This window comes from Globicephala melas, chromosome 9, assembly GCF_963455315.2.
Source record: "Globicephala melas chromosome 9, mGloMel1.2, whole genome shotgun sequence".
In the NCBI taxonomy this organism is placed as follows: domain Eukaryota; kingdom Metazoa; phylum Chordata; class Mammalia; order Artiodactyla; family Delphinidae; genus Globicephala; species Globicephala melas.
The window spans coordinates 72,514,333-72,658,511 of record NC_083322.1 but is presented as its reverse complement, the minus strand read 5'-3'; the positions used below and the strand labels follow the sequence as shown (position 1 = coordinate 72,658,511).

The window sequence follows — 144,179 nt, the reverse complement described above, 5'->3', positions numbered from 1 at the left end:
TCGCTGTGGTCAACAAATGCATCCAATTAAGCAGTACCAGGAAAGTAAGGACTCGGCTGTAAACGTGGCCGGATAGTTTGAAACCGAATAGCCTCACTAATAGGGGCTATTGTTCAGTATGGAAGTTCCCATTTTCCAATCAGGAAAATACAGCCCTCTCTGGGCTCTGGCTGACTGATTCCTTCCCACCTACAGCTCAACAATCTGCCACCAGCGAGGGGCTTTTATTACCTCCCTTCCCAGGAAATGTTAGGCAACTTCCTAGTAAAGCTGCCCGAAAGCAGGAATGGACAGCAAAAGGGCACTCCTCAGGAATCCACAGGTCCATGCCTGGCCACATTTTCTTTTCAGCAGGAAAGAAACTTTGACTAGAGAGCTCCGGGCGAGGAGACACCCCCAACCTGGCCCAGACCGCTCCTCCCCGCAGCCGCCGGCGGCGCTCGGCTCTCTCCCCACCCTACTTCAGGCTTTATTTAATAGCCAACGAGTCCGCGCACGAGGTCCCCGCACAGTGTCCAGGGATTGGGGGCTGTCTCCCTATTTGGGGAGAGGCACCCACCAGGGCACCTGGGTCTTCAGCGGGCACTGGCCGGTCAGCTTCCAGAGCTTGCGCGTCCCTGCCAACGCTCAGGAAAGCCAAATGCGAAGAGCCCGGTTTAAACGTACCCAGCAGAGACAGGCGCCTATATAGTTCATGTGTACTTTTTTTTTTTTTTCTATTAGGCTTTTTCAGCGCTGTGTATTTACCAGACCACACTTAATACGTTCAAAACCTTATTTGGTGTAGATGTGTGGCCGGACACTTGAAAGCCTGGATAACTTTGATGTTTTCAACTATAAATCCCCACTTGTACTTAATGGTTACAAATGGTTTTATTTACTTGTCGTTCTATCTACACATTTTAATCTATTTAACCAAACAGCAGAGGCATATTTCATTCCCCACTCCCCGAAAAGGAAAAGCAGGGATCGAGGCCTCTAATTTTTTTTGGACCTTCCATTTCTTTGGTTGTGAAAGCGTAAGAGCTCCAGATTGCAGCATTGATTAGTCTTCAAACCCGGCTGCAAAAAAGCTCCCCTTCTCCACTCCATCTAAGGAGATGTTGATGTATATTGTAGCTGCAAGGTGTTAGATATACTTGAGCAAGTTGTCCCCAGGATGTAAATTAGGTCCCAAAAGCTGTTGTCCAAATCGAAGAAACAGAGAAATTAATCTGGGAGACTATCCATCATCACCGGTAATAAAGAGAGCGACATGGATGAGACAGATGATATGATTAAGGGGCTGTGGTCGTTTTAATTAACTTTTTGCTGTCCTGTAATGATCAAACTGGTCACCAGACCCGGTCAATAAGCATGTTAATATCAAACAAATAAAACCAGGGATGATTAAAAACCTCCTGGTTTATTAAATTTGAAATTCAAATGAAATTTATGCTGCAGATGCATACAGAATGCTAATAGATTTTAGCTTTATTGAAAGTGGATCTCACAGGTTTGCAAGAAACAGCAGAATATCCATCTACCCCTCTCCCTGCCAGCACTTAAACTTCATATGGGGTGGGGAAACTTTTAATTAATGTTAGAAAGGCTGCACTTCCTGTCTTTCTTCCCCTTCCAAACCTCCATATTATTATGGTATAATACTCAAGAGCAGTGATCAATATCACCAAAAGTAAACTGAACTGGATGTGCCATGAAATGCTTTGCTGGACAGGCTCTATCTACAATGGATTACAGATGTTCCCTCCTGTGGGCGATTCAAAAATAATAGAGTCACTTCTGCAAAGTGGAGAAAGAGCTGCTATTAAGACCAGTTTCACTGAAACCAGAAGCAAGATTATTGTTGTTTTAATTTTTGGTCAATTATATAATTCGCTTTGTCTTTCCTTTTAAATTCTGCTGTCTTATGCCTTATGACAAACACTAACCACTTCTTTTGGGGTGGGGGGGGTAGGATGAGAAAAAACCTTTGACACTACTACTATAAAATAAACACCTAACTTAAAAATGGGAAAAAATGGAATACACATATACATGAAAACATAAATATATTTTTCCATAATGAAGAAAGATGCACGTGCAAACCTTTGTGAAAATCTGCTGCGAGCCAACCTTACGCAAACTGAGAAATCCAGTGTGTTCATTAAATCCATACCAACACTGTGATCCATTGTTATAGGCAGAATTACATGATTCTAAAGTGAATTTATATAAATGAAATCTTAGAGGTAGATACTCAAAATTGTAATCACATGATGCTGTTTTTCTAATTCCTAGCATTTTTAAGGAAACAGTGGTTAATGCCTCTGTTTACTCTCAGAATCAGTATTTAACTTTTCAATAGTCCTGCCACACTTCCTACCAGAGATAGGAGGATAAAAAGATAAAATAAATAACTATTCATAGAAGAAAGTCTTCCCTCAAACCTTTTTTTCTCCACCTTTGAGGATGATGGTATTGATTAGAATTAAACCCCAAATTTGAACAACTGTATATTAGGTTCTTAAAATGAATATCATTATAGAAGGAGACCAAAGCAATGAAGTTAATTCTCTTTTATTTGTTAAACAGAATTCCCTCCTTTCCCCCACCCCTTCCTCCTTCTGGGCTGGCCTGTCACGCCTTCTCAACACGCTAAAATCATTCAGAGTGGCTTGCAGGGAGAAACACGACATTTATGGTAAGCGTCAGCCTTCAGAGAAAGAAAGCAGTTCATTAATTTACTTCACACTTACTTCAAAGTATGAGAGTGTACCTTACCCCCTTAATCAATAGATATATATGATATACAGTCAATATCCCAACACTGTTAAAAAGGGGTCAGAAACACACTCTCATACCACAAACATCAGCCTCAACTCTGCTCCATGAAACAAATGCTACAACCTGACTTTGGAGTTCAGTAAAACCCAGGAGGATTTTTTTTTTTTTTGACATCTCCAGAAGCTGTGACGTACTTGAGGAAGGTTCAAAAACAATAATAAAATTAACATGTTTCTCCAGTCAAAACAAAACACTTCTCTCAGCTAGTATCATTTTAATCAACTCCGACTTAAAATTAGATTTCTGGGAGCATTTGCAACTGCTTCAAAATGTGAATTACTTTTTTTAAACATATGAATATTCAATAGGGCTCCAAGGGCTGTGGACTTTTTGTTACACTGGTATGGTGCTTTCTGTAGTTTATGATGTTTCCTTGTGGTGGCAGTGAAATTGTAATTACATTTCTGAAGGCAACTAATAACACAAATGGCAAGCAAGTTCTAAAACCCACCAAATTTGAACTGTCTATTGACATGCATACACACTCATAGATATCCGGCCCAAACGCCATTAGACACAGACGCCTCCATACATGTGGTCCACGATTTGTCAACAGCTTGTTTCTATTCTCAGATAAATAAAACTCAAAGATTTCAGTCAAAATCCTGATTTTTTTTCTCAGAAAGAGGCGGCGGGATTTCCTGCGAAAACTCCTAAATACCATAAAACGCTCAATTTCTCACCCCCAGAAAAAACAATACTCTCCCACCCCCTTCTCTATCTAATCCTTTTGTATTGAAATTTACTCATCGCCACGGGACAAACACACCCTCTCCCCTAGAGTGAGACTTGCACTTCCAAAGCCGAATCCCACCTCAGAAGAAAAAACAAAAAGCTACCGCAGCAAAGTAACAACTCTTTGACGCAGGCGCACACAAGCCCTAACTCTCTTAAAAAAATACCCCTCAGCCTCCCTAAATTTCTACCCTTCGGCTGTAGAGCCAGGAAAGGAGAGGAAGGTATTAATACGATTTTCTTTTAAAATGTAGTGATAGTATCCATGAAATTAAGGGGGGAAAAATCACTCAACATTTGAGCTACAGGAAACCAGAGGAAGTTGGCGACAGTGATAGCGTTTGTGAATATTTATTTATTCAGCCTCACTCAACTTCGCAGTTTCACTCTTCAAATCACCATGTCTCTCTTTTACGTATGTGCACTTCACTGCACTGTTCCTGTTCTCCACCCCCAGTTCTGTGGCACAGACACACACAAGCAAACACGATTCCCCCTTCTCTCTCACACAAACATTCACACAGCCTTCGTCTCTCCCACATCAAGCGGACACACACTCATCCACCCTCCCCCTCTTTTCACACACTCATATTCACACTCCTTCCTCTCCCACAACACCAAACACACTGAGACACCACCTCCCCCGTCCACGCACACTTTACTGCACTGTCCCTCTTCTCTCCCGAGGTTTGTCACTCACAGTTACACTACACTCACACCCTTCCCCTCAACACTTTACTGGTCCGTCCCTCTTACCCCCCTTTGTCACACATGCAGCTAAACTGTCACTCACAACCCCCTCTCCCTCTCTGCACTGTCCCTCCCCTCCCCCCGTCACTGTTACACTGCTATACTCTTGCCCCCAACCTCCCCCCATCCCATCCCTCAGTCTGCAGTGTCTTCTTAGCTTGGTCACACTTGTACACAGTTACACTGTTATACACACACACAACCGCTTTGCAACACACACACAGTAACCCGCGCCGCTCCCGCTCCAAACACCACCCCCCCACACCCCCCCGAGGCGGCCGGCGGCGGCGCCGATGACCTCACGGCGCGCGCGCGGCGCGGCCCGGCGAGGCCGCAGATTGGCTGGCCGCGCCTCCGCGGCACTTCAAAGCCGGAGAGGGAGCTACAATTGTGGTGGAATGGGCGGAACTGATCATTGTATTGCACACCTCTAAAAAAAACACTGCCTCTGATTTATCAATATAAAAAAGATCCTCTGAGAGGAGGAGGGCACTTTTGTGTGATGGCAACTTCACTTCTAGGGGTGAGTCTCAGGATTTTCTCTTGCTGGTTTAATTAGTTTCCTTTTATTGCCGATCGGAGGGGGTTAAAGTCGCCCCGGCCAGGCCACGGGCTATCAGTCTCTATTGAGAGCTTTTTTCCCCCCCTTTAAATACAAGTGAGTTTGGAGAAAAGAAAGAGGGGGAGAGGGGGGCAGAGTCACTTTTTTCAGAGCAGGAAAAGGTTCGAAGGGCATTTAGACAAGCCACCTCGCAGCGCCCGGCCTCTCCCCGCCTGGGAGACGTGCGCCCAGCCCATTTTACGTGCGACGATTTCGAGGGTAAAGAGAGCAAGTTTTTCCTCCTGGGCAAACTGCAGATTTTCCCTCTTCCCCTTAGAAAATTCCGCAGCCCGCCTTGTCTTGCAGGTACGTTGAACCCGTCTCTCTTTCTCTTTTTTACTATTGTAGACTTTTTTTTTTTTTTTTTTAAAGAAAATCAGGAAGAGCGAGCCAGCCCTATAGTTTGACGTCTTTTGGCCTGGGAGAAACAACCCAGGATGGGTTTGTGGGGACCGGAACAGGATTTTCAAAGCTCTTCTGTGGATTACAGGGGTAGCGCTCTTAAAAGCAATCCAATGGTTTTTCCCCAGGCTTCTCCGCAAAGGAATCTTCCTTCCTCCCCAATCTGGACTTTTTGCTTGCTTGTTTGTTTCGAAGTGCCTGGGGCCTTGTGTGCGCAAGAGTGTTGTTTTAGCTGAGAATACTTGTCAAACTCTTCTTTAGCATGGCGCTTTGCTCCCGAATCAGACGCCGGCAGCCAAACTTGTCCCCTCCCGTAGAGTAGAAAGCAGCCGGGCGCCAGGGCTGTTGGGGGAGCCAGGTGAGTTGGTGGCGCCGCGCCGCAGCGAGAAATGGGGTGCAGTGGGGCGTTTTGGAGGCTACCGGAGGACTAATGCACATTTCCTTCCTCCCTCCCCCACTGGCCCTTTGCCCACCTCCCCTCCCCCACCCCGTCTCCTCTCCTCCTTCTCTCAGGAAGAACCGAGGTTGGGATCGACTCCTTTGGCCATGCTTGCTGCTACCTGTAATAAGATCGGCAGCCCCAGCCCGTCTCCCTCCTCCCTCTCGGACAGCTCATCTTCCTTCGGCAAAGGCTTCCACCCCTGGAAACGTTCCTCGTCCTCCTCCTCCGGCAGCTGCAACGTAGTGGGCTCCAGTCTCTCGAGCTTCGGCGTGTCGGGCCCCTCCAGGAACGGCGGCTCGTCCTCGGCCGCGGCGGCTGCCGCGGCGGCGGCGGCTGCGGCTGCGGCCCTGGTGACCGACTCGTTCAGTTGCGGCGGCTCGCCGGGCTCTAGCGCCTTCTCCCTAACCTCCAGCAGCGCTGCCGCCGCTGCCGCGGCAGCCGCCGCCGCCGCCTCGAGCTCTCCCTTCGCAAACGACTACTCGGTGTTCCAGGCCCCTGGCGTATCGGGGGGCGGCGGCGGCGGGGGCGGCGGCGGCGGCGGCTCCTCCGCGCACTCGCAGGACGGCTCCCACCAGCCAGTGTTCATCTCCAAGGTGCACACCTCTGTGGACGGGCTGCAGGGCATCTACCCGCGCGTGGGCATGGCGCACCCATACGAGTCGTGGTTCAAGCCCTCGCACCCCGGCCTGGGCGCCGCCGGCGACGTGGGCTCGGCCGGCGCCTCCAGCTGGTGGGACGTGGGCGCGGGCTGGATCGACGTGCAGAACCCGAACGGCGCGGCGGCGCTGCCCGGCTCGCTGCACCCCGCCGCCGGGGGGCTCCAAACCTCGCTGCACTCGCCGCTCGGAGGTTACAACTCGGATTACTCAGGCCTGAGCCACTCAGCCTTCAGCAGCGGCGCCTCTTCACACCTGCTTAGCCCCGCCGGGCAGCACCTCATGGATGGCTTCAAGCCGGTGCTGCCCGGCTCCTACCCGGACTCGGCCCCATCGCCGCTGGCCGGAGCTGGGGGCTCCATGCTGAGCGCGGGGCCGTCTGCGCCGCTGGGGGGCTCCCCGCGTTCTTCCGCCCGCCGCTACTCCGGCCGCGCCACCTGCGACTGCCCCAACTGCCAGGAGGCGGAGCGGCTGGGTCCGGCCGGGGCGAGCCTGCGGCGCAAGGGCCTGCACAGCTGCCACATCCCGGGCTGCGGCAAGGTGTACGGCAAGACGTCGCACCTCAAGGCGCACCTGCGCTGGCACACGGGCGAGCGGCCCTTCGTGTGCAACTGGCTCTTCTGCGGCAAGCGCTTCACGCGCTCCGACGAGCTGCAGCGGCACCTGCGGACCCACACCGGCGAGAAGCGCTTCGCCTGCCCTGTCTGCAACAAGCGCTTCATGCGCAGCGACCACCTCAGCAAGCACGTGAAGACGCACAGCGGCGGCGGCGGTGGCTCGGCGGGGTCAGGCAGCGGCGGCAAGAAGGGCAGCGACACCGACAGCGAGCACAGCGCCGCGGGCAGCCCGCCTTGCCACTCCCCGGAGCTGCTGCAGCCCCCCGAGCCTGGGCACCGCAACGGCCTGGAGTGACGCGAACCCCGCCCCTGCCCCTCTCGCCTTCCCCCTCCCACCTTGGTCCGCTTGGGCCCTGTGGGTCCTGGCCTCAGTTCCAGCCTCTCTACACTGCACCCTGCTCACTCTCTCTGTCTCTTTCTGCCCGTGTCCCTCTCTCTTTTAACTCCCTCTGTGACAACTTTGTAAAGGGAATGTGGACATGTAAGTAACACGCGTTGCTCTCCTGGGCCCTGGCTGTCTCTCTCCACCGGGTGACACTGTCGGAGCCCAGTACAGCCCAAGCCAGCGCCTTGCCGGGCCTTTAATTTTGGTCCTCTCCTCCTCGTCCTCCCTCCGTCATCCCCAGCTTTGACGGGCACATCTTTTAGAGGAAAGCGGCCACTGGAGGTAGAGCTGGACCGATCCAGTGCCTGGGAGACCGGGGGCCTCCGCACGTGCGGTAACAACTAGGCTGAGCAAGGTTGAGCAGCGCCGTGGGGAGGGCGAGGCAGTAGGCCCACCCATGGCCTCCCCCCGCCCCCCCCCCCCGGGCTAGCGACTTGGTACCAGAACCTCAGTCTTGGGCGTCTAGGCTGCGGAGCGCCCTGCCCTGCCGCTGCGCGCCGCTGCCTGTCCTGCGCTGAGCCGTCGGGAGCCCATCTGGCGGCACCGAGACCAGAGTTTCCTAGTTTAGCTCTCCGACGTCAGCTCTGCCTCTTTTTCTTTGTTCCCTGGGGTGGAACCGAAGCAAGTTTTAGCTAAGGGCAGTCTTGGTGAATCGCTGCAGCAGCCTTCCTTTATCTTTATAACTTTTTTTTTTTAATGAAAAAGAAAAAAAAAAAACTAAAGAAAATAAGAAAAACAGCATCCTTCCATTTGGTTTCCCTTCTAGATAGCTTTTCCTCTAGCAGTGAGCAAGTCTTTCTCTCGAAACTTTGCTAATATTGATCCCAAAGTTATTTTGATCGCATTAACTTAACTTATGGGTTGGGGTTGGGGGTGGGGGTGAGGGTAGGTGTCTTTTTCTTATGCAAAAATACCCCTTTCCGGTGAGACCAGATTAACTATCTCCGTGTTTGTCCTTTTCTACCTCGTTTTCACCACTCCCGAGCATAATCTCCTTTTTTTTTTTTTGCTAGTCTAGCCGTCAATTTGTATAGTACCCATTTCTGTAAATTTTTGCAATTCGTTGAAGATTCTTAGGGTTAAACTTTTTTTGTGTGTGTGATTCAAACTTATAAAGAAGTGAAGAAGCTGTCGTTTATTTCAGACGAGGCTGTAGTTTAAATGCCAAAAGGGAAAATAGAAAAAAAAATTGTAAGATATATCTGAACCTAATGGTTTGTACAACTGGAGAATCGTTCTAGATTAGGTATCAATTAACTATAACTCCACCAATGTATGGGTGCGAGGTGCAGTTGTCCAGGAGACGATTTTGTATAGTATTTTTCTTGTACATTACTTCCAGTAAATATTTGAAAATATATTGAAGTAAACTTGATTTTTTTTTTTTTTGTCACAAGAAAATATTAAGAGTTATTCTTGCAGTTCTGAAGAGCTGCAGGTTTATTGAACTCACTTCTGGAGGTGCAGAGCCACAAACGCACTTTCCGGGCCTAGTTTTGCTCGAGTATGAATTTAGATAGGTATCAAACTGTAACTAAGACAATATTTGATAAATGTGGGATGACACTTAATTTAATGGAGCATGTACTTATTTGCATTTGCTGGCAGTTCAGGCATAGTTAAAGTGAGAGTTCACCTATATTTCATAATAACTGGGTCTGCCAAAACCCATGTGTTAAATAAATTGTCCAAGTGAATCTCAACTAATTTTGGCCTTTGTGTATTTCCTAAAGGTAATATTGTTAACTGTTAATAAACACTCCTGACACTACATTTAAATGTTTGCAGATTCTGCAAACTAATTGCTCATTGTAATGTTGAAATAATTTGGATATTTCACATTGAAATGAAAAGCCTTTCTCTGGAACATTTTAGACTTGCATTTTAAATGCATGAAATGTAATTGATTTATTTGTAATATTTTAAATGGTATTAATAAACTCAGATAAAAGACTAGGTCAGTTAATTTGTATTTTTTTTCCTTTTTAAACTATGGACATTTGCATTTATCTTCAGTTAAATGTCTAATTTAAACAAAATATAATCCTGTTTGTGGTAATATTTAAATAATTGCCTTTAAGATATTACTTAGATGGAATGCTATATTTGGCAAAGCTGTGTTTTCTCTATTTACCAAGATAAAGACTGTAGTGTCTAAGAAATGTAATTAATTATTTACCAGTAGATTTAGCTCCAAGCATCAGGATTTACTGACCTCTTAAAATTTGTACAAAGTCACCAAACAATCTAAAGAAATTTCTCTGTTCTGCTTCTTCTCACTCTCCAGAAGGATTCAGGTTGTTGGCCATTGATTGCATTTGGTATTTAAAAGGCCACATCTTACACAAGAAGATCAATACATCTAAAATAAAAACATGGGTTTGGGGATAACTTTTGTTGTTAGGGGGTGGAGGAGGTCAGGCTAACAAAAGCTGGTTTTTGGCATTCCATGTCTTAGCTAAAGATTATGTAGAGGTAAATATCAGTAGTAGATTCCTGTTGAAATGAGTTATCTGTTCTTTTAAAGTCTCTAAACAGCCACCAAAGAAAAGGAAGATTAAACCTTAATCTATCTACTAGGCTACTGTCCATAGGTGTCAATGATGCCAATAAAAAAATATTGTCTTGTTATGTCTAAGTGCATTTAAGCAATGGGTGTTCCTTGAGCCATACTTTGAAACATAAAATACTTTAAATGTTGATTGCTGTTTTATCAAACTATTTCACTATTAGATTAATATTATTATTTTGAAACAAACTGAATAAAAAGTTAGTGTTCAGATTCTCATAAGTTTAGCTTCTTTCTTTCTGTTTGCATTCCCCCACCCTAAGTTCAGTCTCGGTGTGCATCTTGAACTAAAAATTTTCCAGTGAAATTTATATAGTCTTTATGATCCATAGAAACGGAAGTGAAAATAGAATGCTATAAATACTGTAAATTCAAAAGAAAAAAAACAATTAGGGATAAAATATTTTAGAATAATGCAGTTTGTGCCCAAGTAGCAGAGTGCCTTAATCCTGTTGCCTATGCTGATGTTTGAGACTTCCAATCCTATGGTTTTAGGCAAGCAAGTTAGCTCTGATTCTTTGCTGTACTATAGCTCTAAATAATGTTTTTAAAAAGTAAAATAGTCTCCTTCGTCACTTTCTTCCTAGGAATCACACACAGAACACAATTAAATGTTGCTTCTTTTTTATTGAAAGTTGCAGAGCTGAGGGATTCGGAGAAAACAGTTCTGAATGAGTTAAATGTAGTGGCAGGTAAGCAGAAAGCAGCTTGGTACATTTATAATATCAGTTGTATTATACACAGAATCACATTTGATTTACGAAGTGGGTGATGACAAGGAGAGATATTGTCTGGAAGAAGATTTCTTTGGGGTGGATGAACGGGGACAGATTTTTCTGTAGCATAGATGTTCAAACTTTCACTTTCTTCCTTTGGCTCCTCCTCTCTGTTCTACCTTTGGTTTATTTTGTATTGTTGGTTATTGAGCAATATCTCTAGATTCATTTTCTGCAGGGTGGGCAGGGTTCCCTTTTGGGGATGAACATCTTTTTGGAGGATAGAGGATGAAGTGCAAAATTGTGGTTTCTTCCTGCTTTATCTGTGCTAAAGCACCTCTTAACAGTGCCTGCAGGCTCACTCAAATGAAGCCAAAGTCTTGGTCTCACTTTGAACCAAGGGACCAGCTTCCAGTCTTACAGATCAAGGTAGAGTTAAACTAGTTGTTGACCCAGAGGTCAGGCCAGCATATATCAGTCCACCCTCTGGAGACTAGAATAGGACTGCAGCTCAGTCCAGCTTTTCTGTTAACCTGTCTCATTTCTTCCCCAAACATGAGTGTTTCTTCCTTATCCTGCTTTTTCCTGTTCTGGTCCAACTTCTTTTTGGATGATGTCTTTTGCTTAGGGACGTGACTGTGATTTGTTAAGGTTGGGCTATCAACAAAAATATTTTAGGCTAAAACTTAATTTAAACAAATGTGATGAGTTTTTCTCATCCCTCTCCTATAACAACTGATATTAGAAAAAGTTCCTGGATGGGTTTGCCCTCCTTCCACTGTCCTCTTAACTCCAATCTTGGTATAACTTCTCAACTGAGGTTCCCGTGGGGACAGAATGCTGAAATTAAAAAAGACAAGCACGTGATGAGACTGGACTCCTGGGCGGACAGATCGATAATCCTGCCATCAACATTTTCATCTCCCCGTGGATCTTTTGGTTTGATTATTGAATGGAATGTTACAGAAGGCCACTGGAGGAATTTTTTAAACAAATATTTTATTTTAGAGGATTAGCTCAAAGGTCAGATGATCTTTTAGGCTGGTAAATTAAGGTAGGAACTTTACAGAAAAAAAGTAGATTTGATTATTCTCTGGTGGCCTAAAATGGTAAAGATGAATATTATTATGAAAGAAGTTCTACATTTTGCTCAATTTTTCATACAAATAGCCTCAAAGAGGGGTTAATTTGATGCAGGTATTTTGAATAAACTGGGGCTTTTAATTTCCTGCTGGCTTTTGCTGCTTCTGTCCAAACAGGCAGGAAATATTATTTCTTCCTACACCCCTAAGAAAAACCCAGGTATGATCAAGTCTCCTCTCTCTCTTTTAAAAATATGGTTTCTATAGTTGTTTGCTTTTTTCCCCCCTTTCTTTAAAAAATGCCCCAGCAGATTAATTCTATCGCTGTCTTTAAAGAAAATCGTATTAAGGGATCAACAGGAGTGAAGTGTACTCATTTTTAAGTTAGGACTGTAGTTCTGGGTGGCATCCTTTGAAGACTTTGCTCGATATACAAATGTTGCTGTTGTTTAAAAAGTAAGATTCAGAATTTGCTTTCGCCCTATTTATTCCCTGCTTCCGGATTAAAGGAAAGCCGATAATTCCTTGCTGTCCTGGGCTCCAGCGGCTGAGGTTTTAGGGGATGCGCGTCAGTGGCCATCTCTTTAGGTTCGCTGTATTCCCTGCGCGCAGAAGTGTTGATTTGCTTGGGGGCGGGGTGGGGTGGGGTGGTGGAATCTATTTCTTTTCGTCCCTGGGCGCGTGTTTAATTTAATTTAATTTTCTGCGGAGTCTCCTGGCGGTGAGGAAGCAGCCTTATACATTTTACTTTGGTTCCTAATGACAGTCGGGGCTTCTAGAGCGCTAGAGACAGCGAGGAGAGCTGGTGGGGCGTGGGGAGTGACTGGGAACAAGAAATAAAGCGCCCGCTCAAAACTGCCGCTTTTCATGGTGTTCTTTCAAGTCCATCTTATTGGGGCTTCTTTTAAGCCCACTCCCTAACTTTACTCCTCAGACAAGCATTTCTTGCTGCGCAGGAGGGAAGGGTGGAGGCGCCCTCTGCATCCCTTGCGGGGTTCGAGGCGGAGGTCTGGGCTGCCCAAAGTTCCCCTCATTCTCTGTTCCATTGAGTTCAAGGGTAGGTTTTGAGCCCAGGAGAATTTCCCAGCCTTTCTAAACGCTACCTCCTCTTTCCTCTCACTTCTGGACGTGCCGGCTGCTCTCAAAATGACCCTCCGAGGCCCCCGGGAAGAGTTCGGAGGAGGCGAGGCGCGTCGTCCGCCCGAGGGTTGCAGTGAAGGGTGGGGCGGCAGTCGGGTCTACCCGCGAGCCCCGGTCCCCTCCCGCAGTCCCCCTCGTGCTGCTGGACAAGCCGCCCTGCGCGGTGCCAGCGCACACAAAGGCGTCGCGGCCGCCTCCGCCCGATGCGCGGACTGCGAGCGCCACCACGTGCCCCGCGACCGCGCTGCAGCGCGCCCGCCGCAGGCGACACCAGCCCGAGCAGCCCGCGCTTCCCGGAGCCTCTCTGGCTCCACCAAAACCCACCGTGGGAATCGCCGCGGTGAGCCTCCCCCGCGCTCACCTCCCAGATCAAAAGACACTCGAGGGGCTTTCCTGGTGGCGCAGTGGTTGAGAGTCCGCCTGTCGATGCAGGGGATACGGGTTCGTGCCCCGGTCCCAGAAGATCCCACATGCCGCGGAGCGGCTGGGTCCGTGAGCCATGGCCGCTGAGCCTGCGCGTCCGGAGCCTGTGCTCCGCAACGGGAGAGGCCGCAACAGTGAGAGGCCCGCGTACGGCAAAAAAAAAAAAAAAAAAAAAAGATACTCGGGCCGGATAGGGATGGGGGGATTCCCTTCCCTTCTTTTTCTCTCCGAATCCCCAAGCATCCTTCCTCTGTCCTTGGCCATCCGAGCGCCTGGACCCTGGGGCCTCTGTCTCACCCTATCCGGGGCTGATAGGCCAAGTTCTGCGTCTTGCCGGTGCCACCCGGGCCTGCCGCGGCGTGGACGGGCTGAGGGTGTTCATCCCGAACTTGTTGGATATTTCTCTCCTGACTTTAGCAACGACTATTCTCTTTTCTTGGCCAAACTACTTTGTTCACTCTCACCCGCCTCCTCCCCCTTTCCTCCCCCGTGGCAGATCAACAAACTGCAGCGTCCTCCGTCGGCAGGAAGTGTTCTTCTTGTCATTTTATTATGGGTTTGCCAGGAACTTGTGCACCTTTTCTCACACTGTTATCTTAAGGGAAGCAGAGTCAAGTCTGATTGGCTGTGATTTTTGATTTCAGGAATCAAAAGAACAGTTTAGCCACTTAAGGGACTATCTAGGGGAGAATCTTACCGATAGGTAGGTATAGACATATAATCACTGTACCTGTTGAACAGAACTCAACTTGTCTTTACCAAGTTGTACCTAAATCCCAACAACCTCTCTTGGGCTTTCTTCCCTTCCCTTCTTGCCCCTCCACCCTTCGGGCAGCTGGATATTTGGGGAGCGCTAGCCACATTCTCCAGGCCCCGTATTTTGGTGACATCTGAAGGAAGGGGAGGATGGATCAATCTCTAGGAAAGAGTACCGTACTCCCTTTAAAGATCTTTACTTTGAAAACGTACCTGCCGCTCCCTGGGGGCGGGGGGCTGAGGAACAGAGCCCTCTCCCAGGAAGCCTCTCCCTGCCCCTGACTCTCTTAGGCGCCTCTAGGACTTGGGCCCTTTGGTCTTGAAAGCTCATCGTGCAGGTTTGGATCTATGGGTTCCACTTTGTACTCTCTAGATATGCCAGGGATTCAACTTGGCATGTATTTTTGGTTATGCATGCACCTTCTATACGCGTTTAAGGCACCCTGTGATGCGCTGCAGTATAAGCATCTTCCTTAATACTCAAGAGTTCTCAGAGCTGCACACCTGAGTGTGATATGGCTCCAGCCATTCCTGCCTGTGGTTAAATCCACGGGCTCCATTGACCCCAATCCCAGTAGCAGGGAAGGGAGGGGAATGGCCTATCTGGTCTGCAGTGAGGGCCTCGCGCGCCAAGCCCCTGGAGCCTCCCAGTAGAAGCAGTCTGGCCTCCTGGAGCTGCAGGATATATTTGACACATCCACCTCCGGAGCCTCCATCACCCTCCCCCCTCAAACCAGCCGGTGACGAGACCCCCACCTCCACCCCTCTCTCCAGGGTCCGGAAAGCCGGGAAGCGCTGGAATGTCGCGTTCTCTCACCCTATTGTGCCTAGGTGTTGCAAACCACTGGAGGACAGAGCTTCGGGCTTTGATCTCATGTCCCGGTCATTCTTTAGCACAGAGGGGTGAGTTTAAATTAAATTTCTTTCTCTGCTGATAAGTTCTAATGGGCCTCAGAAGGTGAATAATTATGCAGTAACATTTCATGGGTTGTTGGAGTGGGAATTCCCACTGCGCTGTCACCAGGAACAGCATTTCCCCTGTACCTCAATGGTAAATGAAGCTTCACAAGTAAGCTACAAGCGTCTTTCAAAATCTACGAGTGGATAATCCTTCCCTGCCCTCACCTTTCTTGCCCCTGCAAAGCAGTTTGGTGTCACTTTTTAAATTTAAGTTTTATTCGTGGCTTAAAAGTACTTTAAAAATCTCTACTAAAGGATCTTATGTCTGAGTGTAAAAAATTTTTGCTTTGATGATTAAATATGCATTCCTATCAAGACAAAGTACACATTGATGAAAGCGGAGGCCGCATTTTCCTGGAAAAAGGCAGACAAGACACCTGGGATTTGCCACCAAATACCTGGACTTAGTCTTGCTATCTTTCTTCACTTATTTTAGTGAATTAGTGCTTTTTTGCTTGCTTTCTGAGAAAAAGGGTCAAGACCTGGAACTGCTACAATCAGTGTTCTGAACCTACCTGGTTTGCAGTTCAGAAATGTACTTTCTGTGGGGGAGGGGGAGGCTAAAAACCATAATGCATTGCTGCTTCATTCAAAATAGCCATCTACCTATTTGAGACTGTGGGCTTCTTTAAGATTTTGATTTATAGTTACTTTCCCCCTAAGATAGATAAGAAACAGCATCAACAGTTTGAATATTTAAATGGATCACGACATTTTGACAGACATTTTAAAATCAGACTCTTAGCTTAAATCAAAGAAATCTAAATTTGTAATTTAAAAGCACAGGGGAACTCTTTATGGTTTTCTTCTTTAAAGAAAATCCTTTATACATCAGTGTTTCATTGCTTAGCATTTTCCTTGTTTACTTTTCTTCCCTTTAAATTTCTTCCTTTAAATGAATTGAGCTCCCACAAGTTTTAAGATTTCTAAATCAACACATAGAAACTGGAGCCTGCTTATCAAGTTTTCACTCCTCTCTTGGCAACTAATTTGAAAGGGCCCAAACAATGAGTTGATTTACATTATGCTCATTTCACCCTGTACTCCATGTGAATGTTGGAAAAAACCCTCAATACTTTATCTAGGGTTATCTTTACAGCTTTGAGGCGACCGATCCTTCCAGCTTTAAGTTTTTTAGCCACTCCATTTTAAGCACTGAAATAGAAGAAAGAAAGTAGATGTCGTGCCCTCCGCCTCCCCCAGAGTTCAGGTGATTGTCTAGTTCAACTGAAAATAAGGGATTTGTACTGCCCAATTTTGCACCCAATTTAATGTCCCTAATTATTCAGGTACCCTATCATCAGGTTTCCCATCATTTCAGGAAGTTTTGTGCTCATTCTTCTTCAATGCTTCTTTTCTCTCTTACATACCTGTCCCTTATTTTTTTGTTTGTTTTGTTGTTTTTATAAGCACTTTCCCCTTTCAATTAAACAAACAATGGCCTTTGTAAGGGAGGGAAAACCTAGTAGGTAGAAATGAATTTAAGTTATTCACATTGATTTAGTGAATGAATATTATCAAGTTATACATACTCTAACAGAATTTGACTATAGATATATGAAGTCTCAATGTAAGAGAAAATAATCATTTTTATAACATTAAATTCTATTTCTCCCAAACTTTAAGAAAATAAGGTTCTTGTAGGTGACAATTCAATAGCCTTTGTACTATGAGGCAAACTAAGTTTTGCTCTTTCTCCCAGTAAATATTTGCTCTTTCTCCCAGTAAAAAAAAAAAAAAAACCTGTAGTGGTTAAGTAGAGGACTGTACACATATATTTCCTATACCCTCAATAGTGACATATTTTAGTTTATTATCACAATTGAATGTTATAATTGTAATGAATAGGAAGCAGTAAAACCATCTTGTAAATATTTTGGCAACAGAACATTATATATTCTTCAGTTGCATACACTTTGTAGAAAGCATATGATATAATTTATTTAGTATATGGTGTAATGATTAAATTTGAACATACTTTGCTTAGTGACATGTTCATTTGAATGTTTTAATATGTATACCCAGGAAAATCAGAATCAGTGAAGTGTTCCATTCTTAAAATTCACCTGTTGTTTTGTAGAGAAAATTTTAGTTTCAAAAGAGGGGTATAATAGTGATCCCTGTTGTAGAGGAATGGCATTTATGTCTGTAAAGTGGTTTAGAATGACTTATTACTTTATACTCCAAAAGAAGTAGCAATTTTACTTCATTGTTTTAAAGTAAAGTTTTCATTTTGGAATAATTTTAGATTTACAGAAAAGTTGTAAAAATAGTATAGTGAGCTCTAGTAGTTTTCTCTGTTATTAACATCTTACATTATGATGGTATATTTGTCAAACCCAGGAAATCTATATTGGTATATAATTTTTTAAAATAAAGAATTAAAGGCAACAAGTGTTGCACTGCACATCAGTCAGTGGTAGACTGCAGCTTAGGAAAATGCTGACTTCTTTTTGCTCAACTTCTTATATAGCCAACTTGCCTATGCAGAGGCTATGTACTACATTAGCAAGTTATGTAGAAAGCTATTCCTCAGGAAGGTTTTTAAAATATAGTGTCTTAGAATAAAAAGTTTTTTATTTCTTTCATAGTTAATTAAAATCTAAGAAAATATATCTAGTTCAGTTTTCATTTTTTATTTTATGTATGGAAGCATCAGATTAAATTTTGAATGGTTGACAGTTTCACTTAAAATTATCAAAAATTTATTCTTAGCAATGTTCTACTTGTAGCCTAGACTTATTTTTTGTTCTACAATTTAAAATGACTTATTTACTCATTATTGTACTACAAAATACGAATAATCTAATGTTTCTATTTATTTCCTCCATATTTTTGAAGTTAAATTTTAGGATCATTTTTACTAAGGAACTGAGTTTGTCAGAATATAGAAAGCTTTAAAACTTAATGGTTGAGTCTTTTTTTTTTTTAAGCACAAATAAATGTGTCTCTACACTCCATGGAGCAATACACTTGCATGGGTCTTTGTCTTGTTTAAGTGAGATTATAAGGAGTTTCAGAAAAAAGGAAAGTATCCTTTATTTAAAATGTATTTTCACTCTACATAGAGTTGTTGGATAAAACACAGGAAACGCAGTTATATTTGAATTTTAGATAAACAACAAATAATTTTTTTTAGCACGAGTATGCCCCATGCAATATTTGGGATGTAATTATACTAAACGTGATTTGATGTTTTTTTTAAAAATTCAGATTTAACTGGACGTCCTGATTTTTCATTTTTTTTTCATTTTTGAATGAAATTCATGTATCTATAAGGACAAATTTAAAAAATAGAAGACAATATACAAACAAAGTAACTCATGCCTGTTCATGAACATGCTAAGGATAGCGTGCTGTACTATTTAAAAGGGAAATGCAAGACATAATGAAGTTAAAAGTTACTTGTTACCTGTAGGGTGAAAATATAAAATTGATTTTCCTATCACTCTTTTCTGTTTCTTATTTTTCAGCTTGTTTGGCTTCCATCTGGGCTTTACACTTTTAGAATGCTAGTACTACCTTGCCATACTAAGAAACTACATTCATCTAGCTTTCAAGAAAGTAATATTATACTGATGTGTGCACTCTTCTTTTTAATATTAATGCTATAAAAAAGGAGGTATCTAAAAAATCACCCTAATTCATTAGTTTCATGCAGTTAGGACCCTATACTGAAGTTTTGCTTTTGCAAATTCGATTCCGTAGATACTTTACACTACCCCCGGTTTAATTGCTCTTACTTAAACTGCATAAATGTGGATTCCTATATTTCCAGAAGTCATGTATAAGTTGTAGTAGCAGTACTGCATATGAAATTCAGTTGCCAGGTATTCCATCGATTACAACTAAATAACCAGAAGTTAAAGTTCTCTGTACCAGGAGAGTTTGTTTTTCCTTCTGTGCAAGTAGTGCTATTTAGGACATAAAGGTAATAGCCACTTATTATTTTTTTTATAGGGTTTTTTTTTTTAATATTAAAGTTTTGGTCTTTTTTTTTTTTTAATAAGTAATTCAGTGAGGAAGGCAGAATAATTCTTTATTTTATTTATTTATTTTTGGCTGTGTTGGGTCTTCGTTTCTGTGCGAGGGCTTTCTCCAGTTGCGGCAAGCGGGGCCACTCTTCATCGCGGTGCGCGGGCCTCTTCACTATCGCGGCTTCTCTTGTTGAGGAGCACAGGCTCCAGACACGCAGGCTCAGTAGTTGTGGTTCACGGGGCTAGTTGCTCTGCGGCATGTGGGATCCTGCCAGACCAGGGCTTGAACCCGTGTCCCCTGCATTGGCAGGCAGATTCTCAACCACTGCACCACCAGGGAAGCCCATAGCCACTTATTTATTCATGACATTTTCTCAAGAAGCAATCCATTAACCTAATGTAAGAGTTTTCTTTCTTGCGATTCATTTATACTATTAATTTAATTTTTCTAACAATTTCCTATCTTTTGATAATTATTGTTTGTGATTATCCCCAGAAATAATGAGTAAAATTCTGTGTAGCTTAGACACGATACAGGCTAATAAAAAGTGAGGGGAGAATGAACCTGGCATCTGAGGTTTATCCATCTTGCTTTCACACAGCTCAAAGGGTAAGTAAAAACAATATTTACAGGCCATGTATGCCAATCAGGTAGATCATTAAGAACAATACAGGCAGTCTTTTATCCATAAACAGGGAATTTATCAAAAACCCAGGCTTTAAAGGTAGCTGCTTTTACCAGGCAATACACCTATTACTCTAAGTGTCCAGAAGAAATGGGTAAGTGGGAGGTGTAGGAAAATTTACTTTGGAGGCTGCCTTGATGGTAGCACTCCCTGAAAATTAAATTGTAAGCAAGTTTCCACAAACTGCCCTACTTTTTTTCCCCACTTTACTTTGTTTTATAAAACTAATTAGATATTCATTTGGATTAAGAAATATTTTTTAAAATGTAATTACCTCTGTGAATTTTGAGGGAGGCCTTCACATACAAATGCAAATTTGTCAACTCATAATACCTCCATCCTAATCCAAAGATTTTCCATTTCAACAGAAGTTTTCAACTTCATTTTTTTGGAGACTCTTAGATGCTCACTGAAGATACCCTAGCAAGTACAAGGAATTGTGAAGAAGCAGAGAAAACAAATTACCTTAAAGCTACTTCTGAGAAACAAAAATTATGTCTTATAATCTTTGTTCCAAGTGACTTTTTTCTTACATGTATGTACAAGAGTATAACCTACTTTTTTCCCATTAATATTAAAATAAATTCCCCCCACTATTAAAAATTATCTGCAAACACAATTTTAAATGGTATGGACCTCATATATCAAAATTTTACTACTTCCCCAATATGGGGCATTTAGCTGTTTCCAAATGATTGAACATCCTTTTGCATGACTTTTTGTTCTAATTTCTGATTATTTCCTTAGGATACTAAAAGAGGAGGGAATTCTTGAGGGATAAGAACATTTTAAAGGCTCTAGATAGGGATGACCAGATTACTGTCCCTGTAGCAGTTTATACTTCAGGAAACAGCTGTTGAAAGAACCAGCCTTAAGTGCACTGAATTCTTTGTTCACTTAATAAGGAAGAAATGAATCTCATTATTGCTTTAAGTTGTATATTTTAGATCCCTAACCTTTTCTTCCACATCTTTATTTGCTATTTTTATTCCCTCTTTTGTGAATTGTCCTTCCATGGTTATGACCTTTTTTTTTTTTTTGGTTATGATCTTTTGAATGAGGGTCCACTTGGTTGCAAAATCAAGCAGATGATCTGGGCCAATGGAGAACATTGTGGGGAAAGAGAGTGCTGGCTCTGGAAGCAGAAACTCCTTTTAAGGCTTTGCACCATACAGTTCCAGTAAACTGAAACCTGCAGATCAGTTTCCATTTGTTAGTACCAGATTAATTACAGTAAGTGGGCAAAATGGAACATAATATGTGTTATCATTTTATAAAAGAATTTTGGGAAACAATCTGTTGTATTTCCCAACTGAGAGTGGACACCACTGTCACATGGTACTAAATATAGATTCACTTGAACATGTTAGCTGTAACTGGTTGAAAAGTTAAAAAAAAAAAGATTTCAATCAATGAGTCTACAGGATACCCCCCCAAAATAACATGATTTTTATAGTTTACTTTTTTAACTGAATTAGCCAGATGTTTTGGCCCCTGGCTGCACGAAGCCACAGAATTGACCTTTAAAGAGAGGTAATTCATTCATGGCCACCATACATAATGAGTCTGATTTGAATCAGCTGTCTTAGCGGGACAAAAAGATCTGTTTTAAAATGTTGATATTTTATGACTGTTGGAGAAGTAACGTCCAAGAGTAAAGTTACGTCTACTTAATCACTAATTAATTCTAAGTTTCTTAAAAAGGTTTTCATAATTCTACATAAGTTATTCTTTAACAAGCTTGAAGTAATACCTGCATGACATATTCATTAGCCCTTGAAAGGAATGCTTAAATGCAGCCACTAAAGAGGCTGTCACTCTTGAATTGTTGGGAAAAGAGAAGGAAGAAGGGGGTAAGTAGATTGGACATATACCGTATCTCTAATATAGCCTCAGCTTGTAGTAGAGTAAACTGTATCTCATAGTGATTTTTTTTTTTTTTTTGCGGTACGCGGGCCTCACTGCTGTGGCCTCTGCCGTTGCGGAACACAGGCTCCGGACGCGCAGGCTCAGCGGCCATGGCTCACGGGCCCAGCCACTCCGCGGCATGTGGGATGTTCCCAGACCGGGGCACGAACCCGTGTCCCCTGCATCGGCAGGCGGACTCTCAACCACTGCGCCACCAGGGAAGCCCCATAGTGATATTTTAAATGATACATTTGCTGCTGTTCAAAAAATTTTAAAAACAAGTCAACAGCCTACTTTGTGTTCAGTACTTTGGGTTAAAAATAACCCTTAAGCATGATCGTGAATCACAGTCATAATTGGAGAACTTACTTAAAATTGTAAAACAGAAGTAAAATATTTCTTATGTCCTTTCTTTAAGGAAAAAATGATCATTTGAAAAAAATAAAAAATCACCCCATCATTCTGACCTTATGACTCTATTTAAAAATTTAATAATATGTACGCATTATAGCATTATAATTTTAAAATGCTCAAACTGTGTTAAAATAACTTAAAACTTGGTCTGTGAGTCTATATGTATTTACTTGGAATTAAGCCCAATCTATTTTGATCTAAAATTGTTACAAGGGGACAGAGGTTAATTTAGTTTGTCCTCCAAATAAAGTTACTTGATTATTAAGTAAATTTAAATATTCTATTGCGTATAACAAACTAATAGAGCTCACTGATGTTGCTAAATAGACTTTTGTAAAAGTAACTGCTCTTTCTTCTTTTAACTATATATAGGAAATTCTGAATACACCAAAAAAAAAAAAAAAAAGGATACAAGAGCCTGTGCCTTTTAAAAACTATACTACAGCAAAGAAAATAGGTGAACACTTATTGGACTTCATTAATTATTCTATCCATGCTCAGGTTTACAACTTTTATTTATGAATCCTATATTTAAAGTGGCTGGTTTTGGAGATAGTTTTTTTGTTTTTGTTTTTTAATTCTGGTCTAGAACAATGGTTCTCAATTTTGTTGTTGTTAATAAACCCCTTTGAGAATTTGATGCAGGCTATAGACCTTAATTTAAGAATATGTTAATCTCAAATCAACACCTCTCTGACACCTATAAATAGACTTAAGATTTAGAGCTAGAGGTGTACTTTTGAGTCCTTAGTTTGTATGCTCTACTAAAATGTTACACATTTTAGAAGAATTTTACCTGAGTAAATCAAAGAAAGTGTCTTTTATCTTTGGCTTTGTAATCTACCTTGGTAAAAATGAATGTGGAGAAAGGAGAAAGGTTAACTCTTTTCTGACGAGACTGGAGTTTCTCTGAAGATTCCAATATTCACTTAAGGAGCAACTTGAAATACAAAACATCAGCGAAGAACCACGGGATTGTTGTCCTTCACATTTCAGAAGTTAATGATTAACATTTTGTGATGTTTTGTACTTCTCTTGCTTATTCTGTGTATGCTGGGTTCCGAATGTTTTGTCTAGGTTAATGTCATAGACCTTCCATCAGTATGGAAATATATGGAATTTTATAGTTTTTATAGTCCATCATTAAATATCCCTTTTAAAATAATTTTATTACTGAAGCAGTATTTATTGTACAGTATTTGGAAAGTTGTTCTTATGAACAGGAGCCTCAGTATAGTTGAGCAAACCTGAACCACTTTTGATGGCTCCACCTTAGCCAATACATTACCCAGTGCATATGTTACTACGTTTTTTTTTTTTTTAGTTGCAACATTTGTAAATCTGTCTTAGTTTTTGTATAACATAGCTATCAAGATCTTTTTTATCTTACGCAAAGAGAGGAATGATGCATCAGCAAGTGGGCTGCAAATGGAACAAAAGAGTTATGATAAACACCCTGAAAATAAGATAGCAGGGGTGAGTCAACAGTGAGAGAAACAATCTATGTAGATCTCAGGATCTAATCTTCCTCTACACTTGTGAGTGTGTGTGTCTGAAGGTAGAGAAAACTGAACACTTGTGGGGAAAATGTGCTATTGCCAGAGCAGCTATATTTCTAACCCTTCCGAATTGTAATCGGGTTGTGTACGAGAATTTTTTTCAGTGTGGGTGGGCAGAAAATAAAATCCAGCTTCACATCAGAAATTTAACCAAAGAGGAACCGTGCACCTTTGTATGTCTGCAGTGTAAGGGGGAGGCACAGTGCAAGTTGTTTTCTATGTAAATAATTCAAAAGTTCTACTTTACCACCTCCAGTTCCATCTTAGAGGGCTAATGGGTTAGTTGAGTGTGGGTTATAGAGTCAGATTTTCTGAGCTGAATCCTCATTCTGTCACTTCCTTGGTTTTTGACCTTGGGAAGATTCCTTAATTACTCTGTGCCTCAGTTTCCCCATTTGGTAAAATTTGACTAAAAGAATGAATCTTACCGTCAGTAAGTTAATGCCTATAAGGCTCAATTGTAGTGCCTGATAGATGAGTGCTCAGTGTGAACTTAATTTTATAAGTTCTATATAAAAACTATATATTGGATATAAAAACTAGAACTTATGAATCTAGCTTATTTTATATTATTGATCTTATTATTGCTACTACTACTGACAGGAACATTTCACTTTATAATAGAAAGCATTCTCTGTTACTTTGGAGGTTTTTTTTTCCCTGTCTCCCTCCGTGGGAGCCCTGTCGACCTTGCTCTTATTTGGTGACCCCCTCTTGCTCCTGTTTTCCTTTGGTGTCCTGTACATACCATCCTGTGAGAGCCAGGCTTTTTGGCTTATATGTTGCTCTTAACCTATCTCTTCTCAAGGGATTTAGCCCTAGGAAACTGGGGACTAAAGGAATTTATGAAACTAATGTAGGCAAAGGTGTAATTCTGCTTTACCTGGGGCCATGGAAGTAAGAATTTTACATTTAAATTTGTACACCTTTTTTAGGTTTTCTGAGGATTTGATGGTAGAATATTTTTTCCTTCCAATCCTAAGCTGATTGCTTGAGTGTATTTCATTCTTTATTGTTTGAGTATTTTCAAATAGGTTTTTCTTCTTTCTCTAGTTCATTCTTTCTCTTGCTCTCTCTCTTTTTTGCTTTACAATTGTCCAGAATGTTCTGGTAATTTAACAACTTCAACTCTTTTCCTAGAATCTCTTCTTGACTTTCAACTGGAAGAAAATATTTTAGCCATGTATTACATTACTGGATTGTAGTAAAGTTGATGATCAAACAAAATACCTCCATTCAATAGCAAATTTTACTTGGCTTATAAAGAATAGCATTCCATCATTTACTACATCTACAAAAACACAGATCAGTTTACAAGACCATTCTTTCCCTCAGTTTAATAATGCAGCAGTGATTGCATTCATTTACAGAATTTCACACCTAATTGTCTAACTTTTGCTTTTCTGAAATCTCAATAAACAGATCCTCAAGCAGTTTAAAAAGTAAAACATTTTAGAAGGATTAAATTGGACCTTGATAATTACGTATAAATCATTAAGAAAACATGCCTAACAAACTCAATTACATTGGTGATGCTTTTCAGCATATTTCCATAGACATTATAATCACAGATACCATGCTTTTGTCTAAGAAGTGTGACTCTTTCAAAAATTTTTTAGCTTGGAATTCTCATATTTCTACAATTTTACCAGGGTAAAACGTGTCCAAATCCACAACACTTATACATGTAAGTAAGCACAAAAGGAAAAACATATCTCGTAACTTGGGCTGAATTCAATCTTGTTTCAGCAATGTGGATGTAGAGAATATTTTTAGGGTGTGGCTTGTTAATTTTATTAGACTACATAACTGCTGGCAAAACTTTACTTTGATCCTCACATTGATATACTCCTGTGAGCAATGACTATACTCTCAGTTTGGCTAGCCATCTTCCTGAATAAATTGTGGACAGAAGTACTTGGTGCTATGATGGAGACTGTGGGCTCTGGAGTTAGATAACGCTGTGAATACCAAAGCCCAGGCCTCAGCAAATTACTTAATTCCCTTAAGCTTCAGTTTTCTTCTCTTTAAAGAAAGATAATGTTAATATTTGTCATTATAGGGTTGATATAAGGACTAAAGAGACAATGTACATAAAGTGCTTATCCCATGCCTATGTGAAAAATTTCACACACAAAAAATAGCTCTGATTAGAAGCAGTAGTTTAAAATGGTTTTAGGAAAATTCAAAAGTATACTGAGTCAGAAGTGTGTGAAAGCTCATATATTTACAGTATTAAGGATGCTATTTTTACTTGCTAATGCATAAAGCATTTTAGTGGAAAGAGAAAAAGGTTAAGAAAGTAGAACTTAGTATAAACTTCTATTTAATAAATCTAGTCTCAGGATAAAAGCGAATACCAGCAACAGCAGAATCCAGTAGCAAAAGTGAAGGGAGAAAGACAAACACATTCCAAATCCTTGCCTAGCAATGAGGATGGGTAGCATGTTGCAGTGGAAATAGCACAGGGCTTGGAGGGAAGATTTGTGAGTTTTTGCTCTCTCATCAACATATAACGATGATGTTCGATTGGATGTTTTCAGGGTTCTTTTTTAGCTTTTATTCAGTGGAAATCTAAGAAAAATTGTCTTTTCTTTTCAATGGAATAAAAGTTTGAATGCTTTGTAGTAAGCTGGGCCTCCCAAAGATAGCCACATGTCAAAAGGGTCTTTGCAGATGTGATTAAGAATCTTGAGATGGGAAAATTATCCTGGATTCCCTACGTGGGCCCAATGTAATCGCATGGGTCCTTATAAGAGTAAGAGAGGAAGGACAAAAGCAGAGAGAGATGGATGGAGGTATGATGAAGGAATCAGATATCCTCAGGATGCACGCTGAGGAACGTGGGAAAAGAACAAGGAATAGATTTTTCTCTAGAGCCCTCAGAGACTGATTTTAGACTTTTGTCCTCTAGAACTGTAGGATAATAAATGTGTGTTGTTTTAATCCACTAAGTTTGTGGTAATTTGTTATAGCAGCAATAGAAAAGTAATACAGGCTTTATCAGTGTGGTTTTGCTAAAAGGTGGCAAGCTGTGTTACTTGAGGTACTATGTAGATATTTGATGATCCATGCATTTTTTTTTTAATAATTATGGCTTTTAAATGAGCTTTTTAATTTCTGTTTTATTACTTCCAATTTTCCCAGTTTCTTCCCTTCATCAGTTCTTATAAGTGAACTTTCCAGTCAGCCTATGATTCCACTTCAGTAGCCCTCTGGGAATAAGAGCTCAAATTAGAACAATGAATACACAGGTGGACACTAACAGGAAATATTTTCATATAATAGGTCATATGCAAAGCACGCTATACATACGATGAAACTGACACATTGAGTAGGCTAAAAACCAGGTTATTAGCTATGACCTAAGTTGACTTAACATAAAAACACACCACAGCTTGTTTTAAGGAATGAAAAGATATAAGGTAGGTTGGTTGGGCTAGTTATAAAAGAGGTGTGACATAGTGGCTTATTTCTTTTTGTTAATATCTGTGCCTTATCCTTGCTACATTGGTTCAGTTTCACTGGTACCCTCATTGGTGTTTCAATTATTTTAAGACTCAGTGAACAGCCCTCCTTTCCAGGAAGGAAAGGTGGTGCAAAGGACAAGATGTGGTGATGGCTGAGAGCTACTACAACATACTAACATTTAAAGGATGACTCCGATGGATCCTGACCTCCCTGGTCTGCTGCCTTCACTATATTTAGGGCTTTCCAGGCCAGGTATTTAGAGGTTCTCCTGTACCCACCCCACTGCCCACCTTCCCCTGCTCACACCATCCCCCCTCCACTGGTGCTTCCTTTTTGTCTCCTGTAACATATCCAAGCCCAAAGGTCAAGTAGAAGCAGAGGGCAAGAGTGCTTGGACAAGTTTGGACTGAGGTCAGCCTAAATGAGTATTAGGCTATGAATCATGACGGCAGAAGTCAGTGTTTTCCTGAGACCAGGAAGTCCTCAAGACTAGTGAATGCTTAGTAAGATAGATAGAAGTCTTGTGGGAAGTTAGGCCCACAAGGATCTAAAAGGGATTTGGCAAGGTACACTCAAGTGCCAAATTATTTCAAAATTAAATAAATGAAACCAACTCAATCACTATGATAAAAGACCATAATTAATTAAATTAAAATTGAAGTTAGTTAAAGTAAAATTAAAATTGCGTGTGAGTGGAACGAAAACATTTTTATGGACTTAGGCTAGCCTAGAATAAAAGCTAACCATCCAATGGGTCACCAGTGATGGATAATACCCGTGACAAAGGGATGGCAATATGTGACTGTTGAAGCAAAAACCATTTGCAGCTCACCAGCTCATCCTTTCAGTAAAATGTAAGCCTCATTTCTGTATCAATAAAGCATACCTGCTATGAGAGACGTCCTTCTGAGCTGAGTCACCTAGTATTTATTTAATATCTACAATATCTAAGGCACTATAAGAAGATAATGCTGAATCAGCTAAATGTGCTGATTTGGTGCCCTGAATAATGCAGCATTCATTACTTACAGCCCTTATGTAAATATCAAGTTGGGAACTATAAACCTAAACATATTATTATTTAATAATTAATTTATAAGAGCTTTAAGGAGTGATTTAAAATTTAAAACCTAGACTTAAATCTGCTAAAGTACCTTTTCATTTCATTTTTTTTAAGATAAAAATCTCAGTTCCTAACTTAGCTTCTTTTCCAGTTATAGAATACCCCGATTTAAGAAAAAGTATACGGATTAAAAAGTCAGACTTACAAAACTGATAAGGTATGTGCAAATGGTAGTTCATTTTGAAAAAATTTCTACAAGTATTCCTAAAATCCTGACCTCACTGAAGTAATTCCATAGCTGGCTGGAATAATTTTGGGGATGGGGTGCCTTGGTTCTATTAAAACTAGTGTTTTAAATAAAATGATATATTTTAAAACCATTTTAAGAACAGTACAGCAACTTTAAACTTTTAAACTGCGGCAGTCCCTAAAAGCAGCTGGTCTCTACTTATTTTCTGCCTTCATCAGCTGATAACCCCACAGATCCTTGTAGACTCTCTGGGACCCTAATTCTCAGCATGGTTGCTTGTTCCCATGAAGGCAGTGACTTTAAGAGAATGCTGATGTGGAGCATCCTTTAAAATCTTTTGAAATAAAAATGCAAATAAAAAATTAGACAGGGCTATTAATTAGAAAGGAAAGTGTTTCTCTGACATCTGTAGGTATGACGGTAGGATTGCTATGGATAGGCTCAAGGGGAAAGTAGGCATTGCAGGTATTTGCTAATCTAGGAGGCATTACAGACTTGGGCCTGGGCTGCTCCTGTTCTGAGGAATTAAGCATATCCATATCATATTGCCCTTTCCCTCCTTCCCATCCTACTCTGGAAAGAGAAAACACCAAGGGCTCTATATCCACACATAGCAAAGGGGCCACAGGCTTTCAGTGCCAATGCTTTTAAACAATAATCTGGTTCTCAATCCCCTAAGCCTATTTTTATTTTGCATTTTCTAAAAAGTGGCATAAGACAAAAATGGTTTTAATTTTTTTCACAAGATTTCAGATTACTGGCAGAGGGTACTTTAGAGAGGCTGGCTGTAAGTATCACTGTAAATGGAAGAAAATACAATTAAGGATGGAGATAAATCATTAGATGAAATGACATATTTAAGTAAATGGAAAACATGATTCAGTTTACCAATATTGTTATTTACACAGAATTTTTAAATCATACATATATTACATAAAATACATATAAAGTTTAAACAAATTACTTGATTGAATAATAATAGAGAAAGGCATTTAAAAATTTTCACCCGTAATAAACGTAGCTCTTATTTTAAGTAACTAAGTGTTCATACACGGGTAAGCTTGTGACTTATTCTGCCTAACCGAAAGCTTGGAATAATGGAATCTTCAGAATGGATCATGTAAGGCATTTCACTTACTGAAGTGGAAGATAACTACTTAATTCTGCCAGAAATTTTACACTGTAATCCTATCCCCCTGACAAAGGAATATAATGGAATTTTGGGAAACAGTGGATATTCACTGAAAGAAGCATTGAGAGATATTATGAGAACGTCCTATGGTCTGGAGTGAAGGACTACCTCAAAGTACTCTAATTTGCTACAAAATTTGGGAAGTTCCAAATTAAAATCATTCTCCCTGCAATGCCACAGGCCCAACTACATCTTACTCTCTCTTTGCTAAAATCTTTTAATTTAGTTAACTGGGTAATTTTTCCCTCTGGGAATATATTCCCAATTTCATAGTGGAAGTTTAAAGGAAAATATTCACTTTGCAGCAAATTGCTTTATAAGCAAATGTGCTTTTTATAAAGTGAAGGATACAGGGATTATCTCACTTAAATGAATTTAGTAATTTTTGTTTCCTTTTAAAAATCTGAAGGGGGGCTTCCCTGGTGGCGCAGTTGTTGCGAGTCCGCCTGCCGAGGCAAGGGACACCGGTTCGTGCCCCGGTCCAGGAGGATCCCACATGCCGCGGAACGGCTGGGTCCGTGAGCCATGGCCGTGGGGCCTGCGCGTCCGGAGACTGTGCTCCGCAGCGGGAGAGGCCACAACATTGAGAGGCCCGCGTACTGCAAAAAAAAAAAAAAAAAAAATCTGAAGGGAAGATGGTGTGTAAACAGAACATGTCTGTACTTGAATAGCATGATTCTATTGACATGCAGTAAAGGAGATCAAAGCATGCCAAATAATTATTAAGTAATTCCTAATTCCTACTAATTATTCTTTGCATTACACAAAGATCAAAATATGGGTTAACTCCAACAGCATCACTGCACTGACTGTGCATTTACTAATTTAAAATGTATGTCTCGATTTCTCAGGAGCTCTTGATGAGTTCCTTGTTCCTTTGTTTTTCCACTGTGCAGAACCACTATCAGATCTGCATTCTGTATCGTGGAGAGTCTGTGAGCCACAACTAGGCATGTCCTCCCCTTACTGGCCTTATCAAGGGCATGCTGAACCACCTGGAAGAGAGAAGGACCTGTGATTGCTACCTTGGGTTAAATGCTAATAAACTTGCACAAGTCAAATTAATTAAGGTAATCTAATAACATTCATTGTGTATTTGCTTATCTCCAAGGAAACTACCCTACTTTGTGAAATACCCTACTCAATAGAAATCTAGAAAAAGTAATTATAGACACATTAAGTAATACTTTTAATTTGAAGAGCTTTCATGACAATGAATAAAAATTAGGTGGTTATTTGTGTGTAAGTAAGTGGTTCCGAAGTCAAAGCTGGAAAGTAGTATTTCCATACCCAAGTGGAATTGTCTAATTTACTTACTTCGTTTCTTCTCACAGTTTTATTTTTTTATTTGTTTGTGTTGGGTTTTTTTTTCTTTTTTTTTAATATTTAGTTGTAAAACTGTCCTGGCTAAAACAGCATCTCAGCTACAATGAGGTTATAATGCTATATAAGAAGAAATGAGGGAATTCCCTGGTGGTCCAGTGGTTAGGACTCTGCACTTCCACTGCAGGGGGCATGGGTTCAGTCCCTGGTTGGGGAACTAAGATGCTGCATGCCATGAAGCACGGCCAAAAAACAAACGACGACAAAAAAGAAATGAAAGTGGAGGGTGAAAACCAATATTTGCTGAGTATATAAAACATTCCAATGATGGATATTTCATTTAAATTCTTTCAGTAACTCTGTGAGGATTATTTTCATTTCCCTGATGAGTAAACCAAGATTTGAAAAGTCCAGGTCCCTGGACCTAGGCCACACTGCTAGTAACTGATGAATCCAGGATTACAGCCCAAATATGTCTGGTTCCAAAAGTCCCATTTTTTTCTTTCATAACACACTGTTTCCTTGGAAATAAAGAATGATAATCATCTACAAATAGCAATTGTGTGGTGATTAATCACATGGGATCTTAGGTCAGACACCATCTATTAAAATTTAGGGAAGTTTCTTAACTTTTCTAAGCCTTGGTGTGCTGATCTGTAAAATGAGCATAAAATAAGCTAATTCATCAAGTTGTTGTGAGGATTGAGATAGTAGTATATAATAAGCACTTGATAAATATGAAAGATTATAATTCATTCAACCAACATTCATTTAACAAATAAGAACATGCTATATGCAAGAACTATTAGGGGACAAGGACATAGTAAAATTAAACATCTGAAGCACCTTGCAGTGTAGGTTTATTGTTACATGTCTGTTCGCCCCCTTGTTTCCTTCTCAAACAGAGCTAATAGTCTATAGAAGGTAGAGTAGCAGGCTCCAACATTGCAGGGTAGATCACTCTTTTATATATGTAGATTGCCTTATTATTTTGTTTGGTATCATTAAAATAATAATAAAACAGGAAAGTAATTTTCATTGGGCTTTTTCCTTGAGTGGAGAAACATTTCAAGAATTGGGTCCCTTTTGATAATGAGACCAATTCAAATGAGAAAACCTTTCTAAAACATGAGATGCCCTGTGTCCCAACTCTCTCCCACCTCCCCACCAGCCTCTAACCTTTTTATAAAGGCCAAAACTTTAATTACAACTGGTGACCCTATGACTACAATTCTCTCCAGGCCTTTCTTCCCCAAACTGAGCTTCATTTCTTCCACAATACTCCACTCTCATACTTCATATTACATGCTGAGATGAAAGAAGAGGCTGTTACCTTTTCACTCTCATTATCAAGGGCTGAAGTGGCCTCATCCAACAACAAAATTTTTGGTTTTCGGAGAAGAGCCCTTGCAATAGCTAGTCTTTGTTTCTGGCCACCAGAAAGCTGTGTTCCTTTCAGTCCAACTTGTGTGTTGTATTTCTATTACAGGAACGTGTAATTAAGAAAGCAAGGCTTGGTTATTTAAATTAACATGGCGACTGTGGGCGAGAGCCATCTAAATATTTCAAATTTTGCTACTCTCTAAAATTTGTGTCCAAACAAGTACTAAAATCTATTCTTGGGCTTTGTTGCTAATAAATGCTAAACCAGCAGTAAACACTACCATCTCATTTACATATCTAATCTGATCACAAACAGTAGACCTTTGCCATTGTGCTTCTACAAAGGAATTGTTCAAATTAAAGCATAAGAAAAAAAATTATTAGGGAAAAAAAGTTCCCAGTAAGCACAAATCTTTCCCCATTAAGTTAAATTGTCTTCTGTTTTCAGATCAAAATGATTTAAAGTATCATTTTAAAGGAAATCATTGGGTTCTGTAACTTTGACTTTCACCAACCCTCTATGGGCACATCTCTCCAGATGCCATGATGCCCTTCTCAGAGGTCCAGGTATCATCCTAGCAGTAAGTTAGGCTGACATCTTGAGACAGTCCATTCACCTTTTCAGGCCATGATAGTGACATTTAGCACTTCACAATGTTTCTACACTCTCCTATATACTAATGACCCCTTTTTCAGTATTACCCTCCATGGAAGGGTAAAGGAAGTTTTTCACTTATCCTGAAGCCATCCTAAATCACAATGGATCAGCAAGCAGGCTCCCACTTGCTTTCTAGGTTGTCCTGTTAACTCTGCTTCCCTCCAAGGTTTCACACTGCTTTCTAGTAGCCCTTGCCAGTTGTCTGAGAAATACATGCCATTGGTACCCCGACAAGGATGTGTGGATGGATGAGCTCCACTGGGAAAGTGAGTCCAAGTGTACAGCCTTCTAAAGGTGGATCCTTTAAAGGTAGCAGCATTATAGAGAAGATGCAGCACATGACTGATGTGCTATTTATCTTAGTGCCCTGGAGAAGCCTGATTCAATTGCTTTCCCTCCATACCTGGCTGCCTTTAGGAGGTGCCTTTCCAGCAGAGTGGGTTTCCAGAGAGCCTATGATATAACTTTATAACAAATGTGTCTGCTTCATGTCAAAGTTCATTTTTCAACTTAAAATGCTCAGTTGCTTACTTTATATCAAACAATGGGTATCTGAATTACTAACGCCCAGTAAAAGCATCCTTTCTGAAGTGAATGCTCTACGAAGAAAACAGACTTTAGCTAGCTCCTCTGTGATTTTTATCTGGGACTGCTAGCACGCTGGGTCTCTTCCTCCTAAAATGCATTTTATTAAAATTGGAATCATAGGGCAACAGATAATCAGGTAAAACTCTGTAGTTCATTTCCACACACTGCAAAGTTCCCATCTCATTAGGGAATTCAATCTTAAGCCAAAAATTGAGAGAGGATTCGGTGGGAATGATAATGGGCTTGTAGCTCTTTCTGCCAGTCCAGCTTAAATTGTATGTGGATTCCTCTATTATAGCTGAAGAAGATACAATACTAGCTTAGAAATCACTTTGCATCTCTTGGCCTTCTCTGGCTTGCAGGGAGATGTAAGTCTCAAGAATGAATTGGTTGAAAATACAGTTCAGATGTTTTTGCCCATCATTAAGCAGAACAGATTATAAATGTGACTATACACGTTGTCTCAATAGCAACCCCAAAACATTTTCAGACACTTAAACTGAAGGCTTTTGTTTGTTTTTAATGAAGAACTATAGGATTTCATTCCTTCCTGTTTAAACTGAAAAGCTAAATTTTCTGGCAAACACTGGGATAGTGAGTGCCCTGAAATCACCTGTTTTATGAGACACTGAAGGGGCAATGGCTGTTCAATGTGAACCTGGGTCTAAATACCAGTTGGATCCTGGAGGGAACATCAGAAAGAGTCTAGTCCTAAACCAACTGCATTCTGGAGATCCCTGCAGGCCCTGGAAAGGAGTTTCAGTGTGGTTCCAGCGGGAGACATCATGTGGCTTGACTGAGAGCTGCCACCCTGTGAAATTGTGGCCGCTAGGGGACATCTACACCTGCTGTGTTTCTCCGAGGATCCTCAAGACCAAGTCAGTGTTATGCCAACTCGTCTTCCAGGCTGATATTTCCAAATGCCTGCAGGTTATCTCCATGGCACATACCATAGATGTGTTACCCTTAGCATGCTCTGAGTTGATGCTCTGCTATTCACCCTCCTGCCTTGATCTGCCAGATAGGTCCATAATCCTTTATCTGAAACCCACAGGGCTATATTTGTTTAAGAAGTCTATTTTTTTTTTTTTACTTTAGAAGAAAATATACTGTAAATTGTACATACTATATATTATTTATATTTAATATGTGATATATATTATTTAACACCCCCAGAAAGGGCTGGGTAGCAACCAGTAATCAAATATATGAATATTTCTGTAGAAATATTTGACAATTCATTCTAAGTAGGACTAATAAAGATTTCATAAAGCCTCACATCATTTTGGCCACCCAACAAATTGATATCAAACACATGGTCTTTGTGCGTGGAGGGGAGAGGAGGGCATGGAGTTTAAGAACTTTTGGAAATTGGAGCTGGGGGAAAGAAAATGCGGACCTGAATTTCTCTCATCTAGACTGTTGTAATGTACCAGGACTTGCCCCTTTCATGCAGTGTATGCCATTGCCACAGAGACCACAGAGCCTCTTGAATGAGCAAACAAAAGGCTGAGCTGCAAATGCAATTATTTTCTTTAAAAATTTGATCATGTCAGTTCTCGGCCTAAAAATGTCTAGCGGTTTCCCATTTCCAAACGTAGCCTGGTAAATCAGAACCTTCGCATTTAGTCCATGTGCATATTTTGTTTGGCTTCTTCTTCTCAATTCCCCAGTTTATGCTTTATGCTCAGAATTTTAAATTTATTTTCCCCAAAATACCTAAAACCCTTTCACATATACGTGTTTCTTCATGAGCTTATTCTGCCTCCTAAGAATGGTGTTGTCCCCTCTCTGCCTAGTGAACTACTCATTCTTCAAAACCCAGTTGAAAGCAACATCCTCTGTGTGGTTTTCTCTGAGCTCCAGTGACACCATCGAGAACATGAAGGCCAAGATCGAGGATAAAGAAGGCATCCCCCCGATCAGCAGAGGCTCATCTTTGCAGGCAAACAGCTGGAAGATGGCCGCACTCCTTCTGATTACAGCATCCAGAAAGAGTCGACCCTGCACCTGGTCCTCCGTCTGAGGGGTGGCTGTTAATTATTCAGTCTTGCATTCATAATGCCCAATGATGGCATCACTCTGCACTCTAGCCATTTGCCCCAATTTAAGATTAGAAGTTATCAGTTTTAGTAATAGCTGAACCTGTTCAAAATGTTAATAAAGGTTTTTTTGCATGGTTAAAAAAAAAAAAAAAGGAGACTTTGTCATTCCTTCTTCTGTACTCTCACCATATGCTCTGTGTGTTTTCATTCCAGCAAGCTGCCCAGTGTATTATGTACTTTCTTGCTCACTTTCTACAGACAACCTTAAGGTAAGTCCTGACAATCCACTTTTATGACATCTTTTACATCCTTTTCCTTGTTTTACTTCACTTTATAATTATTAATTCAGGCCTTCATAACTTAACCCTGGAAGTAGCTCCTAAGTGATCTCCCAAATTCCCTATCTTCTCTTCACTCCAAATGGTCATTTTCATTGCTGCTAGACTAGTAGTTCCACTGTCCTATTCCAGAATGATATTTTGGCACCAGATTTCTCTATGGTTGTATATATTTTAGGGGTAACAGTGATATGAAGGTAAACTAAAGTTAAAAACACTGAGAAACAAGCTATTCTTTCTTTTGGAAATAACATCATGTGGATTCTCAAAGTTTATTGTAAAAAGGACACTGAATCTCTGCAGTATGTAGTTTTGGGTAAATCTGAGAAATAGTACAATGAAAAGAATGAAAGATAATAAGCAATTTAAGGACAAAAGTCAAATGGTACAAATATAAAATGGATAGCATTTTACCATGTATAAATTAAAGAAAAAAACCTATCAGGAGTATGTGGATAATAATCTGACCCTGAATCAATAACGCAATGAATGCCTTAGTAAAAAAAGGGGAAGACATAGGGTCACAATATTGATAAAAATATGTTACTCCTTCTATTATAGGTAGTAATGAAGAAACTTACTGGAGTTAGGGAAATTGTATTAAAGGCCCATTTATAGTTAGAGGCATCAATTAGTATGGACAGGAGATGGTGAGGGAAGATCTAGCAGTATAAAAGAAAGTATGGTGACCAGTATCCTCCCCCAAAGAACAGGGCACTAGATTAGTTGTTTGATATAATGCTTACTAAACTTTGGCATTTCCTTTTAAAGTGAGCTAGAAAATCACATTATAAAAGTTGTTTCCAATCAAAAGTAGGTATCTATATTTTTATTTTATCTATGTGTATATGTAGGTTTAAACAGATATTGCAAGAATTTTAAGCTGCAGTTACAGTGTCTCTATGCACTACTTCTGGATTTGTATCAATGCTTGCTATGCTAAAGGCTTCTCTACAGTTAGCCAAGATTTTTAACTTTTCTGAGATTTTGTGTCAGCCATCACAGCCAATACAGAGAGGTCACAAAAATGGCAGGCATTTACTTAACATTTGAGTGGGAAAAGGAGGCCCTAAACAAGTCAATAAGCACCAGGGTAATTTTAGACTGCGATGAGTGCCCTGAAGACTATGTGATAGGCTATAAGGGCTGGTGGGGACTCTTTCAAATAAGGTGGCCAAGGAAGGCCTCTGCAAGAGTGACATCTGAAAGATCTTGAAAGTTAAGGAGCTGCCTCTTCAAAGAGCCAGAGGAAGGGAGGCCCCAGCTGAAGAAATGGCAAATGTAAATGTCCTGTGGTAGGGAAGAACTTGGCCAACTGATGAGACAGAAAGAAGCCAGTGTTGCTGGAGCAGAGGGAGCACATGATGTGCAAGGCGCTGGAGAGGCAAGCAGGGCCAGATCATTGAAGGCCTTGCCAGCCACATAAGGAGTTTTGACTTCATTCTTCGTGCAAAGGGATGCCATTAGGAGGTTTTAAGCAGGGAGGGGTATGATTTACTTTATGTTTTTAAAAGATCCTTCCAGTTGCTGTGAGGCAGAATTAGAAAGGGGCAAGACTGGAAGCAGGAAAATAGATTAAGAGGCTACTAAGGTTGTCCAGAGGGGGATGATGGTGGTGTAGACATGGCAGAGTATAAATGAATAGAAGGTGTACAATCAAAATATGAAAATTAATTCCGTGAATATTAATACAGTTTGGTCTTGGAAAAAATAGTCACACAAAAATCTCAAATTTTGCTTTTTATATCTAACTTTACATTAGATGCTAGCAATAACTACATTGTATAATCCATGGAGCATATGAAAATAACCACTTAGGCCCAATAAAATACTTGGGCTTACTTGACAGCTTTGTAGTTCAAGATTTCAGACATTTTCTTACCTCAGGGAGACTCTAAATAAAAGAGTGGATATTCGCGGCATTTGCTACTTCTTTTATCTCATTCAATGGCACGACATGGCTGTTATCACCATAGGCAATGTTCTCAGCAACGCTACAGTTGAATAGCACAGGCTCTGGAGAAACGATTGCTATTTGGGAACGGAGCCACTGTACGTTCAATTCCTTTGCATCCACACCATCAAAGAGCTGCCAAAAGCAGAACGGAAAATGGTATGTGAAGATCCAACAACTGTATCATGTTACGGTTCACTGTATTCAAACATATACAAATCATAACAAGAAGGTTAGGAATTCAAGTTGTTTCATAGTATAATGTTACCCAAGGAAGGTTCATAAATCATATGTTGTATAGAAACAGACAGCATGTAACTGACTAAAGTACCGACTCCTAAACTTACTTGACATTTCTAGGAATGGCTATATATTCTAGAGACCTGCTCAGAGTCTAGGATAAACATCTGGTGCTCTGTACTGAAGTCAGATGAAAAAATACCAACCTCCACTGCAACAGGACCCCACTTTATTAAAGCCTGGTGAGAGAGTAGGTGCAGAATGATACAGTAGTCCACATGCAGCAATAAGTCATTTTGTACAAAGCCATGTTTATTCACATGGACGTATAACAAAATTCAAGTGACATTTGATGAGCATACCTATTATGTGATGGGGACTCTTCAGACACTGGGGAAACAGTAATAAACAAGACAAAGCTCTTACCCTCCTGTAGCTTATATTCTGGTGGAGAGAGGCAGGCAATAAGCACACAAACAACTCAATAACATCAGAAAAAGAAAGTGTCATGAAGACAAGATAATGGGATAGAGGGTGACTAAGGATGTGGTGAGGATTTGGGAAGGGGGCGACGGGATGCATTATATTCTATCTAAGGAAGTAGCATTTAGACTGAGACATGAATGATGAGAAGACATTGGCAAAGAAGTTAGAGTAAGAACATTCGAAGCAGGGGAATAGCAAGAACAAATGTCCACAGTGTGTTTAAAGGACATAAAGAAGCCAGTGAGACTGACACACAGTGCATAACGAGCTAGGAAGGATAGGAGAGGAGTTTGGAGAGAGAGGCAGGGGCCAGATCATGAACGACCTTGATTTGATGGTATGGACTCTGGTTTATTGTAGCTGTGGTGGGAACTCATTGGAAAGTTTAAAGGAGGGAGTGTGCTATGCTATGTGCAAATAGGTGAATGTCGCCTGATTTTCATACTCATTGTTAACTCATTGTTTTCTCTTGTAACAAGGCAGCCATTTTGGACTGTTCCATTTTTCAAAGAGTCTTTGAAACTCTGTGATGGGGAAAAGACTGTAAATTGCAGCAGAAGGATGACTAACATGACAATTTTTGACTTTTATGGACTTATGGTTTTTTGTGGCAGTAGGAGAAGGCAGAACAGGAAATTGTCTTTGTGTGTGTGTAATTTGGTGGTGGTTGTGGGGAGAGAATAATTGAAAATCTGAATACAAGTTAAAGTAAGAAAAGTGCCAGGTGAGAAAAACAGTCCTTGGAGTTCAAAGGAGGGAGAGGTTGCATTTTTTTGAGATCAGGATGCAGAACTTAACGGAGCTGATTCAAAGAAGCTCTAATCATGTCTAAGGTTTTGAGAGTTGGGAGGTGGAGACGGCCAGAGTGAATAGCAGGAAGCCTGAACCAGGGAGGCAGAACAGAGTGACAAAAGAGCCCAGATGTTGATATTACACCCATCTTCCAACACCTGTATTCTAAGAGATTTCCATGGCTTATAAGATCAAAATTTCTGCTCTATAATGGTTGAAGAATCTTTGGAGCTTTGATCTTAGCCTCAAAGTCCTATCCATCATTTCTTTTATTGGTTTGCTTATCCTCTTAGTTAAGGCATAGAGTTTTTTTTTCTTTTTTTAACTACTGCACTGTTTGCCCTCCCCAAATCAGCGAGGATGCTTAAGCCCAAGGGAATGTTTAAGAATAGCCCCACTAACCCCCAGATAAGTTGTATTTGAATTCAGTCTTACTACTTGTCCTTTCACTGGGTCATAAAATCTCTGTAGAAGTTGGACAGAAGTGCTTTTCCCACAGCCACTGCTCCCAACAAATGCTACAGTCTTCCCTTTCTCAATGCTGAGGGATAAACTGTGAAGGATTAGAACATCTGGGCGGCATGGATAGAAGAAAGAGACTTTTCGGAACTCTATATTCCCTTCACATGTGTCCTGTGAAAGAAAGTTGGCAGTGTTTAGAGGATGACTTAGAAAGGCTGTAACAAATTATAGCACATTGGCTGAGTGCTTTCTGAAAATTGTGCATGTTTCCACAACCATTTTAATTTTATTATTTTTTAAATAAATTTATTTATTTTTGGCTGCATTGGGTCTTTGTTGCTGCGCATGGGCTTTCTCTAGTTGCGGCGAGGTGGGGCTGCTCTTAGTTGCGGTGTGCAGGCTTCTCATTGTGGTGGCGTTTCTTGTTGCGGGCCCTAGAGTGAGCGGGCTTCAGTAGTTGTGGTACATGGACTCAGTAGTTGTGGCTCGAGGGGGTCTAGAGCAGAGGCTCAGTAGTTGCTGCGCACGGGCTTAGTTGCTCCGCGGCATCTGGGATCTTCCCGGACCAGGGCTCGAACCCGTGTCTCCTGCATTGGCAGGAGGATTCTTAACCACTGCGCCACCAGGGAAGTCCAACCATTTTAATTTTAAACATCGTATTCCTTTCTATAGAGTTGCTGACTGCATATTTGTTTCTGTCACTTCTGTTGAGATTTTTATATCTGTAGTTCTTGTCTTCACTACGGGACTTCACCAAGTTCCTAAAATCACTAGTTTCCTTTGGCTTCAGTACCCAGTCACAGTGCAATCTGTAAATTAGCTGTTTGACCAGCTGCTCTAAATAAATACATTTTTTAAAAATTAGTTTGTGCTTTATAGACATTTATTGCTTAATTCAGCATAGCTGGGGTCCTCATCAACTGTACATATAAATGTTTTTCTTTTTGTTTTTTTTTTGCGGTACGCGGGCCTCTCACTGTTGTGGCCTCTCCCGTTGCGAGGCACAGGCTCCGGACGTGCAGGCTCAGCGGCCATGGCTCACGGGCCTAGCCACTCTGCGGCATGTGGGATCTTCCCGGACCGGGGCATGAACCCGTGCCCCCTGCATCGGCAGGCGGACTCTCAACCACTGCGCCACCAGGGAAGCCCCTATAAATGTTATTTTTGTAGGTTGGACCATGTTTTACAGTTAGTATACATTATATTTTGAATTCAGATTTATGTTAATGGATCATTTTTTGGCAGTGACACTTGCCTAAAAGTTTATCTTTCTCTCTATGCTTCTTTCTCTTTAGTGGTTGGTAATTTGTAAACCAATACTTATGTACACCAGGGATGTTTATAAAAGACTTTCCAGAATGATCAGTAAATGATGATTAACTTTCCATTTATATATTTGGTTCATAAGATTTTAGCTTCTTTTGAACTTCATGTTTGCCCTCAATCAACTGCATTTTAAGTAGTCAGGTTTAATAGTCATGCTCAGCATATTCCAAGCCCAGTATATAGGTAGGAGGCGGGGGTAGGTGGAGGGGAGGAGTACCAAAAACTGTTTGACAATGAAATTATTCTGTTGTCAAAGGAAAGAAATGTTAACATATGGTTAAGAGGTCTAGAATTAGAAAAAATATATCCTGGAAGGATATATGCCAAAATATTAAGTTATAGTAGTAGCTTATTTTAAGCTTATTCAATGCTTTTTGTTTTGCCCACTACAACACATGAATATTATTTGTGAAAAAAAAGTTTTTAAAATAACCTCAGGATACTGCAGAATAATGAGAGTGCAATTATTTCTGTGTATGCTCTGGTGCCTTTTGGAAAGGCATAGAGAGATGTTCTAAATTTCTAGACTTAATACGTTTAAAAATTTATTCCTACTATTTTAAACATTTTGTTATGGAATATTTCAAACTTCTATAAAAGTAGAGAGAATAATATGTAACAGACTGCTATATGCCTATCTCCCAGCTTCAATAACTATCAATATTTGCCAATTTTGTTTTATCAGACTTTAACTTTTTTAAAGCATAGGGACTGATATTTATAAGTATTCATATATTAAATAAAATAAAGATTAAATAACAATTTTGTAGTCTTTATAAGGAACATTTCCACATTCTATGTCTTGTATACAGTTCTATGAGGACATTTATCAATGAGATGCTCAATTCCTCTATTGTAATGTTTAGAAAGAAATGAGTAGTAATATTATTAAATATCTAAATTCTAAGATTAAAAAAGTTTCCTACATACTTTACTTTCCAAAAGACAAGTATAAAATCTTATTTTGACAATAATGTATCTTAGAATATTCTATTTTGAGAATTTCATGATCTTTTTGTTTCTAACAACCAGGATTCCTTCTAATAATTATGAAGTTCTAGTGATAATGTACTATTTTAAGCTATCGTACATATAAATCTACTGTTAAAATTCTAGAGGGAAATACTTTTAAATGAAAATTTTCTTTTAAGTATATACCTAATAGCTATTCTTTTAAATTTAAAATGTCTAGAAAAATTGAATATATGTTTAATGTATAAGACTACTACTGAGAGGCTTATTTTGAAATTATACAATCTTCCTATTGCTTCCCTTTTAATATTCACAGTCTTTTAGAGTTTGTGACTAAATATGTGCATGTGTTTTAATATTTAATAATTTAATAAATATAGTTCCCTTTTTCTCTCTTTTGTTTGCAGATATATTTCCCATGAAAAATGGCATCTGAAGTTGCAGGGCACTATTTACTTTGCATATGTTACCAGAGGCAAAAAATGAATAAATCCTAATGCAAATCTTTATCCCAGACTAAAACTTTTGCAGTCTAAGTAAAATGAAATATATAAATCAATCATTTGTTCCAGAATATTCTCACGGCATCAGGCAAATAAATAAACTAGAAGCACATATTTTTAAATATAAAGTCTGTACATTTTAGTAACAGAGGTGAAAATTTGATTAAGACCCCCTTTCTCCCTTTGTAGCCGTAACAATTATTTATACAAGCTTTTAATTCTTTATAGCACTCTCTTTTGCAGTTATCAGATAATGCCTTCATTTAAGTCTCTATTTAGAGAGCATGCATATAGACAATTAATAATAAGTGGACATTTAAAATCAGAGTTGTGCTTACGGGTTTTTTCCATTCTTGACTATAGCTGTCTATAGTTGGTTTCTTTTCCAACAAAGCAAACAGATGTGCAGCCCCAGATTTGGCTCTCGAATATTCAGGTGCCAAAACAAGTGTTTCTCCAATGGCCATAGCTCCATATGCAATTGCAGTAAAAACTCTATCAAAATATAAAGCATTTGAATCTCAATTAGGTCTGTTTTCAAACAAGAGCTGTAAAAGCGAAGGAAAAATCAGGCACTGGAATATAATCTTTTGGCCCAGACAATACTATCAATGCTGAAGGCCTAACAATGATATCTCTTTTGTAATTTTCTACCACATAGTGATCATCCCTTGCCTTGTACACCAAAATAACCTTTGGAGCTCAGGTAATCTTAAAAATTTCTTTTCCAATTAGAAAGATAGCTCAAAGACTCTAACTAATGAATATAAAACTTCTTAGCCTCCTTGATATAAGGCTCATTTGCTTGGAGATTTAACAGAGAATTCAACTAACAATAGGAAGAATGTGTCACCAGTAGTGAGATCTGAATTTACACAGTAGATATGAATGTTTTTTTTCTTTTTTTGCATATAATGTAGTTAGAACAGATAACTGATGTCAGATGATTGGTTATCTGTCTGAAGTGCTACATGATTTAAAGAGAGCAAAGCATGGAGATTGTACTTTGTTAAGGTCCTCAAAACAATATCTGACTAAAATGTACCTTAGCCAGGCTGGAAGAAGAGCTTTGATCTTTGGTCTGCTATAGATTATGATCTCAGTCTTAAAATATGTTAATTATAAAATGGTAAGTGTGCAAATGATGTTTGGAAGCACACAGATTGTTCACAGAAATGTGGCATATCATGTGGCCATTGTTAAATATCTTCCTCTCATTTCCTTTTTCATTTTAGCCATGAAAACATATTACTAGAATGAAAAATAATGCATCTCAGTGGCAGAGCTAAAGGTATAATTCCGTTTCACTGGCAATATTTAAACATTAGGCAGTAAAAAGACATCACAGAACCCAGTTGTTTGTTTGCTCTGCTGGATCACAGCAAGGTAAACACACTGGTCTCCTTGTGAATTTCTTCAGAGATGGGACCTACTAAGCGCTGGATTTTGATGCAATCTCTTCAGTGACACAGACCTCAGATCTTGAATCTTGTTGTCTTTACAAATGTCAAACACAGTATAAAATATAAAACCAGTTTACTGGGATGTGAGACGCTAAAATTTTGTAGCCACTAGTTCTGTGATGTCAGGCAGTTTTAGTACTAATATTTAGTAAAATTATTTAGAGCTCAAAATGCCATTCAAAATACTTAATACTCAGCTATAAATATCAGAAGTGGTTATTGAATTTAGGTTACACATCAGAGGTTTTTTTTTTTTTAATGCAAGGAAAAAAAAACAGGCTGAATCAGACTCCAGCCTCAGTCTGATCCAAGAGTCAGCAGGTAAGATGGGAAGAGAATTGGATTATGAGTCAGGAGACCTGGATTCTAGTCCCACAGGGATGGAGGCTTCTCAGAACAACTAAGAAAATACCATTTTCCTCTGATTTGAGATGTGCCAAAATATCTACCTGTCGTAAAATTTGTGTCATTAAAAGTCAAATTAATCATTTGGCCTAAATGTACAAAGGCTGATGTCTTTGTTAGGTCTCCCATAAAATGAAATTTACTGAGAAGGGTAGAAGGGAGAACTTGTTTCTGTGAGAGGTAAATGATCCAAAGGATGCACAATAGAGCAAGAAGAAAAGTTTTAGTAGAGAAGGGAGAGTACCAGCTAAAAGCCCTGATGCTGTCTTTATTGTGTATATGTTGAGGGGAGGCTAAGTGGGATGGGGGTTGACGTTGATGAGGATTACATTGAGGAACCTAACTTTGTGGTGATGGGACTATCTGGGGGTTGAGTCAGGGACATCAATCTCCTTTATACTTTTTCCCCAGGTGGGTTCTTTATAAAGAGGCCAAAGCTGGTCTGCTATAGAATCTGTCCTAACCTAGTCTGGCCCAATTAGCTAGAGTGAACTAAGTTGCATTTCACTTCCACTTAGAAAGTATTTATTGCACAATAACCAGTGCTCTAACTCCATGAGAGAGTTAAACCAGATCCTTCAAATTGGTCCAACCTCCTGGAGGCATCTGAGCCAAGAGCTTACTCCAGAGAAATGTTCAGGCCGACTTCCCATGCCAATGTTGGTCTTGGGAATTTCACCCATTTGGGATATACAAAGAGGAATGATTTGCTATAATGATGAATGTTTTAAAGTCACTAATAACACATTTGTCAAAGTATTAACCTATCATAAATGCTTATATAGCCCCTTCATGCCCAAATAAGATTACAAGAAACATTCCACCGTTCAGAAATGATTTTCACGTTGAAACAATTCTTGAACCATAAATATGTAAAGCAGGAATTCAAAAACCTAAAATTTAACTTCTACAACTTTCTTAATTTAAATTGTCCATGGAAGAAGAAATCTTATCTATAGTTTATCCTTATATGGATTTACACTGAGTTTATACTGCTTTACTGAATTTATAGCAAAAACCTCCAGGTTGGCTGGGGTTGAGGAAAGAGAATATTGAGCAGGAAGAGGTCTGGAGAGGGTTTTCACGTGCTAGGCTTCTTCTTTCCTAGTTTTATGGATTCTTCATGGGTTCATGGGGCCGTTGTCACTGCACCATTGCTACAATGATCCTTCCAAGCATTTTCAAGCAGTGGGGAAATCCCCTTGCCCATCATTGCTGCTGAAATAGAATTAGAATTTTTTTTTAAATAAATGTATTTATTTTATTTATTTATTTTTGGCTGCATTGGGTCTTCACTGCTGCGCGTGGGCTTTCTCTAGTTGCAGCGAGCAGGGGCTACTACTCTTCATTGTGGTATGCGGTCTTCTCATTGCTGTGGCTTCTCTTGTTGCGGAGCATGGGCTCTAGGCGTGCGGGCTTCATTAGTCGTGGCTCGCAGGCTCTAGAGCACAGGCTCAGTAGTTGCGGTACACGGGCTTAGTTCCTCCGCGGCATGTGGGATCTTCCCGGACCAGGGCTCGAACCCGTGTCTCCTGCATTGGCAGGCGGATTCTTAACCACCACGCCACCAGAGAAGCCCGAATTAGAACTTTTAAAGGATCTTTTGGCTGGGAACAACGTAAAAAAGCATAGAAATGAATAATCCTAATTTTAATACAATTGATCCAAATAGAAATACCCAGCATAGTTACTGGTTCAGGTCTATTTGTCTCCCCTTAACTCTGCTCCCATATCCAGCTTGTATACCTTTGGTGACTTATTCTAAGAGGAAATATACTGGGCAGTTCAGAGACTGGACTCTGAAGCCAGATCACTGGGACTACATCCAAACTCCATCATTTATTTGCTAGTTCTGTGACCCTGTGCATGTTCTTTGTGCTTCTGCTTCCTTACTGACAATTGGAGATAACAAGACCATCTACATCTTATGGGGTTGTTGTGAGAATTAAATACATTAATAATATGAAGTGTTTAGTATAGTGCTCATTAAGTGTTTAAGTTATTGTTATTCCTCTCATAGAACTGAAAGTTAATGGGACACTTTCTGTTGGAAAGTAAGTTCTCACATTTCTATGGATGTAGATTAGCATAGCAGGTCACACCACAACTTCTGAAGTCCCCACTCAGTAAGTTTCTTTTTTTTGATTGGAAGATAGAGTATCTTTCCTCACAGGGGTGGCTATTACAATTATTCCCATACTCATACTCTTTTCCCCTAACATCCATATAACAGTACAAAGATCCTTTTCTTTTCACCATAAATCCCTTTCTCAACAGAAGGGAGAGAGAAAATATACAACTTATATTTATTTGGTACTTTGGGTTTTACAGAATGTTTTTGTATACATGTTACCATTTGATCACCTAGGAGTAAGGCACACACATCACTTTTTAATAAATAAGGAGACTCTTTATCTCAGAGAAATAAGTAATTTGCCCAGAATCACATAGCTATGAAACTGTAGGACTGGAACTTGAACCTCCTTGTTAACTGTTTTCCCTTACACAGTGCTCCTTCTAGTGGAAAGCTGACCTGAACTGTCTCTCCCTGCATGTTGGGGTTTGTTACCACTTGTTTCCCATTTTAGAATCTTCAGAGGACCCTAGATAGCAAATCCCCCTTGATTTGTCTCCTTTAGATCCCTTCAACGGTTGATCCCTCTATCTGGTCTCCTTATCTTTTCCTCCTAACCTCTGCATAATCTCTGGGGAGGAGCCTGGCAGCAGCTGGGTGGCTGCCATGGCAACGAACACAAAGAAGACTTTCCTGTTTTCCTTGTTTTGGCTAACTAAGGTTGTTTTCCTAATTATGTTAACACAGTTCCATGGCTGCCTGGCCTACCAGAGCAAAGATGATGGTGGAGACCTAGCTTGCTTTCTATCCCTTTTTATTCCAAGCTGTTAACCTACTATTAATATTCACTGAAAACCCACCTATTGTTCTTTTGGCCAATAACCACATTAAATATTCAAAGTTCAATATGATTTCCTGTCAAGAACTGCATTTGGATTTTTGGAGGACTAGGCCACAACACATAAGCTGCTTGGCTCTCTGCTTATCAGGCAGTTTTCAAAGCTGTGGCTTTTATAATTACTGTACTGAAGGCTGTCATGACTTGATTCTTTCTTACCCATCTGCTCTACTTAGCTTCCTGCTAATATGCGTAGCAAAGAAGGAAGAAACAGAGAGAGGAAAGTTCTGACGTGGGAGTATGGAGAATAACAGAAACCTCTGCTGGAACACTAATGGTTTCTGGACTATACTACAAAAGGCAAGTTAGCTAGAAACTAACCTAAAGGCACTAAAATTCAGATGGGAGAAAATAAATTTATGTTGTATTTCTCAAAGTCTGTACATTTAGACTGAAGTAAATCCAAGGTGTTGCCAGGGCTAACAGAAGCAGAAGGGGAGATTTTTACTACACGTATGTGTATGAGAACGTAAGAAAGAGATTTTCTGAATGCCTATGCATTGGCTGCAAGGCAGCAGAGGGAAAATGTCACCACCTTTTAAAAAATGCTCATTTCAGAGAAACTTCTACAATAATAGAGATGGATGGAGACAGTTTCTACCATAAGAAATGTATGTTGCCTATTTTTTTAGAAGAAAAAGCTAAGGTTTTGGTTAAGTAGCTTTGCTGATAACTTAACTTTATGAGCACATCAAGGGATTCTGCTGTTAAAACTCCCGTTGTGCATCTCCTTCTATAAGGCACACTGTCATTTCTGAAAGAGAGACAGCTTATCCATCCTGGTAGCTATAAATCATGAAAATACATTCACATTTTATACAGTGAATAAAGCATCTTTATTTTATACAATAAACTAAAATATGACTTCCCCAGTTCTTATATAATTCTAGAAAAGTTTCTGGTAATGGCCAAAAGAAAACCCTGAGGTTTCAAGTAGCTGTGGAGAGCAGCCTGGAATTCAGTCCCTATGCTCATATTTCTTAAAGAGTGATCTTCAGATCCTGTGCCTCAGAACAGTCTGGGATGTTTGGTAAAATGTAGTTTCCTGGCCCTACACCAGATCTACAGATCTCTGGGTTAGATCTGTAGGGTGAGCTCCAGGTATCTGCATGTTTAACCAGCTCCTCGATTGATGAGTTGGGAAACGATTGATTTAGAGAATGGCACAAAGTTCTTTTCATGTAAGGAGGGTTCTAGTAGGAGAGAGTTTTCTTTGTAAAATCTTCCATTCAATTAGCTGATTATATAGAAAGCTGTCTCTGTCCTTAGATTCTGGAAGGCACAGAGTCCTTTAGGCCAGGTGTAGTTTAGTGTGTCTAAAGGGACACTTGTGATATGTTTATGGTAGCTGGGGACCACTTTGGGTCTCTAAGAAAACTGAAGATTTTGCTATTGAAGACAAATCTCATCTGTTCACATTTTGCACAGCCCCATACCCATATTTCCCAGAGCCTCTCTTCTTTGTCCATACTATAAAAGTATGGGTATCCTTACTTTGTTTGTAGTCTGGTTGAATGAAACTCAAATCAAAAATGATACTCGTGGTCCAAGCTCAGATAGCTCCTTGTTTCTTCCTTCCGTCAGGGCACTAGGAAATACCAGTGTGATTACTGTTCATTAATCGTTGCTCTCATGTTAACAGTCCTACATATGTTCTGACAGCTAAAATTCTTACGTCTCCAGAAATGACCCTTTTCAATGAACTTAATGAAAAAAAAATTCAGGATATATGGTAGTCCAGCAGGAGGAGGAATTTTTGTATGGGGGCCTTTTGATTCTCCTATATTTTAGGGTCATAAACTAATATTAAGCAAGTTACTTGTTCCATTTATGGTAAGAATCAGCCCAGCTCTGGATATTTAAATGTTTGGAAAACTATACAAGAATTTTTAAAAAAACAATAATTTTATAGAAAGGTTCTATGAAAGTTTGTCACAGAATTAGTAATCATAATTAATAAAAATAAATGTCAACTAAGCAAAGCCCCTAGCATCTTGAGTCATGAACTTGAATCTGTGCTCTGCCACTTGCTGATTAACTGACTTTGGGCAAGTTAGGTAACTTCCTTGAGTGTTAATTTTCCCCATCTGTACAATGGGAATCATAGTATTTCACAGGGTAGTGGAGAAGATTAAGCAGAAAATGTATTACAAATCCTTAATACTAAGTAAGGACTCAATCAAGTTTGGTGTTATAGTGATTATCATATGAAACAGAATTGTTGGCAGCCTTGAGAGGCCCCATTCAAGAAATGTCCTGCCTGATGTCATTTGCAGGCATGATAGTGATTGCATGATTTTGAAGTTGTATCATTCTTTAACTAAGAAAATTCTTTGCTTAGTTTTAATCTAAACAAATCTCAGTATGGAGAAGTAGACTCCCAGCTACAAACATTCTACTTTTCTATAAATGGCTGTCTTTGACTTACATCCAGTCCTTATGCCAAAGCACTTGGATGTAGAAGGGAAGAAAAAGAGAAGAATCTGTAAAAAACAGGAGTGATGTGGAAAAGTTGAATCTGGGAATACATTTCCAGGAATGACTGGACTGCTTAATTATGCACCACTCCAAGTCTCTCCCTTTATTTTTGGTTCAGTCTTTTATTCAGTGAATATTTATTGTGTGCCTATGATGTTCCAAGCTCTTGTTTTTGGCTCTAGGGAAACATCAGTGACCAAAACAGGCTAAGCTCTGCTCTGACTGAGCTTACAGTCTATGCACTCAATAAATCTGGAAACAAAAAAGATAATTTCACATAGTGGTAAGTGCTGTACACAAACTAAACCATGGTAATGGGATAGAGAGTGATGAGGAGAAGGGCTAAGAGGACTACTTTGAGCCATCAGCAAAAGTCCCTCTGAGGAGTGGACTTGGGAGCAGAGGCTTGGATGGTGAGAAAGAGGCAGCCCAGTAAAGAACTGAATGATTATTCCAGACAGAGGAAAGAGCAAGTGCAAAAACACTGAGAGTTCCAGGGACAGAAATGCAAGTAGGGGTCTGATGTGCAGATCACAAAAAAAGACAATGGTAGATGAGGTTAGAAAGGAAGGCAGAGGCCCAAATGTGTAGAGCTTTCAGGTCAGAGTAAGGAATTTGGTTTTATTCAAATTTCAATGGGAATTCATTACAGTATTTTAGTAAATTGATGGAATTGGATTTGTGTTTTAAAAGATTAGCCTAGCTACTGTGTGGAGAATGGATTACAGGGAAGCAAGAGAGTGAGTACTGGGACATCAGTGAGCAGGTAGTTGCAGTGGTCCAGTCAAGACAGGCAAAGAGATAAAATGGAAGGTAACATGGGTAGAGATGGTAAGAAGTATTTTGGAGTTACAGCTGTTAAGACTTGGTGCTGCATGTGGTGGGTGAAGGCAAGAGAAGAAATAAGGGATGACTCTTAGATTTTTGGGCCGAGCAACTGCATAGATGGTGGTGCTGTTTATTAAGATGGAGAAGTCTTGGAGAAGAGACACTTTGGGAAGGAAAAACTTCAAATTCTGTTCTGGACACATTAAGATATGATTAGATGCCTAAGTGGAGATGTTCAGTAGGTAGTTGGATAAGCATGTGGTATTTAGGAGTGGGGTCAGAGTTGGAAATACACAGAAGGGAGTCATCAAGATACAGGTAATATTTAAAAAACCATTAGATTGGATGAAATTACCAATTAGAGTGTGTGGATGAAAAGCACTGAGAACTCTAAAGCCCCCCAACACGTGGAGGCCCAGCAGAAAATCAGGAGCCCGTAAAGGAAATAGAGGAGGAGGGGCCAATAACAAAGGAGAAAAAGCCTAGAGAAGAAAATGTTTCAGGAAGGAGAGTATAAAATGCTGCTGAGAGGTCAAGTTAAATGAGATGGGAAAACCGGACACTGGATGGGTCATGGGTGGGCAAGATGGAGGTCAGTGGTGACCTTGATAATGAGTCTTTCTAGTGGAATGGTGGGAATCAAGGCTTGACTGGAATGAGTTTAGGAGAGGTTGGAGATGAAAAGGTGTAGATAACAAGAATAGGCTACTCTAGAATTTGTTTTGCTGCAAAGGAGAACAGAGACATTGAAAGTAGGCAGAAGGGGACTTAAGGTCATGGGAGAGATTTCTTTCTTTTTCTTATGACAGGTGATTATAAAGCAAAGAAACAGTAGTGACAGAAACTGATGTGAAGAGATGATTGCAGGAACCTATTGCAGACGAGGACCTTAGTTCTTGCATGGAGATGGCAGCATGGTGAGTCAGTGGTACCCTAGTGAGTTTGGTGATGGGAAAATGAGGTGATTCTCTCTTGATTGCTTTGTTACACTATCTTCAGCTAAATCCATTAGAAAGTAACTGGGATTATAATTGCTTTTATAAATGAAAATTCTTCTGTGAGAATTGATAAAATCATCAGACATCCTACATTAGTATAAATATATTTAATTGGCTTGCTCTCTACTAATACCAAGGAACAGTTATATGAAGGAATGGGACACTGGGGATTTAAAGATGGCTGCAGAAAGTTTAGAGCAACGTAAGGAAGACATGTTCTGAGTTTCAAACGATTGGCTTGCAAGCAAACTTTTGGAATACAATCAAATTTTAAGCTTGTGATTGCCTGCATTTCATAAGAACCAAAGAAACAACTTGCTAATTTAGTGCAGGCTGGTGAACTGAATGAAGTAATTTAGGTGAGTCTACATTTGGTTTCTTGCTAATTTATCTCTGTAAACTAGTCTGTGTAATCAGAATGAAGTCCAAGGCTAAATGTCATAATTGTGATTTATATGTTCACACGGACAGTACTGCACACTGTTTTAGAGGGTAGGAAAACATGGTAGAACAGGGAGCCTAAAATTCCTGTTGACATTTTACATACAGATATTCCATTTTATAAGAAAATCTGCTTCATGAAACCTCTAAGTGGCCCCACAGATTCAAAAATATTAGGTTGGTGAACTGTGGATGCTTTCCTTCTGAGTGCCTAGCAAAGAAACTTCCTGGGAACTCAGTTAATGTTTGATAGATAAACAAACAAACAAACAAACAAACACATGAAGAGGAACTGAAAATTATTCCAAGTTATTCTGAAATTATTTGGCTTCAAATGACTTTTGGTCATTTCTTCAAATTGAATATATCCTCAAAGTACAAATATGTGCCACCAATAAGGATATTCAAAAGAATGTGTCTGAGTGTTGAGAGGTAAATCCCAAAGAGGAGTTCCCGACATTTTTTGCCAAATGGAAGTATCCTTGAAACAGGTGTAACCTCCCAAGTCATTATATTGAAGAGGCTGATCCTTGCTTTGATGTGTATGTTTTGGTGGGCTTCTTAAAAAGAAAATAACGTTACTTTTTGGAGTCAAATATTGTATGGATTTCTCTAGCTCTAAACATTTAGCAGTGACATTTATGATACAGATTAGTAACAATCTGACATTTTAGGGAGACTTAAGAAGCTCAGAATTAATACCCAAGATAAATTTTTCTAATTTCAGAATTTGAATTTAGGTGTTTCTGTGAAGTAAAGAAATTCATAACTATGTGAACAGAGTTCCAAATAGAAGCACCAACAAATGCTTTGGGAAGAGGCAGCCTCATTGGGATGCCATGATCAATTCTCAATGTGACTTTTCTGAAGAGAAATACTCATTTACATGTGTTTCTCCTGGAGTATTTGCTTAGCAAGGAACTTACCTCACTGATTTACAGTCACACTTGATAAAGCCATCTCCACCTTGGAAGACAATGGATAACAAGAAGGCTTTTTTTTTTTTTTTTTTTTTTGCGGGACGCGGGCCTCTCACTGCTGCGGCCTCTCCCGTTGCGGAGTACAGGCTCCGGACGCGCAGGCTCAGCGGCCATGGCTCACAGGCCCAGCCGCTCCGCGGCATGTGGGATCTTCCCGGACCAGGGCACAAACCCGTGTCCCCTGCATCGGCAGGCGGACTCTCAACCACTGCACCACCAGGGAAGCCCCGAGAAAATGACTTTTTAACTACTGAGAATTATTATAGAGAAAACAATAAATGTAATGATTTTCTCTATAGGTATATGCTCTATAGTTCAATGTAACAAAGCTGCCTCTATGTATTTTCAAATGAATGGACAAGGTCTGTGAAAGGATAGTTACTGAAAGAGTTAAAGAGATTTGGTTTAAAAATATTTTCTATCCTAATGTTGCACTAATAGAATAGTGGGAATTAAATGGCGGTACCAACCACAAGCGTGAGTGTAAAAGAGTACAAAGCTATCTTTCTGATAAAGTAATACAAAGAGTATCACTAAGTAAATGTGGTAAGGAGGACTAGTTTAAAATTAAAAGAATTGATCACATTTGTTGTGCATATATTCATTTTAAAATGTGAACTCTTTATAGAGATTCAATATAAAGGGCTAAGCAATATTATTTTCTTTCTTAAATATGTTATTTCCTCAATCATGTTTCATGGAAATAAGAAAAATATGCACACTTTGTTATAGTTCATGGCAATGTGGGAGGACCTAAAACATATATTCTAAATGTGCTTGCTCTCAATCCTCTTTCTAGTTTCCTCTTGGTGGAGTCATATAAGGAATTACGCTATGCCATTACTAGGAAAGATTCCAGAGCAAATGAGTTGGCAGGCAAACCACTGGAGTCACCCAGGAGTGCTGCCTTTATAGGAACAAACTATAGTTAACACAGTCAGTATGAATTTACAATCACCTGTGCTGAGTCTGAAGCGTCTCCTCATACATTTGCCTGAAGGCTTTTTCTCTTGTTAATGACACTGTAGTGCATATATTCTCCACAGTTTCGGTTGCTATATTATAAAACAAGATAATAAAATAGAGAAATAAAATTAGTAATGGCTGAACTTCTGGTTGTGAGTTACAGTCACAACGGGGACATATTAAGTACATTAAGTCAATAAGTTTTTCTGATGAGTTTTCTTAGCTTCTTGTTTTTCCTTCCCCAAAATAAGACAGGAAAATAATATATTAGGATAATAAGCTCGAGGAAAATTCCTTTTGAAAAGATTTCGTCCACTGGTCTAAATTTAGCCCTCTTTAAGTCTTCATTGAGTTTCTATTTAAACTAGTTCCATAAGCAGAGAGATCAAACATTAGTGAGCATTATGTCCGTATGTAATTATGCAAAGGAGCTGTCCTATGAATTATGAGCTGATTTAAGAAGAAGACAGAAGAGAGAATCAAGTAAATAATTATTTTATTCTAGCACAGAAATGCAAATAGCAACCAAAGTTCTCAGAAACACTGCTGTAAAGTAACATGGAGTGTGGCTTTTGAATTCTGTATAAGATATTGTATAGCTGTTTTTCATGTTGATGTCTGTGAACTTAAAAAGATATTTAGGTCAAATGTAATGCTTCTTCATAGTTATATAGTTTTCAAAAAGAAGGGGGATCAAAAATGGAGGAGACTTTTGGCGCAGAATAACTTCTTGGACATGAGAACACATGTTGACTTGAAAGAGAAACTTTTTGCTTCCACATTCTCTTTCCAGGCTGGCAGAGTGGACTGTGGGACAGATGAAGACCTAGGTGGATACCCAAGGTTGTTTGAAGGAGAACTTGGGTTACGGGAGAGAACTGATATGTAGACCATGGTCAGGACACCTGGATTCTGCTCTAAATTCTCATAATTTCAAAATGAACTCAAAGAAATCTCCATCTGTAACATTTTGTAGTGCATGGGGAAAATCGATGAGAATGCTGAAATCTTGAGGAAAACAAAAAGAAATGAATGAAAAAGTCTTGTGATCATTTTTCACAATAAAGAAAGGACTGAAAGCAGAACCTTAGAAAATAGTCCTTTTTTAAAAACTAATATGGTCATTTTATTTATTTTTTACTAATATGGTCATTTAAAACCTGAAAAATAAAACACTTGATGATTTTTCCAAATCTACACATGCAACCAAAGAAGGACCAATATGTTTTACTGGTCCATATTCTAAATTTTGGTGTTTGGTAAAGTGACTGATTGAAAAGCTAGTGGGAAAGGACACATTGCTTATTTGATTGCAGTTATTGATTGTATACTCTGAGGTTACTTTAATAATACAAAAAGGAAAAAAATCAAATGGCACATAAGCAACTAAAGCTCATGACATAAAAATTAAGATGAATAAAATATAATTAATTATGGCCAGATTAACTTGGAAATTGTGATAATTTGCTCACACGGAGGGCTGAACAACTTTTCTGTGTTTCTGAAGCAAATATATGCTATGTAGTTCAGTCTGTACTGCTCAAGCAGACATTCCAAGGGTCCTTATCTAGTGCAAGAAAGGTGGAAAAGTCCAAGGGTCATGAAAACCAGATTTCTATGAGTCCTGTGCTTGGTTGGATCCCTATTCATGAATATTCATGCTATTTATAATATGATACAATCACTGTGATACAGACCATAATGATATTAAAATCATCTTTATATTCAAGCCTTTCACCAATGTGATATAGATCTTTGAAACTATATCATGAGAGGAGTTGGGGCTGGGTGACCAAGAGAAGACTTGGCATTTACATGATGCGGCTTCATAGCGTCACGAGAAGCAGGTTTTGGACCTCAATCAAGATGAAAGGCAAGAAGAGAAGGATAGAAGGCCACCAAAAAAAAAAAAAAAAAAAAGAACTCCTTACCATCTAAGGTGTAGGCAGCAGCCTGGGAAAGTAATGCACTGCCTGCCACTGGAGAAAAGGGTGGATAAAAGATGGATATATGCTCAACAGGGATGTTGTACAAGAGATTTCTACTTTGGGTGAGTGGCTGGATCAAATGACATCTCTTTCAACTTTTAGATATTATGGTACTACATTACTAATGTTTCTCTAAATCACTACTACAATGATTATCTTTATGAATATGATTGATTCTGAGAAACTTATATATGTCAAAAAATTTTCCAAGTAAATACATTGTTCATTTTGATCATTTTAAAAATGGTCCTTGTCTCTAAAGCTTTGTTTTAGGCACTACCAATATCAGTACCTTGCCTTGAATTTAGTAACTATTATATTTCCTCTTTATTTTGAAAAATAAAATACCCAGAATTATTCAAGACATTCAATTATTCAATAATCAGAGAATGTAGAATCACAATGTTAACAAATTCCCCCACGATTTGGTAACAGTAATAATGGCTGACATTACTGAGTGCTTACTGTTTTCCAGATACTATTGCATATACTAATAAGACTAAGTGTTTTCTGTAATAGTCATAAAGATCTCTAAGGGGATACTATTTTATTTCCACTTTACAGAGGAAGAAACTGAAGTCCAGAAAGGTTGATGTAACTTGCTCAGATCACACATTTGTTAGTGGTAGAATGTGGATTCTAATTCAGCCAGTTTGACTCCAGAGCCTATGCTCTAAATTATGCACCCTATTGCTATGACATTATCTACACCCCATCTTAAACTGATCTGTATGAATTTCAATACATATACATCACTTTACAGATTCCTAAGAAAGGAAGTTATGTATTGTAAGGATAGGAGCTCTTATTGATTTTCTCTTAAAAGGTTATGATGGGAACAACAGTCTTTATTTTACCTTTCCAGCATGCTTAAGTTCTTGCTTATCCTTGTTGGCAAATCCAGTCATTGCTGCCATTTCAATCATTCCTGTCAGAGCAAGTACCGGAGCAATACTCAGAATCAAGAGTGTCATCTCCCATCCATATATGAAGGAAATGATAACTGAAAGTCCCATGTTAGTTACATTTTGTGTTAAGACACCAACCCTTGAACCCGTTGCCTATAATCAGACATATTTTGGAAAAAAGTCAGCTAATTTTAAATTTACAAGAATTGCTATTATAGTTTCTTGCAAAATAAGATAAGCTTTCTTTTTTAGGATTTATACATAGATTTTTATTTTGAATTTATACTTAGAGATTAAATAATAGTTATACTTTAAAAATGTCCACTACTAAGGAGTCATTATGTTTTATTTGTCTATATTATGTCTGATATTGTCCTTTGACATGTTCCTATTATTTTTGAATATGTTCTTACTTTCTGGCACAAAAAGATTTTCCAGGCCCTACACCTGAAATCTGTCATTTCTCCAAGGAGTTCCAGTTCCTGTTAGTGGAGAATGTTATTTAGGACTTACTATATGAAGAAAAAAAATTTTTTAATTAAAAAAATCAATATATGGTGCTAGTTGTACTCATTATCAGTGGAATGTTAGTAGATAGAACTGGGGAGTGTGTGTGTGTGTGTGTGTGTGTGTGTGTGTGTATGTGTGTGTGCATAGATGCAAGCACATATTGAAATCTATATTTATTTCTCTATTTACATTTCTTGAAATCCATGAGTTCATACCAATACCTCCAGTTCCAATCCAAAAACACAAGGTTATTTCCAGCTTTCTCCCTTCTAATATTTGTTATCCCCTTCTTCAACAGTGAGAAACCTGGCTCCCATTTTCTTTAACAGAGTTCCTTGATCAATCTCTCTGCTATCATGCAGATCGTGACCAATCTGCTATCATGACCCCTGTCTCTCCCCTGCATGCATACCCTCCTCACTCTTCTCTGGCTTGGCTTTCCCACATGAGGCTGCTGCCTCACATGGATGCCCAACTTACCATATGTGGGCTCCAAAACCAACCCTGCCCCTTCCCCTTACACTGAAAAAGGGCCGGTACTTTTTAGTCACTACACTGTAGTAGTGCTGAATGGAATGATTGAGGATATTCATTGAAGTATATACTTTGGATATGATATCTTGCGGTCCCTTTTCTGCACTTCATAACTTGGTTTCACTCAGCAAAGGTCTAAAGAGGCAATATCAAGACAGAAAAGGAGTTGGAAACAGCATGGTATGAGGTAACTTAAAAGAAATTTGGAAAAAAATCTTAAATTAAGTAGAAATATCTTCATAACTGCTTTACGAGAACTGCATGTCTTATGAATTAACTTTCAGTGGGACACATGTTAAGTAATAAACTGAAATGTTAAATTCCTTTATGCTGTGATGAAAATATGAAACACCTATTTACCTAGAAACACAGCTATAATCAACCAAGATATCAATTCACATTTTCAAACATATGTTTTGCTCTGATCATGAAAACATGGCCATTGGAAAAGGTCTAAATAATGTTAAAAATTACATCCTTCCAGACATAAATACATACACACATTCAGATTAGGATTATTGTGTGTATTCAGCTTTGTATCCTGCTTTTATCTCTTTACATTATACAGCAAGCTTTTTCCTGGGTCACTAAATAGTCTTCAAAAAATATCTAGTAGATTGCTTCCAATTTTTCACTATTGAAAGCAAAGATGTAATGAACATCTTTGTGCAAAATATTTGTGCTCATCTTTTATTTCCTAATGTTAAATTCCTAGCCTGGAGTTATATGTTAAAGGGTATATACTCTTACATTCTTCATAGATATTGTCAAATTGCTTCTCTACAAGGTGATATCAATATTCACTGAAGTATCCCCCAAATTAGTATCATCATTAAAATAACAATAAAAAGCCCTCTTTCTCCACAGGGCTCTGACTTATTCCTAAAAAACTTTTGTGGTTTTAGTTTCAAGACTGCATCTGATAATGATCCACTATTTTCCCATTTTTTTCACTGAACTATCAAAGAAAACCCCAAAAAAGTAAAAACAAATAACAATAACAAACACCAAACAAACCACTAAATACTGAAAACTCAGACAGGTAACCCATTTTACATGCTTTAGGGCGTTATACACTAACTCTAAGCTATGAGGCTGAAATAAAAATGTCATTTGGTACTAATGCTTGCTTACACTCTGCCTCTTGAGAGTTTAAGGATGATGCAGAGATAAATGATGCCGTATATTATGGACTGAATGGTTCTACACCCCCCACCCAAATTCATATGTTGAGGTCCTGAATCCCAGTTCCTCAGAATGTGACTGTATTTGGAGATAAGGTCTTTAAAGAGGTAATTAGATTAAAATGAGGTTTTGAGGGTGAGCCCTACTCCAATATGACTGGTGTCCTTATAAGAAAAGGAAATTTGGTTGCAGACATGCTTGCATAGAGAAAAACAATGTGAGTACACAACACGAAGAAAACTATAAGTCAAGGTGAGAGGACTCAGAATGAAACCAACCATGCCAACACCTTGATCTTGGTCTTCTAAGCTCTAGAACCATGAAGAAATAAATTTCTGTTGTTTAAGCCACTCAGTCTGTGGTACTTCGTTATGGCAGCCCTTACAAACCAATATACTGTACTTGCTCCTCTCCTCCCACCCTCACCATGAGTTTCAAAGTTATATAGGTCAGATAGCTGGATGAAGAGGCTGTGGAACTTAAGTACTTGTACTGTTGAAGGTCCCACCCCACATCAGATTAACTATGGAATGCTCCTACAGCCACATAAACATATATATTTTTTGCTGTAAAATAGAAGTATTTTTAAAAATTACAATCAAGTTTTGTTAAGAATAAGATAGTCACTGTTCTTTTAATGTAAAATTTATCTAAATATTACTAAGAAATTACTTGCCATCAATTACTTGATAGCTATGTTTTTAGGCCTTTATACATTCATTAATTTCCACTTTGTACTTTCTTATTTTGAGGTCAATGACTTTTCCTTTTTCAGATCTCAGTTTTTGGCACGATATCTATATTAACAAAAGTGGAAAACATATCCAGGGAACAGTTATTCTTTTCTGTTTGGGTATTTCCTATTAGGTGGCCATAATATAGTTCCTTTTTTCACCACCTTCCTCTGTTTTTATCCTATTTACTTTAAGATAACAGCTCTTTACAGGAAATCAAAAGAAAATGAAGTCAAAAGGTGAAAAATAGGAAAAGTAAAGACAGAAATCATGCTGAGGATTGTAGTTTTTGAGTATAAAATTATGCGGCGTGTTGGAAAAAGAGGTAGAGGGAATTATCAGAGGCACATCAGATGAACATTTGAGAGTCACTTAAAATTAGTCTAAGGAGTATGCAAACCAACCTCATGTCTAAAAACATACAAGTGTAAACTTGCCAAATTTTTAATGGAACGGTCTTGTATTTGAGCTTTTTGTTTGGGACATAAGAACTTTCTATAAAGTGACTTGCACTTGCATAACCTTGCTTATTCAATAAGCTTGATTTATTCACTCTTGTACTAATCTGCTTCTTGAAAGTAAGATCATATACCTTTCTAAATGGCATTTTAGTTTAAGCTACCAGAAACTTACTGAAATATTCAGTCAACTCAGCCATGGACAGGCCACAAACCCTGCCTTTTGGTGATGGTAGTAGGATAAGAAGGATCTGAATATATCTTTCCTGTTCCAGGAAGAATTAACAGAAAACAACAGACATCTGGCCTTGAAAAATACTACAAGAACTAAAAGACAATTTAAAATTGCCTTAAAGACCTAGAGAAATAGTGTAGCTCTGGAAAGAATTTAGAACTGCAATCAGAGGAAATTTAATTAAACTTCTTTAGATTCTTTATCAACGTGCATGAAGATAGAATTTTTCCTTGGAAATCAAGAGCAGAAAGTCATAATTAAATAGTTCTACAGATAACAATTATTTATGGAGTATCTACTATGTCCAAATACTATGCTAAATGTGGGTCATATAACTTTGATAAGAAAGTTCCAGAGGAATGGCTGCCATAAGGAAATAAATGGAAAGATACTCAGTAAGCAATTGTAGAAATAAAATTCTATATAGCAGGATTTCTGCTTCTGGCTAACATGAAGAGAGGGAATGGATTTGTCCTCCCATCTGAAACAAATAAAAAATAGACAAAATATATGAACCAATAGTTTTCAAGATACTAGACCTAAGGCAACCAAGGGTGAAATGGGAAACAAACGAGGTGAGCCCTATGTTTGCCACGGTTTACCCCTTAAAAGAGCTTCCAGGCTTCAGGATAGGAAAGGTAAACTGAGATAGAGCCTAACAGACTCCATAAGTGGAGTAGACAAAGCTGAGTCTGGAGAGGCCAAGGAAGCTAGAGTTTGCAGCACAGAACACTGAAGAAGAGAGAGGTATACAAAAAGAGAAATCTGGATATCTGCAGAGGGTCCTCCTTGAGTATTCAACTGAAAAATGCATGTGTGAGGGCTAGTCATACCAGTCATACCAAGACCATACGCTTGGTCATACCAGCCTGACTGAATAACCTCATGATTCACTGGTCATAGGGTAGAGTATATTGAAGGGTCTTGCCTCAGTTGTTGGCTCCAGTCCTGCTTAATAAATCTTAAAATCGAGACCCCCCGCAAGATCAAACTGTTCCCAAGTAACTTAACTGCATCCCAGAACAAAACAAGAATATTTCTAGAAATACAAAAATATTCAGCACCCCAAAATGCTAAATTCACAATGTGTGGCATCTACACAAAAATTACTAGGTATGACAAAAAGCACCAAAAACGACCCATAATGAGCATAAAAATCAATCAGTTGAAACTCACCCAGACAGACAATGACATTAAAAGTTATTATCATTGTATAACATACATTCAAAAAGTTAAGAGATAATGAAAATAAATGAAAACGACCCACATAAAAATTCTACAAATTCAAATGTCAGTATCCATAAAAAAAGTTTTATTGTAACACAGCCATGCCTCTTTGTTTACCTATTGACTATAGCTGTCTTAGGACTATAATGATGGAGTTGAGGGGTTGCTAGAGAAACCATATGTGCCGCTCTCCTTGCTTTGTACTGCTGCTCACTGTGATGACATTGTATATAATTTGGCAGCATGTTGAGTGCCCTGTGTGTTGCTGTACTGTGATATTTCATCCTAGTTTTAAAAATTACCATTGTATGCCCATTATCTAAAGACAAGAAAGGAAGAGAAAAGTGGACTTTGGATGTCCTGCTTTTAAGGAAGGCACAATGGACTGTGGATCACTTTGTGTTCTAATTAGATGTCACAGTGCTGTGTTTATTATGCCATGAGACTATACAGTCTTAAAAATATACAAAACAGGTCGACATTAGCAGACTAAGCACGCATCACAAAATTCCTATTTCACAGGAAAGTAACATTTATAAAAATTAGAAATGGGAAACAAATGGAATGGAAATAACACAGAATGGAATAACAGCAGAATTTCTTCATAAAACTAAAAAGTGAAAACAAGGCTGAATCTAAAGTAAGTTTCTGAGTGGCTCATTTATTAGCTAAGCAAAGAAAGTCACTCACAGATAGTGAGTTAATTAAATCATGTTTGACTGCAACAGTGGAAGAAATCTGTTCAGAAAGCATAAACTAATATCAGATGACTAGCGTTTTGATGAGAAGAACTGCTCAAAAAGTTGAGAAAAACGACAGCAATATCAATTATCAACTGAAAACCAACATAGGTCATTTTGAGTAGTTTTCCCTGGCTCTTGATGGGTTGACATATGTTACTGATACTGCTCAACTGTTGGCTTTTTTGAGGAGTAGATACTGAGTTTGAAGTGACTTTAAAATTAGCTGCTATGAATAGTCTGTGTGGAACAACTGAAGGTGAGAATATTTTCAAAGAAGTTGAGAGATAAACTAGATGAGTATAACCTGAAGTGTAATCTGCTAAGATGTATTATAACTGATGGTGGCAAAAATATTTGTAGAGCAGAAAAAACAAAAAGGTTTAGTTGGACAAATTACAAAGTTTGTGAAAATGTAAGGTGTTTAAGGCCTATTGTTATTCACCCTATTATTCATTAGCAAGTATGTTGTGGAAAATAAATGAATTTATCACACATTATTGGACCAGTGGCGAAGTTCATTTGCTCCTGTAGACCTTACTATCTTTATTTCTTTTTTTGTCAAAAGTGGAAGCTGAATTTCTTGACTTGTCTTCCCAGACAACAGTTTGAGGGCTTAGCAGTGGTAAAGTTTCACTGCAAAGTTTTGAGTTCAGGGCTGAGATTGAAATTTTTTTTTTTATAGGAAGGACCACCTTTAACCACTATGGTTTTGGATATTAGCTTTTGCTGTAGACTTGATAATGGCTCAATTAATTCAACCTAAAATTGTAATGCAAAACAGCAATTATATGCCAACCTTATACTGTGGTAAAGTGATTTCAAAGACTACTCACATTGTTTGAATTATAAGTAATGTTAAGCTGTTTTATACACTTTCCATGTCAAAAAGTTAAACCAAAAGGTGAGGTCACCATTGTCCATGTAATGATACCCTAGCTCTACCTAATCAATTCACTGGGCTCTAGGAATTAATAAAGGAAATTTTTATTTCTTGGGGCAATGTAACTGTAGTTCTGATGAGAATTCTCGGAACTAACATTGTGTCTGTCGGTATATCAAGTGTACACTGTGGCATCAGTCACACACTTTCATGTGGACAAAAGTGAGGTAAGACTTCTGGTTGATGAAAAGGGGTTGCTAAAATATACAGAAATAATACTTTGTAACTTTGTGAAATTCAGTCTCCCAAAGAATTTAAAATGGCTTTATACCTTTAATAAAACTACATACTACACAGAAAATAGTCTGTTGACAGATGTACTGGCAGTAAGCCATTGCCTTGGGCTGAAATAATACCAGTTAAATTGGTTGTATTCAATCAACTATTTCAGGAATCATTTTGTCCTATAACCTTATTTCACTAACATGTTTTTCTCATGACTCTCAAAGTATCAGAACATCTAAAAATAGCCAGGAATTTATATTTTTGGTAATTAGTAAGGGCTTCAGAATAAAATTTACTGTTATTAAAGGGTTAGTTTATAAACATTCATCCTAATACATTTGATAAAATAACATGTAACTGAAATTACATGATGAAGAAACTGAGATGGAAATATCTTAAGTTGATATGATAGGATATATGACCCCAAATTATTGTTTACTGATTCATCTCTAGTGTGGTGTGTCTTTGTGATAAAAGAAATAGTGGACAACTAGGATTAGTAAATAATCTTCCTTCGATAGAAAGAGAATCCATTCAAGTTAGATATGAATCTACCTATATATGGCAAAGCAAGGGTTTATGTGAATTATATGCCAGTAGACACAGTCTTATTCTTGGAATCCTTCTTTGGTTGCTATGCTTTCCAAATTCTTCAACTTTAAATGTGCCATCAGTATTCCACCCATCTAGTGTTTAGCTACTACTTCTTATTTAATGAAAATGATTTGACTTGCCCAGAAGTTATCATGAGACCAACATTTACTAACTGAAACAGGAAATTTTCAAATGATTCAAATAGTATTAGTCAAAGGCTTATAAGGAATCACACTGACAAATATTCCCATTAATTTTTCTTGATGAGAGACAACATTATGTATTAGAAACAACTAATGGGTATTTGGAGGGTAATGTTCGTCTTTAGCACTAATTTGTTCTTTTCATTTAAGTAAATACTGAAAGAGATGTCTCACGTATCCAGTATAGCTTATAGTAAGAATACTTATTTCACTGGATTCTTAAAAGATCTGAATGATGATAGGTAGTAAGAGAAAAATGTGCACACAGCAAAGGAAAAAAAACCAAGTTTTGTAGAATGGGGATTCAAAGGGAATTATAGGGATTGATACTTCTGCCAAAAGTAGTGAACCATTGAATTTCTAAACACAGATGTTGTTATTTATCTGATTCTATTGTGCTATGGAAGATTAATGCTATGCTCATTAGTTAACTATTAAGTGAAATTTTATCCATCATTTTCTTCCCACTTATACAAGTACAATCCAGCTCCTCAGCCTTACTTTAAAATTTAAATACTATCTAGTGAAATTTAGAGTCTTGTTTTCAAAATTATCAAAAAAAGTTTTAGGAAGAGATGAAGATGATGCCCCCTTTCCTCTTGAGCTCTTTCTACATCATAAAATTAGTTTTCCAAACCAATACAGAAGCATGTGAATATTCATAATTGTAACCAACTTGTTTTATTCTCTAGTAATATAAATCTATCCTTATATGTATATATTGAACAAAGAAGTCTTGCAAAAGTTACAAAAATTAGAATAGTGGCCATGTCCTGTGGAAATAGCTTCCAAAAGAAAATACAATTTTGAAGAGCTGTTTCAGTTGACAATTTGTTGCTCTGGTAGCAATGCTGTAATCAACATTTCAGTATTTCTAACCAACAAAAAAATACTTTTAAGATTTTTCTGTCATTCAGAGGTGCATCATTGACTTTCCTTTTCTCCCACATGAATGATAAGGAAAAAGGAAAGTCTATAATTCTTGTAGAGTTCTTATTTTAACAGAGATCAAAAACTTTACCTCACTTAAAAGTGGGAAATCTTGTTTTGCATTCCTTTTCTCAATTATAGTAGAAATCCTGCTTGTAATATACAGGTTAATTTTATTAAAATAATTGGAAGAAAACTAATAAATTACCCTTCATCTCTTCCACACTACTCTACTGCCCATAAATATTTAAGTGTCACTTTGACGTACATTATGCTCGTCATTTCTGTCATTGATTTTGAATATGGTTCATAAACATGAATTTTATTTATATGTATTGTGACCAGTCATGATCACACATATCTCTTTAACTTGATCTGTATAACAACTAGCACAGAACCATTTCCAGATGCATATGAATTTAACATGTTACATATTATGCTAAATAAGATTTTATTTTCTGGGGGGAAGGAACAACTAAACTTCATTCTTTTATTAAAACTTCTAAGTTATGTGTGTGTGTTTTCATTTTGTTACTTTTTCTTATCTTACTATTTAATTCTGAGCTCTTTTCTCTAACTCATTCTTGGTATCTTCTTTAGTCCTCTGGTTATCCTATTACATGTCCTAAATCTCCTTTATTTTTGGTTAAAAATGTCCAGAACAGAAAGGCTTCTTTATATCTTTCACTGCGAGCTCCCTGTTAGCCCTGAGACAAATCTGGTCTCCTTAATGATGTGGGTCATCTCAGCATAGCTCACATATATGCACAAACACATGTGTGTACACGCATGCATGCATACCATATACATACACCATTTAAAAATAAAAGCAGGGACTTTCCTGGTGTCACAGTGGTTAAGAATCTGCCGGCCAATTCAGGGGACATGGGTTCGAACCCTGATCCGGGAAGATCCCACATGCTGTGGAGCAACTAAGCCCCTGGGCCACGACTACTGAGCCTGCGCTCTGGAGCCCGCCCCCCACAGCTACTGAAGCCCGCGAGCCTAAAGCCCATGCTCCGCAATAAGAGAAGGCACCGAAATTAGAAGCCCACGCACCCCAATGAAGAGTAGCCCCCGCTCTCCACAACCAGAGAAAGCCCGCGCACAGCAACGAAGACCCAACGCAGCCAAAAATAAATAAATAAATAAATTAAAGATAAAAGCAATATACATACTCCTTGAATTTGTGCTGTATCTATGGCTAATATTGTTGTCAAGGCTCCTGTGCTGTTTTCCTTATCATCAAACCAGGAGATATCCTAGAGAAAAAAAGGAATTAACATATGGTCATCAAAAAGATCCTTTTCTGACTTGCGATTTTGCTACATTAACTTAGAAGCCATTTGCCTGCCTCCTTACTCACAGGCGCTTAATTCTTGTAAAAACTATGGATCAAATAACTTTTGTTTCTTACTTCACAAAGATCTATATTTAGATACAAACTGAAGAACTTAAGCCCAACAGCTTGGACTCATTACCATGCTGCAATATTATATAATAATCAATGTTTAAAATGGTCATTTTGAACCACAAAATAATTTGTAATTTTACTCCACAATTTGTGGAGAGCAGATTTTACCTAAAAAGTAAAGTAATGCACAACACAGTTTAGAAATATTTCCAAACCTTTCTGTCTAAACATATAAATGATAAAAAATAAGTCTGTCTCCTTCTCTACAGGACCCAGATAGGTGAGATTTTCCCTGACACTTCATATTGCCCCTTAGATCTTATAAGTACTGGGCCTTGTGGGAAGCTAAAGATGCAGAAAGGCTGCTGTAAAAACCCTGCAGCCAAAAAGCATGCAATTTGAAGGAGACAGGTCAAAAATACAAGCAATAGGGCTTCCCTGGTGGCGCAGTGGTTGTGAGTCCGCCTGCCGATGCAGGGGACACGGGTTTGTGCCCCGGTCCGGGAGGATCCCACATGCCGCGGAGTGGCTGGGCCCGTGAGCCATGGCCGCCGAGCCTGCGCGTCTGGAGCCTGTGCTCTGCAATGGGAGAGGCCACGACAGTGAGAGGCCCGCATACCACAAAAAAAAAAAAAAAAAAAAAAAAAATACAAGCAATAAAAGCCTAACGTTATAACCAATTTCATTTTCAACAGCAAATAGAGATAGCACTTCTTAGCACCTCTCAACTTGAGGAATGCTGATTTCCTTTTATTAGTTATTGACTGTTTCCTCCCATGCACTCAAACCAGTTATATCTCTTGTGGATTAAACTACATGCAGACTGTCTCCAAAAAAATGACTGATTTTTAGTGAGTGAAGAGCAAAAGAACTGTTGGCTTACTACAACCCAGCCAGGGCCCTGATGCCCACGTTACACATTTTTGCCAACTAAGGAAACAAAAGCAAGAGAGATAGAAGGCTGTGCATTAATCATGCTGTTGTGTGAGAAGAAAGCCCCCGTGGAGGAATACGGCAGCGGCCAGGGGGATTACAACCCTGGCATGACATCACTACTCTTTAAACCCCTGGATTGGGAAGGTGTCCCAAAGAGTTTAGGGTCCTAGACACCCAAAGGGCATCTTATAGAGATCATGATACGCACTACACAGTAGCCACTTTGAGAATACAACCCGAGTCAAGAGCCTAACATACCATGAACACACATCAGCAATGACAGTAACTACAGCACTCTTGATCTAGAAGACATTACCTGTTTTTTTATTGTATACTAAAATATATATATATATTTTTTACATTGCATAATTCTTTCTATATTTCAACATGACATGGAATACACAAAGAATTTCTAGAAACAATATAAAGTAAAAATATAGAAAAAGAATTTATCACTTACTATTACATTCCTGATTCTATAGTATAGTAATTGCTATAATACGCAAGGCAAAGGATACATATATGACTAGTCTTAGTCTTTCTCTGATGTTCAGTCAGCAAGATATCCAAAACTGCTTTTCAACAAGTCAGCAATTATGCACTCTAGAGATTGTTTTCCATCATAGGCATTATATGCTAAAACACTTAGCAGAATTTCTGGAGCACAGCTGGTATTGAGTAAAAATTAGCTTGCTTCTTCTCTTCCTGATGGTAAAATGATTATAAGCTAGGCTAGCAGGTTTTCTGATACTAGTAAATCCATTTTTTTCCTGCCAATAATTCTATTAGAAATAAAAAATTACAGTAGCACTATCATAAGTGCGTGGTATGTCTTTTCTCATTTAATCATCACAACTCTATGAGATGGATACTGACTATCCATATTTTATATATGAGGAAACAGAGGTACTGAGAGATTAAGTAACTTGCCCAAGGCCACATAGCTGGAAAGAACTGAGGCCAGGATTTAAACCTAGGCAATCAGATGCCAGAGTTTTTAATCAACTATCCTGTTCTGCCTCCCATCTAACTGAAACGTTACAGCTGAGTTTCCTGACATGTTTTTCCTGCTTCAGGATTTGTTACCTCAAATCCTTTTGGAAGTAGCTTTTTGAGATTCCTTAGTGATCTCCACTAATGCCATCATCTTATGATTTAGTGACCCTCCACAGAAGCCCTAGCCAATCCAATTTAGAGAGAAATAGGCAAAAAAAACCTTCATATCTTTTAAAAAACCTAATAGATTTATAGGTCAATATTTATCATTAAGAAATATAAATTTAGCTTTAAACACAATAAGCAATGGATTATTTATAACCACTGAAGTCAGCGACAATTAGAACATTCTTTTCAACTGGAGGGATCTCAAGTCATCAAATAAAATAGAGATTTTATACCTACAAAAAGACCACACCTGATTCCATAAATACCTCTATTTCAACTGAGGTTTCAAAATGGTTATAAAAAGCACTGCAAGTTTCAGCATGATTTCTAAGACTTAAAATATCTTATCTTAGGGGAAAAAAAACCAGGTAATAGGAGTTAGGGCGAAACTGTACATTAGGAACTTCCCATACTACAGAGAAAAGTGAAATTCGTTAAGACATTTATTGAGAAAAGGCCAAATACATTACTCTTTTCTTTCAATTTAAGAAAGCAAATAAGCAAAAAGAGTGCTAAAGAATGAAGAGGTAAAACAAATGGTAAGCTGAAAGGGGCTCAGGTGAATTTATGGGAGAATTTAATAACATCTGCTGAATAGCACAGAGTTTCTGTCTGTTTGTCTTTCTATGTGTTTTGAAGAAGAGTTTATGGTTTACAGATTGCTGTATTCTTATGGGCAGAAGCTACTTAATCCAAGAATGTTACTGTCCTACTGTTCACGTGGCTAATGCTAGGCAACGGAGTAAGATCCAGTATCAGCCATCAGGATATTTGATTAACAATATTCACTGGTTTAACTGGCTTGTGGTCTTGGGACTCCTCCACCAAAAGCATCCTGTAATCCTCTAGAAAGAAAGTTCAAAGTAATGATCAGAAAAGTTAAAGTTTATACTCTTTAAGACATTCAGGAAACATTTTCAAAAGTTCCTGAAAATTGAAAATAAATGTCCTTGAATGTATAAAAACATAAATACACAAAAACCAAAAATGACCAAAATTGTCGTGTGAAACATAGTATTAGTTAATTAAAATCCCACCTAATTTCATCAAAGATTTGAGGTAGACATAAATTGTTCATAAAAAAAACCCCAAAAGCTTAATGGGGTACAAGCTTAATGTGAGCGAGACAAGATGTGCAGTCATTAAATCATTTTATGACCCTTCAAGTAGATTTTTGTTTTTCTGGATTAAGGAGTGTCTGCAGTTGTCTCTGACAGGACCTTTTTGAGAGAAGAAGTTAGGCACCAACTGCTTCAGAGCATTAAGTTGCTATGGGAAACGTCCCACTCGCTTCATTTTATATCTTGTTGTCCTCTAAGAGCACATAAAGGTGGAGGAGTTTTGTTACTCAGCAGTCCTTTGAGCACTACTGCTAAAAGTCACAAGATGTAAAAACTGGTTTTGACAACTCGGCTGGAGTGACAGTAACTCTACTTTTGAAAAGAAATGACCCTGGCAGGAAGCTATTTGCCCCTACACGGTGAGCTCTGGTGACAGAAAGTGTGGCAAAGGGCTTCAAATGATTACTGGCTTTCAGGGTAACCCAATATACCTTGGCCTTCTGAAAGAATTTTAGAGGTGCCAGTCTGAGACATTCCTGTCATTTGCCCCCAAGACTCACTTTTCAAGATTACTATTTGATACACCTAGTTTTAGTTATTTCACAGTTGTGAATGATCAGCTGTGGCAAGCCAACCTGCCAGCTAGACTGATGTTATCTGAATTCAGAGAATGGCTGCCTTCAGAAGTCAGCAATGAAAAAACTTAAACTGTGCAGATGGATGAGAACTATAGAAATTAACTCCTTTTTAAACATGTTTCCCAAGATACTGTAGTTCTTAACACTCCTTTTCAGTTTTAATTTAGCCTCCATTCTGATTCTAGAACAACTACATTATACATTAAAAGAGATTTGTCAAGATAAATGCAAGGAACAGGGAGTGGACTCTAAACCTTGTTTTCTATAAACTGCATTTTTGAACATAACAATTTTGGACTTGCTTCTGTTAGAAAATACAGTACAATAATTCTAATACAGTTGCTGCTTGGTACACAAAAAAGGATGCTTTTAAATGATCAAAGGAAAGCTTATGTCAAGAAATTGATGTGAAGAAAAACTAAAAGCTAGAATATTTTAAAACACATTTAAAATAAAATAAGAAAAAAGCCCAACTAAACACTGACCTGATATAACATGGCTTTAAATGCCAAGTATCTTAATCTCATGGTTAAAATTTCCCCTGCTCTGCCATAAAATAATCCCTGGAAAAGAAACAAACAAACAAAAATCTACATTTATTTTTAACTGTCTTATTTATTTCTTTGGAACATTCAGTTACTATATTTACATATTTGTATTTTATTTAGTTATTATATTTAGTTACTATTTTTAACTCAAATAGGATGACATAAAACAGTAATCACGTACATATTTGTTTAATTCATTAAAAGTTTACCTGAATGAAATAACTGACAAAGCAAATAATACCCAAAATTACAAATATCATGGAATAAATTTCTGCATCATGCTTTAATGTGGTTTTATCATCATTTTCAAACATCTGAAAAAGAATAGATTTTTTTAATCAGGTGATTGGAGGAGAATATATTATAAAAGAAGGAGAAAAAACTAAAATGTCTATTCATCAGGATTTTAAAAATGAATTTCAGCACAGTAATTTCCACACATTTCTGGGGAAAAAATGCACCATTATACTATCCTTTACATTCATTACATAAAAAAAAATTCACTACTTCAATAAAAAAAAAAATTCACTCTTAATTCTCTCACTTAAGCTATGTAAATACAGGATCAGACAAATGAGTCCTCTATCTGCTATTAATATCACCACATATTTTCAAAGAAACTATTGAAATTAGTTTTCTGATTGAGTTATTATTTCTAATAACTTCTCATAACTCAGGTTTCTTGATATTCGTCTATTCAGAGTACTACCTGCAATATGAGACCTTTATAAATTTCTCCAGAAATTGTTCCTAAAATTAGTAGTTATACATATACTGGCATCTATGTTGACACAGTGTAGCAACAGTCCAGGAGACTGAAGACTTAAGGTGGCTCTAATAAGATCCATGAATTCATCAGCTCTCCTGGGTTCCCCAGCACAATCCCAAACTCTCATTATTTCCTCTCTCTGAGCTGGCTGGTAATAAAAAATGGCCATTGTTCAGACCAGTTGAAAGAAAGAGTGGTCGTATTTGTCTCTTTTATTACTTCAGTGCTTTGGAATGCTGATACAGCACTGGAGTCAGAATTAGAAAACAAAGCAATTTCTTTACTGATTGCCCAGTCAACAAGGTCCAGCCAAACACTTCACAATAGAGGCTGGCTTATCCCCTGAGAACATTAGTTAACCTTTCTATCATGGATCCCACACTAGGGGTGACCTACTACACGTCCCAATTTTCCCCTTGCTGGGTCAAAGTATACCAAGTCTGTTCTCTCAGGTTACACATTGTTTAAAATTGTTAAAAATATTAGCAAATAAATTTTACTTACAGTTACAATTTTTGCAAAGATGATGGAAAATACTGGATGAACAGTTCCATTTAGAACAGAAGCCAATATCCCCAGAACCACAGAAGGCCATTCAGACTTGTTTAATTTAAAAATTTTTTAAAGAGAAACTTCAGGAAGACTTGTCTATAAATAAAATACCTTGGTTATAACCCCAGTTTGAGAGCATAATGGAACCTAGAGAAGTTAGCCAATCTTGAATAAATCTATAATGTAAAATGTCAAATATAATAGGTAACAGAGTAGAAAGTAGAATTTTTCTTAGAAAAATTTTACTGCCCATATTACTGATAAAGATCTCAAAACAAAATAAATTTTACACAAAAGTGACTATTTGTGCAACTTATCACCTTTTGGCATTTCACTCAGCCACTATCATTAAAAAAGTACAAATTAACCCACATGTTCTGAGAGCTAAGATTCACAAAAGAAATGACAGGCATATTTTCCTTTACACCTGTTAAACTGGATTGCACATCATGCTCTAGCATAGGACGAAATCTAGATAGGAACTAAGCAGAGACAAAGATAAAAGTTTTTCTAGCATTTTAAGCTTGAAAATTTTGTAGCTTTGTGACTTATTTATGGAAATATTTTTCTAATATCTTGGTTAAAAGCTTGTTTTGGGGTTCCTATTTATAAGTTAAGTGTTGCAATATCTGAACATATTATTTACAATCACCAAGCCTCAGTTTCCTTATATTTTTGAGGAAGGTATCAGTTCCTATCTTACAGGATTTAAAATAAAAATTTTATTTTATATTGGAGGATAGTTGATTTACAATGTTGTGTTAGTTTCAGGTGTACAGCAAAGTGATTCAGTTATGCATATAACCATTCTTTTTCAGATTCTTTTCCCAAATAGGTTATTACAGAATATTGAGTAGAGTTCCCTGTGCTATACAGTAGGTCCTTGTTGATTATCTATTTTATGTGTAGCAGTGAGTATATGAGTATATGATCCCAAACTCCTAATTTATCCCTCACCGCCCACCTTTCCCCTTTGGTAACTGTAAGTTTGTGAGTCTGTTTCTATTTTGTAAATAAGTTCATTTGTATCACTCTTTTAGATTCCACATATAAGTGATATAATATGATATTTGTATTTCTCTGTCTGATTTACTTCACTTAGTAAAATAATCTCTAGGTACATCCATGTTGCTGCAAGTGGCATTATTTCATTCCTTTTTACGGCTGAGTAGAGGATTGTTTTTATTTTTTTATTTTATTTTATTAAATTTATTTATTTATTTTTGGCTGCATTGGGTCTTCGTTGCTGCGTGTGGGCTTTCTCTAGTTGTGGTGAGTGGGGGCTACTCTTCATTGCGGTGCGTGGGCTTCTCATTGCTATGGCTTCTCTCATTGCAGAGCAACGGCTCTAGGTGCCTGGGCTTCAGTGATTGTGGCTCGTGGGCTCTAGAGCACAGGCTCAGTAGTTGTGGTGCATGGGCTTAGTTGCTCCACAGCATGTGGGATCTTCCCTGACCAGGGTTTGAACCCATGTCCCCTGCATTGGCAGGTGGATTTTTAACCACTGAGCCACCAGGGAAGCCTGAGGATTGTTTTTAGAATTAAGCTTAACTCAGTATTTGAAAACAGTAAGTACCCAATAAATGTTAGCTGTTGCTGATGTTATTATAAAAGGAAGGATAATATTATGCAAAATCCCAGATCTTATACAGAGAAAGAACACTGCAAGTAGCTCTGGTATCTGCCAGTCTTTCCTGGGATCCATGGAGGGTGCTATGGGGAGGTAGTGGTCACAATAATCAGAGGATAAATAACACAATGGTGAATTCCCCTTACTCTTGTCTGGAATATGTAGAGGATTTATTTCAGAAACTTAAAAAATCTTATGAATAATTTTGTAGTGAGTAATTATTTTGAATAGGAAAGTAGACAGCGAACTACTAGGCATTTCATATGTTAAAACTTCCTCATGGCATTCACTCTTGAAGTAATGGCGTTTATGAACCTAATAACCAGAGAAAGACGTCAGGAAAGACTATAAAATAGTTTATAATTCTTGCTTTAATTTTAGTCTGGCAACTATAATAGAAACTCCATTGTTTGAACAAAAGAACTTTTAAAATTCTAAAGCCTTTAAAGTCTATTTTCAGGATTGGCTAAACCTGGGGTTACTTAATAATTTGATTACCTATTATCTTTCTTTCTGAAGTTTTCTGAAGATTAACATCATAAAGAGCCTTATTTTTCAGTTAGGTCACTGTCCAACAGAATATACAGAAATTTTAAAAGTTCCATTCCAACTCTTTGTGGAGCACTAAATACAGATTTTCTTTTTTGTCAAATTCTTTATAAAATTACCTCATTTTGTAAGGAAACTAAGGCTTAGCATGTCCTAGGAACAATACCAGTAAATTACAGAGCCAGTAAATGTAGGAGGGCTGTCTTGCTCCTACAGAATAATCTACCCTTTTGCCTCTAAAAATATAAAACAGATGGAAAAAAATGGGTATTACTTAAATAAAGTTATAAGATAGAAAAGAATAAAATGAAATAGGATCAAAACAAAATGAAAATTTTTAGTAAAATCATGAAGGACTCTGTGCTACCTAACTGTGTTACAGGTTATAGCATGTTTTAACAGAATTTGATATAAAAATATATGAAATTAGAGGCATTTTGTAAAGAGATATGAAAACATTTAAAAAAGCTAAACAAATCTCTTAAAGATTTAAAAATTTAATCTGATATATTTTAGAGCTTTATTGCGTTATAATTTTCATGCAATAAGCTGCACATATTTAAAATGTACAATTTGAAAAGTTTAGACATAACTACACACCCATGAAACCTTCACCACAGTCAACATAGTGAACATATCCATTACCCCTGTAAGTTTTCTCCTGCTTTTGTATTCCGTTTCTTCTATACCTCTCAGCTGCCAGTGCTCTTCCACTAAAACCACTCATGTGTTTTCTGTCACTATAGATTGTTTTGCAATTTCTAGAGTTTTCTTTTAATAAATGGAATCACATAGTATGTGCTCTTTTCGTCTGGATTCTTTTGCTCAACATAATTACTTTGAGATTTACTCATTCTGTTGCATGAATTAATATTTCATTCATTTTCATTGCTGAGTAGTATTCCATTGTATGGATATACCAAAATTTATCTGTTGACATAAGTTTGGGTCATTCCAAGTTTGGGGCTATTACAAATAAAGCTACTATAAATACCCACATACAAGACTTTGTGTGAACATATGCTTTCATTTCTCTTGGGTAAAAACCTAGAAAAGGAGTGGCTGGATCATAGTAGGTATATGTTTAACTTTTTAAGAAACTGCTAAATGATTTTCTGAAGTGGGATTACTAATTTTTTATTCCCACCAACAAAATGTGGAGTTCTAGATGCTCCACATCATCACCAATACTTGGTACAGTCTTTTTAGATATAACCATTCTAACAGATGTATCATGACATCTCGGTTATGATTTAATTTGCATTTCTCTAATGCCTAATGATTTTAGGCACCTTTTTGTGTGCTCATTTCCCATATGCATATCTTCTTTGGCAAATGTCTATTAAAATCTTCTGCTCATTTTTCAATTGGGTTATTGGTATTTTTATTACTGTGCTTTGGGAGTTCTTTGTATATTCTGGACACAGTCCTTTATCACATATGTGACACAAATATTTTCTTCCAGTTTATGGCCTATGTTTTCATTTCTTAAAAAGTTTTACAGGGAATTCCCTGGCGGTCCAGTGGTTAGGACTCAGCGCTTTCACAGCTGGAGTCCAGGTTCGATACCTGGTCAGGGAACTAAGATCCACGTGGTGCAGCCAAAAAAAGGAAGTTTTACAAATAGCAATTTTATGGATTTTGGTGAAGTCTAATTTATCAATTTTTTTCTTTTATGAATTGTGTTTTTGCTGTTTATAGCAAGGAAATCTTTGCTTAATTCAAAGTAATAAAGGTTTTCTACTGTATTTTCTTATGAAAAGTTTCTAACGTTAGGTTCTTCAGTAAGGTCTGTATTCCATTTATAGTTAATTTTCATCTGTGCTTTGAGGTATGGATTGAGGATGAGTCTTTTGAATAGATATGTAATTCTTTCAGCATCATTTCTTAAAAGGACTATACATTCTCTGTTGAACTGCCTTTGCCACTTTCGTCTAAACAGTTGACCATATGTGTGTGGGTCTATTTCTTGACACTCTATTCTGCTCTATTGATCTATTTGTCTATTTTTGTTCCAATAGCACATTATTTCGATTACTATAGCTTTGTATTAAAAACTGGAATTAGGAATTATAAATCCTACAACTTTGTTCTTTTTAAAAGTTGTTTTATCCATTTTATCCTTTTGAATTTCCATCTAGAATCAGATTGTCAAATTTTACAAAAAAGCCTGCTAAGATGTTTACTGGGATTGCCTTGAACATATAGACCAATTTGGGGAGAACTGACATCTTAATAATATTGAATTTTTTTATTCACATACATGGTATTTCTCTCTATTTAGGTCTGCTTCCATTTTTCTTAGTAATATTTTATATATTTCAGTGTGGGGTCTTATAATCTTTATCAAATTTATACCCAAGTATTTAATATTTTTGATACTACTGTACATGACACTGTTTTGAATTTCATTTTCCTACTTTTTGTTTTTAGATTATAGAATTAGAGTTGATTTTTATATATTGATCACATATTCTGATCAGTTGTCAGCCAAACTCAGTTGTCAGTTGTAGTACCTTTTTTTGGTGTGACACCATAGTACCTTTTCTTGTGGATTCCATAGAATGATAATCATGTTGTAATTATGTTGTTTGTGAATAAAGACAGTTTTATATCTTTCTTTTCTATATGGATGCCTTTTATTTTCTGGTCCTATTGCACAGGCTGGAACTTTCAGTTGAGTAGAAGTGGTGAAAGTGTACATACTTGCCTCATTCCTGATCTTTCACCATTTAGTATATTGTCAGCTGTAGATTTTTGGTTGATTCCCTCTATCAGGTTGAGAGAATTTCTTTAAATTCCTAGTTTCTTGAGAGTTATCAGGAATGGATGGTGCATTTTGCCAAATGAGCTTTTTGCTTTGATTGAGATGATTGGATAGTTTTTTCTTTTATATTTTTAGTAAGGGAAATTACATTAATTTCTGAACTTTAAACCAAGCTTGCATTCCTTGGATAAACCCTACTTTGTGATGATGTATTATTCTTTTCATACATTGTTGGTTAGATTTGCTAAAATTTTGTTAACAATTTTTCCATCTGTGTTCATAAAGGATATTTGTCTATAATTTTCTTTTCTTGTAATAGCTCTAATTTTGATATCAGAGTAATGTTGTGCTCAGAATGGAATGTTCTTCCTCTTCAATTTTCTACTTCATAGAATTCACAAGTAAAGCCACCTGGGCCTTCAGTTTTCTTTATGAAAAAGGTTTTAACTTCAAATTCAATTTCTTTTTAATTGATATAAGATTATTCAAGCTATTATTTTATTCTTGAGTAGGCTTTGGTAGTTTGTGTCCTTCAAAGAATTTGTCCATTTCATTGGAGTTGTAGGATTAGTTTCCATAAGATTACTTTATTATTCTTTTAATAGCTATAGAATCTGTAGTGATATCACCACTCTCATTCTTAATATTGGTAATTTGTGTCTTCTCTCTTTTCATTTGCTCAGTCAGTCCAGAGCTTTTCAGTTTATTGATGTTCTCAAAGAAGCAGATTTGGATTTCATTGATGTTTCTTCTTTATAATTATTTTCTTCCTTTTAGTTTCTTTTTTTTTTTCTTGCGGTATGCGGGCCTCTCACTGTTGTGGCCTCTCCCGTTGCGGAGCACAGGCTCTGGACATGCAGGCTCAGCGGCCATGGCTCACGGGCCCAGCCGCTCCGCGGCATGTGGGATCTTCCCGAACCGGGACACGAACCCGTGTCCCCTGCATCAGCAGGCAGACTCTCAACCACTGCGCCACCAGGGAAGCACCCTTCTAGTTTCTTAAAGGGGAAGTTTATTCATTTGAGATCTTTCTTTTTAATATAATATAGGTGTTTAGTAGTATAAATTTCTTCCTCAGTACCACTTTAATCTTCATACCACATGTTTTGATTATGTTTGGTTTTTATTTTCATTCAGTTCAAAATACTTTTGAATTTCTCTTTTGATATCTTCTTTGATTGTGTATTATTGAGAAGTGAGTTATTTAGCTTCCAAATATTTCAAGATTTCCCAGGCCACTTTTATTCTTGATTTCTGATTTAATTCTATTTTGGTCAGGTAATATACTTTGCATTACTTGAAATTTTTAAAGTTTGTTGAGACTTGTGTTATGATCTATCTTGGTAAATGTTTCTGGTACATTTGAAAAGAATGTGTATTTTTCTGTTGATAGGTGGATTCTTGCATAAATGTCTGTTAGTTGGTTGTCAGCTTGGTTGTTGTCAAGTTAGTTGACAGTGCTATTAAAGTCATCTATATCCCAGTTGAATTTTTATCTACCTATTCCATCAATATTTAAGAGAGGGTATTAAAATCTGTGAATATAATTGTGAATTTGTCTGTTTCTTTTTTCAGTTCTTGATAGGTGGATCCTTTTATAATTTTCAAATAACCTTCTTTATCCCGGGTAACTTTTTTGCTCTGGAATATACTTTGACTGCCACTAACATCACAGTCTACCTTCAAGTAATATAATAGTATATACCATTTAAGAACCTTGAATAGAATACTTCCATTTCCAGTCTTTTGGCTATTGTTTTTATACATTTTTACCTTTACCCCACACTATAATGCTTTTTTTCTTTAAAGTAGATTATTTAAAAAACATTATTGATACTCTTCATTCCTTTGTATAGGTAGAACATTTTTTTTTTTTTGCGGTACGCAGGCCTCTCACCGCTGCGGCCTCTCCCGCTGTGGAGCACAGGCTCCGGATGCGCAGGCTCAGCGGCCATGGCACACAGGCCCAGCTGCTCTGCGGCATGTGGTATCCTCCCAGACCGGGGCACGAACCCGTGTCTCCCGCATCAGCAGGCTGACCCTCAACCACTGCGCCACCAGGGAAGCCCCTAGATAGAACATTGTGATACTCTTCATTCCTTTGTGTAGATTCAGATTTCCACCTGGTACCATTTTCTTTTGCCTGAAGGACTTCCTTTAACATTTCTTGTAGTCTGCACTACATCTACAGGTGATGAATTGTTTTAGCCTTCTTTTACCTAAAAATTCTGCATGTTGCCTTCATTTTTGAAAGGTATTTTTCTGCAGGTAGTATTCTGAGTTTTTTTCCTTTCATTACTTTAAAGATATTGCTCTATTGTCTTATGGTTTGCATTGTTTCTAATGAGAACTCTGTGATATTTCTTGTTTTTTCCTTTATACAAATTGTGATGATTTTCTCTGGATGCTTTATAATTTTTCTCCTTATCACTGTTTTTAAGCAATTTGACTATGGTGTGCCTTGGCGTAGTGTTCCTTGTGTTTCTTGCGCTTGGAATCTATTGAGCTTCTTAGATCTGTGGGTTTTCAGTTTTCATCAAATTTGGAAAATTTTTTTCATTATTTGTTCAAATGATTTTTGGTTCCCTTTCTCCTTTGGGAACATATAAAATATAGTTATAATAATTGTTTAATGTTCCTACTATTTCTATCAAGTGTGTCATTTCTGGGTCTATTTCTATTGATTGATTTTTTTTCTTCATTTTGGGTACTATTTTCCTGCTGTTTTTCTTGCCTGGAGATTTTTGATTAGATGCCAGACATTGTAAATTTTACTCATTGGTTATTTTTGAATTCTTATACATATTATTGAACCTTGTTCTGGAACACATTTAAATTACTTGGAAACAGTTTGATACTTTTGAAATTTGCTGTTGGGTCTTGTTTGCTGGGCTCAGAGCTGAGTTTAGTCTGGGAATAATTTTCCTACGCTGAGTTAATACTTTTCTTAAGATTCAACTAAATTCCCCATGAATTTAGAGATTCCTCACTTTGGTTGGTTTAATAAGAACTATTCCTGGCCCTTTGTGAGCTCCAAGAATTTTTCCTTCTTATACTTTCCTTTGCCTTTGTCAGTTTTCTCAGTAAATGCATTAATTAGTACTCAGATGAAGAGTCAAGGGAGAACCTCTGCATATTTGTGGAACTCTCTCTCTGAGCTGCTCTCTTCCCTCTACTTCTTTGCTCTGAAGACTGCCTACTTTGGCCTCTTGGGCTCTGCCTAGGTTCCCGTTCCAGCTCTTAGGCCTATAACTTGACAGTAACCTGGGTCAATGATAAGATTCATTTCATTTGTTTCCCTTTCCTCAGGGATCACTGTCTTGTTATGCCTGATGTCCAATGTTAGAAGACTGTTTCACATACTTTTTTCTAGTTTATTAGGTGTGTCAAGCGGGAAGGTAAATCTTGTCCCTGTTAACCTATCTTGGCTGGAAGTAGAAATCTCTAATTTCATCTGGTTTCCACAGCAATTGACGTAAATGATCTATTCCTCTTTTTGTAGTACTTTTCTTAGTTGGCTTCTATGATGCCACACAATCTTAGCTTTCTTTTTATTTTCCAGCCATTCTTTAGGTGTCCTGTTCTGGCTACTGCTTTTCTACCTGAATTTAAATTTTGCAGTATCCTGGGTCTCAATCTCCTGTCCTAGTTGCTCCTCCATCTATTCTTTCTCCTTAGACTGCTTTAGTCAGGCATATCAGTCCATTTGTTTTCACCACTATCATCTCTTCTCTGCTCTGCTCTCCCTGATCCCACTTTGGCTCCCAAGTGCCATTCTCCACACAGCAGCCACATCAAGCAACTCAGTTCATGCACTCTTCTGAATAAGACCCTCTCATGCAACAGGTTTTTTTTTTTAAGTAGATTAAACATTTTTTTTTAATTTGAGTATAGCTGATTTACAATGTTGTGTTAGTTTCAGGTGTATAGCAAAGTGAATCAGTTCTACATATACCTATATCTACTCTTTTTTAGATTCCTTTCCCATGTGGGTCATTAGAGTTCTTAACCTGTTTGTGTCATGGACCCCTTCAGAAAACTGATGAAGTCTATGGAATCCTTCCTAGAAGAATTTATAACAATGTACCAAATAACACATCTCAAAGAAAGCCAATTATATTGAGATATAATATTTAAAATGTTTAACAAAAAATTCAAAGCTGATATCTGATATCAGTTATGTGCTTCATTATTGGCACATTAAATAACAAGATCTAATAGTGATGAATATAAAGATATTCTGGGGAATTCCCTGGTGGATTAGGGCTCTGTGCTTCCACTTCAGGGAGGATGGGTTAGATTCCTGGTTGGGGAACTTAGATCCCGCATACTGCATGGCATGGCCAAAAATAAAAATAAAAAAAGATATTCTAAGATATCTGTAGTAACTATAATGTGATATAAATATTTCTGTGATTTTCATTGGCGACATCGCAGGCCCTGGTAATACTAATGTAGTCTGTTATTTATATTCATAATTAAAGTAAATTAAATTTCTATCAAGTATAGGTAGAAAAAATAGTTGTGATTTTTTTTTGCCCATTCAGGTTAATTCCTGTGAGTCATGAACCACTGGTTAAAAACCCCCAATGACATTCTGTTAGAGTAAGAATAGAATACAAAATTGTTTTTATGTCCTACAAGGTGCTACATGATCTGGTCCCTGAGTATCTCATACACTTCTCTGCTCACCTCTCTCCTCCTTAGTCACTGTGGCTCCCAATTCCAGGCCCTTATGTTTGCTGATTCCCCTGTTCAAAATAATACCAGCTCTGTCCTGGTTACTGATTTTTTGCTTCTCAGGTCCAAATTCATCCTTTTGTCTGATAAACTTTTCTCTTTTACCACTTGGTAAGATGTCAAGCTCCGTCAGTAGAGGCTGCTGGAAAGACATTGTAGGAGGGGATTATTCTTCCTGCTCTTACCAGTAGCTTACTGGGAAAGCTCCTGCAAGATGAACTTTTTTCTCCGCTGTTTTGCCTGAACAGTTTTTTCAGAGTTGGGTGCCTGTAGAGTGCAATTTTCTTCTGTGTTTGGCCATCAAGCGCTTTCTCCAGCTCTTGGCTTACCCATTAGAAGTGTAGCCATGGGGCCCAGACAGCACAGGCTTATGTTTCAGCCAGGTCGCTGATGTCTGCACCTCTTATACACAGAACTGCACTTGACTCCTGCAGAAGGCAACCTCTCCAGCCCCTGGTTTCAGCAGTGCCCAGTAGCTTCTCCTGGCACCTAGTGGGTTTTGAAGCTCAGAACCTCCCTGTGGAAGGTCTCCCTTGGCACCTTGGAGGACAGATTTCAAGCAAGCTCCACCAGTGAGGTACCTGGGCATCTTCTCTGCTATCCAGTGAGCCAAAGCTGTGCCCTTTGCAGTAAGGCCTGTATCTCCACTTCAGTTTCGGGCAATAATGAATGCTCTTCCTTGGGTCTCTTTTCACCCCAGGGGTGGTAGTTGGTACTTTTTATTATGACCTCTGAATTCTTTAGAGTTCTCTTAATTTCCACTAGCCAATTCCTATTACTCCAATTCCCTACTGATTCATTACACTAAACTTTCTCTGTTCAAATCATTGTGTGGTTTCTGTCTTCTGACTCAACCCAGACTAATATAACCTCCCATTAACTATTCTAAAATCCTGTTTCACATTTTTCATTTCGTTATTCACTTTTAAAATTTTTTTTTTTTTGCGGTACTAGGGCCTCTCACTGTTGTGGCCTCTCCCGTTGCAGAGCACAGGCTCCGGACGCGCAGGCTCAGCGGCCACAGCTCACGGGCCTAACCGCTCCGCGGCATGTGGGATCTTCCCGGACCGGGGCACGAACCCGCGTCCCCTGCATCGGCAGGTGGACTCTCAACCGCTGCGCCACCAGGGAAGCCCTCGTTATTCATTTTTATAGTCCCTTCATTTCCTTGTTCACTTTTCACTGCAATACCACAGGCTGAAAGAACCCTTTACAAATATGGCCATGGAGCTGGTGCTTGGCTTGTTTCAGTTCTTGGTTGTTAATACTATCTTTCCAGGCTCTCAGCTTTGTACTTGGTATAGCTCCAGGCACTGGTAACCAAGTTTGTAGCCTCCTGTTAAGAGTAGGTCCATGACTGTAGCACAGCTCACTACTTTGTACTTTTGCTCTATTTCTGGTTGGTAGAGATCTTGTTTTGGAGCCTGGGTATATCTAATTGGCTTTTCTCTTTTTATGTTTTATGTATCATTCCTGTGTGTATGGAGCAGAGCAGTTGTATCAGAGTGTAAATTTACCCTACCATTTTCTCCAAAGTCTGGGAAATTGCTTTTTAATTTTATGAATTTCATCTTTCTTAGGTTTTGAAAATCCACTTTATAGACCTAGTGAATTTGCAGACTTTGAGGTAGATTTTCACTTTGTTTGCAGCAATTACGGTGGTAGGTCCAACAGCTATTAATAGATGTTTTCACACAGTGTTTTTACAATATGGTACAAACCCTTTTACTGTATTCTTATACTCAGGCCTTTTGCCATATGGCAAATTATCTATGCTATTATTTACTTAATATTTTTCTTTGCATGTTTATGTAAATGATTATTATTATTATTAGTTTTTGGCTTTCAAATGCATTTTATTTATTTATTTTTTTATACTTAGGTTTTTTTTTTTACATCTTTACTAGAGTATAATTGCTTTACAATGGTGTGTTAGTTTCTGCTTTATAACAAAGTGAATCAGTTATACATATACATATGTACCCATATCTCTTCCCTCTTGCGTCTCCCTCCCTCCCACCCTCCCTATCCCACCCCTCCAGGCGGTCACAAAGCACCAAGCTGATCTCCCTGTGCTATGCAGCTGCTTCCCACTAGCTATCTACCTTACGTTTGGTAGTGTATATTTTAAAGAAAATTAATAGATAAGAAAAAATATAGGGGCTTCCCTGGTGGCACAGTGGTTGAGAGTCCGCCTGCCGATGGGGACACGGGTTCGTGCCCCGGTCCGGGAAGATCCCACATGCCACGGAGCGGCTGGGCCCGTGAGCCATGGCCGCTGAGCCTGCGCGTCCGGAGCCTGTGCTCCGCAACGGGAGAGGCCACAACAGTGAGAGGCCTGCGTACCGCCAAAAAAAAATTATATATATGTGTATATATATATATATATGTTATATATATATATATGTTATATATATATAAGTGTGTGTGAATGCTATGTATGACCACGTACCTAAATGGAAAGTACTGAATCTAGAATTAAAAGCAGTAGACTGGCAATGCCGGAGAAGGGCAGAGGAGGAGGTTTGGGGCAGATAATCCCAGGGCTTCAGGCTGATAATTGGCAGATGAGACCGAGAAGAGTGGGTAGGAAGATGGTGGGAATAGTTAATGGGCGGTCAACCTCAAGTATCTGTCAGACCCAAGGAGAAGAAGGGAATTCCAGTTTGGGAGGAAATAGTGGACCAAAGAGAGGAGTGGGATGATGTGGAAACTGGTGGTTAGGAAGACAGAAGCTAATATTCAGGGGCTGGATGAGAGATTTCATGGTGTCTGAGGTTAGTTAGTTAGATAGTTGGTAACATGATAGTTGGTAACAAGTTACCAACATGTTGGTAACTTGTGATAGTTGAACCATTACCTCTTTATTTTGGATGGATTCCTCAGACTTGTCAGTAAAGTCTGACTTGATGCTCTTCATAGAGCACAGAGGAATTGAGCTGATACCTTTTTCAGTAGAGTATGCCATTGAGTTCATCTGTTCATCAGCATTTTTAATATCCTAAATGAAGAATATACATATTACCACTAGAAGAATGCCTTAAAAATTCAAAGCAACTTTATTAAGCATCCCTCTAAAATTGTACTGCTTCTGTTATTGAAAGTGGTGTATTCCTGAGCAGTTCTTGCTAACGTTTTCGGACTCGATACAGAGACAGTAAGTCCAACTCATACTAAAATGTTAGTGAGTAACAATAGCTTTTATTGTGCCTTTTCCCCCAAAGACCTGTACAATTAACTAGAGAAAACAATGTCTTAATTCAAAACAATTATCCCACTAGCAAGGACGGATCTTAGTAAAAGGAATTTGTGAGGGAGATGACTCAAATATACCCTCTCTCTGATCCCTTCTTCCCAGCCTTCTGTGGAGCTTACAAATTGATAACATATAGCAAGGCAGTTAAATGTGAGGTTGGTCCTGGGCCTGAGATAGATCTCAGGAGACAATAACATTTTCCAGGCTTGCCACTGCTGCCCATTCCAATCTGACCAAAAAGCAAAATTGGTGGGTCCACCTCCAAAAGAATGAGAAATTCCGAAGCCATCAAGTAAACCTTAAAGCTGCTTAAATCATAGAATAGGATAAAGTTCTAAACCAGATTGCTCTAAGTCTAGTTTTTTTTTTTCTTGTTACTCCAAGAAATAAGACCAGTTTCAGTGAAATAAAGGAGTTACGTATTCTCTGCTTATCTGAATGTGGTGCGAGTAAATTTGTGACTTCCTCGTGAAGAGATGGGAGGAGGGGAGAAGACAGAAATGAAGAGGCCAGTTGGGGTGATGGTGGCCCTGACCATGGTGGGGAGTAGAGATGGAAAGACTTAGATAATTTTGGGTGCAAGGGAGAGTATGTACACGGAAGGTTTCCCAGGGACACTGTGATTCTTTAACAAGAGTAACAACTGTTAATCAGGCATTTCAAACTAACATGAACTTTAACCAGCTATCCTAATATCTTTAATCAGATATTCCTTTATGCTATCACTTTCTTTTTTTCAGTAAATTTCTCTACCGAGAAAGAAATTTTTTATTTGGCATTTTTTCAGGAGCTATTTACTTTGTGCCAAGTTTAAAATAAAATTTTTACTTCTCATAATAAAATTTTCTAAAGAGGTGCTTTAACAGATCAAAGACAATTCCTTTTCCTGAGAAGGCTGCTAGACAAAATAAGAATGACAAGAAGTTTTGGTATGTATGTGTCTCTACCAGTTTTTATTTCACTTTTGTATGAAAACTCACTAAAGGAAGCTCACAGACTCACTATGTCTGTAAATAATTATGTACATCCTAGATAAATAATTACAGCATTGAATCTGTACCTGATTACAGCAATAACCATGGTTTGAACTTTCTTTAAAAGTTTGATTGGATAACAAACGCTAATGCTAAGAATGGTAATATAATAAAATTTATTATGCTAACAATAATTCTAGGTACTTTACATAATTGAACTCATTTACTACTCAATGTAATTAATTAATATGTTATTATTTTCCTCACTTTACAGTTTAGAAAACTGAGGCACAGAGAATTTCAACAACTTACCCACAGTCCTAAAACTATTAAATGGCAGAGTAAGGATTTCAACTTGCTGTGTCTCCAGAGCTTGTGACTATAACCATTTTCCTATGCTGCTTTTTGGGATTGATTTTCTTAGCAGCATTAACTTTGTAATACTTATGAAAATCATGAATTGTCATAAATTAATTCATTTGGACACTATAGGCAATAGTGGCAAATAAATGCATCCAGAGTTTCAGAAATGTGGTACTGTTTATGTAGATATCACGTATGTTATGTTTACTATATATTTCCCAGAATATTAGAGCTGTTCATTGAGTATTAATATTTAAAATTGTATTATTATATCAGAATGAAAATTATTTTAGGTAATCAGAGAGTACTAATCCATTTTGAATATGGTATTTTAAATTTTTATACACTTATACCACAAACACTCCATTTTTGTTTTCCTTATGTTGTGGAACTCTTTCACCTAACACCTAAAAATGGAGTTTTAATTTAGTTATAATGAAAAATAAAGAAGTGTTGCTTCAAAGAAAGATCTGAGTGTAGTAGTTTTTTAAAATCTCAAAGTAGTGTTAATTTGACCACAGTTATTTCCTTTTATTGTTACAACTATTAGTTTGAAGATACTGAACTTAATAACTTCATAAATTATTAATTCTACTGTGGAATGAAAATCATGAAAATTCAACTGGCAAATAACATGTACATTTTATTTTTAAAGAAAAATACAGCCTAATATAAAATAAAATAGGAATCAAGCGTTTTTAAATCAATATAAGATTACATTTTCAAACTTTTAATTTTTTTTTATTATCATTGCTTTAGAGGATGTGTTTAAAAATCCTTCATTCTAGAATTGTGGAGAAAGCTGGGGTTTGAAATTCTAAGTTTGATGAGATGGAGACTCATAACTTTCTAAATTTCCTAATTTGTGAAATAATAATATTGATATCAAAAATATAATCAGAAAGTTGAAGAAGTAAAATAAACCAAAAAAGGTTGATATTAGTTGTCTGCAGAAGACCCCTTGGAAAGAAGGCTGCCTTCCAGACCAAGAGATGAAGGCAGAATGAAGAAGACAGCTAGAGCCTAATCACTATCACTTACGTTAATGCACCCTAATGGAAGAACCATGTGAAATTCAGTAGGCTGGGTCATATGCATGCAAACATGTGGATCCTCAAAAACAGGAGTTTGTCAGTGTGCCTCCAGGATTATCGTGCCTCCTCTTCATTGCCTAATATGAGCTTTCTGGTCTCCCTGTGAGAATTTGATGTATACACGGTATGGATATATGTGTGCATCCTTTCATTCAGCAGATAGATTTTGAGTGTGCCAAGCACTGGGGTAGGTGCTTCCGACACAGGAAGTCTCAGCCTTTTCATAATCTGACCTTCATTATCCAAATTTTCCATTATTCCCCCAACACTCATTACTCATGGCAGGCTGGTCTCCTTTCTGTTTAGTTACAAACCAAGTTCCTTATTACTTCCACATTACCTAGATTTCTCCGCCTTTTCCACCTCTTACCTTTATAATTTTTAAAATTTTATTTATCTATTTTTGGCTGCATTGGGTCTTCATTGCTGCGCACGGGCTTTCTCTAGTTGTGGCGAGTGGGGGCTACTCTTTGTTACGGTGCATGGGCTTCTCATTGTGGTGGCTTCTCTTGTTGTGGAGCATGGGCTCTAGGAGCACAGGCCTCAGTAATTGCAGCATGCAGGCTCAGTAGTTGTGGCGCACGGGCTTAGTTGCTCCACAGCATGTGGGATCTTCCCAGACCAGGGATTGAACCCGTGTCCCCTGCATTGGCAGGCGGATTCTTAACCACTGCGCCACCAGGGAAATCCCCCTCCTACCTTCTTGCCTTCAAGATTTCTTCATGAATACTTCCATGGGTAATCTAGTTCCCTATATCCCCAACAATCTTGCTTCTTATTTCTACAACTTGTAACATCTGTATGCATGATTCTGCATTTTGCCTCTGTAGCTAAGTTTTAAGTCTTTAAGTAGGGATTGTGTGTTATATTTCTTTGTGTTTAACAAAAAGATCACGGAATATAGAGTTAGATTGCTCTGGATCTGCCACATACAAGATTTGAAGCCTATTTGTAGTGTGCCTGGCAAATATTAGGTACTATGTAACAATTAGTTCTTTAACTTTCATCATTGTCTAGCACAATGCTGAGGATATTAGACTCACTGAATTTCTTCACTAAGGAACTATAAATAAACCTTGGTTGCCTTGTGAAACCTAAGATTATAATTCAAGACTTCTATTTTCTAGCATGGCGTGATTTCTGAAAAGTCAAAAAAAATCTGCAAACATACATTATGTCATGTAAACATTACCTGTGACATTGCAAGTGAATAATATAGACCCTGTTTTGCCATTTCCACCACCATCCCATCTTTTATAGTCACAATCATATCTACACTTCGAATAGTGGAAAGCCGGTGAGCTACCACAATTGTAGTCCGACCTTCACTTGCCTATAAAACAATAAGCAAAGAAAATAAATATAAATTAGCAGAAATAACAAACTCTGAATATTCAAGAAAACTTCTTATAGTATTATTTGAGTATCAAAGAATCTTACCTCTGGATATAGAAGTTTGAAAACTTTGATTAGGGAGGCCAATAGAAATTAAAATAAAAAGGCAGGAAGTTAGGTTCCAAACTGGTGGATTTATAAAACCATAGTATCTTAGAACTAGAAAGGAAACTAAAGACCATTTAATCTGAGCCACCTAACAACCGCCTGGCTATTAGTAACTAAAAATAACTAAGTTTAAGTAACTTAAACTTAGTATTTCTTATATTTTCATCTCTAAAATGGGGTACAGATTCAAGATAATATGTTTTTGACTTTTTAACAAATATTATATATCAATACATACGGAAAAGTACACATAAGTGTACAGATAATGCACTTTCACAAACCAATTACATCCAGATGCATAGTACCCCGATTACAAAACAGATCATTACCAGCACCCTGAAACCCTCTTCAAGCTCTCTTCTAATCACTGTTACCACTCACCTACACCAACGGTAACCACCCTCCTAACTTCTAACAGCTTAGATTTATTTTGTTCAGTTATTTTCTTTTATATAAATGGAATTATACAGTACATACCCTTCTATGTCCAGGCATTTTTGTTTAACATTATGTTTTTGAGATTCATCCATTTTGTTTTATATCATTGGAGATCATTCTTATTGCTGAATAGTATTGCATTGTGTGAAGATACCACAATTTATTTTCCATTCTACTGGTCATTGACATTTGGGTAGTTTCAGGGTTTTCCTATTATGAATGGATTCCTACACATATTTACTTGGTGAACATATGTCCCCAATTCTAGTAGATGTATACCTAGGAGGGGAATTATTGAGTCATATGCTCAGCTATTTTAGATTCTGCCAAACAGCTTTTCAAAGTGGTTGTCCCAGTTTATAAATGTTTTCCAACAGTGAAAGAGAGTTACGTTTACTCTATATTCTCACCAACACTTGGTATTTTCTTTGTCTGGCAGGTGAATACTATCATATTGTGGCTTTTATTTGCACTTTCCTGGTGACTGATAAAATTGAAAAACTTTTCATATCGTTAGTGGCAATTTGGATATTCTCTCCTATGAACTGTATGTTTTTGTTTGTTTTTCTATTGGAACTATCTTTTTCTTGTCAATTTTCAGAAGTTGTTTATATATTCTATATATGAGGACTTTGTCAGATACTATGTATTACAATTATTTTTCCCCCTCTATACTGTTGTTTTCGCTCTCAATGGTGTCTTTTGATGAATAAAATTTAAAATTTTAATGAAGTCCAATTTATCAACTTTTCTCTAATAATTTATATTGTGTCATGTTTAAGAAATCTTTATCTACTCCAACGTCACATGAATGTTTTTCTATCTTTTACAATCTTTATCATTTTGCCTTTCATATTTAGATCTATAATTCATCTGGAATTGACTTTTGTGTGTGGTGTCAAGTAGGAGTCAATGGACATTTCCCTATGTAGTTAACCAATTGTCCCAGCAGAATTTTTTGGAAAAAAAAATCCTTTCTCCATTGCACTACAGAGAAGTTTTTGTTATTAAATCAGGTGACCATTATTTTGGGTCTGTTTCTGTATTCTGTATATTGTTCTACTATTCAGTTTGTCTATAGGTCTTTATATATACTAATCTAAGTCTTCTAGCTTTATTGCTACTCTACAAGATTGTCTTAACTATTCCTAAGGTAATATATTTTTTGTAAATGCTTAGCACAATAACCGATACGTTTGGCATGCTACAGGCACACTAAAAATTTCTGGATATTCAAGGACTGACAGTTAATATTATTACAATTATTATTACTGCTATTTATTTTTATCATTCTCATATTTTATCCTTATCTATTACAGAGAAGGAAATTGGAGCTCAGAAAACTTTAGAAGCTTGCTCAAGGCTTCAGCCAGTCATGGGAAAGACTGGTATACTAGAATCTGGTATGATGTTCTCTATTCTCTAAAAAGGGTCTCTCCATTGCAGTAGTTGATGAAGGAGATAAGTATTTCTTTCAAACTACTCTATTCCAAATCTATAAGAGAAGGAAACTTGAAAACAATAGTTATTAAGATTAAATAACACTGTGGAAACAGATTTATGATATAATGTTATATGGAAAAAATACAGGAAAAAAAGTTGCATCATGTTATAACTAAGTTAAAAAAAAAAAACTATCCATAGAAAAAGACACCTATATAGTAATGTAGCAAAATACTAAGAGTGCCTATATTTAACTATTGGGCCTATGTGTTGTATTCTTCTTGTTTCAATTTTCTCAATTTTATTTAATGTATATGTATTTCATTTTTGTTTAAAAGAAAGCTAAAACAATTTGGAAAAATATATTCCATTTTTAATAGCTTTTGTTTTTATGAGTAATATCTATATGCTCATGAGCAAAAAGTAGGTGCTATTATGAAAAACTGAAAATACACTGTTTTGATTAAAGGCCTTTTTAACTATTATATTTACAGCACCTTATTTAAAATAAAAAAAGGATGAAAGTTATATTCTGATATATTTGGCTAATATTAAGGTGATCATCTAAAGTATCATCAAAAGAAGGACATTCTTGAGTGGGACAAAAGGGGCAAACTGGAAATTTTTCAGGACAACTGGGAGATGTAATTATAACTTAAAATCATTTGAATTTATGGTCTAGGGTCAGGAAAGTTAAAGAGAAATCATATATACCACTCAGGTTCCAAATAGCAGTAGAGAAATGCTTACTACGTATATCGAATATTCTACCTGGGCATTAATTTTAAAAAATACCCAGGGAAATAGGACTGGGAATGAAGACACTATAACTTATCAAACCTAGGTTTCTGCATTAAGCAAATATTGTTACTAAGTTTGGCTCTTGAAACAGACTTATCTGTAAATATCATATATATGTATGCACACATATATTTATGTCAGGAATACATGCACATATATAAACATATTCAATATATGTATAGACATATACATACTTGATGTGTATGCATGCGCATTTTGCATGCACATTTTGTACTCAAGCCAACCAACATGCATGTGCATTTTGTACTCAGCCAACCAACAACCAAGAATGTTATAATTTGGGTTAGTAATGAGGAATGATGCCTAAAGTTCATAGGAGGGGCTAGGTCACTGTATCACAGTCATCTAAAGTTCCTCCTAGTTGTGGTGGCAGTAAAGAGATCACTGGCAGAACCAGCTTCATGGGTGTGTGAACTATGCAGTTGCTCAGGGCCCCATGCTTAGAAGGGTCCCACTCTTGGTTTAATGCTCTGCTGTTGCCATCTTGTAATTCTTAATAATTTTTGAGCAGGAGGGCCCATATTTTCATTTTCACTAGGGCCCTACAATCATGTAGCTGGCCCTGATCATTGTTAAAGGTAAAAAGGTTTCCATGTGGGTGTACCTAGCTGGTTTGTCTCAAGCATAGATATTAAGAGAGCTCTTTAAACAGGTAGATAAAAAGAAAAAAAAAGAAAATTTAACATCTATCCAAGGTAGGATTCCTTTTTGTCACGACCTCAATAACATTCTAATAATCAGACTGTAATTATTATTCAAAGCATCTAAATTTGTATTACAGTTAACCTACATCTCCTGTCACATAGAGTAGATAGAATAGATAGTTACTTCTGCCCTCAGCAGCCCTACCTGTGTTTCAGACCTCTTTTTTAAAAATACAAGATAATGAGACAATATGACTGGCACCAAATTCCCCTTGATTTTTTTAGTCTGAAAGCAGATCATCACACTGCATGAATAGCTAAGCAAACAACAGACTAGGAATGGAGTCCACTGTTTCAAGTAAAACTCACAATACAGTAACTCTGACATATATAATGATGGACATAACTGTTATTGTATTACATGCTAATTAAGTACAAATGGTAAGCAATCTCATATATAGACCATAAAGAGTACCATGTTTATAGAGGAAATCTTAATTTTCAATAATTTTTTGATCACTTCTGTTCTCTGGAGTCACAGTTTCTAGGTTTGAGTCTTGTTTCTGCCATTTTTGGGGGTCTGCAATCTTAGACTAGTTGCTTAACTTCCCTGAGTCTTAGTTTCCTCATTTGTTAAACGGGGAAAATTATGCTACCTATATTTTAGGGTTATTGCACAGATTAATATCCTTGGTACCATGCCTCAAACATGGAAAGTTTGCAGTAAATAATAGCTTTCATACTATTAACTGTCTTCAGGCTGCAGACCCTTGACTATTTACTGAGAGCAAGCAAAGATAAGTCAAGGTCTTTAACTTTGAGAGAGCTAATAAGGGAGGCAGAAAAATAATTACAACGTAAAGTAATAAATCTGTAATTGAAGTTATATAAAAATACCACAGGAGAGCAGAAGTGATTAACTGTCTAGTTGAATGAAGATTGTCAAATAGATGATTTTGAGTAGGGTCTTAATGAAAGAATAGAAGTTTGCCAGGGAGAAAAAGATGAGGGGTAATTATGATAGAGGCTATAGCAAATCAGGCAGTTGGGCTTAAAAGGGCATGCATTCAACAGGTGAATGGATAGGTGCACATATACAATGGAATATTACTCAGCCATAAAAAAGAATGAAATAATGCTATTTGCAGCAACATGGATGGATCTAAAGATTATCAAACTACGTGAAATAAGCCAGACAGAGAAAGATAAATATCATATGATATCACTTACATGTGGAATCTAAAAACTGATACAAATGAACTTATTTACAAAACAGAAACAGACTCACAGAAATAGAAAACAAACTTATGGTTACCAAAGGGTAAAGGGGGGGGAAGGGATAAATTAGGAGTTTGGGATTAGCAGATACAAACTATTATATATAAAATAGATAAACAACCAGATCCTACTGTATAGCACAGGAAACAATATTCAACATCTTGTAATAAACTATAATGGAAAAGAATCTGAAAAAGAAAATATATATATATATATACACACACACACACACACACACACACACATATACATATATCTGAATCACTTTGCTGTACACCAGAAACTAACACAACATTGTAAACTAACTATACTTCAATTAAAAAAAAGGGCATGGATTTGTGAAGAATATTGAGGTTCACATGTAGCAGAGTTGTTTGAAGAATGGAAGGTCATGGAGCTAGGAATAGAATTTAGGGCTAGTTAACGTAAAGCAATTTTAAAGAGTGTTTCTTCTGTACGGAACAGAATTTACGGGAAGTTTCTGAACAGGGGAAAGGTGTATATAAATGAAATTTGTTCTTTACAAATTATCCATCACTCCGTATTTACATATGGTTTCAGGACTTTTAAGGTCTTTCTAAACCCTTAGATTCTATTTTTTCCATACAAGTTATTTTATCATGTTTTTGAGATTTGAGTGGTTACAAAATAATCAAGGTAAAAATGTTGATGCTGTGGTAAATAGCTACAGACATAATAGTTTGAACTGTCTTTATTGCTTTTTTTCTCTTTTTACTCCTTAAGACAACTTAATTTATATATATATATATGATTAATTATTAACTACTGATGGCAAAAATAATTATTACTTTTGAAAATATCTTACATTTTAAAGAATGTTAGAGTTTAAAAGGTTCTATAACTAACAGTTCTCTGTTTGGTTTTGCTCACACTGTCCCATGAGCTGATTTGGAAAGTATGCTTATTTTCCTCTAAGAGATAGAGAAACTGAGGCTCAGGAAGTTATGTAATGGATGTCAGTCCACATAGCAGGCAGTTGGTAATGCTGAAACGCACACTCAGGTCGTTTGAATGCTTTAAGTCCACAAACCCCGCTGCATCTCTGTGAGATGTCTTCCTGTTAATGTGACTAAAGCCCTTTGCATTGACTGCTTCTTATACCCTACAAGTTTTCTTTTCCTGTACCTTACACCAGCACTAAGTGTAGGCTTTTCATTCGGCCTACTCTTTTTGTACACTTCTGTAAACAGTTTTACACATGAACAAAGTAGAACTATTTAAACTCCTTGTGTTGAAATGCAGGTAATGATGAAAATTACTGATCCTTAATAGTGATCTTACAATACTGAGCATGCATACCAAAGAACTATTTTCAATTCTATAATATATACTTCATTTAAATAATATTTATAAAATCTACTCTCTAATAGTTTATACTGTATGGTTTTAAAAATGGGTGATTTCTGAATTTTGTGAAATATAAGAAGTAAATATATTGGGAAAGGAGAATACCAAGGCAGTGCCTCAAAAAATGAACAGTCAACTGTATAAAATAAAAGACAGAATTTTCCTTTGAACCAAGATAGAGTATCATGGATAAGATTTATTCTCCCACCTGAAACCAACAAAACAACTGGAAAAATGGTTTTCAAAACACTGAATATTTATTAGGCAATGAAGCACAGTGACCCCTTGAAACACAGAAGGTGAGTACTACAATTGCCCCAGTTTATTTCCTTGAAAGAATTTTCAGGGTGCAGTGTGTGGAGGAGGAATGCAAGTGGAGTTGGTTGACTTGCTGAGTTAAGGACGTGGGGTTAAGGGTCTGGGAAGACCAAGACTGCAAGAGTTCACAGAGAACAGTGCTAGAGAGGAAAAAAATGCAGAGAGAACTTGGGAAATCTTTAGAGGATCCCTCTCATGTATTCAATGGAGAACTGACTGTAGAAGAATGTGGAAACTACTCAAGGCTAGAGAAGGAGGCACCTGAAAGGATTAGAGGGTATCATACCTGTTCCAACCAGCATGACTGCGAAACTTTATAATTCACGGGGGCATTGGGTAGAGTACTCAAAAGAGTCCTGCCTCCATAGTGGAGAATACTTTGCTTTAGACTAAAAATAGCTCTGGTCTAGCCTAACAAAAATTAAAAGTAAAGAAAAAATGTCAACTTGTTTCTAAGTAAAAGCTGCATCTCTCAGCAAAAGTCAAGAATATTTCTAAGAATATAAAAATAACCAGAATCCTACAAGGTAAAATTCACAATTTTTTTTTTTTTTTTTTTTTTTGCGGTACGCGGGCCTCTCACTGTTGTGGTCTCTCCCGTTGTGGAGCACAGGCTCCGGACGCGCAGTCTCAGCGGCCATGGCTCACGGGCCCAGCCGCCCCACGGCATGTGGGATCCTCCCGGACTGGGGCACGAACCCGTGTCCCCTCCATCGGCAGGCGGACTCTAAACCACTGTGCCACCAGGGAAGCCCAATTCGCAATTTTTGACACCCAATAAAAAATGGCCAGGCATGCAAAAAAGCTAGAAAATACAACTAATAACAAGGAGAAAAATCAATTAATGGAGCCTGCTCCAGAACTAACACAGATGTAAAATTTAGCAGACAAGGACATTAAAGAAATAAATAGCACTGGAAATGGTAAATACATGGGAAATTATATAATTTTTTCCTTATTATTTAAATCTCTTTAAAAATAAATGATTTAAGTAAAAAAAAAAAAGAAAACAACAACAGTGAAAACAATGTAGCATTGGGTTTATAATACATGTATAACTTTATAACACATGTATATTACTATTAGATAATTAGATAATTATAATAATAATAGTTTGAAGGCCAGAAATGGAGGAATGGAAGTATACTAATGTAAGTCCTTTTTACTGTATGAGAGGTGATGTAATATCATTTGAAGGTAGATGGTGATAAGTTAAAGGTATATACTATAAACCCTAAACCCATCACTGAAATAACAAAGAGTTATAGCTAATAAACTTACAAAAGAGATGAAAAGGAATCATAAAAAGTACTCAGGTAATCCAAGTGAAGGGAGAACATGAGGAAAACAGGAGCAACGGCAGAAAAATAGCAAAGATGATCTATTTAAATTAATTCATATCAATAATCACATTAAATGTAAATGGTCTAAATACTCCAATTAAGTCAAGGATTGTCAGACTGAATACAAAGCCAAGAACCAACTGTATGCCACCTACAAGAAACACATTTTTTAAATAAAGACACAAATAGGTCTACATTAAAAGGATGGAAAAAGACATACCATCATAACTCTAAGTAAAAGAGAGCTGGGGTGGGCTATATGAGTATCAGAAAAAGAAGACTCAGGAGCAAAGGACATAACCAGAGTAGAGAAGTTTACTTCATAATGATAGAGGGATCAATTTATCAAGAGGACCTGACAATCCTGAATGTTTATGCCCATCATAACAGAGATCCAAAATACATGACACCAAAATGGATACAACTGCAAGGACAAATCCAATCTACAATAATAGTTGGAGAATTCAATACCCCTCTCTCAATAATTTATAGAACAAGTACACAGAGAATCTATAAGGATAAGGAAGACTTGAATAACACTATTAACTGACTTCACATAATTGATATTCATAGAACACTTCGCCCAACAACAGCAAATGCACATCATTTCCAAGTCTACATAGAATATTTACCAAGATAGACCATATTCTGTGTCATAAAGCAAGTCTTAATAAATTTTTAAAAATTCAAGTCATACAAAGTATGTTCTCTGACCACAAAATTGTTAAATTAGAATTCAATATAGAAACATCTCTGGAAAATCCCAAAATGCTTGGAAACCAAATAACACTTCTCAAGTAAATTACCTCAGATTCAACCTAAGAAAACAAAGAGGGAAGAGCAAGTTAAATTTAAAGTAAGCAGAACAAAGGAAATAATAAAGATTCAAGCAGAAATCAATTATATATAAAGAAGGAAAATAAGCCATAGAGACATCAGTATAACAGAGAGTCCAAAGATAGACCCATACATATGTGGACAAACTGATTTTCTACAAATGTGTAAAGGCAGTTCCGTGCAGAAAAACAGTCCTTTCAACAAATATTGCTGGAACAACTGCAATGTGCAAACAAAATAAAACAAAACAACAACAAAACAAACTTCTCACCATACAAAACACCATGAACAGAAATTAACACAAAATTTATCATAAACCTAAATGTAAAACTAAAACTATAATACTGCTAGAAGAAAACATAGGGGAAAATATTTGTGATTTTGGATTTGGCAAAGATTTCTCAAGCAGAACACTAAAAGCTTGATTTACAAAAGAAAAAAATGATAAATTGAACTTCTTCAAAATCAAAGTCTTCTGTTCTTTGGAAGATCCTTGTAAGAGGATGGAAAGACAAGTCCCAGATGAGAAGAAATATTTTCCAATCAGTTATCTGATAAAATCCTTATATCCAGAATGTAAAGAATATATAAAGAACTCTCAAAACTCAAAGACAAGAAAACAAAAGACCACTCAAAAAATGGTATGAGGATAACATGTGAACAGACACTTTAACAAAGAAGAGATATGGATGGTCAATAAGCACATAAAAATGCTCAACATCATTAGTCATCGGGATAACTCAGATTAAAAGAAAAATAAGACACCACTACATATTTCTAAAATCAAAATTTCCGGATATATCAAGTATTGACAAGTATGTGGAGTAGCTGGAATTCTCATATATTATAGGAACGTAAAAGGAAAATAGTTTTGCACTTAATTAAAAAGTTAAACATACTCCTATCATAAGATTCACCCATTCAAATCCTAGGTATTTACCCAAGAGAAATAAAAGCTCATGTCCACAGAAAGACTTACACGTGAATGTTCAGAGCAGCCTTACCTATAATATTTAAAACCTGCAAACAAACCAAATAACTCAAGTGGGCATCAATACCAATAGCTCAAACTGTGGTATATCCATATAATGGAATACCATTCATCAACAAAAAAGGAAGGAACTACTAATACATTCCACAACATGCACGAGTCTCAAAACAATTATGCTTAGTGAAAGGAGCCAGACAGAACAGGATACATACTGTCCGATTTCATTTACATAAAGCTCTAGAAAATACACACTAGTCTATAGTGGCAGTAAACAAATCAGTGGCTGTTAAGAGTCAGGGAAGAAGCATTGGGAAGGTTGGGATGCAGTGATTACAAAAAGCATGTAAAAATTTTTGGGAGTGATTGGTTGACAAGCTTGACTGTGGTGATGGCTTCACAGGTATACATATATGCCCAAACTTTTCCAATTGTATACTTTAGTATGTGCAGTTTATTGTGAGTCAATTAAACCTCAAAAAAGCTGTTAAGAAAAAGAAAGTCAAACAAAAGAAACATCAGTACACAGCAACCCAGCTGGCCATGCTTGAAGTTCTGCAAGAATCCCCAATGAGACTGAGACATTTTAATGAATGTTATGTAAATATAATGAAAAAGCGGATTGAGGAGCAATTAACTGCATTGTAGGTAGGAAGATTTCTTTTTCTTAACTTCAGCAAGGTCTGATAATGGACATATGTGAGTTTCTATAGATGATATTTATGTGTAACATACTCTGCGGTAGAAGAGAGGTCTAAGTACTGCAATGCTTAGTGCTTCCTTTATTTTTCATATTGCCAAACACAGACATTTTATTAAACTGATGAGTGGATAATACTTGGGGAATGATTTTTTATTTGCTTTTTGTTTTCCTCAGTCTCTTATTTACTTTTATGTGGTAATTCTAAGCCTTGCTTATATAAAAACATTCTTATGAATGGTATGAAAAATTAGTAAAAAATGTAGTTAGCTTTTTCATTTTAGTTTTTTTAAATAAAATTTTTATTTTAGAATAATTTTAGACTTATAAAAAATTTGCAAAGGTAGCACAATATCCATGTACCCTGCACATAGTATACTCCAGGGTCAACATCTGAGATTTCTATAGTGCTTTTGTCACAACTAACAAAATAATATAAAACTAATTATTAACTAGACTCCAAACTTTATTCAGGTATCCTTAATTTTTATCTATTATCCTTTTTCTGTTCCAGAATCCTCTCCAGAATACCACATTGCATTTAGTCATTATGTCTCCTTAGGCTCCTCTTGGCTGGGACAATTTTTCAGATAGCTCTTATTTTTGAGGTACTAGACAGTTTTGAGGAATACCTGTCACATACCTGATAGAAGGTCCCTCAGTTTGGGTTTGTCTGATGTGCCTAGTTTTTAGGGGTAAGACATTCAGCCTATACTGATTCCCTTTCTCTCATTCAAACTTGAAGTTTGAATTCTATTTTGGGTCTTGGAGACCCTAGGACTTAATTACAGTGCCTTAAAAGATAATGTTAAGAACACTGTTGTTGAGTGTGAATGCATTAGAAGAACTATCACTGCAAAAGTGAAAACACCCAGATACCCAGGCTCCCGGCCCATATCTCTCCCATTGATTCAATTACATTTCCTTGAGGTTACAAATATTATTTCCTAAAAGCAAACAGAGCTCAAACCTTATTGATGAAACTATGTTACCAATTAGCTCAATGGTTTTCACAGTACTAGCAAACATTTCTTAAAACAAATTAATGCATATGAAGTTTAATTTAAAACTATAAAAGGGCACATATAACACATCATACTCAAAGGAGAATGTGGGGAGAGAGAATGCTGTAAAATGAAACAATTAGGAGACTGCAACTAGAAAAGGTCAAGAATGGTGTGCAGCCTCTTGTGACAGAATCAGAATCACAAGGTTTCCTGGTGCAGGTTTGTACTATTCCAGCCCTTCTCGTCTTCAAAGAGGGGCTCACAGGCATTTTTATACACATATATTCTCATATTTCTTCACTTATTAGGCATTACACATGGTGCAGGTTTACTTATTTTGCGAAAGTTCATACTGTTGTCTGACACCTGAAAACAGACAATAAGTGATGACCATTTCTACATTTGTGCCTTAGTGTGCATTGATGTTCCCCAGATGGGAACGGCCTGAGCTTACCCATTTGTATCATCTTTATGCTGCCAGGCTCCTGGCCTAAACTACAAACATTTGAATAAAGTCTATGTTATGTTACAAGTTAATTTGTTATATCATGAATTAGTGTCTGAGTATATGAAATAAATTACAGAAATACCTAGTACTTTAAAAGGGAAAAACTGCTCCAAAGGCCTATCAAATGAGCCTACAAGTACCATACACACTTAAGGTACTATAAAGTATACTACAAGAATACAACTTCACTACATCATATGTGTGACCTAAAACTTGATATAATAGCCATAGGGGAGAAAACAATTTCCAAACTAATCATTTCAGACTTAAAACAGAGAAGAGATTTTGGAAGCCAAGGCCTCTTAGAAAACTGATCAAAGAAATTAGAGCATATGCTTTGTCTTTTAGCAAGAATTACTGTAAAGATAAGGAAGGTAGTGCAATCCATTCCACTGTTTTCCTCAGATGCCTAGGTGTGATAGATTTTCAATATGTCTTTGTTGCTATTATTTCTTCTAGAAAGTACCAATTTGAAAGGATTTCCTAGCATCTCCTCTCCTCCTTCACAGTTTATACAAAGCTAAAAGCCACACAATTAGTTATATGACCAAAGAAAGGTCAACAGGAAGATCTGTACTTGACACTGCTGGCATTTTCAGATTACTTCACAATTCCATGCACAACCATAAATCATCAGGTAATTAGCTTGGATTTTGAAATAGAGGGTGCTTTAAAACATTCCTCCCAGAATTGCTAGGGCAGAGATAAGGGCCTGAGGAGACCAGCTAGCTTCTCACCATTGGTGGCCATGGGCCTTGAATAAGTGTGGGCAACAGGAAAAGAAAGGAGAACAATGCAAAGCTGTGAGCATTTGAGAGGGCCTGCATTTGACTGCTGGGTCAGTTAACAGGAGTAATATACTCTCTGGAGAAGCCTGGAAACACAGAGTTCTAGTGTCTCACAGAAAGCATAAGGTGGGAAACCTATGGGACCACAAGTTCCCACTGACTGCCTCCTAGAAAATTGCCTCAGGTGGACTTGGGGCCCACTGATAACATTTGCTCCATGATGCAGTCCTATGGTCTTCAAACTCTTCTTTTTTAAGATGAAAAATCCTTTCATCAAATGAAAGCACATGTGGAAACTGGATATATGTAAATAAACCATACAGGTTAATGAGTAACTCCTCTATATGAATTGTTGATGGCGGGGGTGGGGGGAGGTGCAGCCCTACCTGATCATCTACCTCACCTCCCCACCTTCTTTCATACCTCAAGAGGCTCCTGGAAAACCGTAGTACCCAATACTTCAAAAATACAGTCTGACAAATCTCTCACTACTCTTTAACAAATTTCCACATCTTTTAGCTACCAAATTTTAACTGATCATCTACTACAAGAAAGTCTCTATGGTAGTTATATGGGGAATACAGGGTTTTTGGTGTCTTAACTACATCATTATGATGTTGAAAGCCAATTGGCCTGGCATTCTTCTGGGTCAATATTGGTACCGTAGCTGAACAATATGGAATTACTGTCACATCACTATGCCTGTCTGAGAATGCTTTCTCTTTTGTAAAACATGGTGACAAAAAGAAAAATTTCAGGCACTTAGAAGCTATATTTAATAAGGGACTCACTTCTTCACCAATCTCTTCCTTTCAACTTGCATGTGAATATGTATGCATGCTTAGGTTAAGACCCTTTAGAAAAGAAAACACATTCAAAATCTAAACTCTTTGCTGAGTTGAAGCCATGTGTACTACCTAATTAGGAACTTGGAATAGTACACTATAGTACAATGTTTTCTTTTTATAGCCTGGAATCTCTTCATTCTCACTTCTAAAAAACTTAACAAACAACTGAAGATAATAAAATTATTTATAGTCACTTAATACCATTTTCCTTCTCTTAAATTTATTAAAAAGCTACTATTTGTGAAGAAGTTTACAACAAAAAGCAAATGATGAAGTAAACAGTGAATAAAAAAACACTACAATAATTAGCTCATCTTTCTTCTAGGAGGCAATACTGTCTTACCTAGCTCAGAGTGCTGACCAATAAACAATACATTAAAGATGTCTTATTTGGTAAGAGTTAGGATAATCAATATTTTATATAGGAGTTTTCCTTATTTTTGGGGGAGGACAAAGCTTAGGAATAATTTAAATTCACAGAAATCACTAAGATAAGTATCCGTATCATGGGAAAATACCTTGCTGTATATTTTTAAGTTTTTTTCCTATGTTTTTTAAAGACTTTGAAATGTCCTGCTAAGTAATAATGATTTAAATTCATTTGTGGAAGAAAAATTTACTAGCTATATATACAATAGGGTCAAAATAAGCAGCTTAAGGGGACAAAAACAAGTCTATTACAGTCCTACATAGCAGCTTCAATTTGGGGTACAATTTGAGTTTCTTTTCTAAGAAGGCAGTGTGGTTTTGTATAGAAAATAGTTGTTCTTTTTTTAATGCTGGTAAAGTACAGATAACATGAAATTTACCATTCTAACCATTAAAACTATTTTTTATTGACATATACCTGACTTCCAATATTGTATTAGTTTCAGTTGTACAACATAGTGATTCAATATTTTTATAGATTATACTCCATATAAAGCTATTATAAAATATTGGCTATATTTGCTGTGCTGTCATTCTAACCATTTTTAAGGGTAGGGTCCTCCTGGATCTGAGAGGTCAATTCCTTCTGTGTCACTATCCTTTTATGCTCAGGCTTAGATCATTCTTTTTTTGTGTGGTAAAATAACATAACATAAAATTTTAAAGTAATTTTAACATTTTTAAGTGTACTTTAGTGGTTTCATGTATATTCACATTGTTGTGTAACCATCACCACTCTCAATCTCCAGAACTTTTTCTTCATCCTATACTGAAACTCTGTACCCTTTAAACCATAACTGCTGATTTTCCCTTCCCTTAGCCCCTGGTAACCTCTATTCTACTTTCTGTGTATGAATTTTACTATTCTAGGTATCTCATATAAGTGTAATCATACAATATTTGTCTTTTTGTGTCTGTCTTATTTCAGTTAGCATATGTCTTCTAGGGTCATCCATGTTGTAGCATGCGTCAGAACTTCCTTCTGTTTTAAGACTGAGTACTATTCCATTGTATGTACATACCACATTTTGTTCATCCGTTCATCTGTCAATGGACATGCGTTGTTTCTACCTTTCAGCTATTGTGAATGATGCTACTGTGAACCTTGGTATACACACATATCTGTTTGAGTCTGTCCTTTCAGTTTTTTTGATTACATGTCCAGAAGTGGAGTTGCTGGATCATATAAGTAAGTCTATAAGAGGCTAGTTTAAGAGCGATCTGGTTTCAAATTTAGCTTCAAACCCTAGCAGGTGTATAATCTTGAGGCAATATACCATGGTGGTTATATGAATGAGCTACAGGGCTGACTGTCTGGGTCTAGGTTCTGACTTCATTGCTTCCTATCTACTACTCAATCTCCGTGCTTCAGTTTGCACATCTGTAAAATAGGAGAATACATGTACGAATCGCATTGGGTTCTTGTAAGGATTAGTTATTATTGTTCATTTGTTCCTTTATTACACCTAAAATAACGACTTATGAATGGCTTCAGGGGGTCTGTGAACCCCTCAATATTATATATAAATCTTTCTGTACAAGTGCACTTTTAGATTTTTCGGAAGAGTTACAGTGGTTTATTTTTCCCTTTCTTAGTCAGATTCTCAATGGGACCCTGATCTATCAAAGGGGGAGAAGTGCTATCCTAAAAGAAGTTAGTGGCCTATAATTTAACACCAAGCCTTATAAATGTGAGCTTGATTAAGCAAGCTTGTAAAATGTCCCATGATGCTTTGGGATGAGGTATTCTCTGTGTTGCCTTTGTTCTCCTGGCTAAATTCCAGCCAAGGAAATCCCCTTGCAGCAATCCCTTGTCTGTTCCCAACTATTATAGTATTGCTACAAATGGTAAAAAAGAAAAAATCTAAAAAATTCCCAATTCCATATATAAAGAGAAAGTAAGATATCTGACAGACACACCAAAAGTGTGAGTGTGTGTGTGTGTGTATGTATAATAATTAACCTAACTTCAGCTTTGGAAAACCACTTCTTGGGCTTAATATAATAAGGTAACCCACAGCCTAATGTAATATACCAATTTACTTATTAATTCTCCAAGTAGTATAAACATAATGTAAGGCGCCTCAGAGGAAGACAAACAATGCACCACATGAGAAAGAGAAGTGATGATAAAGAAAAGCCTATGAGGGCTGCAAAAAAGCAGCTCAGTCTCTTCAAAGCATAAAGCTGTGATGGAAACCCATCTTTCATAATTAGCAAAGGGTCTTTTTAAAGGTACTCCATTAATGTGGTGTAGCTGAATCTCCCTTAATAATAATTATTCCTTAGATTTGCATACTACTTTTAACATTTCAAAGAGATTTTACAGGCTTTATCTTAAAATCAGTGTGGGCTTCCTCTGCTTCCCCAGGGGCCTGCAGGTGTTCACTGCCACGACTCCTCATGGTAGGGTAACCTGGAAGCCTGCTGCATTGGCATGCTGGGTCTAAACAAGTAGCAGAGTGGAACTCCATAGCTTGCAGTATAGATCTTTATCCACTAATCCTAAGTCCTCCTCTTGAACAAGATTAGTGAAGCAAAACTAGATTGCAGCAAGCCTAAACTAAGAAGTCCAGAAAAGAGCACTTCAGGCCTTGGAACTATTCTGCATCACACTCATCCAGATACTATTCAACAAATATTTATTGGCTGTCTAATAGTGGCCAGGCATTGTTCTAACGCTGGGTATGCTGCAGTTAACCAATTAATGCCTTTGACAACAAAGAGTAGATATTCCAGTGGAGGAAGGGAGATAACAAAATAAACAAATACATATATAGTATGTTAGCTGATGAAAAGTGTTAAGGTATGTTTAAGGGGCAGCCAATGTGGGGTAGAGTGGTAGGGTGTCAGGTTCCAGGAGGAGCTTGGTACCCAACTCCATAGAACCTTGTAGCTACTGTAAGGAATTTGGTTTTTACTTAGCGTAAGAAGTGAGATAAGGAGGCATTGAAGGATTTGAAGCAGAAGCACGACATGATCAAATTTACATTTTAATAACATCGTCTGGCTGTGGTGTTGAGAACAGATTGAAGTGGGCATGAGAGACAGCTATTGCAATAATCCAAGTGAGAACAAGAGTGATATTTCCCTCATGCCCCTTTTCAATCAAAACCCACCCCCTGCCCCAGTAAACTATTGATCTGATTTTTTTTATCACTATAGATTAGTTCTACTGGTTTTGGAGTTTCATATAAAAGGAAGACAATGAGGTAATGGAGAGGAGGGGCTGGGAGGATATCTGAAGGCTGGCTCTGGAGGGAGGTGGATGCAGCATTCACCAGTAAGAAATAATACATTTTATTGTTCCCTCTTTGTTGGTTAGTGGTTTACATGGTATTTTGAGCTATAAAACAATCTGTCAACTGCTGTGGGTTAGGCCATGTCATGCCACAGCGTCTGAGAGTTTTTAGACAGATGAGCAGAAACAAGACATGTTGAATGCCCTACTCTCCTTAGGTGGGGACCTCTTTAAAGACTCAGTTCTGCAACCACCATCTGTGTAGTGGGTGTACGGGACTGTCATGGCACTAGAGTGTTCATTTCCTTGCCTGTATTTTAACTCTCCTCTTCACCACAAGTCAATTATATACTGAAGCATATGTATTTCATGAGTTTACTGCACTACTTGTCACCTCATTTGCTACCATTTACCCTCACTCCATAAAAGATCAGCAAAGTCTATTTAAAGCAGTTTCACACCCATACAGCTCTACAATGTTAATTTAATTACACTCTTTAAAAACTGGAAAACAATAACATAATTGAATTTTAAAAATATATACTTGGAATAATAGCTTACAAACATTTTGTATTCTTTTCTTTTCGCTTATGATATAGATTTCATTTCTACCAGTAGGAAAAAAATATTTATTAGTTTATCATGTCACTAAGCAACTGTTTATTTTAAAAGTCTGAACAAGTTTTGATTGCCTGAAGTGATTAACATATTGGATGAAAAGACAATGGGTACAACATTTAACCTCTAAACAACTTCACAGCCTATTACAGTATTTTAAAAAAATTTTATATATGTATATCAATTATATCTCAATAAAACTAGAAAAACTGTAATTTGAGATGGTTAAGTGTAATCATTTTTCAGTACGTTCAAGCCCTAAGTAACTAAACATCACCGTTAATAAACACAATTTGAGTGTATTCTATAAATAGAGCCCTGTCCTAGTTACTAAGTATAAAAAAATGAATAAAGTATGAGACATGCTTTTGAGGGAATCATCGTTTCTTCTCCACCAAAATGAACCAAATTGGCAAAGTGTCCACAATGAAAATGGATTTTCATATCACTTGCTTATTTTATGAAAATAAGAAATATCATGAGCAACATGTGGCACTCTCATCATTTGAGATGGAAACAACGGTAAAAACTTATAAAATCTGATCTGTAAGTTGATAATAGTAACTAATAGATTTTTCAATAAGCAGTGGGCAGTCTGGCTGCCAGTATCCATTTCTGGTCACACAAAATCAGTGTTTAAAAAGAAGAGCCTGTAATTTTCTTACAGAGAAAAACACAACCCATTTTCAGACAAGCACAAAGTAAAAAGTTCCATTAAGCCTTCTGAAGAGTTTGAAGGTTATGATTTAAAAGAGTGTTCGGCCACTGAAAAAACTATTCTGTGGCTTTTCATATCACCAAAGGGCCAAAGAATTGGCCCTTTACCATACTGCACTGCATCAGGGAGGGTAGTATCACCAGGGAGGGTGATACTACCCTCCCTGATGCAGTGCAGTATGGTAAAGGGCCAATTCTGCATTGTGGCCATGAATCATGTGTAATAGCTTGCAATGAGCAGGAAGTCAGTGCGAGGGCCCCAGGGCTGTTGAAGGAGGATGGTTCAAGGTCAAGGCAAACCACACTGTATGCTTCTCCACTTGAAGTGAAATTAAGTTAAAATGAGTACTCTAGGGTTGCCCAAAGAGGAAAAAATGGCCAGAGAAGAAAATCCCACGGGTGTATATGGAAGAGACAAAGGGTGGATGCGATTATAATTCTGATAGTGGTAGAGGTGTGGAATTACTCTGGGGAGGTGGGAAGTGCAGACCTGTTGGAATGGAGGTATATATGGGATGTTTGCTTGGATATGAGCCTCATATATATTTTTAACACTAAGTATAGCATCTTGTTCTTTCTTCCAAATCACTGCATCCATACCTTAAGGAGGGCTCTGAAATTAATAAATAATCCGCTATGGAGCCATACTTTCTTGTATTTAAAAATAATGCTGAAAGAAGAATATGAAAATAATAAATGAATCTTCTCACTTACCTTCTCCAGTGTGGCTTGAACCATTGATTCGCTTTCTGTATCTAGGGCAGAAATAGCCTCATCTAAGATCAGAATCTTCGGGTTTCGAACTAAAGCTCGAGCAATCGCGATTCTCTGTTTCTGTCCTCCACTCATTTGAGCTCCTTTTTCCCCTACCAAGGTATTAAATTTCTAATGAAAAATAGGAAGGAAAACAGAAACAGAAGGCAGCATGGTTAGATGATTAGAATAGGAAATGGCAATCACAGTTGTGTTTTAATGCCATTTTAATCTCTACTTCAGCCTGGCTGGTATTGACTTATCATTTGTTCTTTGTAAAAACAAACAACTATTTTAAAAGAGTGTAGTGAAGAGAAGCCCTAAGAAAAATTTGGCTAGGACTAAAAGACATGAGAACATAGGATAATCAAGGATTTTAAGGAAGATTAATAATAATCTGAACCGATTTTCAAAGTTTTAAAGACATTTTTTGAATGCACTGGTATCTTTAAAAGAAACACTATCTGGACTCTGTTGAATTGATCTATTTGTTTTTCTTTCACCAATACTGTACTGCCTTGATTACTGTAGCTTTATAATAAGTCTTGGAAAGTTGGATAGTGTAGTCTTTTAACTTTGTTCTTCTTCAACATCGTGTTGGCTATTCTTGGTCTTTTGCCTTTCCACATAAACTTGAGAATCAGTTTGTTGATATTCACAAAATAACTTGCTGGGATTTCGATTCAGATTGCATAGACTCTATAGATCAAGTTGGAAGAACTGACGTTTTGACAATATTGAGTCTTCCTTTCCATGAATATGGACTATCTCTCCATTTATTTAATTCTTTGATTTTATTTGTCAGAGTTTTGTAGTTTTCTTTATATAAATCTTGTATGTATCTTGTTCGATTTATACCTAAGTATTTCATTTCTTAGAATCCTAATATAAATGGTATTGTGTTTTTAATGTCCAATTCTACTTGTTCATTGTTGGTATATAGAAAAGTGACTTTTGTATATTAATCTTGTATACTGCAGCCTTGATATAATTGCATTGTGTACTTTTTGGTCTGTTTTCTTTTATCTAGCATAATATTTTTGAGATTCATCCATGTTGTGTGTATGAGTAATTCACTCCTATTTATTCACAATGTGCATCTATCTTGGGTTGCCAGATTTAGCAAAAACAAAAACACACCAAGAACCATGGAGCTCAGTTAATTTTGATTTTCAGGTAAATAATGGAATACTTTTTTAGTATATTTCATACAATACTTGGGATATACTCATACTAAAAATTATTATTTATCTGAGATTCAAATTTTACTGAAAATTCTGTATTTCATCTGGCAACCCTATATAAATCACAATTTGTTTATACATTCAGCTGCTGATGAACATTTGGGTTATTTCCACTTTTTGAATATTATGAACAAAGCTGTTATGAACATTCATGTACATGATATTCTTGTAGTCATATTTTCATTTCTTTTGGAAAAATATGTAGGAATAGAATGCTGAGTCATAAGTGTTATGTTTAACATTATAGTAAACTGTCAAATTTCTTTCTAAAATGATTGTACCAATTTCACTTTATTCAGAATGAAAGAGAGATCCAACTGCTTTATATCCTAACCAGAAGTTACCATTGTTATTCCTTTTAATTCTGGCCATTCTATTGAATGTGAAATGGTATCTCATTGTGGTTTTACTTAGGATTTCCCTGATGACTAATAATGTTGAATATTTTTCATGTATATTTTCTCATTTGATTATTTTTTGGTGAAATGTCTGTTCAAGTTTTTGTCCAGTTTTTATTTTATTTTATTTTTTGGTCTAATTACCATTTTGCAAAGTTCTTTATATATTCTGGGTGCACATCCTTTGTCAGGTCTGTGTATTGAATATTATCTTTCACTCTGTGTCTTGCCTTTTTATTTTCTAAATGGTATCTTTTAAAAGGTTTTAATTTCAATAAAGCCCAGTTTATCATTTTTTTAACTAGTAAGTGCTTTTCCCAGAATTTTTTGCCTACCTTAAGGTCACAAAGATTTTCTCCTAAGTTTTTATTTCTGAAGTTTTATGGCTTAAGTTTTTACAATTGGTCTAAGATTCATGGCAAATTATACGTGTATATAGTATGAGGTAAGGGCCACATTTCTTTTTTTTTTTTTCCCATATGGATATCCAATTTTTCCAACACCATTTGTTGAAAAGACTTTCCTTTCTCCGATTGAATTACATTGACCTTGTCAAAAATCAATTGACTAGGTATGTGTGGGTCTATTTCTAGACTCTCTATTGTGTTCCACTGACCTAAAAGTCCATTGTTATGTCATTACCACTGTCTTAATTGCTGTCTTAAAATTAGCTATTGTAGGTCTTCCAGCTTTGTTGTTCTTTTATCAAAATTGTTTTGTCTATTTTTGGTCCTTTAAATTTCCAAATAAATTTTGTAATCAGCATGTTGATTTCTGCACATGCAAAAAGACTGCTGGGATTTTGATTGAAATAGCATTAAACTTATAGATCAATTTGGGGAGAATCCATGCCTTTAAAAATATTCAATCTCTAAATCAACGAATAAGGTACATCCTATTTATTTAGGTATTCTTTATTTTTTATTTTTTTAAACATCTTTATTGGAGTATAACTGCTTTACAATGGTGTGTTAGTTTCTGCTTAATAACAAAGTGAATCAGTTATACATATACATATGTTCCCATATCTCTTCCCTCTTGCATCTCCCTCCCTCCCACCCTCCCTATCCCACCCCTCTAGGTGGTCACAAAGCACCCAGCTGATCTCCCTGTGCTACGCAGCTGCTTCCCACTAGCTATGTATTTTACGTTTGGTAGTGTATATATGTCCATGCCACTCTCTCACTTTATCACAGCTTACCCTTCCCCCTCCCCATATCCTCAAGTCCATTCTCTAGTAGGTCTGTGTCTTCTCGTCTTACCCCTAGTTTCTTCATGACCTTTTTTTTTCTTTCTTTTTTTTTTAGATTCCATATATATGTTTTAGCATATAGTATTTGTTTTTCTCTTTCTGACTTAGTTCACTCTGTATGACAGACTCTAGGTCCATCCACCTCACTATAAATAACTCAATTTCGTTTCTTTTTATGGCTGAGTAATATTCCATTGTATATATGTGCCACATCTTCTTTCTCCATTCATCTGTCGATGGACACTTAGGTTGCTTCCATGTCCTAGCTATTGTAAATAGAGCTGCAATGAACATTTTGGTACATGTCTCTTCTTGAATTGTGGTTTTCTCAGGGTATATGCCCAGCAGTGGGATTGCTGGGTCGTATGGTAGTTCTATTTGTAGTTTTTTAAGGAACGTCCATACTGTTCTCCATAGTGGCTGTACCAATTTACATTCCCACCAACAGTGAGAGAGGGTTCCCTTTTCTCCACACCGTCTCCAGCATTTATTGTTTGTAGATTTTTCTCCCTTTTCTTCCTTCTCCCTTTTTTTCTTGATGCATCTGGTTAATGGTTTATCAATTTTCTTTATCTTCTCAAAGAATGAGCTTTTAGTTTTATTGATCTTTGCTAATGTTTCCTTCATTTCTTTTTCATTTATTTCTGACCTGATCTTTATGATTTCTTTCCTTCTCCTAACTTCGGGGGTTTTTTGTTCTTCTTTCTCTAATTGCTTTAGGTGTAAGGTTAGTTTGTTTATTTGAGATGTTTCTTGTTTCTTGAGGTAGGATTGTATTGCTATAAACTTCCCTCTTAGAACTGCTCTGCTGCATCCCATAGGTTTTGGGTCACCGTGTTTTCACTGTCATTTGTTTCTAGGTATTTTTTGATTTCCTCTTTGATTTCTTCAGTGATCTCTTGGTTATTAAGTAGTGTATTGTTTAGCCTCCATGTTTTGTATTTTTTACAGATTTTTTCCTGTAATTGATATCTAGTCTCATAGCATTGTGGTCGGAAAAGATACTTGATACGCTTTCAATTTTCTTAATTTTACCAAGGCTTGATTTGTGACCCAAGTTATGATCTATCCTGGAGAATGTTCCATGAGCACTTGAGAAGAAAGTGTATCCTGTTGTTTTTGGATGGAATGTCCTACAAATATCAATTAAGTACATCTTGTTTAATGTATCATTTAAAGCTTGTGTTTCCTTACTTATTTTCATTTTGGATGATCTGTCCATTGGTGAACGTGGGGTGTTAAAGTCCCCTACTATGATTGTGTTACTGTCCATTTCCCCTTTTATGGCTGTTAACATTTGCCTTATGTATTGAGGGGCTCCTATGTTGGGTGCATAAATATTTACAATTATTATATCTTCTTCTTGGATCAATCCCTTGATCATTATGTAGTGTCCTTCTTTGTCTCTTGTAATAGTCTTTATTTTAAAGTGTATTTTTTCTGATGTGAGAATTGCTACTCCAGTTTTCTTTTGATTTCCATTTGCATGGAATATTTTTTCCATCCCCTCACTTTTAGTCTGTTTGTGTCCCTAGGTCTGAAGTGGGTCTCTTGTAGACAGCATCTATACAGGTCTTGTTTGTGTATCCATTCAGCCAGTCTATGTCTTTTGGTTGGAGCATTTAATCTATTTACATTTAACGTAATTATCAATATGTATGTTCCTATGACCATTTTCTTAATTGTTTTGGGTTTGTTATTGTAGGTCTTTTCCTTCTCTTGTGTTTCCTGCCTAGAGAAGTTCCTTTAGCATTTGTTGTAAAGCTGGTTTGGTGGTGCTGATTTCTCTTAGCTTTTGCTTGTCTGTAAAGGTTTTAATTTCTCCACTGAATCTGAATGAGATCCTTGCTGGCTACAGTAATCTTGGTTGTAGGTTTTTCCCTTTCATCACTTTAAATATGTCCTGCCAGTCCCTTCTGGCTTTCAGAGTTTCTGCTGAAAGATCAGCCGTTAACCTTATGGGGATTCTCTAGTATGTTATTTGTTGCTCTTCCCTGGCAGCTTTTAATATTTTTTCTTTGTATTTAATTTTTGATAGTTTGATTAATATGTATTTTGGTGTGTTTCCCCTTTGATTTATCTTGTATGGGACTCTCTGTGCTTCCTGGACTTGACTATTTCCTTTCCCATATTAGGGAAGTTTTCAACTATAATCTCTTCAAATATTTTCTCAGTCCCTTTCTTTTTCTCTTCCTCTTCTGGGATCCCTATAATTCGAATGTTGGTGCATTTAATGTTGTCCCAGAGGTCTCTGAGACTGTCCTCAGTTCTTTTCATTCTTTTCTCTTTATTCTGCTCTGCAGTAGTTATTTCCACTATTTTATCTTCCAGGTCACTTATCCGTTTTTCTGCCTCAGTTATTCTGCTATTGATCCCTTCTAGAGAATTTTTAATTTCATTTATTGTCTTGTTCATCATTGTTTGTTTGCTCTTTGGTTCTTCTAGGTTCTTGTTAAACGTTTCTTGTATTTTCTCTATTCGATTTCCAAGATTTTGGATCATCTTTACTATCATTATTCTGAATTCTTTTTCAGGGAGACTGCGTATTTCCTCTTCATTTGTTAGGTCTGGTGGGTTTTTACCTTGCTCCTTCATCTGCGGTGGGTTTTTCTGTCTTCTCATTTTGCTTAACTTACTGTGTTTGGGGTCTCCTTTTCACAGGCTGCAGGTTCATAGTTCCCGTTGTTTTTGGTGTCTGTCCCCAGTGGCTAAGGTTGGTTCAGTGGGCTGTGTAGGCTTCCTGGTGGAAGGGACTAGTGCTTGTGTTCTGGTGGATGAGGCTGGATCTTGTCTTTCTGATAGACAGGTCCACGTCTGGTGGTGTGTTTTGGGGTGTCTGCGGCCTTATTATGATTTTAGGCAGCCTCTCTACTAATGGATGGGGTGTGTTCCTGTCTTGCTAGTTGTTTGGCATAGGATGTCCTGCACTGTATCTTGCTGGTCGTTGAGTGAAGCTGGGTCTTGGCGTTGAGATGGAGATCTCTGGGAGATTTTCGCCACTTGATATTACTTGGAGCTGGGAGGTCTCTTGTGGACCAGTGTCCTGAAATTGGCTCTCCACCTCAGAGGCATAGCCCTGATGCCTGGCTGGAGCACCAAGAGCCTTTCATCCACACAGCTCAGAATAAAAGGAGAAAAAGTAGAAAGAAGGAAAGAAGATAAAATAAAATAAAGTACAATAAAATAAAGTAAAACAGAAAAAATAATTATTAAGAAAAAAATTTTAGAAAGTAAAAAAGCCCCCAAAGAACAGACAGAACCCTAGGACCAATGGTAAAAGCAAAGCTGTACAGACAAAATCACACACAGAAGCATACATATACACACTCACAAAAGGAGAAAAAGGGGGGAAAAAATATATATCTTTGCTCCCAAAGTCCACCTCCTCAATTTGGGATGATTCGTTGTCTCTTCAGATATTCCACAGATGCAGGGTACATCAAGTTGATTGTGGAAATTTAATCTGCTGCTCCTGAGGCTGCTGGGAGAGAGTTCCCTTTCTCTTCTTTGTTCGCACAGCTCCCCGGGGCTCAGCTTTGGATTTGGCCCCACCTCTGCGTGTAGGTCGCCCGAGGGTGTCTGTTCCAGCTCAGACAGGACGGGGTTAAAGGAGCAGCTGATTCCGCGGCTCTGGCTAACTCAGGACGGGGGGTGGGGGGTGGGGGGGAAGGGAGGGGCACGGTGGCGGGGCAAGCCTGCGGCCCGCAGAGGCCAGCGTGACGTTGCACCAGCCTGAGGCGCGCCGTGCATTCTCCCAGGGAAGTTGTCCCTGGATCCCGGGACCCTGGCAGTGGCGGGCTGCACAGGCTCCCGGGAGGTGAGGTGTGGATAGTGACCTGTGCTCGCACACAGGCTTCTTGGTGGCGGCAGCAGCAGCCTTAGCGTCTGATGCCCGTCTCTAGGGTCTGCGCTGATAGCTGCGGCTCGCGCCCGTCTCTGGAGCTCCTTTAAGTGGCGTTCTGAATCCCCTCCCCTTGAGCACCAGGAAACAAAGAGGCAAGAACAAGTCTCTTGCCTCTTCTGCAGCTTCAGACTTTCTCCCAGACTCCCCCCCGGTTAGCCGTGTTGCACTAGCCCCTTCAGGCTGTGTTCACGCTGCCAGTCCTCTCCCTGGGATCCAACCGAAGCCCGAGCCTCAGCTCCCAGCCCTCGCGCGCCCCTGCGGGTGAGCAGACAAGCCTCTCAGGCTGGTGAGTGCTGGTCGGCACTGGTCCTCTGTGCAGGAATCTTTCCGCTTTGCCCTCCGCACCCCTGTTGCTGTGCTCTCCTCTGTGGCTCCGAAGCTTCCCCACTCCGCCACCTGGAGTCTCCGCCCATGAAGGGGCTTCCTAGTGTGTGGAAACCTTTCCTCCTTCTCAGCTCCCTCCCACTCGTGCAGGTCCTGTCCCTATTCTTTTGTCTGTTTTTTCTTTTTTCTTTTGCCCTACCTAGGTATTTGGGGAGTTTCTTGCCTTTTGGGAAGTCTGAGGTCTTCTGCCAACATTCAGTAGGTGTTCTGTAGGAGCTGTTCCACATGTAGATGTATTTCTGATGTATTTGTGGAGAGGAAGGTGCTCTCCGCGTCTTACTCTTCTGGCATCTTGAAGCTCCTCTCTATTTAGGTATTTAATTTCTCTCAGCAATGTTCTACCTTTTTTACATAGAAGATTTACAGATCTTTCATTATTCTACTTTATATTTTTTGTTGCTATTGTGAATGCCATTTTTAATTTTATTGGTAGTTGTTGCTACTATTTAGAGATCTAGTTTATTTTTTTCATAGTTATAGGTCTTACTAAAGTTATCTATCTACTTCTCTTTGAGTGAGTCTTGGTAGTTTGTGTCTTTCAAGGAAAAGAACTTCATCTAAGTTAGCAAATTTATAGGCATATTTTTGTTCATTAGTATTCCTGTATTAACCTTTTAATGTCTTCGGGATTAATAGTGATGTACCTTCTTTGATCCCTGATATTGGTAATTTCTCTTCTCTTTTTCATTTCTTCATCAGGCTTCCTACAGTTTTACTGATTTTATTGATCTTTTAAGGAAACAGCTTTTGGTTTCAATGACTGTTTCTAATGTTTTTCTGGTTTTGATTTCACTGATTTCTGCTCTAGTCTATTATTTCTCTTGTACTTGCTTTGGGTTTGATTTGCTCTTCTTAGTCTAGTTTCTCAAGGTGGAAACTTAGTTTACAGATTTTAGATCTTTTTCTTTTCTAAAGTAAGCACATAATGCTGTAAGTTTCTCTTAAAGCAGTGCTTTAACTGTACGTGGACGCTTGAACAATGTAGGTGTTAGGGGCACCAACCCCCGTGCAGTTAAAAACCAAGTATAACTTTACAGTCAGTCCTCTGTGTCCACATCCTTGAATTCAACCAGCTGTGGGTCGTGTAGTACTACAGTATGTATTTATTGAAAAAGCAATCCACGTATAAGTGAACACATACAGTTCAAACTCATGTTGTTCAAGGATCAACTGTATTCCACAAATACTGATATCTTGCATTTTCATTTACTTCAAAATAGTTTTTTATTTTCATTGAAACTTCCTCTTTCTGCCATAGGTTATGTAGAAGTAGGTTCTTTAATTTTCAAATATTTGTGGATTTTCCAGATATATTTCTGTTATCGATTTCTACATTTTAATTCTGTTATGGCCCAAGAACATACTTTACATGTTTCCTTTGAAATTATAAGTTTTTTCTTCCAATGGTAAACTCGATAGCTAATGGGAAGCAGCCACATAGCACAGGGAGATCAGCTCCGTGCTTTGTGTCCACCTAGACGGGTGGGAAGGAGACTCAAGAGGGAGGAGATATGGGGATATATGTATATGTACACTTGATTCAGTTTGTTATAAAGCAGAAACTAACACACCATTGTAAAGCAATTACACTCCAATAAAGATGTTAAAAACAAAAAAAGAATATTGTTTAGCTCAGTGAACAGTCCATGTGCACTTGAGAGAAATGTTTTCTGCTGTTATTGGGTGGAGTGTTCTATAAATATCAGTTAGATCTAGTTGGTTGATAATATTGTTCAGGTCATCTATATCCTTAGTGATTTTTTGCCTGCTTGTTCTATCAAGTACTAAAGCCTTCAGCTAAAAATGTGGATTTGTCTCTTTCTCCTTTCAGATGTACCAGTTTTTCTTCTTGCATTTTGAAGTTTTTCTTAAGTGCATCAACATTTAGTTGTTGTTTTTTTTTTTGCCTATGGATCATAGTTTCCTGTTTCTTTGCACATCTAGGTATTGTAGAAGATGTACTGAATTCTGTGCATGAATGTTGAAGAGACTCTGAATTCTGTTTTCTTGAGAAAATGTTGATTTTTATCCTCATAGGCAATTCAAATATTGACTGATCATCTTGAAGTATGTAATCTTGGTTTTATGCTTTGTTGGGGTTAATCTATAGAAAGTCTCAAAACTTGGCAGGACCCAACATCCAAGTTCTATCTCCTTTAGGGATCTTGTCATGGCTTGGTTTTAGGATTTGTTAGAGCAGGTCTAGAGTCAGCCTTACTCTAAGGTGTGGTCTTTACTCCTAAGGTGTGACTTTTTTTGGTGTCTCAGCTATATGCCTGAGGTATTAAAAATGGTGTTAATGTGACCTCTCCACTCTGGCTGGGTTGTGTTTTCAACATCTCCACTATACTGCTTGACTTCTATCTCGGCTCTACTCTCGGCTTTGTAGCAGCTGCTCTGTGGTAAGCCACGGGTAATCTTATCCTCAGAGAAGGATTCCCAAGGGATGTCTACATGGACTTCTGCCCCCTACCTCATGTCCACAGCTCTCTCATTTTGCCTCTCCAGTTGTTTAAGCTGCCCTGAAATTCTACCTCTGCCTTTTAGCTCAGTGGGACTGCCATGTTCTCTCTGGTTTCCATTTTACAGAAATATGGTCAGAAATTTGTTCCCAGGAAGCATGCTGAAAATTCATGGACTTTCTTAATGAGTTTCCTTTCTCTCAGGAATCACAGTTTTGTGATATCTCTTATCCAGTGCTTGGAAACAATTGTCCTATGTCTCATATATTTTGGCCAGTTTTATGGGTGTTTATGGGAAAAGGCTAGCAAGTATCAGTTAATCCTAATATATTAATTCAAAAATATGTGTATATCATAGAAGGAGTAATGGTATTTATTTCTGAGTATAGTTTTCCCTAAATTTTCACCTATACGAATTAACCACTTCTGTAACTTTTATTTATTATTATGCTCATTCTTATTTCCCTGGTTAACCATGGCTGTGGAATTTAGTTTCTATCATAATAACCCAGCATCTTTAATTTGTTCTTTGGATTATATCTTTAGGATTTACTATTAGATTTATAGCAAGTGACATCTTTGTGTAAATATTGGACTTTTAGTAAAAGCAAGTCATAACTTATAGGGAATGACTTAAGAGGCACCAGAAAACTTTCTAATTCCAGGTGGGAAACTGAAGATCATTGGTGTTTTGAGGAAAGGAAGTCACTGAAAATGTCAAAAGGTCGAAGAAAGGAAGTCTTTGTTTTCCCAAACCACACGGCAAAGAATGACCTCAAGCCTTTAATGTTTTCTGTCCTAATTATGACCCTAAATAATGGGGATAGGTGGTAATGAATGGCAAACATAAGTTTTTATGAAATAAACAAAAGAGAACAAAATTATTATGACCTATGGAGTGTAGTTTGTAAAATATATCCATTAAAACAAACTTTTTTTGTTATGGTTGCCTTCTGGGATGTTGGAATTTTATTTGTGTTTTTAATTTCAAATCTCATCCTTTCATATTTCACGAGGTTTTCCCCACAACAATTTCAGAGGATGCCGATGAACAAATACTTTGATAAATAGAAATATTTTTAGAGCTCTCTATCAATTTTAAATAGCCATTAGGATCCTATATGTCCTAATACCCAAAATTATAGTTTACTGTATCTCTTTCCAACTATCATTTCACATGTCTTGTCCAATATTAGCTCCATGTACTTCTAAAGTCAATGGTATTTTTCCTTTGCCTTATCACAGAACCGATCTGAGCACTGTGTGTGACATTCCCACACTTAGCCACAAGATGGCGTTGCAAACCAACATTTTTGCAGATACATGATCTCCCTCAGCTTGCACTGATGATTTTGTTTCATATTTCTTTGTTATATTTTAACATATCCCTTATTTTTTTCTTTTCCATTTGCAGTGAGAACCAGTAAGAACTAAACAGATTAAAAATTGGACCTTTCAAGGATGTATTTCTTCTTTTGGTTGTTACCATGCTCTCTCATTTTCAGATGTGTCACCTAGGACAATGCAAAAATTAATCACACTCCCCCTACTCTGTAGATGTTATTGTTATTTAACTTATTTTGGAATATTTCAGTGCCTTACACTTAAGCTAAGGATATAGGCTACATAGTGTACTTACCATGGGGAACTGCATTATAAAATCATAAGCATTTGCTTCCTTTGCTGCTTTCTCAATGTCTTCATCAGTCACGCCATCTCGCCCATATCTAATATTGTTATTAATGGTTGTCCCCAAAAAAACAGGCTCTTGGCTGACTACTCCAAATGTTCTCGATAATGCTGCACATTTAAAGTTCTGATGTCGTTACCATCCACTGTGATCTGTGAATCCAAAGGAATGAATCACGTTGTGATGCCTTTCACTGCATTGGGTTAGAGTCCTTTTTACTACTGCAGAACATAAGCTGAGAAGCAGGTTATTTCAGGAAACAATGACTGACTATATTTTGATAAAATATTTATAGCATGTATAATGCCAATAGACTTTTTCTGGTAGTTGGGAATTAATAAAACCTAAAAAAAATGACTTAAAATTTGGCCAAACTACCTGAATATCTTTACTCTACGATCCACAAATTAGGTATTATGAGGATATATACTCTAGGAGCCACAAATATTGTCATGTAAACACATGTAAAAAACTGCAGTTTTGTTATTTTAAGACTGATGTGACCTTTGCACGTTTTTTCCAGGAAACATCCTTTCTTCCCTTCAACAGCCCACTCCTCTGCAAAAGGTAAAAGTGCATTCTATTCACTGCTATAAGTAATATTAAATGAACATTGTCTTCTCCATACATAGTACCATTACCTATTATCCCAACATACTCCAATGACAGAAGCCAAGGTTTGATAATTATAACTCTGGTATTTCACACCAACTGGTATTCTGTCTGGGCATGGATATTCTATGCAACTGCTTTATGTAAGGAATGCTAATCCAGTAATTTATTTATTCAATATTAGCATGGATACATGAGTCTAGTAAACTACAAATGAAGACTTAAGAAATCAAACTTAAGGTTTAGAAGAGTAGATTTTCTTTTAAAAATTACAGTTGAAAAACTGAATAGAAGCATTAAGAATTATGCTTCTGTGACTATCATAGTCTTGTACTCTATGCTGTTTACAAGGGTGAGAAAGTTAAGTGCAACATATGGATGACAGAAAAAAATGAGACAGTATATTTTCTACAGATATTATTCTTTTGGGATGTTTTGAGAAACTGAAATTCTTGATAAGTTCTGCGTACTACAAATTACTATTTTATTTTTCTCTATAGCATTTATTATCTTCTAACATATTATATAATTTACTTATTTTATTTATTGTCTGTCTCTACTTATTAGAATGTAAACTTGATGAGGGAAGAGAGGTTTTTATGCTTTGTTCACCAATGTATTCCCAGCACCTAGAAGAATGTCTGGCACTTTGTAGGTGCTCAATAAATATTTGTTGAATGGATGAATATGCAGTAAAGAAAACAATATGGTTTCTCTCCCATTTCCACTGTTAAAAATTAAAAGTTGACACAGGTGTAAGCTCTCTGTAATAGGTGGAATTTCCAAATCTTGTCGTGTGGACTGTGTGTGATCTTGCTAGGTGCACTTACAAAGTTGTCATCAGGATCACATAACCTCTGCAAAAGTTGGACTGCTGTATTCTTCCCATTGCCGTTGAGGCCAACCAAGGCTACTGTCTCTCAAGACTTAATTCTGAGATTCAGACATTTCAGAATCTATTTGGAAAGTATGGGGAAAAAATTCCATAAACTTGGATAAGAATATGATTTACCTATCTTCAGAAATGTAATGTATAATTATAAACAGGAAAAAATTCTCTGGCACTTAAAAACAAATTTAGATCTTATTACGTTTTTTTTCATGTATGTGTATAATAACCTACAAAATTTTGGAGAAAAACGCTAATCATCTCTCTATATAAAGAGGAGATCTAAATTGAGTACTTAAAGATTAATTAACTAGACACAGGAATCGTTTTTTCATATTTTCAACCAAAATAATTTATGTGAATTTCATGACTACGAAGTTAGTGAAAGTTGTATCTTCTAACTTGCAACAATTGAATGAAATCTTGCCAGATATCCCTGTGCGCTATTTAAGGAAGTTCTTTCTTAGAATATATGTAACATTGTTGCAAAACAGACTCCAAACTAAAACAATTGGCAGACTTCTTAGCGACTCCCACGAATAGGATTTCACCACTAGAAAGCCTCTTTTTCTAGCGGTGGATCTCACAGGGACATTTCAACTTAGGGGGAGTACTTCTACAATTTTCTCAATAACTGAGGGTTGTTACCAGCATTTAGTGTCCCAGGGACCTGCAATATGAGAGAAACCTCACAAAAATTACCTTCCCAAAATGACAACAGTAATCCTGTTGAGAAACTCTCACCTATCTTTGCTTACATTTTCCCAAAACATGGGAATATCCCCTTGGATTCTTTCACTTTGATCTCCTCATTTGTAAAGAAAGAGACTCTGTAAACAAACCAAATGTAAAACCTTCAAAGGGCCAAGCAAAGAAAAATTCTCTAAAGGAGGTGACAAATCAGGGACCCCCAGTGAGAGTACCTCCTCTCCCACCTGCACTTTTACTCTAGAATTCGCATCTGTTCTTTCTTTGGAAGAATCTGTGTTTTGTTTATTTAAAGTGGGTGGACTTTCGGGGGGGTAATTATTTATTTTTCAATTTAACAAAAAAGCGTATGTTTCAAATGTTCATTTAAAAAATACTTGTTTAAAACCCATACAATGTAACGACAGAGTCGGTGCTTAAGTCTTCAGGAAGCCAACCCAAATGTAGTTGCAAAATGGAATTAAAATGCTCTATTTATGTTAAGAAAAATGATAGAAGACAACACTATTCCAATAATGGTAATTAAGTAACAAAAATTTTTAAAAATAAAGAGCTTTGAAAAAAAGAATTTCAATCAAAGACTTACAGAAAAATAAGGAAGTAGGAGTAGGTATATATTTTTTTGATGCAAATTATGCAGGAGATATTTGGACACTTTAAAAGACATTGAAGGTTGATGGCATCAGTAATTTTACCAATTTCACTTAAAATCATGTCATCCTTTTTCTATAAAGCAGGTGTTTTATTAGGAAGTACTCTTTGCAATCTTTAACAGTAACTACCTTTTTAGATAAATACACTAATAAGATGAAAGGATGAAGATAATAGAAGAGACAGACACATTTTTACAAGAATTTGTCAAAGGCTGAATGATAGAGGGAGAAGGATGCACTTTATGCTGAGTGTGTGTGTGCCTGTATAAAAGTGAGAGAGAAAGAAACTGAGGCAAAAATGCTGGTGTAGTAAAAGTCCTAGGAAAGGGATAATGGAAAGACACAATATATGCACAATTCCCCCAGGTTAGAAACTTTAGAAAGTTCAAATAGGTTATCTATGCTGAGTGGGAAAACATCCAGGGACCACCAGTAGGTGGCAACATCAATCCAAGACACTTTTGCTGTGCTCCCAAATCCAGAGTGAAGGAATTCCAGGAAGTCAAAAATGCTTTAGTCAGTTCAATATAGAGAGGAGGCTGCAAAATGTAACTAGCTCTCCTAGAGTTATTTGTCCATTACGAATCTATCCTTCCCTCTTTCCTTCCTCTCTCTCTTCCTTCCTCCCTCTCTATCTCTGTCTCTGTCTCTCTCTGTCTCTCTCTCTCTCTCCCCTCAAGTCTCTAAACAAAGTAGCCAAATCTTGGTCAAAGTGATCCTAAACAATCTCATATGAGGAGATCCTAGCCAGTGGAAGGTAATTAGAAAACTGTACATTTCCATAATTAAATTTTACTTACTTTGATAGATGGTCTTGATGGATAACTGAAAGAAACATTTTTAAATTCCACATTTCCTACTATGCATTCCAATTTATAGCCTGTTGTTGAAAACTTATCTATAGCAGTTTTCTTGGAAAAACAAAGAGGACATTATAAATCTTAGAGAAACTAGGCTGACATGCTCTATATTCTAAAAGTAGTTTAAAGATGGGTTTTCTTTTACAGTGTTCTCCTTTCTGCTTTAGAAGTGCATTGAGTTAGATATGAAGGTTTCAATAAAACACAATCTCCTTGTTGAAGAGTTAAAATAATCTGTCTTTCCATAGCCAACTGGGCAACATGGATTTTGTCCATCTTTTTAAGTGTAATGAAAGTGCCTGTTTTTTGGTTTTCTTCTTGCAGTAATGATAGTTATCTTTCAAGGCAGTTAGGAGTCTTACCTTAACAATAATGTGGAAAATATTAAAGGCGGCTCCTCTGGCTATAGTGAAGGTTTCAAAGCTAGGGGCTGCTGCTCCAATGCAATAACTACTATGGATTACACTAATAAAAACCTACAGGAAAAAAAATAATATTTATCCGTCACAGTTATATAAGAGGGACAACAGAATGAAGTGTATACTTGGTTGAGACTCAGGTATATCAGAGAAATTAGGTAGGAAAGAATGGAAGATGCTGCCAAATGTAAAGGAAATATTAGTTAATCCAAGTGCAGCTGGCCTTTTCCTAATGTTGAACGACTTCTAATTGTCCCCTAATCTTGTCGTTATTACCTGTTGGGAAGCTGAGCAGAAAAATCTGCTTACTGAGGAGTGCTGAACATACATGAACCTGGGTGGGTAAGGAGGTGAGCTGTACTTCCCTGCATGCTGGTTAACTCCTTAACTTTAAAGAAAAGGATATTACAGATTTCATTGTCTTAGAGATGCTGTACTATTTTTTCCCAAACTTTTCTGAATTCATATATTAGTGGACACCTGTTCATTTTCAGACAGACACATCTCTGCCAAAAGTCAAATAAGCAAAGAACCCCACAGGCTAAGTGCTATTTTCCCTGTCTTATAGATGAGGAAGCTAAAGCTTAGCAAGTCATACACCTATAGTCACACATAAATTGAGGAGGAAAAATGTGCTAAAAATTCCTCATGCTCAAGTTTCATTTATCAGAAATAAATGAATAAGCTTAAAGACTTAAAAATGAAAGTCTCAACTTCAAAAGATGACTTTAGTTGACAGAAAAGAAATCTACATACAATGGGAAGGCCAAATGAGAACTAAAGTATACAGACCAGATCAATTTAGTTCAGCAAGACAAATGGTTCTTAATCCTGAGCCAATCTGTTTATTATTGAAACTTGGGAGCATAACTGAAAAAATTACAATTTAACGTATAACCATTAAGAGTTTAAAAAACTCTAAATTGATGTTGGACAGAGCTGTGTATAGTCTGTTTTTAACATTACTGTATGCTGAAAGGACAGAGGAAGAGCAGGAAATTCCAATCTACAGAATATTTCCAGAAGAAAACATTTAGCAAGGTGAATGTAGAGCGCTCTCTTATTTCAGCAAGATGGAAAGGAAGCAGTCTCACTACAGGCTGGTCTTTTTGACTTCTGGATTAAGACAACTCTATCTCCCAGTGGAGAATTCAATTATGATTCTTTTAAAAACATCATGCTTTTAGAAGACACTAAGCATGCAGGATGAGTAAATCCTGCCAATGTATAACTATAATTTAAAGGTGTATACAAATCATTTGAAGGAAACAAATATTTGTTTATTAAAAACACTCAAACATTCAGTCATTCAGAGAGAAATTTTTAATAAATTCTAGGTAAGAAAATATTATCCAGGCCAGTTACCTTTGTTCTCAAATAAGACTTACAGCAAGGAGAGTTCCGATGGTATAATCAGGTTCTCCACTAAGAATCAAGGAGGTTCCATACCAAAAAGCAAGTCCGTAGGTTCCATTCATAAAGAAGTACACAGCACCAAGAGAGAGTTTCGAAGCTATAGCTTTTTTCATGCCAACATTCTTTGCATCTTTTAGATTCTGAGTATACCTTAAAAAGACAAAACACAATATAATAGCCTTGGGGGAAAATAAAACCAAGCAGATATTATCATAATTAAAGGAACAGACCTTTGAATTTCTTTTTCCTGGGCCCCAAAGGCTATGACTGTTCAGATTGATAACAAGACTTCTGCTACAGCCCCAGCTTTGGAATAAGCATTTAATTCCTTACTGGACAATGAGATAACTATCTGTAATAAACAAAGACCACAGTTAACCAAAGAATAACCTGGGATGGACAAATATCATATGATATCACATATATGTGGAATCTAAAAAAAGGCAACAAATGAACTTACCTACAAAACAGAAGTAGAGTTACAGATAAAAAATAAACTTATGGTTACCAAGGGGGAAGGGGAAGGGAGGGATAAATTGGAAGATTGGGAATGACACATACACACTACTATATATAAAATAGATAACTAATGAGGACCTGCTATATAGCACAGGGAATACTACTCAATACTCTGTAATGGCCTATATGGGAAAAGAAGCTAAAAAAGAGTGGATATATGTATAACAGATTCATGTTGCTTTACACCTGAAACTAACACAACATTGTAAATTATACCCCAGTAAAAAATTAAAGTGTGATTGATTATCAGAAAAAAAAAAAAAGAATAACCTGGGGTAGTAACAAGGTGCAGAGAATTCAATTCAGGTAGAATCTAGAATAACAAAATTTTACTATTGAAAAGGTACTTATCACTTATTCTAACACCATCAGTTTGCAAATGAGGAAACCAATGGTCACGGGTATTGACTTTTTAAAGCCTCACCACAGTGAACAAGCTTAGCTTAACGTAACCTAGAGTCTAAATCTCTATTTTTCCTTCTAATAGAGCTTCACTGTTTTTTCTCTGTGCTTTTAAAAGCTTAGAAAATGAGTATCTATATTAATACAATTTAGAAAAATTTGATTTGGAGAAGGATATTAGGGCCACAGTTCTTCTTATGTGCACCCTGGAAATCAGTGTGCCTGATGTGACTTGATTTGATTTGTTATTATGTAAAAAACAAGACTTCCAGAGAGTATGAGTCACAGAGTTGTGGCACGAAGAGGAATATGACTCCTGAAACTAATACTACATAATGCAGCCTGCCTAGTAAACACTGTATCGCCACATAGTAAAATGTGAGATTTTAGAGAGAGAGAGAGAGAGAGAGAGAGAGGAGACTATCATTCTTGGTGATATTAGTCAGGTTTACCAGATTTATCAAAAATTTTAATACAGAATGTGCCTTTTTCTTTATTATACACCCCACTTACTATTCCTTTAATTGGTAAAGGATTTAATTTAGTAATTAGCATAAGAATTCAATGAAAGGAAGAAAGGAAATTGTCTTCAGAGTTGTGAGTCTGTAACTACAGCTTGCTCATATAACAAATCTATCCATTTTCAAAATACATTCCACATAATTGGAACTAATTTTATGTAAGACATGCACAGATGTTTGTTAAAGCAGAAGGTAGTATAAACTGAGTAATACTCATTATTTACTGATTTCACTTAATAAAGACAGCTATCACTGGAGGGGAAGCTGCACATAGCACAAAACCTTGTACATAGCCAGTATTCAATATGTGTTTGCCCAATTAAATTGAACTGAAGGATGCTAGAAACCATCCAGCCTGGCTTCTTTAGTCATTTAGATCATTTTGACTTTACTTGCTTCCTACTTGCAATTAGTTAACAACAATAGCAGACTTTAGTTTCCCCACTGCTGTCCTTTTAAATTTCATTGTCCACTTCACTTCTTGGGCAGTTAAGGCTCTGATTTTAGTAACATATTGTGGGTAATCTTCCTACTGAGGGGTCCTCATTTCAAATAAGCTGGGGATGAAGATTTTGGCAAGGGTTACAAGGTCAACACTAGAAGTCACACTAAATAAAGATCTGCTGTCTATACACCCAAGTCTATTGTGAAGGAATTATTCAAACACAGAATATTTTTGTTGCTGAAAATTCTTATTTGGTTGAATTTGTATGTTGCTAGCAAATAAACTCAGCGAATTTTATGGCTTTGACTTCCATAAAGAACAACTGGTTTTGAAAATTTTTTAACTCCAAAAAAACCCCCAAACAAAACAAAACTCCATCTCTTAAGAATACACTGCGCCTCCAATCTAGGAAATGGGTATACACATTGGTAGAACTATATTGGCAGAGATATATATATTTTGCCTTGCACAAAGAGCATTGGTTTCAAAACCAGGCTGTAAATAGATTAATATCTTGTAAAGAGATTAAGATTAATACAGTATAGCAGTGCTAAAAATATAATTTAAATGTAAACACAAAGTTTGTTTTAAAAAATTGAAACAGATTTACATACTACATAAAAATATACATTAGCAGACATTTTAAATGTTAATTCAGAGCTTTATAAAAATATAAACTTGAAATGGCTGACATAAAGTAGTCACATAATAGCTCAGGTGTTTACTGTTTTAGGATTGTCTCATTCTGTTCTAGTGAAATGAATTGAAACACATTTATCTGGGAATTTAGACAACACAAGGCTTTCCCAGCATTCAATGTATAACAGCATAAAGCTTTATCCATGCTATTATTTGAAACTGCATTAGGTTCTAAATGAAGTGGAATGTTTTAAAATGTTAGTAAGGTATTAAAACCAAACCTCACTGTAGCCAAATAACTTGAAGATAGAAAGGTAGTTAATATTCCTTCCTACTTTGGGACACAGGAAAAAAAAATAGAAATGCCTTCTTTTTTATACAAACTCAGTAAAATATCTAGTTCACATTCCTGCTTCCAGTTAACACTACATTAGTCATCTTGCCTACCCTAGAAAACATGGCTGCTGAAGCAATTATAAGAGGTGATGTGGACAGAGTCACCACGGTGAGTTTCCAGCCCTTCACCAAACCAATCGCCAGGCCAGCCGAAAAAGTAGACATGTTTTGAAACAACAGAGCAATCTTGTCTCCAATACCATCATTGATTTTGTTGATGTCACTGAAACAAGAAAATAAATGCAGTTAAGTCATTTATACATCATATATGAGAACAAAGTTGATAAAATGCATATCCATCCTCTTACTCAGTCATGCGAGTATTAAGTTCACCGATGCCACAACTGTCAAACCAGCTGGTGTCCTGAGACAAAATTGAATGAAAAAACTGTTTTTGAATTCTCTTGGTCTGTCGAGCTGCAGTCATAACCCCAAAGGAAATCTGTATGTAGCCAAAAACCAAGGCAGTAACTCCTATTCCAACATAATACAGGATCAACCTGAAAAAAAGATTATTGGAAATTTTAGTGAGACTGAAGCACAACTTTTTTCCCTTGTTACCAAAAAAATGAAATCTGTCATAATATTTGATTAAGAGTATTTGGGCTAAAGCCTATAAGATAACTAAAAATAAACCACCATGAGAAAGACTGAAGTATGCTGATGTAGGAATCTAGGTTACCCTTGTAAGATGTTTAGAGTATGTCTCTCTTATACTATTAGCAAAGATTAGCATTTCAAAACATATTCGCTACTTATAGCTTCTGTCCATATTTTTAATACTTTCATTTGAAAATGTTACATTGATGTAATTATGATAGCTGTATGTGGAAAAGGAGGGTAAAGAAATGATAGTAGTCAAAAGCATTTTATAAAACTCTTTAAATACATATACTTAAAATCCAAAATTCAACTTAAGGAATTTACCCTAAGGAAATATGTACAAAGATTAATCTAAATGACTGTTCATTATAGCATTAATTATAATATATAAAATTGAAAACATTCTAAATAGCTACCAGTAGGAGACCAGATAAGAAATGTAGTCATTTCATACCAAAATCTATGGAATGCAGCAAATGCGATACTAAGGGGTACTAAGGGGAAGTAGGCCTATAAACAAGAAAAATCTCAAATAAACAATCTAGCTTAACACCTAAAGGAACTAGAAAAAGAAAACAAATGAAGCCCAAAGTCTGTAGAAGGAAGGAAATAATAAAAATCAGAGCAGAAATAAATGAAATAAAGACTAAAAAGACAATGGAAAAGATCAATGAAAAACTAAGAGCTGGTTCTTTGAAAAGATAAACGAAATGGACAGACCTTTAGCTAGACTCACTAAGAAAAAAGAGAAGGCTCAGATAAACAAAATCAGAAACAAAAGAGGAGAAATCACAAGATACCACAGAAATACAAAGGATTATAAGAGAATATAATGAACAGCTATTTGCCAACAAATTGGACAACCTAGAAGAAATGGATAAATTCTTAGAATCAGGCAACCTTTCAAATAAACAAATGGGACTACACCAAACTAAAAAGTTTTGCACAACAAAGGAAATTATCAACAAAATGAAAAGATGACCTATTGAACGGAGGAAGATATCTGCAAGTCATATATCCAATAAAGGGTTAACATCCAAAATATATAAAGAATTCATAAAAATCAACAACAAAAAAACAAACAACCCAACTAAAAAATAGGCAGAGGATCTCAGTAGACATTTTTCCAGAGAATGCATACAGATGGCCAAGAGACACATGAAAAGATGTTCAACATCACTAATCATCAGGGAAATGTAAATCAAAACCACAATGAGGGCTTCCCTGGTGGCGCAGTGGTTGAGAGTCTGCCTGCCGATGCAGGGGACACGGGTTCGTGCCCTGGTCCGGGAAGATCCCACATGCCGCGGAGTGGCTGGGCCTGTGAGCCATGGCCACTGAGCCTGCGCGTCCAGAGACTGTGCTCCGCAACGGGAGACGCCACAACAGTGAGAGGCCCGCGTACCGCCAAAAAAAAAAAAAAAAAAAACCCACAATGAGATATCACCTCACTTCCATCAGAATGGCTATTATACAAAGACAAGAAATAACAAGTGTTGGCGAGGTTGTGGAGAAAAGGGAACCCTTGTGCACTGCTGGTGGGAATTTAAATTGGTGAAACCACTATGGAAAACAGTATGGAGATTCCTCAAAAAATTAAGAATAGAACTATCATATGATCCAGCTATTCCAATCTGGGTATTTACCTGAAGAAGTCAAAACCACTAATTTGAAAAGATATATGCACCTCTACATTCATTACAGCATTATTTACATCCAAAAATATATAAAGCCAAGATATGAAAACAATCTAAGTGCCCACCGATGGATGAATGGCTAAAGAAGATGTGGTATACACACACACACACACACACACACACACACACACACACACACACACACACAGTGGAATAATACTCAGCCATAAAAAAGAAAAAATCTTTCCATCTGCAGCAACATGGATGGACCTTGAGGATATTATGCTAAGTGAAATAAGTCAGATGGGGATAGACAAATACTGCATGATTTCACTCATATATGGAATATTTTTAAAAAGCAAAATAAATGAACAAACAAAGCAAAAATAAAACTAACACATAGATACAGAGAACAGAGTAGTGATTACCAGAGGGGAAGGGAATGGGAAGAGGGTGAAATGGGTGAAGGGGGTCAACTGTGTGGTGATGAACGGAAACTAAACTTTTGGTGGTGAGTATGCTGTAGTATATACAGAAGTTGAATTATAATGTTCCATTATAATTATAATGAAACTTATATAACGTTATAAACCAATGTTACTTCAGTTAAAAAGAAAAAGAAATGTAATCATTTAATAAACCTATACTGGGTGTCCACTAGTATGAAGTTCTAGAAATAAATACAGTCAAGAGCAAGATAAGAAGTCCCTATTCATGAAGAGTTTACATTCCTGTGTGAGGAGACAGACAACACACAAAGAAAAAGAATTTTAGGTTGTTTTATGTGGAAAGTAAACAGGGTGATAAGTCATGGAATAACTGGTGGGTAAAGGTGAGTTGGGAGAGCTAGTGAAGATAAAAAGAGTGATTAAGAAAAATTTCTTTGAGGAAATGATATTATGGCTGGGATCCAAAAGGAGAAATGGAGCCAGCCATAAAAACGCAAGAAGAGCATTCCAGGGACAGAGAACAGCAAGTAATAAGGTCAGAGGCAGGAAAGAGCTTAGCTTGTTCCCAGAAGAAAAAAAGTCCAAAGAGTTATGAAATTATGAGGCTGGAGAATTTGGCATATCATAGGGCTCTTAGCTATGGTGCGTTGTACAGGTTTTCTTCCAAGAGAAACAGAAGACCATTTAAGCGTAGAATGTTCTTATCCACTGCTGGTGGGAATTTAAATTGGTGAAACCACTATGGAAAACAGTATGGAGATTCCTCAAAAAATTAAGAATAGAACTATCATATGATCCAGCTATTCCAATCTGGGTATTTACCTGAAGAAGTCAATGATAATCGATTGATGAAAATGTTGTGACTGGAGGTTCACAGAAACCAGGAAGCAATGGTTCAGTATTTGCTTATTCAGTGTTCATGATGACTTTAATAGAACATAATTATTACAATAACAATAATTGACTGTTTTCTAATAAGAGGGACTGTTCAAGGACAGCATAGAACACTATAGGTTTAATAGAAATCTTACTGAACTTTTTTTAATGTTGTGGGGAAAATGTTTGCAATATTGTAAGAGAAAACTGGGTTAAAGATCAAATGCAAAGGAGAAAATAAAGACTTGTACACCGAAAACTACAAAATATTGTTGGCAGAAATTAAGGAAGATCTGAATAAATGAATTGGAAGACTCAATGTTGTTAAGATGACAATCTGCCCAAATTAATCTATAGATTCAATTAATCCCTGTCAAAATCCCAGCAGGCTATTTTGTAGAATTTGAAGAGTAATCCCAAAATATGTGTAGAAATATATGTGGAAATGAAATGTCTAAAAAGAAGATTGAAGTTGGGGGACTTTCATTTCCTGATTTTTAAAAATTTATTTATTTATTTATTTAAACTCTAAAACTATAGTAATCAAGGCAGTGTGATACCAGCATAAGGATAGACCGTCAATAAATGCAACAAAAATGAGAGAACAGAAGCTAGCCCTTACATTTATGGGCATGTGATTTTTAGCAAAGGTGCCAAGGCAATTCAATGTAGAAAAAATAGTTTTTTCAAGAAACAGTCTTGGGACAAATGAAAAAAAGAAGTGCAAAGAAGAAGTGAGGCCCTTACCTCACAACAGTCACAAAAATGAACTCAAAATGGATCATAGACCTAAGTGTCTGAGCTAAAATGTTGAAATTCTAGAAGAAAATGTAGACGAGAATCTTCACGATCCTATGCAAAGAATTCTTAAATCCAAAAGGAAAATCCATAAAATAAACACCTGGTAAACTGTACCTAATCAAAATTTAAAACTTTTCTGTTTCAAAAGAAATCTTTAAGAAACTGAAAAGACTAGCCACACATTAGGAGAAAATATATGCCAATCATATATCTTACAAAGAACTTGTATCTAGAATTTACAAAGAACTTTCAGAATTCAACATTAAGACAAACAACACAATAAAATAGGCAAAATATCTGAATATGCGCTTCACCAAAGAAATATATGAATGCTTAAAAAGTAAATAAAAAAATGCTCATTAGGGAAATGCAAATTAAAGTCACAATACGATACCACGTCATACCTACACAATAGCTATAATAAAAAAGACAATAACAAGTGTTGGTGAAGATGTGGAGAAACTGGAACACTTACACATTGTGGTGGGAAAGTAAAATGATATATCCACTTTGGAAAACAGTTTGGCAGTTTCTTAAAAGGTAAACATAAACTTACCATGTGACCCAGCAATTCTACTCCTAGGTATCTAACCAAGAGAAATAAAAACATATGTCCACACAAAGATTTATATATCAATGTTCATAGATTCATTATTTTTAAATAGCAAAGAAATGGAAACACTCCAGAAATCCATCATCTGGTGAACAGATAAACAAAATATGATATATCCTTGCAATGGATTACTATTAAGCAATAAAAAGGAATAAACTACTGATTTACATCATAACATGGATGAACCTCGAAATCATTACATTTAATAAAAGAAGCCAGGTGCAAAACCCTACATGTATGTTTCCAAGCACACGTAATGTCTAAAAAATGCAAAGCTTTAAAGATAGCAGATAAGAAGTTGCTTGGGTCTGGGGTGGAAATGGGGATTGATTGCAAAGGAGGAATCTTATTTTCAGAATAATTGTTTGATAAGTAAGACAAAGGCACAGACAACATTAAAACATTAAAATTACAGAAAACCATAAGTCATTGTATTTGGAAAATAGGTAAAATAAAATTTTTCAGTTCTTGATTATTATAGATGTAAGAGGTATTATCTTATCCCCACCAAAAAAGTTATATAAAACAAGGTTTCCCAGAAATGTGTTCATCAAAACATTAGCTCAGCAGGATGTTTAGTTTCCATAGTCAAACAGGTTTGGAAAGCTTTGATTAAATTTAGCCTTAAGTATGCTTATCTGTCCTAAGTGTATCCAAAGAGGCTGTCATATACAGTGTTTTCTGAACCATTTTGACTATGGAACCCTCCTTCACCATATACCTCAAATATTTCCAAAACAGTACACTGGTTTGAGAAACAACAGCATAACAAATACAACATTATAAATGTTAAGAATGTTTCCTTATAAGTTTAGTAATCTCTTAATAACCATACATAGATTACATAGACATACCTTATTCTCCCTTTTATTATCTGTTTTTAAGATAGATGCCCCTATTTTTAAAAGTTCCAAACATTTTTGTAAGAAACTCATACTTAATGATTGTAACATCAGAACCCTGCTTTAATATTGTAAGACTAGAATTCAGTAGCAGAAAGTTCCTGGATCCTAATCAGGAATTTTTAAAAGATGCAACATAAATACACTTTATGTAAAAAGTGCTAAAAAATAGAAAATTTCCCTCAAAGAAAGTTGAGACTACAGCAAAGCACAACTTGAGGCAGCATTATTCACACTGTAGTCCAGAGCAGCACTGTCCAATAGAATGTTCTGTGATGAAGAAAATGTTCCATATTTGTGCTGTACAATATGGCAGCCAGCCATATGTGACTTGAGCACTTGGCAAGTGACTGAGAATGAGAAACTGAATTTTAAATTTTATCTAATTTTAATTAATTGAAGATTAAGTAGTCACATGAGGCTGTGGCTAACAGTGTGGAAGGTCAAGAATTATGGCCCAGAGGGTGTCACTACAATGTGATGGATGTCTCTTGGGGTTGCGTAGGATGGAGGCTTCATTTTTTGGGGAAAAGATTAAGAGATCACTTAGGTCTGATAAGACTCTGTTAGTTTCAGTGAGACACTACTGAAATCCAGCGAATATACTCAGTAAGTTTGCACAAACTCAACACATGTGACAGAGGAAAGCATATTGCTTAACATACAAGCCTACAAAAACAAAATGTCCCTATAAATTATCTATTTCAGACTTTACAATTAGTAGTCTGAATACAACTTTACTATAATAGTCTGAATAATTAGTCTCCAAAATTAGCCTGAGTAAAACTTTACTCTTTTTATTTATTTTTTTATTTTACTATTTGTTGCACACATCTTCCTGGCTTTTAAAGTTTACAGAAGTGGCATTTTTTCTGTAAGTTTTGTAAGAAAAAAATTTTAAAAAGGAAAAAGTAGTAATTTAACCTCTAGGTTATGTACCTTCAGTCCTAGGAAACAAAATTTATATAAAAATGCAAATCCCAAAACAACATTTCTATTGATGTCAATTTTGTCAAAACTGAAAGCATATGAACTTATATACCTTTCAAGTAGGAGAAAAAATTATAGTTACACAATTATAATTGTGTAATTATATTTTCTATACCAAACAAAAGAAGAGGACATGTTTGCTTTACTCATTTATATGCAATATTAATGATCAGACAAACATTTCAGTTTTCTTCCTTATAAATATTGAATAAAGCAGCATGCAATGAATATGATATTAACATTTCATTTGGACTTACACAATCATATCTTCATTCATCTTCTCTTGAGACTGAGTACAGTTCCGATAATTTGCTGTAAAAAAGTTTTTTTAATTATAAAGGAAATTAATAAACTTATAATTGGCCATGATGTCTTTTATACATAGCCCTCCAAACCAAATATGGTCCCTTCTCAAGAAAATGGACTTAATGACTACACACTGGTTAATGATCATCTTATTTTCTATTCTTTAACCTAAAATTTGAAATTGTTCTCTCTGGTCTCAAGAAGCACACATGCAACATGAAAAATTATAAGGAAATATTAACCATGTAGCTCATAAGTGGAAAGAATTCTTTAGGACATCTCTGATTTCAGGTAACAGGTACGTAAGTAATAGTAATAGAATTTTCCTTTCCTGTCAAAATTATGCATTTAGAATTCAGTTTGAGATACTCCAGGGAGTAATTTAGAAAGTCCAAGAAAAGCAAGAACACAAATGAAAGTTGTAGAGGTAGGAGTCACAAGAAAAATTTAAAAGAAGCTCATCGAAATTTGTTGGGTATAACAAGGATAGCAACATCATAAAATGGTATTTAAATAATCCTTGGTTTACCAGTTTGCCATGTAAACTTTTCTATATATATTCTAGCAAAATCTACTTCATACATTAATTAGTATACCAAGGTTGTAATTTTACCAGAAGCACAAAACAGTGGTTGATATCAACTATCATAATTTTCTTTCTTAAATAGCCATAATAAACATTTGTAATAAATTGCAGACAACATGTTCTTCGTATCTTACATAACCACAGTATCATCACATATGATGATGTCTATGATCTTTATTTATGTGCAAACAATCATTTTTCCTTTATTCCATTTTTGGAATTGTGGCAGGAAGCACTTTTAAAGCAGCTTATTACAAATATCAGAATTGACATAGAAGTATTGACATAGAATTGACATATAAAACTCAGTAGAAAGTTTTAATGAAATTTAACTGAGTTAATAAAGAGAATACATATTGTTTCTAAAAGTAGTTCCTACAGTCACACTAAAATGACATAATGTCATTTTGGAGATTATATTAATAGACGTAGAATGTGCGAAAGTTCGGTGCTGGCATAAAAATGGGCCTGTGATCAATATGATAGTTACTATTCATATTTTCAATGGTAGGAGCAAAAAAATCTTCCTCTATTATTCTTTAGAAAACAAATGCTAGAAGGTTGATGACATATGCCTTAATATCTCCACTTCTCTTTAATAATATGTTATACCAGTAATATCCATACATTTATCTAAATCTTTATCAACCTCTTTATGTGTTCATTACATTTGAAAAAACACACAATGAAACTCGAGAAACATGGAGAAGGCTTAAACAAAAACAAAATTAAAATTCAGTAATATCAGTCAGGTATGTATTGACTATTCTATCTAAAACTGACAAAGCAATTAATTATAGAGCAAACCTAACCAAAGGAGTACTCCTAAACAGACTGCCTTAGGTTGCTAGGTTTATTCTTTCTCCCTCCTTCCCTCCTTCCCTCCCTCCCTCCTTCCCTTTCTTCACTCACTCATTCACAGAGAGAGAGAGAGAGAGAGAGACATATTTGGCAATCAATAAATATTTGCTCAATGAATTGGCAGTTCCATTTGTTTAACAAAGTGGCATCGTTACCTTCTGTCATTAAAATATCAAAAAATTAATAACTGTGTAGACAGGAAGACACATGGAAGATGGAAGCTATGGATTTATTCACGTAAACAAGACTAGGGCATTTGAAAAATTAGGCTTTGGGTGGGAAATAAGAGGGTATGAATTAGTATTTAAAGTCAAATAGGGGGCTTCCCTGGTGGCGCAGTGGTTGAGAGTCCACCAGTGGTTGAGATGCAGGGGACACGGGTTCATGCCCGGGTCCGGGAAGATCCCACATGCCGCGGAGCTGCTGGGCCCGTAAGCCATGGCCGCTGAGCCTGCGCGTCCCGAGCCTGTGCTCTGCAGTGGGAGAGGTCATAACAGTGAGAGGCCCGCGTACCGCAAAAAAAAAAAAACAGTCAAATAGGGCACAGATGGTCTCCAGCCTGCCAACTCACCTTACAGATTTTGGACTTGCCAGCTTCCATAATTGTGTGAACCAATTTCTTAAAATCTGTCTCTCTCTTCCTCTCTCTCTACATAAACACACACACACACACACACACACACACATTGTATTGGTTCTGTTTCTTTGAAGAATTTTGACAAATACAGATTTTGGTTCTTTGGTCCCTGGCAATACAGAAGAATAAATGACTTAAATGTTATATAGATATTGTTTGACAAGAAAATAATCTGTATTATGAGTTTAATGTTTGTTTTATTTAATGCTTTTGAGTCCCTAGCAATATAGAAAAGTAAATATTGTACTCACTTGTGTTGGTTTTGACTAGACATCCACTGATAAGGCTGTCACTCATTTCTCCTAAAATCAGTGACATTACAGGAAGACAGGCCCCATTTACTAGTGATGCTAGTAATCCTAGGATCATGAGTGTGATGTCCAGTCCATCAGCAAAGCGAAACTGAGGAAAACAAATAAAACATGGTAGCATGACAGCTGTTAAAAACAAACACCAAAAACCAACCTACAGTTTTTGCCATCAAGTAAATGTTATTTTACAAATTAAGAGGCCAAATAAATGTATAAGATCATGGATAAGTATTTATATATTAAGTAAAAAAAAGCCCCTGATCTTTAGGATTTACAATGTACTCTGGAGAAACTATTGACAAATAAGGTAGAAAAATCAGTACAAATTGTAGATCTGTGACACAAGTCAGGTCAGTTGTGCATATAAATCAGAAACTTCCTTCCATTTGGTTGATTCTGAAATAAATTATGATATTTGAAAAGTCTGTAATGACAATATCTTGGCTTAATGAAATATCTTGCCTTATGAAAGTTGATCTTCAAATTTTCAGTGCCCTAGGTGTATCAACGTAACATCAATGACACAACTAAGTGCAGAGAACAGTAACTATCTAGTAAAAATTAGTTCACCAAATGTAATGAATCATATTTTTCATCCTTATTTTAAATTCCTCAAATTTTTTGTATCCAGGACAACATCTATCCTGTAAGTAAGGGTCTATGATAATTTTAAGGTTGTTTGGAATGAGAAAGGAATGCCTGAAAGTCAAATAGTAAACGCTTTGTATTCTATGCTATAATGGGTCCCTACAGCACTATTCCAAAACCAAAACATGAACAAAACTTGAAAAAGTGGATTACTTATCTTACTGAGAGAGGTCAAGATAAAACATATAAGGTATTGAAATAAAATTAGATTTGAATAGCAGCAAAAGGAACTTAGTACATATTTTATGAATGGATATTGAGAAAATTTCATGTTTTTCCATTCACTCATGCAATAGCTAATAAATATTTATGGAGTAACTGCCATAGCATTGTACTCAGTACTACAGACCATAAAAAGGTATCTGCTCCTCCATCTTCCCCTAGAATAGTGTGTTATCTCCTTGATAAAGCTTGTCATGCTCTGCTACTTTCCAAGTTTTTAAATTTTTGACTTTTGAAAAAACAGGCACTGCTGCCTATGTATTTCTAATGACAATGACAACCAGGCTGACATAGAGATTAGGGTCAGTGGAGGTGATGTTTTAGGAACACGTCTGAAAATGTTCCTTGAACATAGTCCCAAAGAATTGTGCTGCCACACTTTTTGATGCATAGGATTTATAAAATATTTATGTAATTTTTTTTATTTTAAAAGGATTTATAACATTTTAAAAATAATAAAAGCAACTCATTTCAATGTATTATCATTGGAAAGTACTGAAATGTAAACATACAATAGCAAGAGTCACTCATAATTCCCCACTACTGAGAAATAACCTCTGATAACATTTATGCAGCACGCACACACACACACACTTGCCTGCGCATACATACACACATATACATGCTTTTTTGGGCAAAATTGGATCATTGTATGGATATTATGTTATTTTTATTATCTCTTATTGTGCAACTTATGGGTTATTTATATATATTGATATTTTTCCTATTGGAAATAATAGTTTAATGAATTCTTTTCTTAAAATTCCCCTTTTCCCCAAATAGATGTAAATTATCAAACAATCATTCTATGCACTCCTGACAATTCTCTAAAATTTTCTGATACATAGACATATTTTCTAACTAATTTCACTAACTTTCTCAATAGGTCCAACAACTTGCTGTCTTACTTTGGGCAGTTCTTGCAGTTTTCTGGAAAACAAATGTTTACAATGGAAGGATTACCATGTGAATATAATTTGCAAAAATTTTTAATTAAAATTGTGTTGAAGTGTCAAATTTCACTCATTGGTAACCAGTTTATATCAACACTGACATTTTAAAAGCAAACTTAATGACAGACTACAAAGATTTTTAGTATAATCACTGGGAAAGTTTAAGTCATCACTGGTTGTCTCTACATTATTTAGGTAACAACTGAAGACACACATCTGGAGTAGAATTTTTTTTTTATTGTGATAAAAGACACATAACATAGAACTTACCATCTTAACTATTTTTAAGTGTGTAGTTCAGTGGTATTAAGTACAATCGCACCGTTGTGCTACCTTCACCATCACCCACCCATAGAACTCTCATCTTGCCAAACTGAAACTCTATACCCATTAAATAACTCCTCCCCCATAGCCATTGGCAATCACCATTGTACTTTCTGTCTCTAGGAATCTGACTTCTATAGGTACTTCATTTTAGTGGAATCATACAGTATTTTGTTTTTTTTCTGAAGGGCTTATCTTGCTTAGCATAATGTCTTCAAGTTTTATCCATGTTGTAGCACATGTCAGAATTTTCCTCCTTTTTAAGGCTGAATACTATTCCATTGTGTGTGTGTATATATATATCCCACACTTTGTTCATTCATTCACCAGCAATGAACACTTAGGTTTCTTCTACTTTTTGGCTATTGTGAATAACGCTGCTATGAATATGGGTATACAAATATCTCTCTAAGTCCTTGTTTTCAATTCTTTTGTATCCAAGAGTAGAAAAGCTGGATCATGTGGTAATTCTATTTTTAATTTCTTGAGGAATCACCGTACTGTTTTCCATAGTAGCTGCATCATTTTACATTCCCACCAACCCTGCACAAGTGTTCCAATTTCTCTATATCCTCAACAACACTTCGTATTTTCTGTTTTATTTTATTACTATTTTTTTAATAGTAGCCTTCCTAATGGGTATGAGGTGGTAGATTAGAATTTTCAAACCCTTTGTAACAAATTACTCAAGAGCAACTGAGAGGTTTAAATGAAAGAAGTTCTATTAAACACACATTAAACAAATGTACTGAGAATTTTGTCCCCCATTGAAAATTTCATTTCTTAGCTCACACTTCAAGGAGTTCCAGATGAAGAATGTAAATTTTTGTCCATTGATTTCAGAGAAATCTGTAATCTGTCAATTACACACACACACACACACACACACACACACACAAGATTATGAAACTTTAAAAGAAGGGTGGAGGGGATCAGATTAAATTTTCCAAGAGAGACGTCACAGAAGGATGAACTTCCAAGTCTTTTCTTCAGCTTTATAACATATTGTTCTGGTGGCTTTCATAAATGACAAGTCACTTAATTTTATTCCATCTGAAGTTAATAATTTACTTATGTATTGGGCCAGCTTTCTCTGAGATGATTCATAGATGACAAAAAAATATTCCTTCAAGATTATAAAGGCTACAACCCTTTCTCCCTACCCAGATGTGGATTTTAAAGCTTAAGACCTAGTAAGTTATCTTGTTTTGATAAATTTTGTTTCAGGAATATTAAATAACTAGTGATCTAGAGGGGTTCACTACCGTTTTACAGTTTATACATCAAAATGTAACACAATTATTATGGTAAAAGTGGAAATTAAAGATTTTAAATCATTTCCATTTTAAATCTCTAAATTAATGAATTATAGGTGTAGGAAATTTTATAACACACATACGAACACACACACAGACACTATTTACTGAAAAAATAATCAGAATCCAATATTTTGTTATGTACCACATGGAATGAAGGATTCATGGAGAATTAAAATATAAATATTCAAGTATTTTCTCTCTATATGCTGGTAGACTATAAGAAATTCAGAAGAATAAATATCTGAAGTAAATACTAAATCAGTAAATCCTGTAGCTATTACACTTCCTAAATTTACTATTAAGCCACTTATAACACTGATTATGTTGAAGTCCAGCAAAATGCAAACAGCCCTGCTATTTTTGGAAAAAAACTATAAACATTTTTGCTACAGTTGAGAAAAGGGTAAGGTGTATTTGAAGTTGCAGAACAGTTTTTGTAGAATTTAGGCAAAGCTTACCTATTTCTCTGATAATTTTCTTGCATTTCTTCAACTCTTTCAGAATTTGCCATCTTATTTACAATGTAACTCTTCTAAAATAAAATATTAACAAGTATATCATGATGATGTGAATTTTTATCACTTAGTCGATATAAAGCATTCTTTACATCCCTAACAGCTTCTAAAAAAGCATGCTTCTGAATTTCACTCTGCCCCCACCACCCCCAACTCCAAATAAAGTTTCTGGTTACCTAACTCACCAACTCAGAGTTTTTTATGAATTTATAACTTCTTTGCTTAACTCTGGGCTTAGATTTGGAGCTAATAAAATTCTAGAAATGGAATAAAAGGAGGAACTCCAGACTCCATGAACAATGCATGTTTTCCCAGAATGTTAAGATTTTATTCCTACTCTGACCCTGATTTTATTGTTACTGATGAAAATCTTTAAATTAACTATTGCTTAGTTTTCTCTGTAAAAAAACTGATGCAGTAGTTTCTGTTAGCCAGCAGCTTGAAGGACTAAGGTTTTTAGTTCACCAAATATAAGGCAGTTAGAGCTTCTATCATATATGAATTAACCGCTCTTAAAAATTAGAATAGTAAAAAACCTCATTATTAAAATTATATTAAACATAATGTATTATTCCTTTAGATGATACTTTAGGATCTTAGCTTGTCTTAAGTTGCAATTATCAATATAAACTATCATTTCATTGCAAATATGCAGAGATGTTTTTGCCTCAATCTGATTTGTTAGACCATGTAACATATTACCTATATTAGGATGATTATAACAAATACAAATTTAAACTCTAGAGTGAAATTAGTAATTAATTAAATACTTCCTAAGCCTCTGTAAAAACCTGTAAAATACACTTTCAAATAGTATGTTTCTCCATGAAGAAATGATCACAATGAGTCAGAAATGGTTTTAGCACTTGAGAAGGAAGACATGATACATATACATTGGCATATGCTTCCTGTTTTGGAAACCAATGGTCATAACTTCATACAAGAAATCTTCATAATTGCTGTACTGATGTTATACCATCTCCAGTTATTTAACGTATATGTAAGTAATTAAACTCTATCAATCATTACACTTTATAGAAATTAACAGGTATATAATAAAACTCATAAATTCATAAAAAGGAACCAAAACAATTTAGGCCTACCTTGGTAAGTGCATGATCTCTTCATTTACACCAAAATTATGTGTAATTTCCCCCCTCAACAAATAACTAACTGCTCTTTCAGAACCGTGTTTTGCTAAGCTTATTTTCTGATCACGCCTTAATATCTGATTACAACAATGGTGAATTTCCAGGTAAAGCACACTGTGTTCTTATCATACTGTACTTGGGTAACAAAGTGAGCAAAGAAAATTCATTGGGCCAAATAACACTTCTTTTTAGAATTAAAAATTTTTTTTTAGTTCGCTACAATTTAGATTTATTTATTTTTAGTTCTCAGATGGCTTTTCTTTTTAAAAATTTTTTTATCGTTATTTTTTATATCTTTATTGGAGTATAATTGCTTTACAATGTTGTTAGTTTCTGTTGTACAACAAAGTGAATAAGCTATAAGTATACATATATCCCTATATCCCCTCCCTCTTGAGCCTCCCTCCCATCCTCCCTATCCCACCCTTTTAGGTCGTCACAAAGCATCTAGCTGATCTCTCTGTGCTATGCAGCAGCTTCCCACTAGCCAACCATTTTACATTTGGTAGTGTATATATGTCAATGCTACTCTCTCATGTTGTCCCAGCTTCTCCTTCCCCTTGTCCTCAAGCCCGTTCTCTACGTCTGTGTCTTTTTTCCTGCCCTGCCACTAGGTTCATCAGTACTGTTTTTTTTAGATCTTTTGACCTACCTCCTAGAGTAATGGAAATAAAATAAAAAATAAACAAATGGGACCTAATGAAACTTAAAAGCTTTTGCACAGCAGAGGAAACCATAAACAAGACCAAAAGACAACCCTCAGAATGGGAGAAAATATTTGCAAATGAAGCAACTGACAAAGGATTAATCTGCAAAATATACAAGCAGCTCACACAGCTCAATATCAAAAAAACAAAAACCCAATCCAAAAATGGGCGGAAGACCTAAATAGACATTTCTCCAAAGAAGACATACAGATTGCCAACAAACACATGAAAAGATGCTCAACATCAATAATCATTAGAGAAATGCAAATCAAAACCACAATGAGATATCACCTCACACTGGTCAGAATGGCCAT

The 144,179-nt window shown here is 37.0% G+C and overlaps 2 protein-coding genes across 3 annotated transcripts; one reads left to right on the top strand and one right to left on the bottom strand.

The window, feature by feature from the left end:
• The first annotated feature begins 4,707 nt into the window (after positions 1–4,707).
• SP8 (Sp8 transcription factor) lies at positions 4,708–7,324 on the top strand. Of its 2 annotated transcripts, none has more exons than XM_060305018.1 (2): positions 4,708–4,834; positions 5,828–7,324. In XM_060305018.1, exons 1-2 carry the CDS (start codon positions 4,814–4,816, stop codon positions 7,322–7,324), a joined length of 1,518 nt encoding a protein of 505 aa, XP_060161001.1. In that variant the 5' UTR covers positions 4,708–4,813. The 2 variants fall into 2 exon arrangements, with proteins under 2 accessions (XP_060161001.1, XP_030712944.1); XM_030857084.3 differs by lacking the exon at positions 4,708–4,834 and adding an exon at positions 5,476–5,672.
• A 23,053-nt stretch (positions 7,325–30,377) lies between these two features.
• ABCB5 (ATP binding cassette subfamily B member 5) lies at positions 30,378–142,003 on the bottom strand. Its single transcript, XM_060305017.1, is given in 27 exon segments — positions 30,378–30,575; positions 32,237–32,383; positions 37,798–38,004; positions 39,823–40,020; positions 42,989–43,145; positions 54,174–54,274; positions 57,027–57,230; positions 66,774–66,857; positions 71,294–71,371; positions 71,566–71,670; positions 72,630–72,773; positions 85,224–85,364; positions 89,243–89,383; positions 108,603–108,773; positions 119,925–120,070; positions 120,073–120,127; positions 121,418–121,543; positions 123,638–123,748; positions 124,060–124,173; positions 125,505–125,682; positions 125,763–125,884; positions 128,506–128,677; positions 128,763–128,954; positions 135,583–135,637; positions 137,967–138,117; positions 139,772–139,826; positions 141,951–142,003. Coding segments are annotated over 27 exon segments (3,606 nt in total).
• Between the last annotated feature and the right edge of the window lie 2,176 nt (positions 142,004–144,179).

Coding starts and splice junctions, on each gene's coding strand:
- SP8 (XM_060305018.1), top strand. CDS start 4,814: ATGGCAACTTCACTTCTAGGG. Junction 4,835..5,827: donor TGGCAACTTCACTTCTAGGG/GTGAGTCTCAGG, acceptor TCCTTCTCTCAG/GAAGAACCGAGGTTGGGATC.